The sequence below is a fragment of the Mesoplodon bidens genome (genome assembly GCF_964165515.1).
Source record: "Mesoplodon bidens genome assembly, chromosome: 15".
Lineage (NCBI taxonomy): Eukaryota > Metazoa > Chordata > Mammalia > Artiodactyla > Ziphiidae > Mesoplodon > Mesoplodon bidens.
The window spans coordinates 71,962,380-72,106,558 of NC_138171.1; the positions used below are offsets into that span (position 1 = coordinate 71,962,380).

Sequence of the window (144,179 nt, forward strand, 5' to 3'; positions counted from 1 at the left end):
GTCACGCAAGTTCTATCCGAGGCAGCACCTGCTTCACCTAAGGGTCACGGCTGCAGGATTTAGGTATACTGCCCTAGAAAGGGACAAGGCCTGGGGGAAAACTGTACCTTATCTGCCACCTATTCCCGTGACTGTCCCCATTCAGCATGGAGTAGAAAATTGGTTGTGACCCCTTAACTATGTGACCCCAAGAAACGGGTGGAGTGAGAACTCCATGTGTAAACATGCCAACATACATGCACATGCAAGCACACACACACCAGACAACACGGCCACGCACACCATGTGAAAACGTATGTATATTGTGAAACAATCTGAGTTAGGAAACTAGGATTGTATTCACCACCATTTATTTATCTAGTTCATAACTAAGTATCGAACACTATGGTAGTGCTAGAAATGCAAAGAAGTCCTTGCCCTTAAGGGGCTTACAATCTTATTAGGGAAATATAACAGGCACATAAAAAGTGGGACTACAAGAAAGCATATGCTAAAGAATGCCACGAAAATTCAGAAGGCAGCGTCATATAAGAACACGGGTTTAGGAGTCACAAAGCCCAGTTCTAGTCCCAACCCGGTTAAGTCAGTTAACTTGTCTGGGTTTATAACCAAGGCTGAAAATAAAAGTGGTAAGATTTAGAGGCTGTCTGTACTTGTTTGCATCATGAGCTGAGGAATGTTTTTTGGAAGAGGTGGCACCTGAGCTGAACGCAGAAGGAAGACAAGGAAAGCGGTGCTGAGGTAGGCCTAAGCATGGGCTTCAGAGGGGAGAAGGAAGACGAGTGTCACAAGGAGCAATGGGAGTGAGGTCACGGGTGGCTGTGGCTGCCCTCGGGCACCACTGACACAGCAATGAGCTGTATTTCTCACGTTTACATCCAGTCGGTTACAGTACGTAATTCCGGACAGTGGAATTATCAGAGAACAGTGGCAGCATTTTATCAAACATTTCACTCAGTTTCCAGAAAATATCAAATAATTTAACATTAGACCTCTACATTTAAAACTGACATCAATAAACTGTTCCAACTGCCAAATGTAAACCAATTCAGACTTTACATTCTTAGTAAACATAACTAAATCTCTTAATTCAAAAAGACATTTGATACAAATTATCCCCACAATTCCAAAGTTTAGTTTCTACTGTGTTTCATGCACTGTGGAAATAAAAATTTGTAAGACAAGGTCCCTGCCCCTGAAGAGCCTGCAGCCTGGTGAGACAAACCTCAACTACGTCTACCTAAAATGTACTATGATACATGGCATGATCAAGGAATGAACACTGGGCCATGGAGTAGAAAAGGTGGATGCATCCCTTCTTAAGTTTTGGCAAGGGTGCAGCGGAGAGAGGTCAATGAATGGCTTAAGGAGAAATGAGTTTGGCAGGGAGAAAGTATCAAGTAAAAAGAAGGCTTCCAGGCAGAGGTCACGTGGCTACAGACAGGAAGTAGTGTAGGAATATGGCGTGGCTAGGGCCTAGCACAGGTACAGTGTAGCTGGAGCAGAATATACAGGGCAGTAGCTAGTGATATGGAAGCCAGGACCTAGTCCTCTAAAAAACGAGAGCCACTGCTTGCTATGAGTTAATCATCCACTAACCCTGGTGTTTATCAGGTCAGGAAGAGACAGGAAAGAAGCCGAGCAGTGAGCTTCTGTCCTTGTCATAAGCAATCGCTGTAAGCTCTTCTCAGCGAATTACACAGTTCAGGAAACTGACCCCCACATCACTTCCTTTCCTGTTTTTTCATGATCTGCAGGTCTTCAAAATGGAGCTGGAACTGAAAAGGCACAGGGGAGGAGCAAACAAACACGACTTGAAATACACATATGGCTAATCAAGTTACTGTAAGGTAATGGTAATTGTACTGTACCAGGTCTGCAGATCAAGAAAAGTAATTCTTTTCCAGGCGTTTTCTAAAAGTGCCTAATTCACATCAAGTGTTGGAAAATCTCTTTCAATATGAGAAAAGTATATAAAACCCCTGCAGAAGACTCCATTTCCTAAACTATTTTCCATTAAATATCAGTGTTACAAACACAATACCATAGGCTTTTAAAGCCTATCTTCACGCAATTAAGATTTGACCAAAGCTGCATTGCTTGGCTTAAAAAAATAAAAAGATACAAATATATAATCCAAGTTTCAGGTTCTCAGCTACTACCAAATCATATCAATACATGAATAAACTGCCTAGTGAGGAACAATAAAAGGTATATGCAAATAAGCCATCCTTGCAGGGTAGACACTAAATTCCAATTTCTCGTAATAATAATATAGAACCAATGCTACAAAAGTAACACCTTCTTGAAATTTCATTTTATAATGAAGAAAATAAATCTGTGTATTTTATTCAACATTCATTCATAAGTTACAGTTATGCCAAAACAATCTGCTTCTAATGACAGAAACCTTGGTATAATCCTAACAACATGCATATACATTAAATAGAATGTTCTGCATTTCTAAATAAATTACATGCATGATATTCATTAACCAATAAAGAATACCGATATAAGAATTCAGGACATTTATTTTTCTGCAGAGATTTAACTACTGTACAACACACATACAAAACAAACACACAAAGCAACGGTGTGTAATAGGGAGTGAGAGACACTTAAGCATATTTAAAATGCCTACAAATAGGCTTTTTTTTCCTTTTTTTTTTTTTTTTAGGCAACAAATTATTTTTCAGTCCTTGACACCTTCTCACACTCACCTAGCACCACAGATGCAAGGACTTACAGTAAACGTGTACTATCTCATGCTTAAAACAAAAAGCATGCATTCAACAGAACTTATACATTATCATCTACTGTACTAAGTCTTCAATCCATACTTCTAATATTTTATACATTAAGTTACCCTGCAGCTTTTTGAAATTTTAATATTTATGCAAAACAACTTTTGAAAGATGTATTAAACAAGTTTTCAAGGATCACCTCTCGGCTATTTACACAGGCATTGGTTTGGTTAAGTGGGGAAATGGCAGCAGCCTCAAGGTTCACACTGAATGAAAATGGTGTGAATGTCAACTCATGTGAAAAATACACAGATGGCACAAAGGTTTGTGCAGTTGGAATCACCAGTGCAAATGCATGCATTTGAGGTACTTATTTTTCCCATGGTCAGGTATAATTATGCATAGTCATGTTCCTTGAGTGCTAAATATTTCAGACCTGATCAAATGAAAAGCTGTAATAAGTGTAAATATGAGATATTTGTATAGTTAATTTCAAAGTGTTATGTTTTTAATGAATATTTGTTTAACATAACTTACATATTTAGTTTAAAATATTTACCAACCAATAAATTTTTTCACTGTAAAGAGACTGACTGGTAATTATACCTGGCCAAGTGATTTAAATAGAATACTTGAAATTCTAGCAAGAACTGTAGTGAAATATTAAAATACTTCATTATTGCTTCACTGGACTGAAAACCTAAAAGGCATAGATAAACAATGCTCAGTGATAAAAAGTGAATACCCAGAACAGCGATGCATGCCCCGAATGGTCTCCGCCCAATAAACACTAAGCATTCTCCACATTATCTATGCCGTTGGCATCCACATGGATGTCAGGCTCCCCACAAAAAGACGAGGGGACAAAGCGGCTAACAGTGGGACACAAACAGCTCTTAAGCTCTGGCAATTCTTGCTTCAGACGTTCCAACTGCTCCACTTGGAATATATTTGGCTGTTCAGGCATCCAATCATATATCCTGTGATGAAAAAAACACAAAACATAAACTAGGGTAATTTTACGGTTTACTTAGGACCTGTCTGACTTAACCTTTTCAGGAGAATTTGCTTACCGAATGCCTAGAACACCTATACTACAGAGTCCTTTTATTTTTTTCTTTACCATTCAAAAATATTTCTTTTCCCAGTCTTGCCAATAATCCAGAATAGCATCACTGCCTTTTGTACCCCTGAAGCAAAAGAGCTGATTATAAATTGATAGAATATGAAATCTGTAGCTTATTAGTGATTCTTCAACTCCAGTTAGAGATTCTTCTCTCCAAGTTAATCAATCAGCAATGCCTCATTTGACAGATGGAAAGGTACTACACGGTAGAGCTGGAATTCATACCCAGTTCTGACTTCAAAGCACTGAAGATCAAGATGAAAAGTACTGCTCGGGACTTCCCTGGAAGTCCCAGTGGTTAACACTCCAAGCTTCCGGATTGGTTCAAGATGGTGGAGGAGAAGGACATGCGCTCACTCTCTCTTGCGACAGCACCAGAAGCATAACTAACTGCTGAACAATTCTCAACAGGAAGACACTGGCACTCACCAAAAAAGACATCCCAAAGACAAAGGAGAAGCTGCAATGAGATGGGAGGAAGGGCTCCATCAGAATGAAATCAAATCCCATAACCGCTGGGTGGGCAACTCACAAACTGAACAATTACACCACAGAAATCCACCCACCGGAGTGAAGGTTCTGAGCCCCACGTCAGGTTTCCCAACCTGGGGATCTGGCAATGGGAGAAGGAATCCCTTGAGAATCAGACTTTGAGGGCCAGCGGGATTTGACTGCAGGACTTCGACAGGACTGGGGGAAACAGAGACTCCACTCTTGGAGGGCACACACAAAGTAGTGTGTGCACAAGGAGCCAGGGGAAACTAGCAGTGACCCCACAGGAGACTGAATCAGACCCACCTGCTAGAGTTGGAGGGTCTCCTGCAGAGGCGGGGGGGGGGGTGGCTGTGGCTCACCACGGGGTCAGGATACTGGGAGCAGAAGTTCTGGGAAGTACTCACTGGTGTGAGCCCTCACAGAGCCCACAATTAGCCACAACAAAGAGCCTGTAGGCTCCAGTGCTGGGTTGACTCAGGCGGAACAACCAGGAGAGAGGGAACTCAGCCCTACCCATCAGCAAACAAGAGGATTAAAGTTTTACTGAGCTCTGCCCACCAGAGCAAAACCCAGCTCACCAGTCCCTCCCCTCAGGAAGCTTGCACAAGCCTCTTAGATAGCCTCACCCACAAGAGGGCAGACAGCAGAAGCAAGAAGAATTACAGTCCTGCAGCCTGTGGAAGAAAAACCACTAACAAAGAAAGACAAAATGAAAAGGCAGAGGACTATGTCTCAGTTGAAGGAACAGGATAAAACCCCCAAAAAACAATTTAATGAAGTGGAGACAGGCAACTGTCCAGAAAAATAATTCAGAATAATGATAGTGAAGATGATCCAGGACCTCAGAAAAAGAATGCAGGCAAAGATTGAGAAGATGCAAGAAATGTTTAACAAAGACCTAGAAGAATTAAAGAACAAACAAACAGAGATGAATACAGTAACTGAAATGAAAAATACACTAGAAGGAATCAATACCAGAATAACTAAGGCAGAAGAACGGATAAGTGACCTAGAAGACATAAGGATGGAATTCACTGCCGCGGAACAGAATAAAGAATAATAAGCGAAGACAGCCTAAGAAACCTCTGGGACAACATTAAACACACCAACATTCTTATTATAGGGGTCCCAAAAGGAGAAAAGAGAGAGAAAGGACCCGAGAAAATATTTGAAAAGATTATAGTCAAAAACATCCCTAACATGGGAAAGGAAACAGCCTCCCAAGTCCAGGAAGCCCAGAGAGTCCCAGGCAGGATAAACCCAAGGGGAAACATGCCAAGACACATAGTAATCAAATTGACAAAAATTAAAGACAAAGAAAAATTATTAAAAGCAACAAGGGGAAACTGACAAATAACATACAAGGGAACTCCCATAAGGTTAACAGCTGATTTCTCAGCAGAAACTCTGGAAGCCAGAAGGGAGTGCCAAGATATGTTTAAAGTGATAAAAGGGAAGAACCTACCAGCAAGATTACCCAGCAAGGATCTAATTCAGATTCGACAGAGAAATCAAAAGCTTTATAGACAAGCAAAAGCTAAGAGAATTCAGCACCACCAAACCAGCTCTACAACTAAGGCTAAAGGAACTTCTCTAAGTGGGAAACACAAGAGAAGCAAAGGACCTACAAAAACAAACCCATGACAATTAAGAAAATGGTAATAGGAATATACATATCGATAATTACCTTAAATATAAATGGATTAAATGCTCCAAGCAAAAGACACAGGCTTGCTGGATGGATACAAAAACAAGACCCATATATATGCTGCCTACAGGAGACCCACTTCAGACCTAGGGACATGTACAGACTGAAAGTGAGGGGATGGAAAAAGATATTCCATGCAAATGAAAATCAAAAGAAAGCTGGAGGAGCAATACTCATATCAGATAAAATAGACTTTAAAATAAAGAATGTTACAAGAGACAAGGAAGGACACTACATAATGATCTAGGGATCAATCCAAAAAGAAGATATAACAATTATAAATATATATGCACCCAACATAGGAGCACCTCAATACATAAGGCAACTGCTAACAGCTATAAAAGAGGAAATCGACAGTAACACAGTAATAGTGGGGGACTTTAACACCTCACTTACACCAATGGATAGATCATCCAGACAGAAAATTAATAAAGAAACACAAGAGACCAGATAGATTTAATTGATATTTATAGGTCATTCCATCTGAAAACAGCAGATTACACTTTTATTTCAAGTGCACATGGAACATTCTAAAGGATAGATCACATCTTCGGTCACAAATCACGTCTCGGTAAATTTAAGAAAATTGAAATCATATCAAGCATCTTTTCCGACCACAACACTATGAGATTAGAAATCAATTAGAGGGAAAAATATGTAAAAACCATAAACACACAGAGGCTAAATACTAGTAAATAAACAAGAGATCACTGAAGAAATCAAAGAGGAAATCAAAAAATACCTAGAGACAAATGAAAACGAAAACACGATGATGCAAAACCTATGGGATGCAGCAAAAGCAGTTCTAAGAGGGAAGTTTATAGCAATACATCCTACCTCAAGGTGGGACAGGAAGGGTGGGAGGGAGGGAGACACAATAGGGAAGGGATATGGGAACAGATGTATATGTATAACTGATTCACTCTGTTATAAAGCAGAAACTAACACAACATTGTGAAGCAATTATACTCCAATAAAGTTGTAAAAAAAAAAAAAGAAACAAGAGAAAAATCTCAAATAAACAATCTAACATTACACCTAAAGGAACTAGAGAAAGAAGAACAAACAAAACCCATAGTTAGTAGAAGGAAAGAAATCATTAAGATCAGAGCAGAAATAAATGAAATAGAAACAAAACAACAGCAAAGGGCTTCCCTGGTGGCGCAGTGCTTGAGAGTCCGCCTGCCGATGCAGGGGACATGGGTTCGTGCCCCAGTCCGGGCAGATCCCACATGCCATGGAGCGGCTGGGCCTGTGCATCCGGAGCCTGTGCTCCGCAACGGGAGAGGCCACAACAGTGAGAGGCCCACGTACCGCAAAAAAAAGCAAAGATTAATAAAACTAAAAGCTGGTTCTTTGAGAAGATAAAACAAACTTGATAAACCTTTAGCCAGACTCATCAAGAGGAAGAGGACTCAAATAAATAAAATTAGAAATGAAAAAGGAGGAGTTACAATGGACACCACAGAAATAAAAAGCACCATGAGACTACTACAAACAACTATATGCCAATAAAACTGACAACCTGGAAGAAATGGACAAATTCTTAGAAAGGTATAACTTTCCAACACTGAACCAGGAAGAAATAGAAAATATGAACAGACCAATCACAAGTAATGAAACTGAAAGTGTGATTAAAAATCTTCCAAGAAACACAAGTCCAGGACCAGATGGCTTCTATGAAACATTCAGAGAAGAGCTAACACCCATCCTTCTCAAACTCTTCCAAAAAACTGCAGAGGAAGGAACACTCCCAAACTCATTCTACGAGGCCACCATCACCCTGATAGCAAAATCAGACAAAAAAAAAAAAAGAAAATTACAGACCAATATCACTGATAAATATAGATGCAAAAATCCTCAACAAAATACTAGCAAACAGAATCTAACAAAACATTAAAAGGATCATGCACCATGATCAAGTTGGATTTATCCCAGGGATGCAAGGATTCTTCAATATATGCAAATCAATCAATGTGATACACCATATTAACAAATTGAAGAGTGAAAACCATATGATACTCTCAATAGATGCAGGAAAGGCTTTTGCAAAATTCAATACCCATTTATGATAAAAACTCTCTAGAAAGTGGGCACAGAGGGAACCTACCTCAACATAATAAAGGCCATATATGACAAACCCATAGCAAACATCATTCTCAATGGTGAAAAACTGAAAGCATCTCCTCTAAGATCAGGAACAAGACAAGGATGTCCACTCTTGCGACTTTTATTGAACACAGTTTTGGAATTCCTAGCCATGGCAATCAGAGAAGAAAACAAAATAAAAGGAATACAAATTGGAAAAGAAGTAAAACTGTCACTGTTTGCAGATGACATGACACTATACACAGAAAATCCTAAAGATGTCACCAGAAAACTACCAGGGCTAATCAACGAATTTGTTAAAGTAGCAGGATACAAAATTAATGTACAGAAATCTCTTGCATTCCTATACACTAATGATGAAAAATCAGAAAGAGAAATTAAGGAAACAATCCCATTCACCACTACAACAAAAAGAATAAAATACCTAGGAATAAATCTACTTAAGGAGGCAAAAGACCTATACTCAAAAAACTATATGACACTGATGAAAGAAATCAAAGACAACACAAACAGATGGTAAGATATACAATGTTCTTGGATTGGAAGAATCAATATTGTGAAAATGACTATACTACCCAAAGAAATCCAGATTCAGTACAATCCCTATCAAATTACCAGTGGCATTTTCTACAGAACTAGAACAAAAAATCTTAAAATCTGTATGGAGACACAAAAGATCCCGAATAGCCAAAGCAATCTTGAGGGAAAAAAATGGAGCTGGAGGAATCAGACTCCCTGACTTTAGACTATACTACAAAGCTACAGTAATCAAGACAATATGGTACTGGCACAAAAAGAGAAATATAGATCAATGGAATGGGATAGAAAGCCCAGAGGTAAACCCACACACCTATGGTCAACTAATCTATGACAAGGGAGGCAAGCATATACAATGGAGAAAAGACAGTCTCTTCAATAAGTGGTGCTGGGAAAAGTGGACAGCTGCATGTAAAAGAATGAAATTAGAACACTCCCTAACACCATACACAAAAATAAACTGAAAATGGAATAAAGACCTAAATGTAAGGCCAGACACTATCAAACTCTTAAAGGAAAACATAGGCAGAACACTCTATGACATAAATCACAGCAAGACACTTTTTGACCCACCTCCTAGAGAAATGGAAATAAAAACAAAATAAACAAATGGGACTTAATGAAACTTCAAAGCTTTTGCACAGCAAAGGAAACCAGAAACAAGACAAAGAAACAACCCTCAGAATGGGAGAAAATATTTGCAAATGAAGCAAGTGACAAAGGCTTAATCTCCAAGATTTACAAGCAGCTTATGCAGCTCAATATAAAAAAAAAAAAAAAACCCAATCCAAAAATGGGCAGAAGACCTAAACAGACATTTCTCCAAAGAAGATATACAGATTGCCAACAAACACATGAAAGGATGCGCAACGTGACTAATAATTAGAGAAATGCAAATTAAAACTACAATGCTGTATCACCTCACACCAGTCAGAATGGCCATCATCAAAAAATCTACAAATAAATGCTGGAGAGGGTGTGGAGAAAAGGGAACCCTCTTGCACTGTTGGTGGAAATGTAAATTGATACAGCCACTATGGAGAACAGTATGGTGGTTCCTTAAAAAAACTAAAGATAGAACTATCATATGATCCAGCAATCCTACTACTGGGCATATACCCTGAGAAAACCATAATTCAAAAAAAACCATGCACCCCAATGTTCATTGCAGCTCTATTTACAATAGCCAGGACAAGGAAGAAACCTAAGTGTCCATCGACAGATGAACGGGTAAAGAAAATGTGGCACATATGTACAATGGAATATTATTCAGTCATAAAAAGGAATGAAATTGGGTCATTTGTAGAGACGTGGATGGACCTTGAGACTGTCATACAGAATGAAGTTAAGTCAGAAAGAGAAAAACAAATATCGTATATTAATGCATATATGTGAAATCTAGAAAAATGGTACAGATGAACCTGTTTTCAGGGCAGAAATAGAGACACAGATGTAGAGAACAAACGTATGGACACCAAGGGGGTAAAGCAGGGTGGAGGGAGGTGAATTGGTAGATTGAGATTTACATATATTCACTAATATGTATAAAATAGATAACTAATAAGGAAATAAATCAATAAAATACCCACCCCACTCAAAAAAAGACTCCAAGCTTCCACTGCAGTGGGCACGGGTTTCATCCTTGGTTGGGCAACTAAGACCCTGCATGCCATGTGGCGCCGCCAAAAAAATAATAATAAAATAAAGTAAAATAAAATAAAAGACTGCTCACCTGTGTGAAAATTATCCTAAAGCTATGCAGTACTGGCAGATGTACCTAGAGTTGAGAGTCCAGAAAAAGCCCCAAGTGACAATGGCAGCACTAGCATTGCCTATCAGCAGAGAAAGGAAGGTCTTTCATGCTTTAAATGTGAAAGCCAGACAATTTATGTGAGGCACTAACTCTTTATGACCTCACAGTAGGGAAGAATTTCTTAAACAAGATAAAGTATTGATTCTATTAAGTATCTGACTATTCTAAAAGACTTTCTGTTAAAGACATACTTAAGAGAATGAAAAGTGACCTCTGGGTCAAGGTTATCAGACGGAACAAAAGCATCTAAGTTCACCCCCTATATTCTGTTAAAAATAAAATAAAGGTATTAAAAGAAAATTCACTGAACATGAGAAGAACCAAAGAGACAGTACAACAGAATTTTGGAAGCTAGAAAACAGATGGATTAAGTAATAACAAAGTGATTCAGTTAGCAGAATGGATAGGTCAAACCACAAGCCAGTAGTTGAAAAAATGAAAAGGGTGAGTTAAAAGCAGCCCCAAACTTCTGTAGAACTTGAGGGGGTAGGAAGGGGCTCAAAGGAGGAGGACGGGATGAAGGCTTGAGCAGCAGCAAGTGGTTCCCTTCCTCTTACTCCCTGCTGCAGAGGCTGCTCTTACCCCACTTGGTCGAAGTTTATTTCCAGAATTAAACAGGAAATCTGGAATGGAGGACAAGACCAGGTTAGAGAGTTTGGGGCATTTTATAAAATGGCCATCAGCATCAGGGATATTAGAGATGGTACAAATACAACACATGCTAAATACAGAGACATGCCCTCCTTCCCCTATCTCTCTTCCCACACTTGACTCCAAGAAACCAGACCTGTATCCTCTAAGCAGAACATATTATAGCCTCTTCTACGAGGAATCTGACCAGTCAAAAAGCAGTTTTTTAATCTACTGACAGATGTATGACCAAACAGGTCACCCAGATCACCCCATAGTAAAACCCCATAAGCCCTATTCACATGCTCAGAGCTTCCAACAAGCTTTTTAGATCTTAATTCCTTATCATAAGAAGCAGCCAAGAATCTCTAAATATCTGAGGAAAGCTTCTAACCGGTAAGATAGTAAGCAAAAGAAATTTTTTTTTAAAAAAGTTCCTTAATGCCTTCAGACAAATAGTGTCACTTTCATCAAATAAGAACAGGATTTTTAAACTATATATAGAAAAAAGAGAAACCAGAGGAAAAAAGACAGTTCTTGAAAATTCAAAACAGAATAGCAGATATGAAAAACTCAATAGGATGAGTGGAAGATAAGGTTGAGGAAATCTTTGAAAGTGGAAAAGACAAAGATAGAAAATATGAGAAAAGAATTTTAAGTCTCGTGCAAGAGTGTATAATATACAACAAAAGCATTCTATAAAGAAAAAAAAACAAACTCAGAAAAATGGAAGAAATAAAAATCAAAGAAATAATTCACTAACTATTCCACATCTTCAAGGACATGTATCAATAGACTAAAAGGGCTACCAAGTGAGTGTCCAGCATGATGCGTAAAACCAGACCCACAGGACCATCTCTATGAAAGTTTAGAACACTGGGAACAAGAGAAAACTCTCCAAACTTACAGAGAACAAAGAAATCACATGTGAGAGAGTAGGAATCAACATAGTTTCACATTCCTTAACAGCACAATGGAATTGTGAAGATGATGGAGAAATGATTTTAAAAGTCTAAAGGAAAATGATTTCTAACATGGAATTTTATGCCTGGCCACAATACTTCCAGACACAGAAGACCTCAAAAACATTTATTTTCCATCCTTTCTCAAGAAAATACTGAAGGTTGTGTTCCAGAAAAATGACAGTAAAGCAAGAAAAAAAGATTTGGACTACAGGAAACAGAAGGTCTGACACAAGAACTGTAGCTCAGCATGGCAGCTGTGCCCACAGAAGTCAAACAATATGTACCGGAGGAACCTGCGTGGGTGGGCAGGTATGCTCAGGGCTATCACTCCAGGAGGGCCCCTGCCTATCCTACCAGCTTTGAAACCTACGGACAGAGTGCCCTGAGCCACTTAACATGTGTTGGTTCAGTGTCCACTCTACCTGACAGGTTTATTATGGGTGGCCTACTCCTGAGAACTGGTAGGAGGCTCCAATGAGCACAGAACAGCCCACTCCATGTACCCATATTCCTGCTGTACTTCCAATGCCTGATCCACGGACGGATGCCTTGTCATGCTGAGCTAGAGATCTAGTGGGTCACGAAATCAGTTCAGAAAGTTAAGAAAAGCATTGAAATAGGTGTGAGCCAGTGGCACAATCATTTAAAAAGCACACACATATAAATAAAATATTCAAGGGGCATTACCTTTTTAATTTAGTTTCAGGTACACACTTGTAGATATACATATCTATGTGTGCACTGGACTGCAATGTGAAATGCATTTCTAACTGGTTTGGGGATCAAAAGGTTTGTCACTGCCCTAAAGAAACTTATACACGTACCATAGGAGAGCTGGTCAACGATGTTTACAGCAAACACTGTAATAGCAAAAACCTGGCAACCACCTCAGTGTTCTCCAATAGTAGAATAAATTGTGGTAGAATCATAAAGCCACGAAGATGAATAAATTACAGCTAAACATAACAAATGGATTGATTTTAAGAATATAACAAGTAGGAAAAGAGTACAAATAAAGCTTACAGCCATGAAAAACTAAATGTTACACTGTTTAGCAATAGATATAAGAATTTAAAAACTTTTAAAAGAGAGTGATTGCTTGCTTATCAGTTATATCTGAGGGAGGAGGTAGGGGCATAGAATTAGAGAGAACACAGGGGAGTTCAAATCTAATAATAATGTTCTTTAAATGTGGGTGTCTGTTACTGAATTTTTAAAAATAATTCGAGCAGACACAGTATAAAAAGAGGAAACATTGCTCAATTTACTCTACGAGGCAAGTATTATCCTCGTGCCAAAATTAGACAACCATTTGATAAAGGTAAATTAAAGGCCACCTTACTCATTACTACAAATGCAGAAATTCCAAATATCAGCAAATCAAGCATAGCAGCTTATGAGATAATATATCACAAAACCATGATTAAATGTAAAATCTGTGTTAATGCCTTTGTAAAAGAGAACAAATTGGTTTTTGATAAACTAAAACACATCACAATGCTCCCACATGTAAAATGAAACAAAGGCTCTGAATCACTATCATTCAAACCTTCTATAGGTCTAAATTTGATGATGAAAAAATAATAGCATAAGCACCTTAAGTACCAAGAAATAGTTCCAAAAAAAATTAGGGCACAGGAATTCAGCTAGAGACAATGAAACGGATAGGTGTAAGGGACTGCTAGTTTGTTTTTTTTTAATTTTTTTTTTGGTTGCACCTCGCGGCTTGTGGGATCTTAGCTTCCCGAACAGGGACTGAACCCAGGCCCTCAGCAGTGAAAGCACAGAGTCCTAACCACAGACCGCCAGGGAATTCCTAGGACTGTTGGTTTTTACTGTTAGTCTCATAGAACTATTTGAAGTATATACACACACACACAACACACATATATGTAGTTTGTATATATAAGTGTGGTTGATTATATATACATATGTAGTTCTTTGACTAAAATTGAAAAAAGAAGAAAAAACTTCCAAGGATAATAAAGACTGACTTGACTCTAACACGGTCCACCTCTCCTCTCATCAGGTCTGAACAGGAGGCCAGTGCTGGGCTGCCTCCTCAACATCCTCCACATCCTCAACACAGTCCTGCCCTGGTGCCTGCTTGCACCTCTGCCTAAAACGCAAATCCTGTCAAAGCTGATTTAACCACCACCCCCGCCCAAATCCATCTCAATCCTTCCTCTTTAAAATTATTCTTGTTGACCCTGAGCCAGGAAGAACTCACTTTCTTTAGGGCCTTTTGTATCACATAGTATCTTCCTGTTCTCCCTGCAAGGTCAGTGTTTGGCTACAACCAAGTAAGGCCCTTTAAGTGAAGGATCTAACTAAAATTTGTATACCCTACAACTGCCGTACCTGGTATAATCTCACAATATACTTTTCTTGCCTGAAAATATTTGCAATCATCCCTTCCTCCTCCTCAAAGAAAGAAATATGCCCCCAAAATTTGCTAAATAAAGCACTTCTGTCAAATTGTAATTTAAAAATTTTAATTTTCCTTTAATAAGTTGGAAACGTCTATTAAAAAGAGCTATGAATCATGCCACTTAAAGCAGTATTAACCAAACACTTTAAAAGGCAGGCATTATCCGGGTGGCAGTTTTAAAACCAGACTAATTCAGACAAAATAGTTGGGGTGGGGAAAAGCTTTATTAAGAAAGTGATATAACTTTATAGAACAAACAGTAATATAAACTAAATCCAACGACTATATTTTTTAAAGCAGGCCTGGTAACAATTTCATCACTTACTCTTTGTATGATGCTGCTCAAGTATTAGCAAGCCCACTAATCCCCTCAGCAGAACAAATGACGTTCCCTCTAACCCAAAATTTCTTTACACTGAGCAACCTCTTCATCTCTCTGAGATCTCAGACTTACATCCTAAACACCCAGGGAGTTTACTTAAAAAGAAAAGATTAGTTCAACAAATATTTGAGCATCTACATCTAACCTCTGGTGATACAGCAGTGAACAAAACAGGCAAAGTCTTGCCCTCATGGAGCTTCTGCTTGTGTGGGTGTGTTGAGGGTGGGGTAGGAAAGGAGGTTGGGGAGAAAATAAGTAAAATATAGTATGTATATGGATATATCAGGTGGTGGTAAATGTATGGAGAAAAGTCAGGAAGTGCACTGTGAGTACAGGTTTTGATTTGAATTAGGATATTCGGGGAAGGCCCTACTAAGAAGGTGACATTTTAGTCTTTCCTGAAATCTTTATCAGAAGAGAAACAGCAGGAGGCCAATTGGGGGCGGGGGTGGGGATCACCTCACATAGGGCCTTGTAAGGATGTGGGATTTTACACTAGGAGACACAGAATGGGGGGGAAGGTTAAGCAGTAACATGATCTGACTTCAGTTTTCAGTCCTGCCCGCCCCCATAATGGCCAGCAGGGTGCATGGGTGGACGCAGTCCCAGTGAGCAGTTGACTTTCATAATCAACCTGAGAAACGACGTGGCTTAGTGGAGAATGACAACAGTAAAGGATGCAGGATATATTTCGAAGATAGAATCGACAGGATTCTGATTTTGTCTGACTGGATTCGGGTAGGAGATAAAGAACAGAATCATGAACGACTCCAGGGATTCGGCCTCAGAAACTGGAAAGAAAGTTGTCATTTATACTGAAATCAGGAAGTCTATAGGAAGAATAGGCATTGTTAGATGGATATAAAAGTTTAGAGGTCAGGGGAAAGGCTTGAGTTGGGGATATACAAAGGTAGGAAAAGGCACAGAACTGGATGAGATCACCAAGAAAGTTGGTGTAGACAGAGAAGAGGTCTAGGGTAGCCACCTTCACCTGCAATATGACTCAATACATCTGGGTTAGGGCCCAGTCATCTGAATTTTTATACAAGCTTCCCAAGTGACTGTGGTGTAACTTCAAAATTTGAAAAATTCCACTGACAAATGTTAAGATAATTCTACTACTTTTTTTTCTAACAATCCATGAAAATTTTTCATGAAAAACAAATACCTATCATAAATCAGACCATTAACTCCAAATTCCTTTAATTTCTTTCTGTTTTCAGGATCATTGGTATCATCACCCCAGCAGAATATGACCAGTCCCTTAGCTTTTGCCTCTTGAATATAGGACGGGTTTCTGAGAAGGTCTTCAGTATGTGCATTTATCCCCTAAAAGAAGAAAGATAAGTTACTCATGAAAGAGAAACTTATTATATGTATAAAATAGATAACTAATAAGAACCTGTTGCAAAGCAGAATGGACAGGGAAAGAAAATGTTAGAATTTTTTTCTTACAATTTATGCGATCAAACAAGTTTACAATCTAACCATTTTATTTTTATTTATTTATTTTTTTGCAGTATGTGGGCCTCTCACTGTTGTGGCCTCTCCCGTTGCGGAGCACAGGCTCCAGATGCGCAGGCTCAACGGCCATGGCTCACGGGCCCAGCCGCTCCGCGGCATGTGGGATCCTCCCAGACCGAGGCACGAACCCGTGTCCCCTGCATCGGCAGGCGGACTCTCAACCACTGCGCCACCAGGGAAGCCCAACAATCTAACCATTTTAGATGATTCATAAAACCCACTCAGAAAACTAAACTACAAAACTTACTTAACCTAGGCCTGCAAGAAAATTTTTGTTGGTGGTGGTCATTTAACTGCTTTTCAGTCTGAGATTTAATATCCTCATTTTAAGTAGAGCTACCTGCTCATTATACATAGGTCAAAACTAACCAATTAGATGTTAAATTAATATATAACTTTATTGACTAATGCTCTAAAACATTTTTAAAAAACAAGTATTAAAATATTCAACTATAGCTTACCAGTAGATTTTCAAACTGTGCAAAGCTCATTGCAATGGGGGTTGTCCGAGATCTGAGGTCCATGAGTTCAGGGTAAATATCAGATTTCCCCTGAGTCAAAAATAATATGGGATATTTGTTCTGCTTTTGCCGAACCCTAAAAAAGACAGTTTAAAAAATACTTTTCATTGGGGAGATAACCATAACATATTGTTTTGAAATTTTAGAAAATACTAAAAATATAAAGAAACAAAATTTTAAAAGCATACTCATTCCTGAGATATAACCACCATTAACGTGTATTGCCTTTTAGTCAAAAAAAAGAAAATTTTAAATTATTCTATACAAGAGTTAAAATATTCTCAGAAATGGGCACAAAGAAATCCCTTGAGGGCTTACAATTTGGTAAGGAGGATATTATACATCTGTAAAATGAAACACAAGGCATGAGGTGCTATAACCCAGCGGGTGTGGAGGGCAACCCAGTAGAGAATATATACAATGGGACTGAGAAGACAAATCAAGGGTGAAGTCTGGGAACTTCCCCACCTCCAACTACAATCTTTGTGCCCTTAGTCCTAGCCACAGTCTAAGCGTATAGGAGAAAAAAACTGAATTACTCACATTGTGCAAATATCTGCATCAAATGAAGAAAATACTATTCTCCTCTTACCCGAATTTTCTAAGACAGTTTTTAAAATTATATCCAAAAACAGATTCATGTCAAAATATGTTGATAAGTTACCATCCCATATTCCATCCTATATGGAAGAACAGGAAAACAAAAGTCATTAAATACCTTAGAATCACAGTGCTAGGAAAAATTCTCGAGAACATTTAGTCCAACTCTTATTTTACAGATGAGGAAAGCAAAGGCCTGTGTGAATTATTATCATAATTAGGTATAGAGACACTTATATACAAAGCAATTATAACATCAAAAGACTTTTGCTTTAATAAGGTTAACAAAATAAAAACTAAAACTCTGGAAATTTGAAATCTACCATGACTAAAATATCTCATTCTTTGAGTCTTAAGCATATCAAGTGCCCTCAATAAGTAATAAAAATAATTTTCTAATTACAACTAAGATACCAAGAGCCTGTTGATATCCAAATATTAAAAATTTTAAGTATTAGTCATTACAATAATTCTAAAAGTTCTGAAAACTATAAATCACCTACTAGAAAAAGGATGGTTGTGCACTTACATATTATATGTTAGCCAGGCCCGGCTTATCATAAATAGCTACATAGAAGACATGCTTTAAGGGCAGTTATAGATTATTCTGACCAGAACAAATACCAGGATTGCCCAATCATGATGCCTGGATTAACTACTTCCAATGTCCCCCCACCCCAATCATTTACACATATCCCCATCTGATACATCCAAGTTGTTTTCCTCGAATAGAAGACTGTTAAGTTTCAGGAAGGCAAGGCCTTTATTCTGTTTTCTTCACTACTTAAGCACAGAACTCAGAAAATGCCTGGCCCACAGCAGCTTTTCAATAATTATTGAACAAAAGAATGACTAAATTTCAGAGTGATTTAAAACATGTCTGCAGAAATTTCTTTTCCTGATTAATTATTATTAGCTACTGCCACTTAACAGAAAACTGCTTAGGCACTTATTTAAGGTATATATTGAGACAGGGGGTTAAAAAAAAAACCCAAACTAATCAGAGTTATAAAGTTTTGACTGGCCAGAGTTCTCACTGTTCACTTTATAAGTGTGCCTAGAAACCATCCATATTAATGTGCACATGAGACACATGTAAATTAGAATTTCTACTATAATACATTCATCACTACTTTTAAGAACTTAAATATTAGTGTAAGTGTAAGATATGCTTTACTTCAAAGTTCCAACAAGCACTGTGCTTGCTGGAAGAAGCCACGATTTCAGTTTCATTTATTCCATTAAAACAAAAAGATAGGAATGAATGCATTTAAAGAAACGGGTGAGGGAGGAACGAAGAATGTGCCACATGGAAAATGACTTACCCTTTGTTGGCAGATCCATTTTATTTCTATGTTAAACCCTACATCTTCTGGCAAAGACTCTAAAACCTAGAGTTGTGTTTGTTGGTGGTAAATTTTGTTTCATTTTTGGTGAGATGAATGGTAGAATAAGAAGGAAAAAAGAAAAACGGATTAATTACAAAAAGCAAACTATAAGAAAACATATCACTAGTAAGGATAAAGTGTTTTGTGCCTTCAGCAAAAACCACTATCTTTTCTTATACTCAAACTGACAATCTGGTTGATGATTAAGTTGAATAAGAAAGTCAAAAGAAATTAAACAGCAAAGGCAGTAGTCTTTAGCAATATCTGTGATAATCGATCACTACTAACCGCAAAGATGATCCTGACCTAAAATCCTTTTCACCATCACTACTGAACAGCTTAAGTGTGCAGTAATAAGATAGGCAGCCTCATGAATTTAAAAAGACATTTGTCATGTTTTCTGAATTGCATTCAGGTATGTCAGTCTACTTTACTAAGATATGGTTGTATGAAAAACCATGATTTCTAGCTTGTTGTGAAGGTGGTGATGAACACCACAGTGATAACCTCCTGGAAAGATGTTAACTCCAAATTAAACAGGCTCATAAATAAATAAGTCTATATCTATATAAATTAACAAATAATATAGTGTCAATATATCTAAATTATCTAGACACTTTGGACTTCCCTGGTGGCGCAGTGGTTAAGAATCCGCCTGCCAATGCTGGGGACACGGGTTCGAGTCCTGGTCTGGGAAGATCTCACATGCCACGGAGCAACTAAGCCTGTGCGCCACAACTACTGAGCCTGCGCTCTAGAGCCCGTGAGCCACAACTGAGGCCCATGCGCCTAGAGCCTGTGGTCTGCAACAAGAGAAGTCACTGCAATGAGAAGCCTGCGCATCGCAATGAGGAGTAGCCCCCGCTCGTCGCAACTAGAGAAAGCCCACGCGCAGCAACGAAGACCCAATGCAGCCAAAAATAAATAAAATAAATTTATTAAAAAATAAAAACTAAATTATCTACACACTTTGCAATAACACCACTTGGGCAGCATAATTAGAAAATCTAATCTAAAATATGAAGCTTGGTTATTAACTTACAATCAGCCGGTTTGTTTAGTCAGTATTTCAAAGTGTAGAAATCACTTAGCACGTATAATATATATGGTATTTAATTTTATAATAGCAAATAAAAGAATGCTAACAGAGTAAGAACACAGCCTGGGACTCTGGTGACCTGGGATCTAGCCCCTGCTGCATGAAAAGTACAGTACCTAAAACAGGTTGTACTCAATCTCCTGAGGGGCTTTTTGACTTTGTTCTCCAATACGTTTAGCCTTATTTAGTTAACGTACCTGCCACAATTTTACTGGACTAATGCAAAATCAGAAAAATAAGGACAATAGTGTATATTACTGTTGAAATTGGTATACATCAAATTTGCAGAAGGATTCCCCTTTATACTAAGACTGTGTTTGGCCTTTCTTTGGATTTAAACTTTCTGATTAAATTATAGTGATGGCAAAGTGAATGAATAAATGTGTGTTTAACTTATTTGGCTAAACGAAAGTTGTCAAACCTTTGATAAACAATTTTTTAAAAGCCTGTTTTTCTGTTCTATGAAATCACAAGTCTAGAAATCATGGAATTTCTAAGAATCAAACGATTTCAGAATTTTGGACTAGAAGGAATGACTTAGCTGGGCTTCATAAATATCTGAAAATTTATACAAATCACACTCTAAATGCACTAAGACAATGCCTATTTTAGGGGCTCTCTTGTAGCATCCTTTTTGGAGGGTGAATAATCATGATAAACTGAAATTACCTATTTTTGCCTAAGAAGTCTATTGTACCTGACACATCACCAGAAAAAGACAGTGGAGAAAAGAAAAAATTAGGAAATGGAGCCAGCAAGAAAAGGAGACTCAGCATGACCAAAGAAGGTATCTGGTATCCACACAGGCTTGCCTGACGCTGTCAAAGGAATTTCTCTATGAATTGGGTCTAGTTTTTAAATGTTCATGCCAGTTTTTGTTACACATTTTCAGAGTGAATACTTGAAATCTGTAAGTAACCAGGGTACTTATTTTCTTTGGTTGGGGAATTTCTCTCTAAAAGCTAAGGACCAGCCTTACATATTGTAAAAATGCCTCTCCCATCGTCACACTCCCCAACCCCTTTTCTGTGCCCTTTCCTTCCTGTTTATATACAGAAATATGTGAATTTCCTATTCTTACCAAATTAACCCAATGAGGTAGGAATTTTATTCATTTGAGCAAATAAGTTTCTCAAAAAAAAAAAAAAAGCACCATAGGCACACTTCACAAGAATGTATCTTCTCTAAAAAGCATCAAACATAAGTTTACATTAATGTTGTCTTTTACACAGCCTTTTTAGTGCCCATTTAAAAGACCAAAATAAATTATTCAGATATAACAGAATAATGATAGCCTGCCCTAGTTTTCCTAAGGAACTTACCATCTTAAGAGAAGGAAATGGCTGATTTTCAGAAAAGGAATTTTCCTCCTCAACCACAGATTCTGAAAATTTAAATTACAAAAACTCAGTAGATAAATGCCATTTTATCACTAAGACCTTTTCCTAAATTCTGAAGGCAAAAAAAAAAGATGAAGTAGTTATGAGATCCTTTCATATATAGTATTTTTGAAGGCTCCTGTATTTATTAATTTTAACCATTAAAACCCCCATTTTCAAAATAAGCATCCTTTATGAAGACTGGTTTACAACATTTAGTAGGAACATCACAGTTTATGACCTCAACAGTGATTATTTTCTTATAAAAACTGTAATATAATTTTAAGAAAGGAGTCACAAGCAGTGATTTGTTATTTCTCAATGAAATTAAGGGCTGTGTAATCTTGTTAATACTTCTACTTGAGATATCAAGTTAGAAATTAAGAGAATCTATAGGTACCATTACCATTTAATCCAAAATTGATTATGTCTCAAGGCACACAAGAATTTTTTTCCAAAAGAGAAAAATTTTTATATCAAGATTAAAAAAAAAATCACCCAGGAACAAACAAAAAGCAAAACAAAAATGACAACAAAAATAACCAACCCTAGTGCATTACAAATTCAAAAACTAAATCATGTAAAATTTTCCAGTCAAATAAATTAAAGGTAAAATTGATTTTACTATTAATAGTTATGAACTATTTACAAGCTTGTAAAGTCATATTTATGCTCTGAGAATAATCTTTGGAGTTTCCGGCACCTCACTAATTTCTTCATAAAGACATTCCAACTATCCTGTTATCCTAACTGCAGATGAACATCTAATGAGTACCTACTATAACCAGAGTACAGTAAATGTTTCAGGGAATATAAAAACATTTCCCCCACCCTTGAGAGGTTTACATCCTGGTGGAAGAGACAGGACATACAGAAAAATAAAGGGTTAAAAAAAGGACACACCAAAGCTAAAATGAATGTCACAGACTATTAAATTCTGTGGAAGTAGAAAGTAAAGTGGAATTACAAAGGGATTTTGTGGGTAGGACAAGCTTTGAGGAAACTGAGGCACAGAGGGGTTAAATAAAGTAACCGAGGTCACAGTTGGTAAATGCTAGAGCTGGTTTCAAACTCCTGGCTCTGGAGCCAGATTCTATACTTGATACATTCTGTACTTTGTAATGCTTAAGAATGTCTGGAAAGAGGGACCTCCCTGATGGCACAGTGGTTAAGACTCCGTGCTCCCAATGCAGGGGGCCCAGGTTCGATCCCTGGTCAGGGAACTAGATCCCACATGCATGCTGCAACGAATAGTTCGCATGCCACACTAAGGAGCCTGCGTGCCACAACTAAGGAGCCCACCTGCTACAACTTAGGAGCCCACATGCCACAACTAAGGAGCCAGCGAGCTGCAACTAAGACCCAAATTAATTAATTTAAAAAAAAAGAATGGATAGGTACAAAATTATAAAGAATTTTTGATCATCAAGCTAAGAAAATTCATAGAAGTGAAAAATCATGCTTACTATACATGACATGTATGCATTTGACAATTAATACATATAAAGCCTTCATGTCTATAAAATTACATTTATATAACCCAGTATTATATTAAGGTCACCAAGAGTAAGTTAAAATGGATAAGGAAATTCATAATGCTAATTATGAAATGAAAACAGTGTTTTCACATTGTACATACCTTTCAGTTCTTTAGATTTTAGTGCAGTCACATGAGTGAGCTAGAAAACACACACACACACACACACACACACAAAATGTAATCAGAAAAAAAGGCCTTAGTTTATGAAGATATGGTTAATAGAACTATAACTTGAAAAGCTAGCAAGTTAGGAGAAATTATAAAATGTAGAATCATCAGTTTAGTAAGAATAAGCACTTACCACTGTACTTATTTTATATTTACATACATATGCATAAGATCATGACCAAATACCCAAGTAGGGGAGAATATAAAAATTATTAGGTTAGGAAACTGTTTATACTCAATCAACCAATAATTTAGGTATCTAATGAGAATAAGAAGAGGGATCATGTAAAATTACATAGTAAAATACAGGAGGATCTTAGATAGCATAGTTATAAAAATCAACAATAGCATAGAAGGCCAAGTATAAAATAAAAAAGAGCTAAAGCAGACCAGAGACAACCTAATATTATGGCTAGCCCCTATGGCCTATAAAGACTTATAGCCTATCTCCTTCAAAAAAGCAAAAAAAAGATGGGGTCCATAGAAACTGTTAAAGAAGATGAGCACGAACCCATTCTTCCTAACAGAACAGAAAACCAAAGCACAGACTCAGTACATGCTGTATATATCTAGTCATCCCCATGCACAAAGAGAACATTACTATATACAAACAAGTACAAATAGTCCTAAAACTAAAATATAATTTACATTTTACACTATTATTACTACCTTTAACAACTGGAGTTGGTCAAAGGTTAATTCTTTTACTGGAATTTCAAATAATTCAACTGGATCAGCATCAAATTTCTAAAAGAGAGAGAAAATTGGGCCCCACGTTATTACTGAATGGTTACTCTAAACTGGCCTAACATCTCAATTTACTGATGAGAATAACAGTTTGGTGGCCACAGTGAGCCCACGAAGGGGAGCCCTTGCTACCAAACACCACCTCCCAGCTCTTAAGTTCTGGCTTTTGTTTTTAATGTAGGTGGGAGTGCCTGGAAGAAAACAGCTGGGAAGAAGCTGTAGCAGTAAAGACACACTGAGAACCAAGCCACAAGTCAGTCATTTCCCCTATTTCCTGTCATGCTGTATACATTTTATTTGACATATATCCATGCTACATGACTAGGAAATCAACAGGCATGCAGGATCTAAGTAAGGATTAGTTTCTATCAGTAAGTTTCTAAACCTTTTAGACTGAAGTTTGATTAAAAATAGCCACAGAAATCAACTGTCATGAAAAAATCGTCTGGTTAGCTGTAAGTAGTAATATTTAATAGGAACCCTAATCTATTATAAATGCTTTCCCAAGGAGCAAATCTGTTTTATTAGATTTTAATATCATATCAAATGTCACACTGTTCAGGCACTTCTATCTTAAGAAAATGAGTTAATGTACCACCAATAAATCATCAATCCAACAAATATATTAAAATCCGTTACATTTATATTCATTCATGTATATATAGTATGAGGCTATATACGTATAAATTTCTTCTGGAAGGACACCCAAGAAACTATTAAGAGAAGGGAGTACCACCAAGGAAAAAAAGTAAAGGAAGATTTACTTTTCATTTCATAATCTTCTGAACTATTTATAATTTTACAAATGAACATAAATTGGTTTTCTAAGGAAAATACCAACTTAAAAATTAATACTAAAAAATATATAATTCATTGCTTTCATTCTGCAATTAACTGAACCAGGTTCAACTTAAGAGCAGGACAAAGTCTGGTGAAAACTGGGGATCAGCCATACTCTTCAATTAGCCCTCATGGATTTTTAGAAATTACAGCTAGAGGCATTAATCTCAATCTTGGTTAGTGAGTTCCTTCACCACTCCATTCCTTCTCATTTCGCTTTGAATTAACATTTCCCCACAGCAAAAACAACCTGCCCCAATTCTATTAAGTAATTCTACTTCTGTCAGCTAAATAGGTGCATCTTGGGAATTCCCGGGAGGTCCAGTGGTTAGGACTCAGTGCTCTCCACTGCCAAGGGCCCAGGTTGAATCCCTGGTCGGGGAACTAAGATCCCACAAGCCACACAGTGTGGCCCCCCAAAAATAAATAAATTTAAACAAACAAATAAATTAATTTAAACAAATAGGCGCATCACCTTCCTTCCTTCTCCTAATACCCTTTCACAGAAAGGGAAGGGTCCTTTTCTATAAATGATAATAATCCAAACTGATATGACTGTTTAGAATCCACTAGCAGGCAGAGCTAGGTGCCTTCTCATAGGTGCCTTGCATACTACACCATGCAGTGTCTGGTACATGTTAGCAAATCAAACTTTATTTATCTTGAAGTATACTTAATTTACAATATTGTGTTACTTCCAGGTGTACAGAAAAGTGATTCAGATATACCTTTTATATATGTGTGTGTATATATATAAGTAATTATATATCTATTCCTTTTCAGATTCTTTTCCCTTACAGGTTATAAGATATTGAATACTGTTCCCTATGCTGTACAATAATAGGACCTTGTTGTTTATCTATTTTATATATAGTAGTTTGTATCTGCTAATTCCAAACTCTTGATTTATACCTCAACCACCCCTTTTCCCCTTTGGTAACCATAACTTTGTTTTTTAAGTCTGTTTCTGTTTTGGAAATAAGTTCATTTGTGTCATATTTTAGATTATACATGTAAATGATATCAGATGGTATTTGTCTTTATTTTTCTAACTTACTTCAATTAGTATGATAATCTCAAGGTCCATTCAAGTCACTATAAATGGCATTATTTTATTCTTTTTTATGGCTGAGTAGTATTCCATTGTATGTGTGCACATCTTTACACATTCATCTGTATCCATTCATCTGTCAATGGACCTTTAGCCATGTCTTGGCTATTGTGCAGAGTGCTACAATGAACACTGGGGTGCATGTATTTTTTCGAATTATAGTTTTCTCCAGAAATCCCAGGAGTGGGATTGCAGAAGCATATAGTAACTCAATTTTTTAGTTTTTTGAGGAACCTCCATACTGGCTGCACCAATTTACTTCCCACCAACAGTTTAGGAAGGTTCCCTTTTCTCCATACCCTCTCCAGCATTTATTATTTTTAGACTTTTTGATGATGGCCATTCTGATTGGTGTGAGGTGATAACCTCATTGCAGTTTTGATTTGCATTTCTCCAACAATTAGAGATACTGAGCATCTTTTCATGTGCCTGTTGGCCATCTGTATGTCTTCTTTGGAGAAATGTCTATTTAGCTCTTCTGCCCACTTTTTGATCGGGATGTTTGTTTTTTTGATATTAAGCTGTATGAGCTCTTTGTGTATTTTGGAAATTAATCCCTTGTCAGTAGCATCATTTGCAAATATTTTCTCCCAGTCAGTAGGTTGTCTTTTTGTTTTGTTTATGGTATCCTTTGCTGTGCAAGAGCTTTAAAGTTTAATTAGGTCCCATTTGTTTATTTTTGTTTTTATTTCCATTACTCTAGGATATAGATCCAAAAAAATATTGCTGCAATTTATGTCAAACATTCTGCCTGTGCTTTCCTCTAAGAGTTTTATAGTATCTGGTCTTACATTTAGGTCTTTAATCTAATTTGAGATTATTCTTTTTTTTTTTTTTTTTGCTTTATAACAAATTTAATCAGTTATACATATACATATGTTTCCATATCCCCTCCCTTTTGCGTCTCCCTCCCACTCTCCCTATCCCACCCCTCCAGGCGGTCACAAAGCACCGAGCTGATCTCCCTGTGCTATGCGGCTGCTTCCCACTAGCTATCTACCTTACGTTTGGTAGTGTATATATGTCCATGCCACTCTTTCACTTTGTCACAGCTTACCCTTCCCCCTCCCCATATCCTCAAGTCCATTCTCTAGTAGGTCTGTGTCTTTATTCCTGTCTTACCCCTATGTTCTTCATGACATTTTTTTTCTTAAATTCCATATATATGTGTTAGCATACAGTATTTGTCTTTCTCTTTCTGACTTACTTCACTCTGTATGACAGACTCTAGGTCTATCCACCTCATTACAAATAGCTCAATTTCATTTCTTTTTATGGCTGAGTAATATTCCATTGTATATATGTGCCACATCTTCTTTATCCATTCATCCGATGATGGACACTTAGGTTGTTTCCATCTCCGGGCTATTGTAAATAGGGCTGCTATGAACATTTTGGTACATGTCTCTTTTTGAATTATGGTTTTCTCAGGGTATATGCCTAGTAGTGGGATTGCTGGGTCATATGGTAGTTCTATTTGTAGTTTTTTAAGGAACCTCCATACCGTTCTCCATAGCGGCTGTACCAATTCACATTCCCACCAGCAGTGCAAGAGTGTTCCCTTTTTTCCACACCCTCTCCAGCATTTATTATTTCTAGATTTTTTGATGATGGCCATTCTGACTGGTGTGAGATGATATCTCATTGTAGTTTTGATTTGCATTTCTCTAATGAGTAAAGATGTTGAGCATCCTTTCATGTGTTTGTTGGCAGTCTGTATATCTTCTGTGGAGAAATGTCTATTTAGGTCTTCTGCCCATTTTTGGATTGGGTTGTTTGTTTTTTTGTTATTGAGCTGCATGAGCTGCTTATAAATTTTGGAGATTAATCCTTTGTCAGTTGCTTCATTTGCAAATATTTTCTCCCACTCTGAGGGTTGTCTTTTGGTCTTGTTTATGGTTTCCTTGGCTGTGCAAAAGCTTTTAAGTTTCATTAGGTCCCATGTGTTTATTTTTGTCTTTATTTCCATTTCTCTAGGAGGTGGGTCAAAAAGGATCTTGCTGTGATTTATGTCATAGAGTGTTCTGCCTATGTTTTCCTCTAAGAGTTTGATAGTGTCTGGCCTTACATTTAGGTCTTTAATCCATTTTGAGCTTATTTTTGTGTATGGTGTTAGGGAGTGATCTAATCTCATACTTTTACATGTCCCTATCCAGTTTTCCCAGCACCACTTATTGAAGAGACTGTCCTTTCTCCACTGTACATTCCTGCCTCCTTTATCAAAGATAAGGTGACCATATGTCCGTGTGTTTAACTCTGGGCTTTCTATCCTGTTCCATTGATCTATCTTTCTGTTTTTGTGCCAGTACCATACTGTCTTGATTACTGTAGCTTTGTAGTATAGTCTGAAGTCAGGGAGCCTGATTCCTCCAGCTCCATTTTTCGTTCTCAAGATTGCTTTGGCTATTCGGGGTCTTTTGTGTTTCCATACAAATTGTGAAATTTTTTGTTCTAGTTCTGTGGAAAATGCCAGTGGTAGTTTGATAGGGATTGCATTGAATCTGTAGATTGCTTTGGGTAGTAGAGTCATTTTCACAATGTTGATTCTTCCAATCCAAGAACATGGTACATCTCTCCATCTATTTGTATCATCTTTAATTTCTTTCATCAGTGTCTTATACTTTTCTGCATACAGGTCTTTTGTCTCCTTAGTTAGGTTTATTCCTAGATATTTTATTCTTTTTGTTGCAGTGGTAAATGGGAGAGTTTCCTTGATTTCACTTTCAGATTTTTCATCATTAGTATATAGGAATGCCAGAGATTTCTGTGCATTAATTTTGTATCCTGCAACTTTACCAAATTCATTGATTAGCTCTAGTAGTTTTCTCGTAGCATCCTTAGGATTCTCTATGTATAGTATCATGTCATCTGCAAACAGTGACAGCTTTACTTCTTCTTTTCTGATTTGGATTCCTTTTATTTCCTTTTCTTCTCTGATTGCTGTGGCTAAAACTTCCAAAACTAGGTTGAATAAGAGTGGTGAGAGTGGGCAACCTTGTCTTGTTCCTGATCTTAGTGGAAATGGTTTCAGTTTTTCACCATTGAGGACGATGCTGGCTGTGGGTTTGTCATATATGGCCTTTATTATGTTGAGGAAAGTTCCCTCTATGCCTACTTTCTGCAGGGTTTTTATCATAAATGGGTGTTGAATTTTGTCGAAAGCTTTCTCTGCATCTATTGAGATGATCATATGGTTTTTCTCCTTCAATTTGTTAATATGGTGTATCACGTTGATTGATTTGCGTATATTGAAGAATCCTTGCATTCCTGGAATAAACCCCACTTGATCATGGTGTATGATCCTTTTAATGTGCTGTTGGATTCTGTTTGCTAGCATTTTGTTGAGGATTTTTGCATCTATGTTCATCAGTGATATTGGCCTGTAGTTTTCTGTCTTTGTGACATCCTTGTCTGGTTTTGGTATCAAGGTGATGGTGGCCTCGTAGAATGAGTTTGGGAGTGTTCCTCCCTCTGCTATATTTTGGAAGAGTTTGAGAAGGATAGGTGTTAGCTCTTCTCTAAATGCTTGATAGAATTCGCCTGTGAAGCCATCTGGTCCTGGGCTTTTGTTTGTTGGAAGATTTTTTATCACAGTTTCAATTTCAGTGCTTGTGATTGGTCTGTTCATATTTTCTATTTCTTCCTGGTTCAGTCTCGGCAGGTTGTGCATTTCTAAGAATTTGTCCATTTCTTCCAGGCTGTCCATTTTATTGGCATAGAGTTGCTTATAGTAATCTCTCATGATCTTTTGTATTTCTGCAGTGTCAGTTGTTACTTCTCCTTTTTCATTTCTAATTCTATTGATTTGAGTCTTCTCCCTTTTTTTCTTGATGAGTCTGGCTAATGGTTTATCAATTTTGTTTATCTTCTCAAAGAACCAGCTTTTAGTTTTATTGATCTTTGCTATCGTTTCCTTCATTTCTTTTTCATTTATTTCTGATCTGATTTTTATGATTTCTTTCCTTCTGCTAACTTTGGGATGTTTTTGTTCTTCTTTCTCTAATTGCTTTAGGTGCAAGGTTAGGTTGTTTATTTGAGATGTTTCCTGTTTCTTAAGGTGGGATTGTATTGCTATAAACTTCCCTCTTAGAACTGCTTTTGCTGCATCCCATAGGTTTTGGGTCGTCGTGTCTCCATTGTCATTTGTTTCTAGGTATTTTTTAATTTCCTCTTTGATTTCTTCAGTGATCACTTCGTTATTAAGTAGTGTATTGTTTAGCCTCCATGTGTTTGTATTTTTTACAGCTCTTTTCCTGTAATTGATATCTAGTCTCATAGCACTGTGGTCGGAAAAGATACTTGATACAATTTCAATTTTCTTAAATTTACCAAGGCTTGATTTGTGACCCAAGATATGATCTATCCTGGAGAATGTTCCATGAGCACTTGAGAAAAATGTGTATTCTGTTGTTTTTGGATGGAATGTCCTATAAATATCAATTAAGTCCATTTTGTTTAATATATCATTTAAAGCTTGTGTTTCCTTATTTATTTTCATTTTGGATGATCTGTCCATTGGTGAAAGTGGCGTGTTAAAGTCCCCTACTATGATTGTGTTACTGTCGATTTCTCCTTTTATGGCTGTTAGTATTTGCCTTATGTATTGAGGTGCTCCTATGTTGGGTGCATAAATATTTACAATTGTTATATCTTCTTCTTGGATCGATCCCTTGATCATTATATAGTGTCCTTCTTTGTCTCTTCTAGTCGTCTTTATTTTAAAGTCTATTTTGTCTGATATGAGAATTGCTACTCCAGCTTTCTTTTGGTTTCCATTTGCATGGAATATCTTTTTCCATCCCCTTACTTTCAGTCTGTATGTGTCTCTAGGTCTGAAGTGGGTCTCTTGTAGACAGCATATATATGGGTCTTGTTTTTGTATCCATTCAGCCAATCTGTATCTTTTGGTGGGAGCATTTAGCCCATTTACATTTAAGGTAATTATTGATATGTATGTTCCTATTCCCATTTTCTTAATTGTTTTGGGTTCGTTATTGTAGGTCTTTTACTTCTGTTGTGTTTCTTGCCTAGAGAAGTTCCTTTAGCATTTGTTGTAAAGCTGGTTTGGTGGTGCTGAACTCTCTCAGCTTTTGCTTGTCTGTAAACGTTTTAATTTCTCCATCAAATCTGAATGAGATCCTTGCTGGGTAGAGTAATCTTGGTTGCAGGTTTTTCTCCTTCATCACTTTAATTATGTCCTGCCACTCCCTTCTGGCTTGTAGAGTTTCTGCGGAGAGATCAGCTGTTATCCTGATGGGGATTCCCTTGTGTGTTATTTGTTGTTTTTGCCTTGCTGCTTTTAATATGATTTGTGTTTAATTTTTGACAGTTTGATTAATATGTGTCTTGGCGTATTTCTCCTTGGATTTATTCTGCATGGGACTCTGTGCCTCCTGGACTTGATTAACTATTTCCTTTCCCATATTAGGGAAGTTTTCAACTATAATCTCTTCAAATATTTTCTCAGTCCCTTTCTTTTTCTCTTCTTCTTCTGGAACCCCTATAATTCGAATGTTGGTGCGTTTAATGTTGTCCCAGAGGTCTCTGAGACTGTCCTCTGTTCTTTTCATTCTTTTTTCTTTATTTTGCTCTGCAGCAGTTATTTCCACTATTTTATCTTCCACCTCACTTATCCGTTCTTCTGCCTCAGTTATTCTGCTATTGATCCCATCTAGAGTATTTTTTATTTCATGTATTGTGTTTTTAATCGATGCTTGATTCATCTTTAGTTCTTCTAGGTCCTTGTTAACTGTTTCTTGCATTTTGTCTATTCTATTTCCAAGATTTTGGATCTGGGAAATAGAATCTTGGATCATCTTTACCATCATTATTCTGAATTCTTTTTCAGGTAGACTGCCTATTACCTCTTCATTTGTTAGATCTGGTGGGTTTTTATCTTGCTCCTTCTCCTGCTGTGTGTTTTTCTGTCTTCTCATTTTGCTTATGTTACTGTGTTTGGGGTCTCCTTTTTGCAGGCTGCAGGTTCGTAGCTCCCGTTGTTTTTGGTGTCTGTCCCCAGTGGCTAAGGTTGGTTTAGTGGGTTGTGTAGGCTTCCTGGTGGAGGGGACTAGTGCCTGTGTTCTGGTGGATGAGGCTGGATCTTGTCTTTCTGGTGGGCAGGTCCACGTCTGGTGGTGTGTTTTGGGGTGTCTGCGGACTTTTTATGATTTTAGGCCACCTCTCTGCTAATGGGTGGCGTTGTGTTCCTGTCTTGCTAGTTGTTTGGCATAGGGTGTCCAGCACTGTAGCTTGGTGGTCGTTGAGTGAAGCTGGGTGTTGGTGTTGAGATGGAGATCTCTGGAAGATTTTCGCCGTTTGATATTATGTGGAGCTGGGAGGTCTCTTGTGGGCCAGTGTCCTGAAGTTGGCTCTCCCACCTCAGAGGCACAGCACTGACTCCTGGCTCCTCAATTTGGGATGATGTGTTGTCTATTCATGTATTCCACAGATGCAGGGTACATCAAGTTGATTGTGGAGCTTTAATCCGCTGCTTCTGAGGCTGCTGGGAGAGGTTTCCCTTTCTCTTCTTTGTTCTCACAGCTCCTGGGTCTCAGCTTTGGATTTGGCCCCGCCTCTGCGTGTAGGTCGCCGGAGGGCGTCTGTTCTTCACTCAGACAGGACAGGGTTAAAGGAGCAGCCTCTTCGGGGACTCTGGCTCACTCATGACGGGCGGGAGGGAGGGGCACGGAGTGTGGGGTGAGCCTGCAGCGGCAGAGGTCGGCGTGACGTTGCACCAGCCCGAGGCGCGCCGTGTGTTCTCCCAGGGAAGCCGCCCCTGGATCCCGGGACCCCGGCAGTGGCGGGCTGCACAGGCTCCCGGAAGGGCGGTGTGGGCAGTGACCTGCGCTCGCACACAGGCTTCTTGGCGGCGGCAGCAGCAGCCCCAGCGTCCCACGCCCGTCACTGGGCTCCGCGCTTTCAGCCGCGACTCGCGCCCATCTGTGGAGCCCCTTTAAGCAGCGCTCTTAATCCCCTCTCCTCGCGCACCAGGAAACCAAGAGGGAAGAAAAAGTCTCTTGCCTCTTCGGCAGCTCCAGAGTTTTCCCGGACTCCCTGCTGGCTAGCTGTGGCACATTAGCCCCCTTCAGGCTGAGTTCTCGCCACCAGCCCCAGTCCTCTCCCTGCGCTCTGACCGAAGCCCGAGCCTCAGCTTCCAGCGCTGCGCGCCCCGGCGGGCGAGCAGACAAGCCTCTCGGGCTGGTGAGTGCCGCTCGGCACCAATCCTCTGTGTGGGGATCTCTCCGCTTTGCCCTACCCAGGTATGTGGGGAGTTTCTTGCCTTTTGGGAGGTCTGGGGTCTTCTGCCAGCATTCAGTAGGTGTTCTGTAGGAGTTGTTCCACGTGTAGCTGTATTTCTGGTGTATCCGTGGGGAGGAAGGTGATCTCCGCATCTTACTCTTCCGCCATCTTACCCGGAAGTCGAGTTTATTCTTATATATGGTGTTAGAGAATGTTCTAATCCATTTTCCCACATGTAGGTGAGTTTTCCCAGCCTTAACTTTAGATCAACACAATGGAAAATGATACCCAACACAGTTTTAAAGAAAATGCCAAAGAAAAGGGTTTTAAAGGACCCTCCTAGTTTAAGTCCCTGAGAAATCACTTGGTTAACCTGTATACTGAAGTCCAGATACTATATAATTATTACAGTTATTTCTGTACAACAGTAATTATAATTTTATAGAAATTATATGCTTTTTCAAATCTCCTTCTGGACTTTCTCCTCTATCATGCCCTCTTTTCCATTCTCACCGTCTCTACTCCAGTTCAGGCTTGTCTTAAGTTTTGGCCCACATTTCCACCCCCCTTGTCTCTAGTCTCTGTCCTCTTAAGTTGTCCTTACATCAGGTATCAAAACATTCATCTGAAAGTTTACTTCTCAACATTTCCCTACTTGGCTCAAAAGTCTTTCAAAAGAAGTCCCTAGCTCCTAAGTCTAAACCCCTGAGGCTCTCCACTATCTGGCTCTGAAGCACTTCTCCAATTTTATTTTTCACTATGGCTCTTCCCACTAGTCAAATCATATAAGCCTATTAACTTGAGAAAAAGCTTGAAGCAAAAATAGAAAGGAGCCTGACAACAAACACTCTGAGAGCCTCCTTTCCTACCTCAACAGAGGGACAGTGGCAGAATGATACAGAAATCACATGTAATATCCTTTTTGTTAAATAACATAAAAAAAGGAAAATTCAGCCATACAGAGAAAATACTCTAGAAAATTAATTCCTGACTCCTCCCTCTCTCTTGATGTTGTAGGAAGGAGCTTGAGAGAGGAAAGAATTGGCAGTAATTCCCTAAGAAAATGAACTAACCAACTCTACTAAATAAATAATTAAATATATAGTCATCCATCAGTATCTGCAGGGGATTGGTTCCAGGACTCCTCACAGATACCAAAATCTACAGATGCTCATGTCCCTTATGTAAAATGGCATAGTATGTGTATACAAAACTTCCTAGTTTTAAAACCTATTGTCTAACTGTAAGAGTTTGAAATAAAGGAATTTCTACATACCTTTTTCATAGTCAAACAACAGGTCAGATCATGATACACTACAGGCACAAAATCTTTTGAAAGATGTACATCAAATTCTACAAAGGCTGCACCCTGACAGAAATAAAAGAAACAAGTATTTGAAAAATGTTATCTGGCCCACGATACATCTAAAACTATAAGAACATGAGAAATTTATTGTTCACCATAAAATTACAGACTTGTACACACAAACCTTCTTCATGAATTATTTAATGCTGTCCTTCAAGCTTTTCCTAAAAGGTAACTTCTTCTTTTAAAACAATTATAATTTCTTTTTTGCAATAGCACAGCAATTTTTTCCTGGCAAAAAAATGGGTTCTGATCCTACTCGAACATACCCTGGGGCCCTTCTGTGGCAGTGGACAGCCTCCACCAGTGTCACCTCTGCTACTGCTATTAGCAGACATGGCACCTGAAGCATGGCTACCTCACACCTCACTGCCCTTACACACCTCAGATGGACAGGGGAACCTCAACGGGGAGGTGGGAACAGGAATAAGCTTCAGTTTCTCTGCTCCTTGGTGCACTTGAGCAGCGCACTTTACAACCTTTCTTAATAAAACCTCAATAATCAGATTAAAGAGGAAACGATAACTTCTGCTGAAAAGAAAGAGAAAGCAAAATGGGCAACAAGAATGATGCACATGCCAAATTTCCTAATAGAAGCCTAAACAGAAGAAAGGTGGACACAAGTTCGACTTAAGTCAGATCCATCATGACATATGAATTAATCCAAATAAGGCTGAGAACATAAACTGACATACAAATTTGTGCATTCACTAAAAGAAAGCCAGCTGGGATCAAAGAATACAAAGTTTGAGGATTCTGTATGTGTCTATGGCCCAGAGAAGTGCTGTATAAGAATGGATGGACACATTTCCATCCCTTACTCTAGGCTTTAGGTCAAGGAAGATGCTCAACTTTTCAGTACATATGGATCAGAGACTAGAACCAAAGGAGCCTACTTCCTCAATGACTTCTGAAGCAGGAAATAAGCTTAGCTACTTCTATTGTCAACAAGACAATGACACAAATCATTTTTACCAAAGAGAACAAACCCTATGTCCCCTAAATAGTTGCAATGATTAAAAGAAATTACAGCTTTCCAGTTTAAAAGTTTAATTTTACATGATCACCATCCTTTAGAAAGATAAATTTACTAAGAGGTAAAACTTGATCTAAAAATTCATGTGTAAGGGACTTCCCTGGCAATCCAGTGGTTAAGACTCCGCGCTTCCATTGCAGGGGTGTGGGTTCGATCCCTGGTCAGGGAACTAATCCCGCATGCCGTGCAGCGCAGCCAACAGTTAAAAAAAAAGAAAAAACTCATGTGTGAGCAAGCTTTAAGAAATAAGCCAATAATAACCAGAATCTCTTCAAAGATGTCTTTAACATTAAATCAAACTGGCCTTTCATAACTAACATAAGATCCATAAGAGTACAAAGGGTTTCAATAGAAGAAAAGGGCTTAATGAAATCCTCTCTCAAAAAGCAGAGACCCTAGGGCTTCCCTGGTGGCTCAGTGGTTGAGAGTCCGCCTGCCGATGCAGGGGACACGGGTTCGTGCCCCGGTCCGGGAAGATCCCACATGCCGCGGAGCGGCTAGGCCCGTGAGCCATGGCCACTGGGCCTGCGTGTCCGCTCCACAACGGGAGAGGCCACAACAGTGAGAAGCCCGCGTACCACAAAAAACAAACAAACAAACAAAAACAAAAAAGCAGAGATCCTAAAAATTCTTTATCAGGGATCTTCATGTGTTGACAGCTAATAAAGCTACGTTTAGATTACTTAGCTACAATGAACTAAAACTGGTTCCAAATAATGACCTACAGCACAACATACTCACAGATTTAATATCTTTTCAATACAAAGATAGAACTATCCACTATTAACATTTTTAAACATTAAAATAATTATGATAATCAAATATGTCATGAAATACAAAATGCATCATTATTTTATATACCACTAAGAGGGAGAAAAAACAATGCTAATCAAACCATGACAAGCTAAAACAGCTGTAAAACTAACCCAATTTTATAGATATTAAAATATGAAAAAAGTATGTTTTAGATGTTTGCTCATATAAGTGATAAAGTTAAACATATGACAAATCAAATTTATTTGGTGAACTATTTTAAAAAAGGCTAAGTTTAAGGCATGTGGAGGACACTGGAAAAAAACCAAAATAAAATGAGATGTTCCTCCATTTTCCCCTTAGTTTAACTTGAGAACATGAGGCTTAACTTGAGGTATAGTGGAATGTGGGGGGAAATAACGCAGGTTCTTGATTAAAAATGTCAAGTTTCAGGTGCTGAAAAAACTGAAAGCTAAAAAAAAAAAGGACTATCTCTGAATAATTATATAAAAGGAGTTAAGAAATTCAACATAATCAAGTTGGTATACAGGATGCAAACTGACAGACTCCAAAGAGTGTTACATAAAATCACTATCAGGGCTTCCCTGGTGGCGCAGTGGTTGAGGGTCCGCCTGCCGATGCAGGGGACACAGGTTCGTGCCCCGGTCCGGGAAGATCGCACATGCCGCGGAGCGGCTGGGCCCATAAGCCATGGCCGTTGAGCCTGTGCATCCAGAGCCTGTGCTCCGCAACAGGAGAGGCCACAACAGTGAGAGGCCCGCATACCGCAGAAAAAAAAAAAAATCACTATCAAATCCTTCTGTAAACATTATTTCCAAAGTGAGTATCTAAATGAGCATAGTAATTCAACTGATGAAATGCAGTGCTTAATGGGGAATGTTTTTCATGCCTCAAACACTTAAAATGTTATCTCAAAAAAAAAGGATGCTTAAAAAACAAACAAATGGGACAGAATTAAACTTAAAAGCTTTTGCACAGCAAAGCAAACCGTCAACGAAATGAAGAGAGAACCTACTGAATGGGAGAAAATATTTGCACGTGATTATGACTCATAAGGAGTTAATATCCAACATATATAAAAAGCTTATGCAACTCAACATCAAAAAAACAAACTACCGGGCTTCCCTGGTGGCGCAGTGGTTGGGAGTCCGCCTGCCGATGCAGGGGACGTGGGTTCGTGCCCCAGTCTGGGAGGATCCCGTATGCCATGGAGCGGCTGGCCCCATGGGCCATGGGCGCTGAGCCTGTGCGTCCGGAGTCTGTGCTCCGTGACGGGAGAGGCCACAGCGGTGAGAGGCCCGCATACCGCAAAAAAAAAAAAAAAAAAGAAAAAAAAAAACAACTACCCAAGTAAAAAACTGGCAGAAGAAATGAACTGACATTTTTCCAAAGAGGGAATGCAGACGGCCAACAGGCACATGAAAAGATGTTCAGTGACTTCCCTGGTGACGCAGTGGTTAAGACTCCACGCTCCCAATGCAGGGGGCCCAGGTGCGATCCCTGGTCAGAGAACTAGAACCCATATGCATGCCACAACTAAGAGTTCGCATGCCACAACTAAGGAGTCTGCCTATTGCAACTAAGACCTGGTGCAACCAAATAAATAAATAAGTATTTTTTTAAAAAAAGATGCTCAGCATCACTAATCATTAGGGAAATGCAAATCAAAACTACAATGAGTTATCACCTCACAACTGTCAGAATGGCTATCATGAAAAAGAACACAAGTACAAATGTTGGAAAGGATGTAAAGAAAAGGGAGCCCTCCTACACTGTTGATGGGAATGTAAACTGGTGTAGGCACTGTGGCAAACAGTATGGAGGTTTTTCGAAAAATTAAAAAGAGAACTACTATATGATCCAGCAATTCCACTCTGGAGTATACAAAGAAAACAAAAACACTAATTCGAAAAGGCATATGCACTCCAGTGTTCACAGCACATTAGTTACAAATGCCAAGATATGGGAGCAACCTAAGTGAATGGATAAAGAAGGTATGTGTGTGTGTGTGATGGACTTGGAGGGTATTATGCTAAGTGAAATAAGTCAGAGAAAGACAAATACTGACATCACTTAGGTGGAATCTAAAGAACATAACAACTAATGAATATAACAAAAAAGAAACAGACTCACAGATATAGAGAACAAATTAGTGGTTACCAGTGTGGAGAGGGAGGGTGGGACGAGGGGCAATAAAGAGGTAGGGGGTTAAGTGGTACAAACTATTAGGCTTAGAATAAGCTACAAGGATATATTGTACAACACAGGGAATACAGCAAATATTTTATAATAACTATAAATGGAGAATAATCTTTAAAAATTGTTAAATTACTATATTGTATAGCAGTAATTTATAGAATATACATCAACTATACTTCTAATTAATTAATTAATTTTTAAGAGGATGCTTAGGATTCTATTGTTTATTCTATTCCAATCTTCACCATGAATCTAAATAAAAATGCCTAGAAATGCTTTATCTTCACTTAGAAATATATTCAGAAAAAGCATGAAGTCTCCCTTTTAACCTATTAATGGAGACTGAAGGAGGCTCTCCAGACCTACATTTCTCTACTTTTCTCTCTTTGGACCATCAGTCCAAAGTTGTTTAAAGAAAGAGAGATTCACTTACATGACTAGCAGCATTTCTTAAAGAGGCAATAGTATTTTCTTGAACTTTAGCAAGCCTGAAAGAAAATAAATATATAGAAATATAGTTATCACTACTATAGAAAAGATAAACTTAGTAAAGACGTCAACTACATTTTCAACAATGGACATAGTACTTATTCTCTATTTTGAGGCTAACTCTGCCATCCCCAAAATAAGACTGTGACCATCACTTGGTTGGTGTGTGCATTCATTCCATAAATCAAGCTCTAACAATTTTAGATATTTACAAGCTGAATACAGACATATCCTATACCACCCCATACCTCCCCAAGTGAGGTGACCAGTTAAGGAAAACAATCCTTTGCAATGGGCATGAAGTAGTGGAGAAACTTGCTCCCTGCATTGAAGCCTCAGGTGACTTGATACTGGCAGACCAGGGAAGGGTGGGAAAAGGCAGACATACCAACAGGGTGAAAGTATGGAAACTGTACTGAGAACCGGTGAGGAAACTAAGACTCTAAGAGAACAACATGCTGAAAGTCAGGACCACAACACAGACACACTGATGTCATCAGGCTGACTGTATCAAGCTCTCCCCTCCTGGCTTTCTAGTTTTAATGTCTCTCTCATCAATTCAGCAGAATATTAAAAAGACCAGAATCTTACAAGAGAGTTAGTCTCTAATTAATTTGAACTGGAAAGCCCAATTACCAAATTACATTTAAATCCCAGGGTAATAATTATAAGGATCGTTTTGACCGTTTAGTTGGTCAAACTTATTTAACCTTATCAAGCATGAGCTACCAAATGCTAGTACTACTCAAATATTCAACCTACTGAGCAGTTGTTGTAGAATTTCCTGCACCTCGATGTCCAACATCCAATGGTGTTCTTGGTTTCCAATACTTGGAAAATGAAGATTTCATGTCACAATTATATCCTGGTAACGGCTTAATAATTATATAGTCAACTTTCATATGAAAAAAAGGGGGAAGGGAAATAAAGACAATTAAAAAGGCTATGACGAACTCAATTACACTTAAAAACCACTCAAAACAGCTTTATCAATCGATCAAATAGAAATCAAGTCAAAACACATTCAAATTAAAGCTTCCAGAAAATTAGATATGTCCTTATTGTTATTGTATTTGTTCATATTCTAAAACAACTTATTAAGTTAATTCTTTACCATTCTCAAAAGCTCAATTTGAAACTAATTAAAATCCTAACTTAACCTGCTTATTTGTAAAGGGTCACCCTGCTTCTCCAGGCTTACCTCTCACTTTGCCTATTGTTTTTCTGGAATTTCTGCTCATGATGGGAAGAGTAAGGATTCCAGCACTCTTCCCACTCTCTGCAATGGTGGATGATAAGAGGCATGCTGTACCCACATGTCCAGGAAGAGCGTCGCCCTGAACTATGTGTTCACTGAGATCTTCCTGAAAAATGAGGTTAAGAATAACCCAAATTCTTATACTTCAGTATTTTCCATTTAAAGATCAAAAGACACCCTTTAAAATCAACTCAGAATCTATAGAGGAAGATCAGTAAGAAACACAACCAAATTTATATTCAGGTAATTTAGATAGCTTTGTTGTAATGAGTAACACATTTTCTTTTAGTATATAAAGATATTTAGTATATAGTATATTTAAGATTTTATGTGTTACTTTATTGATCAAAACTGTTGATGTGCACTTCTGATCCTCTAACATGTATTAGGCAAATATAAAGCTCAGACTGAAAGTTTCTAAGTACTTTTACATTCCAAGACTAAGATATACCTGTAGTGACTTTTAATGTATATTTTATTCTTAAAAAATGCATCTACACAGATGACACAGAGGGATAGGACACTGAATACTCAACTTTGAGATTATACAGCATATTTCATCCGCCTAGTCTATGAATAAATTTGTATTTCCAAAACTGCTAACCAAATGAAAGGGAAGTTAGGCTGCTCGAAAGATTATTAAGAGGTAGGTACTAAAAGAACAAGGAAATGTTCAACCAAAACCTCATATTTTTAGAATAAAAGTCTCATAGATCTTATTAATTAGGCAAGATCTAAGTATAAGGTTATAACTTTATTATAAGTGTTACTTACTGGATTCTAATCCATCCTGAATTTTGCTGTTTTAAGAAACAGTGGCTAGGTGCTACTGTTGGGCAAGGAATATTCCCTACTCTCAGAAAGCTAAACTCTAATCTAGTGGAAATGAGAGTGGAAACACCAAAGAGCCAGGACCTCAGGGGAGGACACAGTGTTATTCGTGAGGAGCAGCTGAACAGACCATGAGCAGAGAGCTCTAGTGTGAAGTGGCACAAGCAGCTCTGGGAAGTTGGCAGCACAGATTCTGAAGAACCTGGCACAACTTTAAAAGCAACTATTTTTTCTTACATATTTATAATATCAAGTAAAGCTGCAAAAATGGGTCCACTGTTACAATGAATTCTTATAAAATGCTTCAATAAACCACAGACTTCAGTCATAAAGGACTCAATCATGCCCGTTACATCAGTTTGCCACCAAGAGTTACACAGCCTGCTCTTCCCTCTATCCTTGGAAGCCCCTCTGGATACAATTCATTTATATTTAGAATAGACACAGACATCAAGACATCTGGTCTTGATTTAAAACATCAATTCTAGGGCTTCCCTGGTGGCACAGTGGTTGAGAGTCCGCCTGCCGATGCAGGGGACACGGGTTCGTGCCCCGATCCGGGAAGATCCCACATGCCGTGGAGCGGCTGGGCCCGTGAGCCATGGCCGCTGAGCCTGCGCGTCCGGAGCCTGTGCTCCGCAACGGGAGAAGCCACAACAGTGAGAGGCCCGCGTACCACAAAAAAAAAAAAAAAAAAAAAAAAAAAAAAACCCCATCAATTCTGAATTCTGCAGCTTGTGGAATGAAAACCCCATTCACAGAAAGACAGACAAAATGAAAAGGCAGAGGATTATGTACAAAATGAAAAGGCAGAGGACTATGTACCAGATGAAGGAACAATATAAAACCCCAGAAAAACAACTAAATGAAGTGGAGACAGGAAACCTTCCAGAAAAAGAATTCAGAATAATGATAGTGAAGATGATCCAGGACCTCGAAAAAAGAATGGAGGCAAATATCGACAACATGCAAGAAATGTTTAATAAAGACCTAGAAGAATTAAAGAGCAAACACCTAGAAGATTAAAGAACAAACAAACAGAGATGAACAATACAATAACTAAAATGAAAAATACACTAGAAGGAATCAATAGCACAATAACTGAGGCAGAAGAACGGATAAGTGACCTGGAAGACAGAATGGTGGAATTCACTGCCACGGAACAAAATAAAGAAAAAAGAATGAAAAGAAATGAAGACAGCCCAGGAGTCCTCTGGGACAACATTAAATGCACCACCATTCACATTATCGGGGTCCCAGAAAGGGAGAGAGAAAGAAAGGAGCCGAGAAAATATCTGAAGAGATTATAGTGGAAAACTTCCCTAACATGGGAGAGGAAATAGCCATCCAAGTCCAAGAAGCACAGAGAGTCCCAGGCAGGATAAACCCAAGGAGAAGCACGCTGAGACACATAGTAATCAAATTGACAAAAATTAAAGACAAAGAAAAATTATTGAAAACATCAATTCTGAAGTTCTCAATTATAATTTTAATAGTACCTGAATCTGTCAACTCTTGCGTTTTTAAAATCTGCTAACATGTATAGAGGAGTAAACATCTAAAAAGTTGTATGAATCATGCATTTACACAAATTAAACTACGATAAAAATCAAAACATATGTAAAAATAAGCTCTTCTCTGCATTGTCTCTCACCCCCCTCAGTGAAATACACTCACCTCAAAAAAATCAAATATTAGTTCCAGGTTATCTGGTTCCATTGTCTGTATACTATACTCTGTCCAACGATCAGGCTGTAAGCCATACCCACACTCTGGCTGTGAATGCCTGCACTTGAACTCATTGTCGCTTATTAAGGATATCTCCAGACTATTGGACATTTTGTGAAGAACAGTGGGAGATAGCCTATCATCGTCATCTTCCTCCAGACCCTCTAGTGTCAGCTTTACCCTACATAAAAGGAAAAAATAATGAAATGCAAAAAGTGAAAAAGAAGGAAAATCCATATAAATGTTACCAAAACATTAAATTTTAAAATGCTCCTTGTATATGCTAAACCCTCAAATAAAAATATTACACAGACTACACATACTACAGGTTCAGGCATTAGTTATATTTTATAAAATAGTGATGTTTTTATCCCCACACATTTCTGCAAAGTATTAAAATGAGATAAATGCTCATTATGCCTAAGGCTGTTTTCATTAATTCTTTAGGTTTTTTAAAAGAATCTAAAAGGGCATTTACTATTATCCATTTATAATTGGCTATCTCAATTTCTTATGAGAAGTTTCACAAATATATATATAAAACAAGTACAAATTTGAACCATGTTCTGTTAGTGTGCATTAAAAGGCTGTTTGAGTTGGTAGTTGTAAATTTTTAAATTTCCTCTTTCTTCTCCTCTCCACAGTGAGTCCACGTACTTTGTGAACAGTACATCATTAAAGAAAACTATTGTATTAAATATATATATTTGCATGTATTTGTGGTTTTTATGTGTGTATATTTATATGTATGTACCTTTCTAATGAAACAAATGAAAAAAAAAATAAACCAAGAGTCTAAAACTCTTATAGACTCCACAGCAATGAAAACAAAAGACAAGTTACCCAAGCTATTGGGTCACAAAGACTAGTTTACTCCCAATGAGAAGCGATTAGTTGCACAGAGCACTTGTAATGCCAAACAGTCAACTCAATTCTAGAATATTTCTTGCACCAACTGGAATGTACATAGATTAAACAACTTTAATACCAGTGATGTAAAGCAATGTTACTGTATAGAATACAGCTGCGCTAGGAAAACTTTTCCTTCTAGATTTAAATGAGATCCACTTAATAATACAAGTAACAGAACTGTATCAGTGAGGCCTGCTCTCTCCGAATGATGTTGCTGCCTTCAACCACTGTGCAGACTTGCCTCATAGGCACACACTCTGAAACCTTCCAGAGGGGATATGAACACAGGTTATTCAATTAGTAATAATGTTTTGTAATCATACTGTAAAACCAAAAGTAGCACCACTTTAATAATCCAAACAAAAATGATCATCTCTTCTCTCCAAACTCTTAGGAACAGTTCTGAACAACTGATTTTGTTGGTGAGCCTGAAGGAACAAACATTCTCTACCAGGACATATGAAAAGCGACCACAAGTGGATAGTAATGAACAAACAAGGAAGGAATGGAAGATTAAAAATGGCTATTCTAGGGACTTCCCTGGTGGTCCAGTGGTTAAGATTCCACGCTCCCAACACAGTGGGCAGGGGTTTGATCCCTGGTCAGGGAACTAGAATCCCACATGCCGCAGCCAAAAAAAAAAAAAAAACAAAAACGGCTAATCTACAAATAGCAATGTGCATCTATCCCTCCCCCCAAAAATCAAGTTTAAAGGGATCTATGAAAGAATTTAGTTCTAAATGAACTAAATATTAAAGGTTTTACTCAAATAGCTATATAAATGTTACAGTTTATAGTAAGTAACATTGCTTTCCAAGTTCTGGTGGAATCAAGCGAAAGAGAAACTTGTGTTGTTGAAAACATGGTGGTAATGAGATAAAACATCATGTCTAGTGTTTTATTTAAAATTTAAATGCTGTTGCTAAGTTTTTAAAAGTCCTGATAAACCTGCAGATAAATTTATTTTCTAGCCAATGAAGGCTTAACCTATCAATAATATGAATTTGGGGGAAAAAAGATGGTCAAAACAAACATCGGTTTCTAGCTATGTGCAATTATTTCAGTAGGAATCAGTCACTTAATTTGTAGAGCCCAACTAAGTATGGTTATAAAAATCTTCCAGTGTAAGCCTAAGCAATACAATAATATATACAAACACTCAATTACTATATAAACAAGAACAGTACAGGACTCAGTATGCATGTACAATCCAATCAGAACCCCATTAATTATCTATTAATTTTTTTTTGGCCACACCGTGGCATGCAGAATCTTAGTTCCCCAACCAAGGATCGAACCTGTTCTCCCTGCAGTGGAAGCACAGAGTCCTAACCACTGGACTGCCAGGGAATTCCCTCTATTAATTTCTTAATTACAGTCAAAGAAAAAAAAAATCCTAATAAGCCCAACCAACCAAGGCTTTATCTTCTACTGCTACCTTTATTTCAAGGTCTTATGCTAATAAAACACTTTACAGCAGTTAACACAATTTATTTGCTTCTTTTAACATGTAAATAAAATATTCAGTTATTTATGACTAACTGGTTAGAGAATCTCTGCGATCAAACGGATCTTGCAGATCAGCCACGTGGTCCAATTACCTAGGTTTTTCAGAAGCAAAGCAGAGGCCTAGAAAAGTTAATGAACAGAGGCAAGGTACACCCAACACTCTTTACTCACAGAATAGCCAATGGAAAGGACTGTGAAGTGTTACCCACCCTTTCCCTTATGTATTTTATTATCGGTATAGGTAAGTACTATAATATTTTCAGCAGTTATTGTAAAACATTTATGGATTTACAAACTGCAACATCATTATCAATTTCATTCTGAAGATAATAAGTATTACTATTAATTACTTCAGTTACTGAAAATGGCCCTTTCAACCCAGCCCTGACATTTTGTCAGAAAAAGCTACATAACGTATCAAGACTTAGAACTCTCAGTCCCAAAGTTAAAATATTCAAATGATAGGGCTGCCTCCGTCGTTGAGAAATCAGTTCACTCAAAGATATACATGGTGACGTTACAGAAAAATTAAGTTACTTACTATTTTGTTATTTATACAAAGCTTGACATCTAAGTCTTCTTAAATTAAGATTAAAATTAAACTAATCTGGAACTGCTATGGTAATTGTGACCTCCTTAACGAAAAAGTTTCTCGTTTTCAAGCCACCGGGAAATTTAGGACACTGAAGTATATTTCCAACAATCATTTTTCTTTGTTCATGCCATTCTCCCCTCATTTAGCACAAAATCATTTTGTTACGTCAATTTTAAAACAAAATATTTATTGCTACACTAAGAAATTTTAAATGGTAGAAACTACAAAGATACATAAGCCTAGAAGTCACTTACCTAAGTAAAAACAAAATTTTCTGGTTTCCAATTTGGAGATTAAGACTAACATAAGTACATTTAACTGTAGCAATCTGCAGGCAGGGAAGCAGTTCACTCTCACAAGACACTGCATTTATTAGAAAATCTGACATTATCTGTGTGCTATTTTCTTAGTTTATACACATAAAGGATATAACCAGATGGATCAGAAATCTACAGCATTAGTGAAAATAAATAGCCTAAGTAACAAATACACATGGTCATACCTAAATCTAGATTTTTTTAATTTTTTCTTGGTTATTGAGACAGGAGGTTTCTCAGAATAATGCAAACGTAATCTGATTTCAGTCTGACACGTCAGCCATCCAGAATCCAGAGTCTCAACACCATCTGGCAAAGTAAATATGAAGAACAGTAATTAATATACACATTTTTAAAGCCAATCCAATAAGTACAATATATATTGACAATTCTAGTTCACATTCACAGTTTAATATACTCAGGTTAGCTATCACTGGTATTTCTCTCCAAAGCAAATATATAAGTAGTCTTACTTGTCATTGACAAAGAACTTTTATATCAAGTAGGCGGGAAAAGTTAAATGAACATTAACAACTAGCCAAACTTTAGCACTAAAGTAAATTAAAATACTCTTGTTGAATATACTATTGAAGTAATACAAATCTATCTCAGAAAGAATAGATATTCCAAGACGGCTTCTAACCTAGCATTTGTTCCACTGGCAGTGGATCACTACTACACTTCCAAAGCTTCACATGAAATATTCAGCTGAAACTAGTTATTCCACTAGTGCTGGCAGTGGAGATATGAGGTGGTAATAACAAAACAAATGTATTCTCCATTTACATATTCTGCCATAGATAAACTGCATGATTGTGATAACAGTGTTAGCACTGTTTAACTTGAAGTTTCTTACTAACAAAGGTAATAACATTTTCATAAATACCAGGGAGCTGACAACTGTTTTGGACCTAAGTTCTTCATCAAGAGGACTTCAAAAAATAAAAAAATCAAGAAACTTTTTTCCTTAGGTATGATTTCATAACTATCAAATTTCATACATGAAGAGAAACCACTACCATCTCTTAATTTTAAACTGTTTTCAGAAATGGACAGAGTTGGAAAAATGGTTTTCTATCCTGAAGGCCAACTAAAGCTGAATTTAGGAAGATGACGACAACAGCAACAGATGACGAAAGAAATGCCATGTGTTTATAACCATGCATAGTAACTAACATATAATAGAAGGATTTAATGTCATCATTACAGTTGAAGAAATGAGAAAACAACTTCTCCATTGAAAAAGCTCTCCAAAACATGTAGCATAAATTTTGTGTCGTCTCTAAAACGCTAAATGAAACTATTCGAGTATGTTAGACGACCTTATGACGTGATAGAAATAATCCCAAACAAAATCAAGAAAAATAAGTGAAATTCCTGCTCAAATACTGCAAAAGCATGTACATTTCTAAAGTGGCTAAACATATGTACTTAGTAAAACCACAACCAAAACATTCAGGCCCTATTCCTTCCTGTACTCAACAGGAATGCAAACTGGTTACGAGCAATTATCTCTGGTTCACAGTCAATGCGAGCACACGTTCTGTCCACCCCCTTTACACCTTTTGGCTCCTACAGTACAATATCTAAAATGAAAATGCAGTTTAGCATGATAATGCTGATACACTGTGAGAATTCCAGTCACTGAAGAAAAAACTTGAATCCTTAGGATAAAGTATTTACTGATGCAGAAAGTGTATGAATGCATATTCCACTGTAAATTAATTGTTAAAATACTCAGCCACAATTACTAGAACATTCTGCTACTTAGTCTTGATTTTACTATAAATGCACATACAAACACAGAATGCACAAACGTAGCTTATGAGTAACATTTCACACTTTAAATGTTGAGGACAATTAACATCATTTTCAAACCCAGTAGTGTTAAGTGATGATATAGTAACAGTTAAGTACAATACTTTTAAATTAATTATATTAATTCATATACCTAAAGTCACCAGCCAAATAAAAACTAAAAAATAAATAAAATTTTAAAGCATAAGAAGTATACTGGAGGGAATTCCCTGGTGGTCCAGCGGTTAGGACTCTGCGCTTCCACTACAGGGGGTGTGGGTTCAATCCCCCTGATTCGGGAACTAAGATCCCACAAGCCACGTGGCATGGCCCAAAATAATAATAATTAAACTAGAAACTATTATTTAACAGAATGCATTTGTTTTTTGGATCTAGTCTTCTAGTCTCTATTTTCAATATCATACTCTGTCATATTTCCCTGTGCTGTTTCTAATGAAATGTAAGGTAACATCTCAACCATGTGAATAAAAATTTTCAAAACTCAGTCTCACTTACTGTGGATTCCAAATTGTCCATCGTCAATAATAATTTCACTTTCTAAAATTGAAGGAAAATAGAAAATCTAGTTAAAATTCATGATGTATATACAGAATGAACAATTGAGAGATTACCTACCTTAAGGATTTTTTTAAAAATTAATTTAGAATTTAAAAGCAGCCCAAAGTGAATAAGCATATTTATTGTAGCCCTCAATAAAGAAATCCCTTTTAAGGAGGCTATCAAACAGTAATGGTTCTTATATTCATGGTGATTATTCACAATGTTGTAAGGAAGAGAAAGAAAACTCCTCAGAGAGGTGCTCTAGAGGCACTGGGACAAATGTTTATACCAACCAATGAATGAGACTGACAAGCTGCTGGACAACAGTATCTCCTGGTTGATTTTTCAAACCAAAGATCTTGGCACAATTAAAATGCTTATTCTTACGTAGTACGTATTCTGAACTTACCTAAAATATAATGCTCCTCAAACCCCAACTATTCTCTATAGCCAGCTAAAAGCTTTTTAAACAGCATAAACTTACCTGTATATATAGAGCTATGAGGAATTACCAAAAAGTAAGTGTTTGCACATTGCCTCCTAACAGAAATTTCAACTAAATGAGAAAAGCTGTTAAGCCCCACCCTCTGAGTAAAATACTAATTATCTTCCCTGCTATTTCCTTTCCCAGTTTACTTTAAACATAAATCTGAATTTGTTAAAATAAGTGTGACAGTTCCCAATAAAGATTCTCTGGTATATTTCACGCAGCTCTTAAGTTCAGAAGTTATATTTTCCAAAAGTATAAAATACATTTATTAAAAAGACCAGAAACAAAATCATCCTACTTTCTTAAAATAAGAAAATATATTTAACTGCAAGATGCTTCAAAATGCAATTTTTAAAATATTCAATTCCTAATAATTTCCAACCTCAGTATGGCACTCTTTTAATTCTAAAGTACACTACATAAAAATTCTAAATATACTATCAAAAATGTATTACAAAAATGTATATACAAAAAGAAAATCCAATAAAGAGGATGGAATGAGATAGCTGTTTAAACGAGATGTGTCCTTGCTATATATAGCGTAAAGCAGAATCTCTCACTACTTTCTAATCTAAGCTAGTAACTAACAAGCCATTTATTCTTTAAATTCTAATTTTCTCTGGAAACTAAAATAGAGTTTTCAGCACTAAGTCAATTTATAGGTGAAACCAAGTAGGTAATTTAATGTATGTGAAAAGAACTTCAAATTTTAATCTCAGTATGGAAAAGGAGATTCAAAAATACTTGTATGAAGAGAAATGCCATTTTTAGGCACAAGAAAACTAAAGAACGTTTAAACAAACAAACAAACAAAAATTATCTGAATAGCAACTTTAACATAGCCAGCAGGGTATTGGGGGAAAATGTCTGCTACAACCAAGAAATCTGAATTCATTCATACAAGTTTATTCAAGTATTTACTAGTTTAAAAAACACACACAAACAGAATAACTTATTCTATTACTATTCAAAGTTAAAAATGTAAGAATCATTGTTTTGGATTAATTCTTTCCTCAAATGTTCTAAGTTCTCTGAGCAAGTAATATCAAAGCCACGGATGGATGCTCAGTTAAAAAAATGCTATTTTATAAACTTCTGTAACTACTCCAATGTAAATATATATTCCACAATAAACCCATCTAACTCAAGAAATAAAAAATAACCAGGTAAGCATTTCTAATAAAGTTTATGAAGAAAGGCAATTAAGAACTGTTTAGTTTTGAAAGTAAGACCCATGATATGCTAAGTGAAACTTGTAGTACTGACAATGCATTGACCTTAAACTTTAAAATAAATATTTATTAAATCCCACTAAGCCATTGTGCAGCATATTAGTAACTTTATGCATATGCCTCAAACAGATGCAGTTAATGCCCATACCTAAAGGGGTTATTGATCGTGGTTGTAGATGAGTCTCCCACTTGTGAACTATGACTTGACATGGACCACCGATAGTCTGCAATTTAAAAGTTAAACGTCTGCAATAATTTCTTGTATCTTATTTTCTACCCATGATGCCATTAGATGTTTGTGGCCTAAGTCTTATACTAATTATGAAACCAAGAGATTCATCTTGTTAATATCAATATTATATGCGAAAAATCAGGAATGTACCAGGTCAAAAAACATGATGAATCCTGGAAGAAAATGAGGGTGAGGCAGTAAACAAAAATAAGATGAACTGGCAAATAAAACCATTTCAAACCCATTCTTAAACCTGCCTACAACACTCAGTTGTAATCTTTAACTGATACTCTGTCATAAGTTAAAGTTAACAGCAAATATACTTTATGTTTGGTATGTCGGAAGTCAATGAAGAATTACTGGAAGATTGAAGTAACTCCTCAAGTGTTCGGAAAAAGCCTAAACTGAGAACTGAGTAGAATACTTCAAGATCAATTATCACAAGTTACTCAAGGAACTAGAGGGCATAATAAAGTTCTTCATTACATATATTTAACTAGTAAGTAGGTAACAGGAAGAATATCAGATTCTCCTATCTTAGTAACCAGTGTTTCTAAGGAGCACAGGAAGCCCTTTCCTTTAGGAAAGGATACATGCATGGGTAAATCTGAAGAACAAGTTTGATTAAAGGAGAATGAACATCCAGTTTTTACTCTTAATGCCTTAAAGTTTATAAATTCAGTGTGAAAAATTTTAATACTGTCTTCTGTTATCAAATTCTCTTACTAAAAAAGAAAATAAAGCTTTATGTATTGTTGATAATGTCTACAGCAATTTAAAAGCAAGAATGAACTATCACAAGGATTCCCTTGTGTGTTCCTAAAGTACTAAAGTATATGAAGTGTTTCCTCATTTTCCTTGAAGTATTTAAAACAAAAAACCCTAAACTTGTCTAATTAAACTTATGTGCCAAAATACAATCCTTAAATACATATTTTAAAAGAAAAATTTCAAACTATATCCTTACAAGGTATTTTTTTTTCTGAAGAAGAAATTTAGTAAAATACAGAGAAGCAAAAAGAAACAAAAATCACCCATTACCACACTACTTAGGGATAATCACTATCAATATTTTCACGTATCTTTCAACCCTTGTCTAGGCATATATATACTCTTAAGTCTGGAACAGATAAGCTTCTCTCTTTATTACATCTGTAGATAGCATTAAATACTCTTCTATAACATTTTATAGGATTTCAATATTGATTTTATTTAATAATAAATGTGCCAAATGATAACAAATAAGTATGTTACAAATTAGGCAAGAGATAATTCTGTCACTTAAAATAACCAGAGGTTAAAATCTTTTTTTAAAACTTGTAAACTTTTGAAGTTTGAAAACTAAAATTGCATTAGGTATACATTAAATTCCTTAATCCTGGGATAATACAGGAACTCATTTTCTCTAGCTGAATACATCCTTGTTATAAGGGTTCACTTGTGAATTGATAATAAACTGTGTAGACGTTTTAAAAAATGTAAATGTGAAAGTGCTAATCTTAAAATATGGTGAATTATGCTAAAAAAACAAGAAACATCTGATCCTGCATCTGCTAGATGTTTTTTACTACAACTTTTTGCTGTCACTTTTTTGAATTTGTTTTCACACATCAAACTTTCTAACCCTCAAAAGATGCAAATGTATATAATAAAAATAGGAATGTTTCTTAGCAGTAATGGGCAACCAGAAATAACTAATCTATTCCCTTCTTCCACCCCTCCCATGTCCCCTGCACTCCCCTCAAAAAAAAAATCCTCTTTGCTACAAAAGTGGTGTAGATCCATATTCTTATAAAAGTTACTAATCAAATGTGACTTGAAAGGGTGCCATGAACATAATAGTAAATATCAGCAGGGATTAAAAGTGGGTAGAAGAAAGGAGAGGCTTTGTTTTTGTTTTAACTTTTTTTTTTTTTTTTTTTTTTTTGCTGTACGCGGGCCTCTCACTGCTGTGGCCTCTCCCGTGGAGGAGCACAGGCTCCGGACACGCAGGCTCAGCGGCCATGGCTCACGGGCCCAGCCGCTCCGCGGCATGTGGGATCTTCCCGGACTGGGGCACGAACCCGTGTCCCCTGCATCGGCAGGCGGACTCTCAACCACTGCGCCACCAGGGAAGCCCTAACTTTTTGTTTTAATTCAGGTATCAGGGGAATTTCACAAAAAGTGTTGATTACAGTATCTATACTTAATCATGTAAGAATAGCCCTGTGGATTAAACACTTGAGAGGGAACATATTTTAGTAGTAATTTTTAAAACACCACCCCTGTTTACAAACCCACTAATCATAGCATAAAGCAAACTAGGCTTGAACAGAATGGAGACTTGAGGAGCAGTCCAAAGGGCCAATTCAACAGATGGCTTATAATTGTGTCTACTGGCGTTCACACTACAAATTCATGGTTGGTACATAAAATGTTATAATATTGACAAATGAAGCAAGTCTTAAAACACACTGAATTTCCAAAATTGTTATGACTAGTTTATTAAACTTTGGTAGGTAATCTTAAATTTTAGCTTACCAATGTTCTTTAAAACAAAAAAAAAAAACCTTAACACCTGAGCACTGGGAAATTAAAGATCTTAGTAACGATTCCAAAACATGCAATCCTTTTTAATATGTTAAATGCAGTAAGTCATTCTTCAAGATCTTAGGAAAAAAACAAGAGTTCCATTCTGTAAAAGACTGCCACAATTTTAAGCACTTTGGAGTCAAGCGGAAAATGGCTCTTTGGAGACAAAAGTAACAATATCAGTCCAAGACAGTACTCCACTAACAGGACTGGTAGAGTTATTTCACATTTTAGCATGTATTAAATCAGATGATTGCTGGAATGTTTCTCAAACATGCATGTTAACAAAAATACAAAAAACCTGTTTCTACAAAAAAGTCATAATGACTGCTTTCTTAAACAGTTATTGATTGACATCACTCAGCTATATCAAGCACTGAGAAAAAGAAACAAGATTATATAAGAGGTAGCCTGGGGTTTTTAACAGACCACCAAGCAAAACTATCACTATCATGGAATATCACTGCTTTCAAATATCATAAAAACTGTTAAGCGTAAACTGTAAAAATTTCAGTTTCCTTTCTATGATTTTGAAAAAAATGGAAAAAAAAAAGCCCATGTGAAATGCTCTGAATTTTTAATCTATGTCAGAGGCCAGAACCAGTTAGTTAAAAATCACTATTTTTAACAAGACCAGGAAGAAAAACGGTCACTTAGGAGTGAGTAAAGCAAAGAAGGCTAGGCCAACACACATCTCTGAGATGGTTCAAATTCACAGTTAACAGCTGAGGGTATTTAGCATCCAGAAGAATTTTATTAAGAAACCATTGTACAAAATGACAACCTGGGCTATTATGAAAATAAACAATTGTCTGCCTACCAGATGATTGATTCTTTTGTTAAAGGATTTAATAAAAATCAAGGGACATTAAGAACAAGGTAAAAGAATTTGTAATGAATCTAATTATGAGTGAATGTTAACACCTGTAAAAATTAAAAGCAGATGTTACTGAAAAATAAGCTATTTCACTGAAATGAATGAAAAATTTCAAAGACAGTATAATTAAAAAGTGGCTAACATCTCAGTATGAGACAACCCCTAATTCCAGCCACAAATAAAAAGGGGTGAACATGGATTAAAAAAATGTTTAAGTTACACATTAATTCAAAAATTATCTTTGGTGAAGATGTGAAATTAATGGGTTATCTGCAGACTCACAGCAATGTTTCCATTCCAGGAATATCTACTACCTTTGTTTGCTATGCTTAAATAAGATAATATTTGTCACCTGTAAAAAATTATTTTAGAATTTAATATATTAACACCTTATTCTAATTCTACAAAGTATAAGAACATACAGCTGTGAGAAATTAAAGAGAAAAAGGACTTCAAGACTTTAACTTCTAAACTAAAAGGAGTATGCCAGAAAGAGCAAATTACGGAAGAGAAACTATGAATGGTAAAAATTTATTTATAGAAAGATTTTAGCAATGGAAGAGATGTAAGAAATCTATAGTTCAAACCCTTCATTTTATAGATGAGGAAGCTGAATTCTGAAGGTCAAGTGACAAGATCACAAGATTTTTAGCTTAGGTTCTACAACTGCTTGGATAAACTAAAACTTTTGACCCAGTAAAAGTAACCTTATTACCCATGTCAGTTTTTCAATGCTTTCATAATCATTTTGCTTTCCAATCATTCTTTATAGTCATAAAATATATACTCCAATAATTTACGTCATTTCACGATTTAAGATTCCTTGCACATTAGTTCTATCATTTGACAATGCACAATTGAGACAAAGTTTCTAATTACTTCTATTAAAAATTATGATTCATTTAAAAAGCGCCACCAACTTTAAAAAGAAGTGTCACTTTAAGCTGGCGTGTGGGAAAAAAAAAAACCTCTAGCCATATGCATGGGATTTTATGTGGCTATTTACTCTATTCCATGAAAAACATACTTACCATGGCAGCCCCTGCATCACACGGTACATGTGTACACGATACAGAGCACCTACTTAAAGAAACACACTCACCAACACATACTGTAAACTTTTGCAAGTATTACAAGGGGGAAAACTTGTTTCTTACTGTAAGCAGACTTCGTGCCAATGTTTTGGAAAAGGCATTTTGGACGGATTTGCTGCTTTTGGTTACATTTTCAATGAAAAGAGAAAATACTGTAGGTTGGCTTAATTTGACCTGTGTTGACAATAGTCTTACTTTAGGAAACTACACCCAAAGGATTCATTAGGATTTTGTCCAAATGCCCCCGTAAGTAAAATTTAGTTAATTTCACATACCAGGATCCTCAAATATGCTTTCAAAGTCATGAGTGCTGTGATCTACATAACTCTGCACAAATGTTCACTTTATACTAAAGAACTCTGCCACAATGCACAACCCCTATGCCAAATAAATGATCTTTTCCTTAGTCATTAAAGTGAGACTATTGTCAAGATAAGCCAACATAATGATCAACTATAATGTAATTTAATTTTAATTACTGAGTATATTCACAATATATTCTTGGAATAAGAAACGTAATAGGTGCAAAAGACAGCTGAAGTGGGTTTGTCAGTTTTTCTCTTTTTTATAATGGTGGCTAAGAGACTGAGGTAACAGTGGCTGCTTGCATTTTTTTTTTTTTTACACGTAACAAGTATTCAAGGACCCCAAAGGGAAATACATTTTTAAAAAGATCTAATCCATGTTTGCTTCCTAGACTCCTGCCTAAGCCCTTGTTCACATGCAGCCCAAAGTGTGCTCAAAGGTAAAAGTCTGAAGGAAAAGAATCCTTTCAGCAAATAAGTATCTTTAAAATAAAGAATCAACTTTTTTTCTAAATATGAAAACGTTCCCAAAATAATAAATAAATCTTAGTGAGCAAGCAGATTTAGATCTAACTGATATTCCAAAGGCCTTCAGAAAAGATCCTGGTCTATCAACACTATCACTGAAAAAAATCTAAAAGGAATGACTTCAGTTTTGATAGGAGTTAATGCAGCCACTAAGAGATGGCTGCATTGAAATAATTTTTTCAAAGTTACTCACTTAAAGCTGGCTATATACACCTCTAAATATATCTTTACCACAGACAAATTAAAAAAATAAAACAAAAAGAAAAACCCTTACTACTGGTTACTAACTAGTTTACAAAAGTTATACAAAATGCACACCTATCAAGAACACTTATCATTAAAAACAATTTCATGATAAGAATATTGCAGAACATACTTACTATTAGTCTTTTAAAAATTCCATTGCACACACTATTTGCCTCTGAAGAGGCTACTTCCTTTTTTTTTTGGTACTAAAATATTATTAATCTAGAGTTCTTTTTTCCTTATTTGATCTAAACAAACTCATTTTACTTTTAATGTTTCCAAACTTAAGTTAGTTGCTTTTGAAAGAAGTCTTGTAAAGAAACTGGAAACTAGATAAAGAAAACATACCTTTGGTTCTAAAAAGCACCCTTTGAAGTAGCGGTACTGAACTGATACTCCTCTACTAAGTACAATGGTTGCTTTCCATAACATGCTGTGAGAAAAAAGAATTAAAGCAGCAGCATCAGTATCAAACTAAAATGCATAAAGTCTTCATTAATTCATAAAATCCCTCAAGTAAGGTCTGTGACCAATACCATTTATTTATTCCTACACAAACTTTTACTCCAGGCCTAATCTGAACCAGGTACTGGGAACACAGTGATGAATAAGGCAGAAAGAAATCCATCTTCACAGAGATTGCTTGCTTATGTGGATAGACAAATATATAAGCCAACAGCATACACAGGAAGGGCTAGCTGACCTTTCTGAGGTGACAAGAAGTTTTGGAGGGAGACCTCAACAAGAAAGAACTGTCTGAGCTGAGACCTAAATGATGAGCCATACAAAGAAGCAGGAGAAGTAGTATTCCAAACAGAAAAGGCAAGCAGTGCAGACCTCTGAATCTCCTCTCGCTTTCCACTTAGCTAGGGATGTTACATGGCTGCTAAGAGGCTTTGAGGCCAAGGCCACAAACTTAAATGCCTGTTCCCAACTGTCCCTTATTCTGTCCTGCCCAGCCTCTGGCTATTTCCCTAGCCAAGCAATCAGTGTCTGTATCTTACTTGTACTTGTATCTTACTCAACATCTTCTGAACTATGTCATTCTACATATTCTAATGCTAATTCTAAAGCTTAGACTCAACAGTGAAAGAATTCACTACAATTCATGATTATAACTGATTTTTAGCTTCAAATCATAGGCCAATGGTATTCAAAGTGTGGTCCCAGGACCATCAGTATCAACTGGGAGCTTGTTAGAAATGCAAAATCTCAGTCCAGGGCTTCCCTGGTTGCACAGGGGTTAAGAATCCGCCTACCAATGCAGGGGACACGGGTTCGAGCCCTGGTCTGGGAAGATCCCACATGCAGCGAAATAACTAAGTCCATGTGCCACAACTACTGAGCCTGTGCTCTAGAGCCCACATGCCACAACTACTGAGCCTGCATGCCACAACTACTGAAGCTCACACGCCTAGAGCCCGTGCTCCACAGCAAGAGAAGCCACCGCAATAAGAACCGCAATGAAGAGTAGCTCCCACTCAAGGCAACTAAAGAAAGCCTGCATGCAGCAATGAAAACCTAATACAGCCAAAAATAAATTAAATAAAAAATCTCAGGCCACATCTAGACCTACTGAATTAGAAACTCTGGGGGAGGGCCCAAGCACTCTGTAATTTAACAAGCGTCCAGGTGACTCTGATGATGAACACAAGTTTGAGAGCCCATGTCATAGACCATTACCCAAACGTTAATTCAGCATGAATAGTTCAGTGACTAAACGGCAGCTCCAAATATTCTTCCATGATACCAGATGGCTAGCACTGCTCCCCACCTGGCTCTGCCAAGACGGACTTAGGGCATTATCCTCACTCTGACTCAATTCTGGTTTCGAACAAAATATCCACAACCAGCTGTCACCCCTGGTCCTAGCTTCAACAATCAGATTAACCTGGTAATAATAAAATACATATGCCCTGGCTCCACCCTAGGAAACTCTGGTTTCATAGGTCTGGGGTGGAGTTTGATAAACTGGACATATGTGATTGCTTGAGAAACACTGCTGCACAACAAGGACAGCCTAAATGCTCGGAACATGTGCCCTACTTCTCCCTGATAAGCCTCAGAATCCTTTTCAACACAGGGCTCCAGGCAGATTCTACCAACTCTGAGATGAAATTTATTTCCCATCTCTGCTACCCAGAAAAAAAAGGCAAATTTCCAGTATTATTTCACCCATAAAACCAGCCAGAGTATGTGAAACTAGCCCCAGATGTGCACAGCAGAATTAGTGGGAAGCTTCAAAAATGTGCTGGGGCCCCTCTCTCGTGCACTATTTATCAGTCTTACAGGAGCAGGGTCTAGGCATTTGTTTAAAAGCCCCCTTTTAAAGTGCTTTAAACCAGTTAAAGTGCTTTTTAAATCATTTTTTAAAGTGATTCCAATGTGCTCCCCTGGTTAAGAATCACCAAATGAAAAGATCAGATGGTGAGAGCAATAAAATGAGTCTTTTTACTTTACTTCCCTAAGCAAATATAGCAAAGTTATAAATGAACCAGAGGGACTTCCCTGGTGGAACAGTGGTTAAGAATCCGCCTGCCAAGGCAGGGGACACGGGTTCAATCCCTGGTCCGGGAAGATCCCACGTGCCGTGGAGCAACTAAGCCTGTGCGCCACAATTACTGAGCCTGCGCTCTAGAGCCCGCGAGCCACAACTGCTGAACCCACGGGCCTAGAGCCTGCGCTCCACAAGAGAAGCCACCGCACCGCAACAAAGAGTAGCTCCGGCTCAGCGCAACTAGAGAGAAAGCCCGAGTGCAGCAACAAAGACCCAACGCAGTCGTGAATGAATGAATGAATGAATGAATGAATAAATAAAATTACTTTTAAAAAAATGTACCAGAACTGTTCAGTGACGTCAAGAATGAACGTAACCTGATGAAACTCAAGAAAAACCAGGAAAGAGGGGCAATGAGAAGGTTTAGTGCACCTGTCTGGTTTTGAATTGCCCTCATATCCTCCCCACAAAAATACCATAAGATCTCCAAGGATGGCAAATAAAATCATAAGTGACCCACATTTTCTGCATTATTAGGAAATAACACCACAACCTTCAAATTGTTTGTAAGAAAAAAATTCCAACAGAGCTCTTGTCACCACAAACCTGTAGGTACAGAGAGACTTAAGAGACTCTGAAAAGGAGGAACAGCGGACTTAAATGCAGAGTACACTGAAATCCCAAAGAAACCCAGTTCTAAAGCACAAGCCTGAGGAACTTCCTGGTGGTCCAGTGGTTAGGACTCTGCGCTTCCACTGTAGGGGGAAGGGTTCAATCCCCGGTCTGGGAACTAAGATCCAGCACGCTGTCAAAAACAAACCAACCAACCAAAAACCCCCACGAGACTGTTGTTTACAGGCAAACAGATTTGTTTACCTTTTGTATCATCTTGTTTCAACTACTTATATCAACTGTGTCATCTACGTCCTTTCTCTTTGTGAAGCACTGTTTATCTGCCATATATGAATCAATTATACTTCATTGTACAGCGATGTCAAAATGGCTGCTTCCTTAAAATTAATACGTTAATTGTTCTCATTCTGTTCACATCACTTTGACCAGGTTGGCTAGAATGGACTTAAGACAGGTAACAGGGCAGCTCAAGAGTTCAGAGCAGAGGTAAACAAGTTTAGAAAGACATGAGGTTTCACTTCAGATGGTAGTGACTAATCCACAAATCAAGGAAAAAATAGCCACTAGAAGAGAATAAACATCTCGTTTTTCTGTGATCCCAATATCATTTGTCAACAGAACTTAACTTATAAAAACAGATGAGAATTGGCTGAGAAAATGTGTCACACTAATGATAAATAGAGGAACAGGTGTTCTATGTATGCTTTTTGTTTTCTTTTCCTGAGCGTACATTATGGTATTGTTTTACTTTCCTTGTTATTTCCCTCTGCTTTGCCATCAGTGCTCCTCAAACTGTCTGCTGTGAAGGACCAGTTTCTGTTTACTTGTGTTACCTACTTGTCCCATGACCAATACTTCTGGTCTATGATGTACCCAGTTCAATGAGATAAGTCCATGACATGCATGGGTATCCCAGCAATGTCAAACTGCCATAAACATTTCTAAATGCTTGCTCTCAATTTTTGTATTTCTCACATTGTGCACTGATAAAAAAATGTTTTTTGTCTAGCACTGAGTCCACAGGCCACATTTTTAGTAGCAGTGCTTAACAATCATCTACTCTGATGTTTCTCCCTGGGGGCACTGCATGTATTTGTATACTATTTAGAATCTCATCTTTCCTTTACCCCCATGCATACATCTTGACAATCCATAACACTTCGAAATATCCACACAGAGAAGGACCACCTTTGTTGACAACACTGATTCTATCCTAACCCCTTTACCATGCAGATAGGCTTAGAGATATGAGATCTGCCCAAGATCACAGCTAATTGCGGAACTGAAACTGGCACCCAGATCCTCTTTTCCCCACTCCAATGCACCAACACACCCATGCTAAGTTTAGTGCTGTATTTAATGTCAGTAGTAAACTCATTTCATTACATTAGCTAAAATTTCTAAGGACGTGTTCCACCCTCTGCTACTTTTAAAAGAATACATGTCTCAAGAAAATTATTTCATAAGCGAAAGCAAAAATTAGATCTTTTATCAAGAATAGTACTGAGAAGCCAAAAAATGCCTTAAAAAGTTTTTTAAAATAAGAAATAACAATATAAGCCTGTTTAGAAATATGGTATTAAGCATCAAAAGAACCAGCCAACAGCCAAGAGTTGAAAATGACTTTTTGCGAGGTGGAAATTGAGAAACAGAGGAACTTGTTTTTTCACAGCAAACTTTGTGAAATGATTTCACTCTTTATACATATGTGATAAGTTTGATAAAAATTAAAAGAAAAATATACCAAGGTATCTTAGAAACCCCCAAGTTTATAATCTGAATGTCACAATTATTCAATATTATGACATGCCCATGCTTACCTTTCACCTGTCTCGTTCTCTGGAAGAAGAGTCACGGCATTTTGAGGATTCCAGTTTCCCAAAGCATCAGAGCTTCCACATATTGCAAAAACCTCTCCTAAAGAAACATAACGAGTTATAGTGGGTTAAGTAGGAACATCTCATTTTAGTTTTAGGAAACTGCACTAATTTAACGGGATGCAAGTCCCTTTTCAGTGGAGATGGAAGAGCTTCAGTGGAGAAATGGGTTTGGACCCAGGTGCCACTCACACTAGCACCTACGTTATTAACCTGACCCACCTCTACAGAACCAAAGGCAGAGAAAAGGAAGGGTATATAGGGACAGACTTTTCTTCCTGTTTCAACTACTTACTGAGCCAATAGTGAGCACCAAGAAGACAAGGGGATCAAACAGCAGTCCTTGCCTTCAAGGCAGCTTCCAATTTAAAGGAACATATAAGTATCCTACAGAACCAGTACCTGATATTTTCCAGGAACTCAAACAGTAGCTACCAAGAAGCTAAAGATCAAGAAAATTATCAATGGGACATGAGCAATGTAACAACAAAAAACAAAGAAAAAAAAGTCCCCAGATCAAAGACTAGTGAAAAACTAGCCAAAAATCTCACATTCCTTACTAAAATAAAGACTGTCACACTTCATCTGAACACTTGTCATCAACACACAAACCAACATATAGCCATCACCTATATTTGCTAAATTCCATATATTTAGCAAAAGTCTACAACTTCTTGAATATAAGTATGCAGATATCTTTAACTTATATATCAACACATTCTGAATTACTATAATTAAAATCCTTAAAGAAAAAAACAAGGAACTGAGCCCAAATGAACAAACTTCAGGACAAACTCCTCCACACTCTGAGAGTAGCTTGGTTTCCAAGCTCTGGACACTACTATAGTAAGACTACAGTTCTAATTGGTTTTAGCCACCTGCATGGCATTTTATATGCTTGGACTGTCTAAAACTTAACTAAAATCCCAAATGTGGTAGTCATTCAGGAGTTTTCAGGGTTCTAAATACATGTCTGTAAAAGCATACGGTGGTTATGTATAAAGATTTCATGTTAAAATATTCACCAATCCTTTAAAGTAACCAGATTTTTTTTTGCAATTAACTTAGGTTATCACTACCTCTTCGTATTAAAAAAAAAAAAGATAAACACTATTGCTAAATACAAGGCACAAATATTTATTCTCAAGATCATATATGTTGCTCTGCATATGTACAGCATATGCAGTGGCTCCTAGCTCAAAGTACAGATTACCATCAAATCACTGATTCAGGCTGGTTACACTTCCTTTGTAAAGGAGAGTCTCATTAACCTTTCTCATGGAGTCAGTTATTTCTTATCCCCATACAAAATAGCAGCTACTCTCTGCTCTGGGAAGAACATGTATCCCACATGGAAAAAGTGAAACTTGGACAATCTGTGGTTACTTTCCTTCTATATAAGTGCTCCTGCATTTTACTAATTCCTCCTGCAATGTTACTCTGTCTTTCTGCTGATTGCCTTTGCATATGGCTTCTATGAGGAAAAAAGGGAAACTTTTTACCAGAACAGACCTATTTCTTTAATTGGATTTCACGTATAGAAGATTATAAAGACCTGAATGCTAACTAAAGGAATATGCAAACAGCACCCCCACACATTCTTTTTACTTGTTCCCTCTTACTTCACTTCTCTCTGCAGCCTCTCCACTGTCAGCAGAGAACACTTCCTCCTTGCTTTGGGGAGGAAATCAAGGTGACATGAGATCTGTGGGGGGGAGGTGAGAATCCACCCCAACATCCCCTCCCTGTCCCTCTACCTCCTTTCCTTCCCACCTACAGATACACCTACATTCACATCTGCCACTAGTCCTTGAGAAGGAGTTCCACCTTGTCAAGCTGACCCTTCTGTGGCTAATTCTGTGGTCACCACATTTGCCTGATGTGGCCAGCTCCTTCTAGCTTAAACTGCCTATGCACAAAAGTATGATATAGGTCTGCAGTCTCCTCTCCACAGAAGAGGTTACACACAGGACAAGAGGTGAGTACTAGACCCAAGGGAGCAACCCCATCAACTGACTAGCAATCTTCAATCTGCAGAATGTTGCCCAGAGGTGGAGCTGTACAAAATCATCTTGCCTAAGAATCTGAACTTGGACAAACACACACCGTCAGGTGCTGTGATGGATGCTTTATCAAAGATGCCTGACATACAGAATGAATCATTCATTCATTTTTCGAACACATACTTACCCCTGTTCTGAGCCAGGCACTGTGCTAGGTACAGGAATTCAGCATGAATAAGATAAAGTCACATTTTTTTTCATAGAGCTTACAATCTGTCCACAAGAAAAATTACTCAAATAACTCCATAAAACTCATTAAGAAGTACTACAAAAAAGAACCTTGAATTTCACAGGGACCTTAACCTAGTCGAATACGGGAAGTTGGGATAAGGAGAGTTGGGGTGGGGTGGGCACAGATCTAAACAAAGGAAACAATTTGAGAAAGCCCCAAAGGAGGAAAGGAATGCAAAAGATTTGAGGAACTGGTCAGCATAGCCAGAGTGTATTAAACAAGGAATTTTTAACCCAGGTGTGATACTGTTTGTTTTGGGTTTTTTTTTTTTGTTTTTGGGGGCCGTACTGTGCGGCATGTGGAATCTTCGTTCCCCAACCAGGGATCGAACCCGTGTCCCCTGTAGCAGAAGGGAGGAGTCTTAACCACTGGACCACCAGGTAAGTAGCAAGGTGTGATACTGTTTTGACATGTTACCTTACACTAAAATTATTTCACACTGCTTCAGTAGACAGCAAAAAATATAATAAAGCTTAAAAAAATAGATGTACAAGTAAAGAACAAATTTACCTTCGCCAAATATTTCACCAACTTCTCAACACTAGAAAAATTTCCTTCATTTTCACGACTTAAATATCATAGCTCAGAGAATTCCCTGGCGGTCCAGTGGTTAGGACTCCACACTCTCACTGCCGAGGGCCCAGGTTCAATCCCTAGTCGGGGGACTAAGATACCACAAGCTGCGCAGTACAGCCAAAAAAAAAAAAAAAAAAAAAATCACAGTTCAATTATCTGTCCTGTTCAAAATTCACAGCTTTCCTGGAAAACATGAGACTAAGACACTTACTATTTGGGAAGCTTTTTTTTCTTGAAGTTGTTATGCTCCAAGCACATTTCTGTTATCAGGCATGTCCTAAAGATACTTTCATCTAATAATTAGGCTCACTCTAGTAACAACTCTATATTTAAGATAATCCAGATAAGAAAAACGCTCATTTATTTTTTTTTTTAATGTTTAAAAGTAAAGTTTTACAATACCTGGTAAAAGAGCTCCTCTTATTTCAAAGGTAACCTGAGAAGGTGTCATTCTGATGGATTTATTTTAGGATGTCGTGCTAGAAAGAAAAAGATGTCATTTATAGTACATGAATATCAGCTCTAGATAGCTACCACCAAGAAACAAGTTAAAAAACACAAAAATAAAAATGAATCTCAACTGTGAGCAAAAGATTTCAGAGATCTTATATAGAGAGACTGAATTATTTAGGAAGTACCTAGCAAGTTTTAGGACCTAGTGTTACAAACCTATTCTGTAAGAATGTATGGACCAGAAAAATCTGCAAGACAAGCGTGTCCAAACTTTTTTTAAGAATTCAAGATTATCTTGTCATATACCTTCTCCTCTAATAAGCAGCTGTTCTGAACTCAACCTATCTTTCCTGACCAGGCTCATGTTTATAGTGGAGGGAAACACACACACCAACAACTAGAGACAGAAAAAAACTTGGCTCAAGAGAGCATTTCTACTTCAATTAAGAAGGTTCCAATTTTAATAACAAGAAAACAACCAAAGAACTTAAGTACCACCCACTGAAACAAACTAGTTAAGTTCTGAAACAAGTTTGAGAACCTGCTTCTAAGTGACCTAACCAATGGCTTAAAAAAAACAATAACAAAAACCCCTTCCCCCTCACAAATCACTCTTTTCAAGTTTCTCTTTATTAACCACAGGCCCATCATTACTGTAGTTCTGCAGACTTGAATTTAGAGAGTCTCAACTCTGTAATCTATTGGGTTGGCCAAAAAGTTCGTTCGGTTTTAAGTAGCCATTTTTCTTTTTTTTTAATATATTTATTTTTGGCTGCATTGGGTCTTCATTGCTGTGGGCGAGCTTTCTCTAGCTGCTGGGAGCGGGGGCTACTCTTCGCTGCGGTGTGCAGGCTTCTCACTGAGGTGGCTTCTCTTGTTGAGGAGCACGGGCTCTAGGCGTGCGGGCTTCAGTAGTTGTGGCTCACGGGCTCTACAGAGCAGCCTCAGTAGTTGTAGCACACAGGCTTAGCTGCTCTGCGGCATGTGGGATCTTCCCGGACCAGGGCTCGAACCCATGTCTCCTGCATTGGCAGGATTCTTAACCACTGCGCCAGCAGGAAGTCTGCCATTTTTCATTTTCACCAAGAACTTTATTGAACAACATATTCATTAACCGAACGAACTTTTGGCCAAGCCAACATTACCAAAACCTGTAGATTTTAATTGATCTTACATACATGCCTTTCTTTCTAAGTTTAAACTTCATTAAAAACCCTAAGTCTCCTACTTATATTTTGGCTTCTCGATCGCTTCCCAACAATACATTTTATGTCAATTAGAATATCCCTCACATCCCTGGCTTGGAATCACTTCCATTACTTATAGAAATCTAAATCCTGAAGTCTTTGATGTCCTTTATTCCTTATCCACATTTTCTCTCCAGCTTACTTTTCATTTCTTCACTGTTTTTCCCAGCCTAACCAACCTATTCACCTTACTATCCCTTAATTTAAGTACTTAAGATAGGAAATTTAAAATTGTTTTTAATTGATTGATTGATTGATTGATTGATTGATTGCCACAGCAGGCGGGAACTTAGTTCTCCCACCCAGGATGGAATCCCATGCCCCCTGTAGTGGAAGCACGGAGTCCTAACCACTGGACCAGCAAGGAAGTCCCAAGATAGGAAATTTTTTAACAATTTTAATGTATATCAATTCTCATGCAGTTTATAGAATTTAAATATAGAAAGAACACATACTCCACACAAGGCCACATCATATTGTACATAACTTCTCCAACACCTCCAAAAAAACTTTTGTACCCCCAATCCATCAATGTTCCTAAAATAATTCCAATGATGTCTTTACATCATTTCCTTTAATTTACCAACTGAAATTGCTTATCTTCATTTGCACATTATTTTATTCAAAAAAAAAAAATCCTCAAGCACCTTTCCTAGCTATTCTTTCTTCCATTTTCACTATGTTCCCCTCCCTGTGAACACATGCACAACTCTGCAATGGTCATTAAATGAACACTAATACCCACAGTTAACCACGCTTCCAAGTCAAGGCAGACAGATCGATAGCAGCAGTTGCCGCTGGAGGCAACTTTGTCCTCTAAAGGACATCTGGCAATGTCAGGAGACATTTTTGGTTGCCACAACTGTGGGTGATGCTCCTGGCATCTAGTGGGTAGAAGCCAGGAGTGATGCTCTACACCATACAATACACAGAACAGCTCTCCACAAATAATTGTCCAGCTCCAAATATCAAGAGGGCTGAGGATGAGGAATCTCTAATATCTAACCACAGGGGAGCTGCAATGAGGATCATAGTTTATAGCCAATGTTAGCTATAAACTATGCATCATCCCACCTACATCAATTACAAAATGTAAATACAGTATATATACTAAGCAAGAACACCAGTCAATGTGGTTTCATGTCACTTGGCTAAAGAATTCCGTATCTGGCAACTCTACCACTTCAGTTAGAAAACCCAAGATTCCACACTGGAGGAAAAAACACCTGTCCTTGATACCTTAATCTACTTTCTGTGTCTAAGAGTAAACATGATCTATTTAAAGCATATACATCCAGTTGTAGCATGGCCAAAGAATGTTCCAAATCTAAAATTAGCTCTAGATTGTTACCTCACCTTTTACCTATTTAACCCAAATATCTTAATAGTTGTCTTTTAATATGACATCTGATATGAATCTGAGTATAACCCTAAGATAATAAGACTATTTCCTTTCCTAATAAATCAAATGATTCATTGAAGTACTGCAATCTTACATTTATCTATATCTTACATTTAATTTATCTGTATCAATCGTATCAAGAAGAAACCTTAAGGCTAGCAAAAAAGCTTGGCTTTTTAAGTTACTGAATTAATTTTGAGACATAGCAAAAAGCCCCATCATCCAGCAAATTGCTGAATAACCAACCACCATCTCAACATATAACCTGTACTTTCACCCAGTGTTTACTGCCAGTTACTAAGAACAATCTTATCTACATAATTAAAAGTTGGTGTTCAGTTATTTGTTGATCAATTTTAAGTAAATATTTTAACCAATTTTAGGGAAATCAGATGTAATTATTCCTATGTATTAAAATCAACACCTAGTACAAAATTATCTCTAAATTTCTACTGTGTTAAATGTGAAACATGTAAATTTAATGAAAAGTAAATCAACTGATTAAAATTGAGCTTCTCATTCTTAAGGTTGCTTGTGAAAGTGGCTATAGTAACTTGACTGGAACCAGCTGCAGTATCCAGTATTTACTACACCAAAGCTACATACACAAGCACAAAATTACCCACCCCCAACCTCCCCAGGTGTCAACAAAGCATCATCTCCAACTTGGATTGCCTTAAGTCATATAATCTGGTTAATTTCCATTCCCCCCCCCTTGCCCAAATTTAATACCGTACCAAATAAGAGCCTGCAGAGCTGCTCCTACAGCAGTTTACTTGATCGTGGACAGAGGCCAAAATTCTGGTGCAGAATTGAAGCGTACAATTTTGGCACCCTGCTACCTACCAACCAAAGTAAAATACTGTTCTGTTGTGGAACGAAAAATTTATACAACCAACACTTCCTCTTCTTCCAAACAAGCAAAGAAAATCTCACCTTGGACGGGGGAGGTCTTCTAGATATACATACAACAAGAATAAGATGAAAAATGCGAGTCATTTTCACATACATGAGCTGACTGAACATGTAATTTAACCAATTCACCTATAACCTCACGTACAGACTTTCTGAGGCAGGGTTTTGGTTTGGTCTGGTTCTTAAACATAGCCTCCACTTTGTACTTTTTGAAGATAAGCATTAAACAGCATTCTCATCTGGGACTTTGAGTAGCATTTTACACTTTAACTTTTTTAAGGACTCAGGTAATTTGCAAAATGACATTGTAATTTACATTTTAAAAATATTTCAGAGTTTACACCACCTGAAATAAGTTTTACTCTATTCTTTTTGTCAAACAAACTATCCCAACACATTCCTTTACTGGTTTGCCAGCTTGGGGAACAAAAGGGAGATTTAAGCAAACAAAGGTACAGGAACATTTACTTTAGAGCTAAACTGAAGTCACAGATATTTTCAGCTAAAATGTGGTTTTTTTCTAGCCAAAAAAATTTCACTGTTTTCCTTCAAATACTTTTGCAAAGAAAAAAGCTGTTTCCAATTCTCCTTGCTCTTTCCTAGGCTCCAACTGACTACAGGAAAACAATATATGAAATGCCTGTATTTTCCTGAGTTAATTCCTGCTCATCCTGTTGGAGGATCATTATGACCCCACTATTCAGACCCCAGTATATTCTGAGCCAGTATTTTAACCAAATGTACACAGACATGAATGGATTTTTATTAAGAAAGCAGTTCTGGAGATTTCATTAAGCCGGTTAATTCTTTAATCACCTTTCTAAACAATGCCATAAAACTATTCCAAATTTTTTCCATTTCATCTTGATATTATTTTCATATGCATTTCATTTATTTTTCCTGGTTAAGTTATACACAAAGATTTGATTCATCAGCTTCCTTTTTGTACATATCAAATTTTAGTCACTCTGCCACTGAGATTTCCTTTGTGGTCATTATTGGAGTCCAACTTTCCTAATCTTATTTTGTCTAGAATATTGGTTCTCCCTAGTGAAGTTGAGAACCACTGAACCACCGTGTAGTTTTACCTGTTTGTTTTATCTTGTGTTATTTGTATCCAGAATGTTAGGAGGTGGAAAAAGGACTGATAATTTGTACTTATTTCTTAGCTAAGTCACAACTGTCAGAAACGTAGCAAGACACACAAGGCGGGGGGTGGGGGGAGTAGTGGATAGGAACTGGGCAGAAATAGGAAGGGCTAAAGAAGAGTATGAAGAAAACATCAAGTCCAAACATCCTGCTTCGTTTTATCAGTTCCTCTACGTGTTACAGACTAGGCAGCTGCCTCAATGGTGAAAGATTTCTCTACAATTCGTGGCTGAATTCACGCCTAATTTCCTTTATAACCGGGCAGTGGGATAAGAGGGGGCCGATGAAGCACCTAACTGATGAAGGCTTTCTCCCAGAAGTCATCAAGGCAATTTGAAGAGCTTTGGAAAAAGTAGAGCTTTATAAGAAGGGGAAACTGTCTTAAAATTGTATCAAGGGCACTGATGACTGTTCCTGGAACCTTTTCCTAAGAGACTAAGGCACTTCGGTTTCTTGGAATAACTGAATTATACAAGCACACCCTAGACTACTTGGTTAGGCAATTTCAGAAAATAAGCAGTTGTCAAAACACTATGAATTACTTAAGGATAAAGCCAGAGAGTGGTGGTGAGCGAGACTTGTTTCTTTGAATACTCATGGTGGTCCTACGGTTTATGCATTCTCGTATATCGAAAACGCTGCAAAATTTTCGGAGGGGAACGAAGCACCCGCAGCCCAGAGGAATCGCGGCAGCAAAGGATAAATACAATAAACATGTGTCACCCACCGACTTACCGGGGCGAACGTCCAGGCCGCTGTTTCCCCGACGGGCAGAGCCCGCCCGGGCTGGGGGACCCTGCCCATGCCTCGCCCCGCGCTCCGCCCGCGTCCCCCAGCCGGGTCGCCCTGACAACTCGGCAGCCACGTGAGCGGCCGCCACTGCCCCCGCACCGCGCGCCCGGCCCCCCGGCCTCCCGCCTCACCTGCCGGGTCCGCGGGTACGCGCCGCCACCGACGCCGCGCCCGAGAAGCAGTGCCGCGGGCCGAGGTGCCGGGCGCCCGCCGTCCGCGCCTCGCCAGCGCTCCCCCAGGCGGCCAACCGCGGCGCCGAGCGGCAGGAAGCAGCTCCGCTCAAACCGGTTTCAGCTGCTCCAGACCAAACCGCCAGGCCACTCCGCGGGGCGGGGCCGGAGAAGTGGTGGGGCGGGGCCTGACGTCACGCCCGGCGCCGTCGGGCCAATGGGCGGCCGCGTGCAGGGGGCGGGCCCGCGCGTTCCTGGAAAGGGCCTGCGTCCGTGGCCGAGGGCGGTCGGGCCTCCCCGCGGTACCCGGTGCTGGGTTTTTCTGCTGGGTGGGAGCCGCCGCAGAGACCTGGCCTGGGTTCATAGATGCCTACCTTGGTCCCCTAAGCCGTCTTAGGACAACCTAGGATGGAAGGTGGAGCTGCGATCCTGAACTGCGTTTTTTTCCCATTGGAAAACAAGGGAAATTAACAGGCCTGACGTTCTGTGGAAACTTTCTTTCGTTACAAAATAACAAGCACACTTGGATCAAATCTTTAGCGTTAAGAAGGAGAATTAGGTGACCTAAGATGGTTGAGAGTTTATACCTCTGCTAAGCAAAGCATGGTGTTCGGACCGGCAGTATCACCTGAAGGCTATCAGATTTGCTCTCTGGGGACCCTCTCAGACCTGTCTATTGGAATTGCGTTTAACAAGATCCCCAGGTTATTTGTACGTAAAGTTTGAAGGAAGCTTTCTGGAAGCTAGAAAGAACCACTCTGCAAAAGTTGTAGTCATTTATTTTCTGGAAAAAAAAATTGGCCATACCAAGAAAAAAAAAAGGCAAGATATGTTCTCTCCTTTGACGGTTCCAAAAAAATTAATAAGCATTTGCTACTCACCCAAATTAAACTGTTACTTTCCAGCATCAAGGTTAACCGCTGGTTCACCCGTAATAGAAAATTGTTATCAGATTTCCTTTAAATCGAGTGAGATACTGAAAATTTAAAAAGAGATGTTGAAGGACTCTAAGAGATAGCTCGAGCAGCAAATTGTGGTCCTATTGAAAAGGCGTTTGAGTTAGATAAGCTCTAGCTTTTAGACAGCTTCTAGTTTTATAAATCGGATCGTTCATGACGGAATTTGATATTTGAGCTTGGATTAGATCCCAGAGCATGTCTGTTATCCATTCAGTTAATAAATAATTACTAAGTGCCTGCTTTGTGCGAGGCACAGAATGCAATGGTTTCTTGATGGCACTCGTTTTAATCCCAAATTTCTTAAGGAATTAGAAATTCCTCCCAATTATGTACTATAAAGTCTGTTGTACATTTCATAAGAGCTTGGAGTTGATTTCATTCTTCTGCTGTTAGTCACACTTCAGTGATGAATTTCTTTCACATGAGTTTGCTTATTTTAAATGTTTATAGTAGATCTTTATTTTCCTATAATCACCATTTAATCAAGCTATTATTTGCCTAATGTTTATAGTCCAAGTTGATGATCTAATCCATGCTCCTTCCCCAAATCCTATTGAAATAGCAGAAGAATTACACATATTTGAAAGTTGCTATCAGTGGGCCAGAAACTGAGGAATTTCTAGAAGATATAAAACAAGCCAGCAGCATTGGATAATTGAAAAAATGAGAACAGAGAAACCTGGACCCATGCAGAGGAAGAAGGGACTCCTGGAGCTGCCACTTTACACAGCCTTACTTTAAAACTCTTTAATAATGCAATATAGTTTAGATTATATCATGTATACCCTGTTCTGATTGAGATATTGGAGTAAAATATAAACAATAAATTCCTTCCTCCTACCTCTGTGGAATATTATAACTATTCCGAGAAATGTTTAATGAGATTAAATTGGATCTTACCTCATTTAAAAATATTTTACATTATCTTATTTGATTAAATAATGAAACATGTTATCTCGTTTGTCTAAAATCAGCTGCATGATCTCACTTTATACCTTCAGTTTTTTAAAGGTGAGCGGCATTGGTGGAAAAACCTCTAGACTTAGGTCCCAGACTTGAACGTAAATCCTACCCCTCACTATCTGTGATTAAATATGTCTTTGGAAAAATTTTTACCACTATTGAATTTTGAGGCTTTATTCTGGAGAAAACTCTATTAAACCCATTTACTTTCTTACTTAAATTTTCTAGAAGGCAGAGTTAAGTTGTTGCTAGTTTGCTCCATTTTTATTTTATTGAAATTATTTGTATTGGGTTCAGGTATATATATATATATATATATATATATATATATTTTTTTTTTTTTTTTTTTTTTTTTTTTTTTTTGCAGTACGCGGGCCTCTCACTGTGGTGGCCTCTCCCGTTGCAGAGCACAGGCTCCGGACGCGCAGGCTCAGCGGCCATGGCTCACGGGCCCAGCCACTCGGTGGCATGTGGGATCCTCCTGGACCAGGGCACGAACCCGCATCCCCTGCATCGGCAGGCAGACTCTCAACCACTGCGCCACCAGGGAAGCACTGGGTTCAGTTTTTTTCATGTAAATTTTACTGCAAAAAAAAATGCTTTATGTTGGTATCATTTTCTTTTTTTTTTTTAACCAGCTATAGCTTCTACCATTGTGAGTTTACTTTTGTGGCCCTTATTTTACCAAGTCTAGTTTTTTGCAAGCCTATATTTTTGTCACAAAGTATTGGTTCCTCCAACAATATTTACATTAAAGCACATTTTGGCGATTTTAAACAGCTTTGTTTTGTGCTGAGTCTTCTCCCAGAAATACTCATTATGAGTTGGATAAAAGACTGATCATTTGTACTTATCTCTTGATCAACCCATGAAAATATTATGAGTATTCTCCTGAGATACTTCACAATTGCTGTACTGTCAGAATCTTTTTACAGACTCAAAGGGCTATCAATTTTGTGTTTCACCTCACCAGTGGCCCTGTTCCTCGAAGGTAAGGTCCATGCCTTTCATTCCCTCTATATGAGTCCATGAGCAATTCCCAAGTTATAGGAGGTGCCACTTATTCATCATATAAGTGACACAATTGTTATAGTTCATTTTTGCTGTTAATTTTTCTTTCATATGAGATCAACTCTACATGGAGGAAACCAAGGAAATTGCTGATTTCCAAAGAAATTTAAGTGCTGCAAATGTGAACCTTTAAACCAATTTCAAATTGGCTGCAGCTTTTGTGGTGTATACTTTCCAAGCTCTCAACTGTACCATTAGATCAAAATGTCTGTAGTGGGAAAGATTCAAATGGGGAGCTCAAAATGCCTTCCTTGACCTGTTTTTTCATCAATGAAGTAGAAATTTAAGTACCATAGGTTATTTCAAATGAAGTTTGAGAAGGAACCCAGCACACAGCACACAATACTTGCTGCTACCTAATGCCTGTGTCCCTCCTAGACTTTCCCTGTGCCTCTACTCTATGAAAGAACTACCAATTTCATCAAACCTAAAAAGTTGATTTGTAAGACAATACTAAGAATCAAAAAGTGCTGCCCTTTAAACTATGCCAAAGTACTTATATTTTATAATGTTTCATTTTACTTACTGAAAGTGTTCTTTTATACCTTTTTTTTTTTTTGCCTGTGGCTGCTTTCACATTGCAACAAGATAGTTGGGTACTGTCCTGTCAACAAAGATCTTGGCCCACAGCCACTACCTGGCTCTTTTATACCTATTTAGACATAAATTTTATTACATATTATTCTTGTGCATATATACGAGAAGGAAAATATAAGTGAAATAAATGGTTTAGGTATTTTTCAAACTTCTTCACATTTATAGTTCAACCATAAATAATTGTAATGTCCTTGTTTTCTAAACAATATATTAGTGACAAAACATTTTTCTAAGTGCTCAGATATTATCTCTAGGACATAAACCACTGATAGCCATTGGACAAGTTTTGATGCCATTGTTATTTTTTATCCTAAGAGAAGTTATCAACAAAGGTCTACAGATAATAGCCTGGACACCTACTCCATCTACAAATGGTCTTCAGGGAAAACAACCGCATTCAAGTGTGTCTAAGGCATGACAACTATGTCAGGGCTGCTGCCTGGCCATCAGTGATTTGAGAGGTTATATTTTAAAAAGGGGACGGTAGAATGGATGAAATAAGGTAATGTCCACCCTAACTCACAGAATTGTGGCAATTTAGCTAATTGTTTAGATAGATAGTTATTTACCCATTAACTTTCCTTATCCATATTTTAAATGTATGTAATCAAAAAGGGAGAGCTTCAAAAAATGTTTTTTAATTTAATGGAAGAATAATCTAGAAAGATTTGTCAATTACTATACAGAGTCTCCTCCACAAAAAGGGACAGTAGAATAACCATTTTTTCATGAATGATTGGGAAAGTCTTTCATTCGATTTTGACTAAATTAACTTTTCATCCATAAATAAGTCATCTGTGGACCAGCAGCCCCATTCAAGGATTAGTTCAAATTTTCATGTTTAGCTACTGTAGCATGCTACAGAAACATCCTGAGTAGTGAAGTACGGTTTGTAAGTGACTAGCATATTGGTAAAACTGGATATAATGAAGCAATCTCTAAAGAAAAATTACCATGTGTAACATAATTTAACATAATTGTAATTCTGGAAGTCCTCTGTCCTATGGACTCTTTAGGAGTTAATACCTTGTAAAACTCAGTAGCAAAAGTTACATCAGATTGAAACCACAAAACTCCTAGAAGAAAATAGGCAGTACCTCTGACATGTGTCTTAGCAATATTTTTTTGATCTATCTCCTCAGGCAAGGGAAACAAAAGCAAGAATAAACAAACAGGACTACATCACACTAAAGAGTTTTTGCACAGTGAAGGAAACTATCAACAAAAAAGGCCACCTACTGACTGGGGGGAGATATTTGTAAATGATATATCTGATAAGGGGTTAATATCTGAAATACATAAAGAACTCATACGACTCAACATCAAAACAAAACAAACAGACAACCCGATTAAATAGCAGGAAGAGGACATGACTAGACATTTTTCCAAAGGAGACATACAGATGGCCAACAGACACAAGAAAAGATGTTCAACATCACTAATCATCAGGGAAATGCAAAACCACAATGAGATAGTGCATCACACCTGTCAGAATGGCTATTATCAAAAAGACAAGAGGTAAATCTTGGCTAGGATATGGAAAGAGGGAAACCATTGTGCACTATTGGTGGGAATGTAAATTGGTGGAAAACAGTATGGAGGTTTCTCAAAAATTAAAAATAGAACTACCATATGATCCAGCAATTCCACTTCTAGGTATTTACCTGAAGAAAACAAAAAATACTAATTCAAAAAGATACATGCACTCCTATGTTCATAGCAGCATTATTTACAATAGCCAAGATATGGAAGCAACCTAAGCATTCTTCGAGAGAGGGACAGATAGGGGCTTCCCTGGTGGCACAGTGGTTAAGAATCTGCCTGCCAATGCAGGAGACACACATTCAAGCCCTGGCCTGGGAAGATCCCACATGCCATGGAGCAACTAAGCCCATGTGCCACAACTAGTGAGCCTGCGCTCTAGAGCCTGTGAGCCACAACTATGGAGCCTGCGTGCCACAACTACTGAAGCCCGCACACCTAGAGCCCATGCTTCCCAACAAGAGAAGCCACTGCAATGAGAAGCTTGTGCACCGCAATGAAGAGTAGCCCCCACTCGCCACAACTAGAGACAGCCTATGCACAGCAAAGAAGACCCAACACAGCCAAAAATAAAAGTAAATAAATAAAATTTTTAAAAAAGAGGAACAGATAAAGATGATGTGGTAACAGAATATTACTCAGCCATTTAAAAACAGAAAAAAGAAATCTTGCCTTTTGCGGCAACATGGATGGACCTGGAGGGTAATATGCTAAGTGAAATAAGTCAGACAGAGAAAGACAAATACCATATGACCTCACTTATACGTGGAATCTAAAAAACTAAGGAAACAAAAACAAAAACAGACTCACAGATTCAGAAGGGGGGAGGGTGGGGATGAAATAGGTGAAGGGAATTAAGAAGTACAAACTTCAAGTTATAAAATAAATATGCCATGGGGATATTAATGTATAGTATAAGGAATATGGTCAATAATACTGTAATAACTTTGTATGGGGATGATGGTTACTAGATTTATCATGGTGATCATTTCATAATGTATGCAAATGTCAAATCACTATGTATTACATCTGAACTAACACCGTATTTCCATTTTTTTAAAAATTATTTATTTATTTATTTTCTGGCTGCATTGGGTCTTTGTTGCGGTGTGCGGGCTTCTCATTGCAGTGGCCTCTCCCGTTGCGGAGCATGGGCTCTAGGCGTGTGGGCCTCAGTAGTTGTGGCATGCGGGCCTAATTCCTCTGCGGCATGTGGGATCTTTGCACACCAGGGCTTGAACCCGCATCCCCTGCATTGGCAGGCAGACTCCTAACCACTGCACCACCAGGGAAGTCCCTCAATTTTTTTAATACACACAAAAAAAGTTATATCAGAAAGCACTGAACATTTTGTCCTCAGCCTGTTCCACTTATTACTATTTTTTGTCTTTCCAAATGACTCTCAGTCTTGTGCATTTGGCACTAAAATGAATTCCCCAAAGGAGTTCCCTTTACTGCTCAAATTGTTCCACATTTGACTGGCTATCATCATTTCACCATTTTAGTGAAAATATTGATGACTCTCCACAGAATGAGCTGCTGTTTTCAGGGCATATTCTTACTCTGAACAAAATAACACTAACAGCACTGCTACTGCACACCAGGCTCACAAGCCCAGATGCTCACTTCAGGCTGGCAACAGGCCAAAGAATGCTGGAACTGGAGTCAGGAAGGCAGAGGTTCTTGGCATTGGTGGTTCATTTATTATGTGAGTGATTTAGAGGTGATGATTCTACTCTCTGTTGTGCTGTCTCGCACCATACCTTTGTTATTTTACCTATAAAATGAAATCAAGCCTGAGAACTAACACTTCATTGCTTTTATCTGTTACATTTCTGTTTTGCCCTCCTGTAATCAGGCCTTCAAGAGCAAGAATTATTGATCCCAGCATAGTGCCTGGCACATAGCAGGTATAAACGTGCTTGTAGGAATAACTGAAAAGTTCAGGAAAAAATATTAAGTAGTTTGTCAATGCAGATGTCAATATTTAATAATAAACAATGTCACGTGTACCCATTGGAGAAGTAGGAACTCACTGCTACATGTTCCATAGCATGGCCTCCCCATGCAACCATATCACTGTGTCCAGTTACCAGTAATGACATTTAGTCATATGATATATTTGACCCACAACTGTAGATATATAGTGATTTTTTAAAATTTAATTTTGAATGCACACCCTAACCCAACACGGAGCCAACTCCCTTTTACTCACCCACTGTACTAATCAGACATGTCATATGTCCTGCCTGGCCCAGATAGGCCTGGAGTCTGGGTTCCAGGGCAACAAAACAAACAAACAACAAAACAAAACAAACTACTGATTATCCTAGTCCTGCTGGGTTAAAGAGAGCCTTATTTTCCTTTTATGAAAATAGGCGGATGCCATAGCTATGCTCCTTACTGCATTTTCCTGCTAAAAGAACAAATGTAAATCCCAACCCACGGGGCATGGAGAGAGGGTGGAGATCATCCTCTTGGAATTCATCAACATGGCCATGCAATCAATTAATGTGATTATACATAAAAATGCTAAGACATCAAAAATAAATCAAAACATAATAAGAAAAATAAAAGTAATCAAAATATTTTCCTAAGGAAAAGAAGAAAACCCCAAGGACCTATGAAAATGATGGTAGAATTCTGAGGCCATCTTTTTTTCACCAGATTTTGTTAACTACCAGGCATTTTTTTAAAAATCTGAATAAATGACCTTTAACACAAATATTATATCTATTATTCATGGTTAGAGGACTCAGTTATAATGTGTGGAGTCAACCAAAGTCCGTCAGAAATGGAAATCATCTCCCAAATTATTTTATTACCCAGCCAACTACAGAAATGAGCATTAGTAAATAAAACTAGTTAGTTGGTTTTAGAGGTGTTTATTTTACTGGATTTGGGGAGAGAAGTTCCCAGTTGGGTAATTATTACAGAAAGGTTCTTTAAGAAAATGGCATCATGGTCTCATAAAACTTATTAAAATAAGTGATTATTTTTTTTAGATCCCAGATCCCTGTCCAGAGAATCCACTGTCAAGTCACCAATTCATGTTTCAAATCATAGAATTGAGCAGGACCCTGTGGGGTACTCCCAGGTACAAATCCTTTCCATGTCCCTTTTTAAATTTTATTTATTTATTTATTTATTTATTTATTTATTTATTTATGGCTGCATTGGGTCTTCACTGCTGTATGCGGGCTTTCTCTAGCTACGGCGAGTGGGGACTACTCTTCGTTGTGGTGCGTGGGCTTGTTATTGCGGTGGCTTCTCGTACTGCAGAGAATGGGCTCTAGGCACACGGGCTTCAGTAGTTGTGGCACGTGGGCTCAGTAGTTGTGGTGCACGGGCTTAGTTGCTCAGTGGCACGTGGGATCTTCCTGGACCAGGGCTTGAACCTGTGTCCAGGGAAGTCCTGTGTCCATTTAAGGGAGGGAGTGCAGGAACAAAGGAAGGGCAATCAAGAAACAATAGTGCAGGGATGGGGCAGGGTCCTGGTTCCTCCTTAAGGAATATACATAACAATATATCTTTGAGTTCTTCTGTAGGAACTAAGGGCCCCACCCAGGTGGAGGATGGTAACTTCAGGCTGAGCGCAAGATTCCTGGAACACCACCCTGTTACCTCACCACTAACCAATCAGAAGAAACTCTGCACACAGTGGAAGATAAAAAGACTCTTGACACCTTCCCTAAATGATTAACTTCCCATTTCTCCCTTTAAGAAACTTGCATGGTCAACCAGAATCTTCAGAGTTGGTTCTTGGACATGAGTCTGCCTTCTCCCCAGGTTGCTAGCCCCCTGAATAAAGCAAACTTTCCTTTCCAACCAACACTTGTCTCTTGACAAGTTGTCTCTTGCATACTGGCTTTCAAGCAGTGAACAGCCGAATATGAGTTCAGTAACATTAATGCCAAAGCAGGCACCCACTGTATAAGGCAAACAGCCAAAATTCCTTTTGTAGGAGATTAAAACTCATCTTGGAAATGTTAAGGAATTCAGAGACCTAAGAATTCTGTAATAGCCAGAAATTTCTGTTTGTCTTCAAAACAGAGGAACCTTCCTCTTTGTTTGCTTCATGTAATTCTCCACTTTTATGACTTAAATGCAAGATGAGGAGGAAGAGGGGGAGGAGAAGACAAAGAAAGGGAAAGGGTAGGAGATGTATTCTCATACTCTGCCTCTCTGGATTAGATTTCACCACCACCCCCAATTAAGCACTCCCCTTTTCAGTATCCCAATGGCTCTCCACAATTAGCTGGATCCTACCTAACACTAATTCTTTATCTCTGATACAAGCCACCCCCTTCCCTCCCACTTATACCAAAGGATTTAGGGCCACCTCAGCCTAGAAATTTGCCATTCTAAGTGTGGTCCTTGAACCAGCAGCACTGATGTTTCCTGGGAGCATGTTAGAACTGCTGAGTCTCGAGGCCCCACCCCAGACCTGCTGAACCAGAATCTGCATTTTAACAAGATTACTAGGGGTTCACTGAACACAAAGTTTGAGAAGATCTGCTCCAGAGAAGCCTTCTCCTCTGCCCATCCCCACCCACTTGAACCACTGTAAAATTAGCTCCAAGAAGCCATCAAGTTATCTGCACCTTATCTTGGAAGCCTTTCCTTACAAGCCTTTTCTTTCCTCCTGCTTTCATCTTAGTTATTTTTTTTGTGGGTGTGACAAAAATTTATGTGGGTAAATTTGCATAGGCAAATGTCAACCACACCTTGCTTGGTATAGCTTTTGGTTTTCAGTCTCCCCCAACCTCCCCAACTAATTTGTAAACTCCTTGAATTTACTGAATCTTACCTTATTCTATTTGGAAGCCCAGTGTCTAGAACGATGCCTATCAAATGGACTTGAAATTTCTGTTGCCTGAGTAAATAAATAATTGACTTCTAAAGTCCACTCTTTCTTGTAATTAGACTCAGCCACCTGAAGGGCCATCTAATCCTTAGTAGAGTTTGAAGGGATTTCAGAATCACACATCTTTAATCTCACATGACTTTTTAAATTTGGCCCTAAATTATTCTTAGAGATGCAACCCCTCCTCATCCTGTTTCTAGTAGAAAGGATGCTGCCCTGAGCCAAAATGAAGGGGTCTGCCATCTTACTATGCCACCACAGGCTTACACTCTGTGTAATCCTTTGGTCTAAGGGCAAGCATGAGTCTCTTCCTGCCCAGACCCCAGAATGGCCCTCTTTGACTCTAAAGCCAAAACTCTCCTAGCAGCCAACAGAGCAATCCATTCCACCACATCTAGTTCTGTGACCTTCAACCTCCTGGGTTTCCAAGAATCCTTAACAAGGAGAAACCATGGAACTTATCAATAATAGAAGTAAGAATTTATAACACCCAGTTTTGGAAGGATGTGAGAAAATGAATAATCTGGCACATTAATGCTAAGGGTGTTCATTGATAACACTCTTGGAGAGTATTTGAATCATAGCTGTGAAAAATTTGTGTGCATAGCTACCAACCCAGAATTTATATTTCTAGAAATATATATTTACAGGCACATAAAGATATACCAACAGGATTCATGTAACATAGCTTGAAATTGTCACACACACACACACACACACAAATCCACAAAAACAAACAAACAAACAAAAATTTAAAAAGTAGAAACAAAGTAAACATCCCTCAATGGGATGTTTGGCAATGGTTACACAAACAATGCTCATTTATTTACATGAGAAATAAACAGCCACGAAAAGAATTTGATTATTCCTTATGTACCCACTTAAAAAGATGTCCGCAGTTTATTGTGGTTTTTTGTTTATTTATTTATTTGGCTGCGTTTGGGTCTTTGTTGCTGTGTGAGGGCTTTCTCTAGTTGCGGCGAGCAGGGGCTACTCTTCGTTGCGGTGTGCGGGCTTCTCACTGCGGTGGCTTCTCTCATTGTGGAGCACAGGCTCTAGGTGTGCGGGCTTCAGTAGTTGTGGCTTGCAGGCTCTAGAGCACAGGCTCAGTAGTTGTGGCACACGGGCTTAGTTGCTCCGCGGCATGTGGGATCTTCCTGGACCAGGGATCGAAACAGTGTCCCCTGCGTTGGCAGGCGGATTCTTAACCACTGCACCACCAGGGAAGTTCCTCATAGTTTACTGTTAAGTAAAAAAAGCAAGTGGTAGGTTATATAGTATGAGCCCACTTTTTAATAAAAGTATTTGTTGATGTATGTATATATGTGTTTATAGAAATATATTTTTGGTATACTACTTTTAAAAGGCTGAGTGAATGTACAAAAAGGTAGTGGAAATATGTGAGGTTGTTGCTTTTTTGTGTGTTTCTCAGTTTTTCAAATATTCTATGTGAATATGTGTCAATTTTTAAATCATGCCTGAGAACAACAGAAAAGAAATAAACAAGCAAAGTAAACTCCAGCTCATCTTTTACTGAATTACAGAAACAAATTGTGGTAACACAGATAAAACAAGAAATTTGTTTGTTTCATTTTGTTTTTTGGCCACACCACATGGCTTGCGGGATCTTAGTTCCCCAAACAGGGATTGAACCCATGCCCTCAGCAGTGAGAGCACAGAGTCCTAACCACTGGACAGCCAGGGAAGTCCCAAGAAATTTGTTTTGAACACAAAAAAAATTGTGAAATTTTCAGTACAAAAAAAGGTATCACTTTCTGGACTTCCTTGGCAGTCCAGTGGTTAAGACTCCACACTTCCACTGCAGTGGGCACGGGTTAGATCCCTGGTTGGGAAGTTCCTCATGCTGCTGCGGTGCAGCCAAAAAAAAAAAAATCATTTCTTGTTTCCCCTAAAATCCACTGAAAATCCTCAGTCAAATCAGGAAGAGAACTGTGATTTGAAAATATCCCACAGCCCCCCTGCACCCACTCCCCCCCCCAACCCCCAGAGGAGAGGCTCCACTATCCTTTCCAACACAGTGCTCCAGGGAGCTCTTACAAATGACTTGGCTTGGAAGAAACACATTAGCTCTCCCTAACTGTGAATCTGTCTGACTCAGTTCTCTCCCCATCTTTCTTGCAGCATTCACCAGGGATATAATTTACAGCCACCATGTGCACCCATGGATGTCCCATCCATAGTTATTACATGCCCTGGACCTTGGCTTCATGTTATTTCTTAGGACTCCCACTCCAGAGAGAACATCATATCATACTCAGAGTGACAATGACATTATTGTTCTTGCTCTAATTTATTTTTAGAAGTAATTTGCATACATTCATATGCAACTTAAGATTCCATCATGATCCAAACAGAATTGCACTTAATAATTGCTCAACTGTTCATTATTGAAAAAGTATTTTGTATGCCTGGATTGCCCTTCATAAATCATATTAAGCCAGAACCAAAATTCTGCACCAAGATTGTTAACAGTGAGAAGAATTTTAAATTTTCTTCTTTTTGCATATTGGTACTTTTTAATGTTCCACACTGAATATTTATTGCATTTGAAATAGAGAATGACTGCACAGCAGGCAATGTGCTAAGAATTTTACATGCATCATCTTAGAAAATCCTCCCAACCGTGTTTGAGGTACTATTATTAACCCACATTGCAGAAAAGGAAACAAAAGCCACTGAGGTTAACTAACTTGCCTAGTTCAGCTCCACTACATGACTTTATACAAACCACTCATTCTCTTAGGCTTTCAATTTTATAGCCTATAAAACTAAGATAGTATCTACCTCATCAAGTATAAGAATTTAAAAAGAATGACAACTGTGAAGGAGTTCTTATGTGAGACACCTGGTATAAAGAAAACAAATTCTGGGAGTTTCCTGGTGGTCCAGTGGGTAAGACTCCACGCTCCCAATGCAGGGGTACTGGGTTTGATCCCTGGAAAGGGAACTAGATCCTGCATGCATGCTGCAACTAAGAGTCCACATGCCACAACTAAAAGATCCCGTGTGCTGCAACTAAGACCTGGCGCAGCCAAAATAAATAAATAAATACTTTTAAAAAAAAGGAAAGAAAACAAATTATTTTAAGTTCTCTAAAGATGTCAGGTACAACTATTAAACAAGCCCCTAAGGAATCCTGTGCAGGAGCTAGTTGTGTGTAGGTGGTACACAACTCCCAACGTCAAGTTCACTGTCTTCAGGTTGGTGACTTGAAATCAGCCATGGTGGGAGTCTGAAACCAGCAAAGGCTGCAAATCAGGGCCTTTCTTCCAGGAGAACTGGTTTTGGGGTATTTACCAGCACACCACAGCTCCCAGATTGAAAGAAAATGGAGTTACTGGTCTGGCTCAAATTCAGGGTTTATTTATTTATGTAGGGGGAATGATTCATAACTTGGACTTGCAACTCATGAGGCCTATTTTCCCAGCTGCAGTGTGAAGGAATTCCAAGAAAGGCAAAAAATCCCCAGACAGTGATTTTTCCCATTTCAGCTGTTTCTATCTGATTAGGAAAACACAATATGCCAGACACATCTTTGGGTGTTGATGTGGGTTTTTTTGGGTTTTTTAAATCTCTATCCTGTTTATTACTACCATAAAGGGCCCAGATTAATAATTTTATGAATAACCCATTATGTTTGGCATACTTGTGTCTTGTGGTAGTTAGTAGTTAGCTCATTAACCAGTGTTTCTTCCTCTGTAGAACCATATCTTGCAAGAATGGTTGGCATGGAGAAACTGAGATATTTTGTCAAAATAAGGCAGTATTGGTCAACATTATTTCAGTGGTTGGTGTTCGACCCCAGAAAGCTTCCCTTTCCTCCAGGATAAAATAATGAGATGACTTTATCATGGCTGAAGAAATGGGAAACTTTCTGTTGGAGTTCACTGTGCCCTCCTGAAACTCAAGCTTCAACCCAAGGGGTTACTGAAGGTAAGTCCTGCTTCCCCCTCTATGTCATCCAGCAATGGCCAACTTCACTGGCCTTTCTCCCATGGGTCCTGCCAGCTTTCCTGTATTAGACATGTAGGTCAAAGTGTCCCACTCATAGTTACCTAGGCTGGGAGGCAAAGCTAGGCTGGCCTCTGACTGGACTAGGGTAAGGCACCCAATCAGAGGGAAGCTTCTCTCAGCAACTTCAGTTAGGATGCCACATGTTTCCTAGGTCTACTGTAACAAAGTACCACAAACTTAGTGACTTAAAACAACAGAAATTTATTCTGTCACAGTTCTGGAGGTCAGAAGTGCAAAATCAAGGTGCCAGCAGAGCCATGCTCCCTCTAAAGGTACTAGGAGAGAATCTGTTCCATGACTTTCTCTTAGCTTCTGGTGTTGCCAGCAATCCTTGCCATTCTTTTCTTTTCTTTCTTTTTTTTTTTTTTTTTTTGGCTGTGTCAGGTCTTAGTTGTGGCACACGAGATCTTCATTACCGCGTGCTGGATCTTCGTTGAGGCGTGCAGGATCTTTAGATACGGCATGCGGGATCTTTTTTTTTTTTTCAGTTGCGGCATATGGGATCTTTAGTTGCAGCACGTGGGATTTACTTCCCTGACCAGGGATCTAACCCAGGCCCTCTGCAGTGGGAGTGTGGAGTCTTAGCCACTGGACCACCAGGGAAGTCCCAATCCTTGGCATTCTTTAACTTGTAGATGCATTACTCCAATCTCTGCTGCCATCATCCTAACCCTGTGTGTCTGTCTTTACATTGTCTTCCCTCTCTGTATTTCTTCTCCTCTTCTAAGGACATCAGTCATATTGGATTTCCCACCCTAATGACCTCATCTTAGGTTGGATGTATCTGCAAAGCCCCTATTTCCAAATAAGGTCATGTTCAGAGATACAGGGATTGGACTTGAACATATCTTTCTGTGGGACACAGTTTATCCAATAACAGATACTAAGAAGGAAGTCCTCAGTGAGTGCTCTATAGGCCAGGAGTTTGTAAATAACCAGGCCAAGTTGAGATGAGTCAACAGGGGAAGGCAATGGGAAGAGGAAGACACAGGCAGAACAGATATAAAGAGGGAAACAAAGGAAACAATCTCTGAAAGATGGACAGTATGGCCTCCACTGCATCCCTTCCATTAACTCATTCATTCCCTCCTTTGGTTTTGTTTTGGTTTTTTTATTTACTTATTTATTTTTGGCTGTGTTGGGTCTTTGTTGCTGCACGCTGGCTTTCTCTAGTTGCGGGGAGTGGGGGCTACTCTTCATTGCAGTGCACATGCTTCCCATTGCAGTGGCTTCTCTTGTTGTGGAGCACGGGCTCTAGGCATGCGGGCTTCAGTAGCCGTGGAACGCGGGGTCAGTAGTTGTGGCTCATGGGCTTAGTTGCTCCGTGTCGTGTGGGATCTTCCCGGACCAGGGCTTGAACACGTGTCTCCTGCATTGGCAGGCAGATTCTTAACCACGGCGCCACCAGGGAAGTCCCCCCTCCTTTGTTTTTGTTCACTTGAGAGACTTTGTTTTTCTATACTGTAAACCATCAGAACCTTGATGAGAAGAGAGATTGCCCCAGAGTCCATGTGGAATGGGTAATGATTCCTGAAGACATGTTTACCAGCCACAAGAAAAGTGAGAAATGCAAAGGAAATGTCATTAGTTCTTCATGAAGCCAAGTTTATCTCATAAAAACATATCCTATGATGAATGACATTTATATCTATTTTTTAAAGGTTAAAACATCCTTTAAAATAACGGACTTTGTTTCATTTTATAAAGTTCTCTTTGGGGCAAAATGAAAAAGTGGCAATCCTATGTCTAGATCCAGAATTTTTTAAAATTTACTTTGTTAGATCAAAATTTCTAAAAGTCTGATAAGCACTGACCTAAAGCACACTGAAGCCCGTGAGGTTCAAACACACAACATCCACAAGCTTTGCTGAGTATGAGATTCAATTCCTTTCTCTGATGAATTCCACATCAGCTTCTTTCCCCAAAAATGTCTCATTTCATATAAATTTTCACCAGGCTGAGAGTTACTTCAGGTTCCCTTGCAGTGACTATAGGGCTCATGACAGTTCTTTGCTGCTTAGAAACTGCACTCATCTATAAGGGTGGATATTCAGTGGCCAGCTCTGTGCTAAGAGGCCAGCCTCCCTGACTATAGCTCATTGTTCCAACAGCAGTGTCAGCTTGGAATCACCTGATTTTTCTTTCCTATTGATTTAGTTTGCATTTCTCTGAGACAAAGAATTGTGTGCGAATGGCTTATTTGCAAGGTGATCTCAGAAAGTATTGTGAGGGAGGGGGAAGGGGACAGGGGAGGGAGAAAAGCCAATAAAGAATATATAAGTCAGTGCTTTAACAGTTGGCTCTCCAAAAAAAATTCCAATTTGTAGCGTTCGCCAGTTTCCATGGTACAAATACTCTCTCCATGGCCATTTTTCATCTACCTGTGCAACATGACTGAATGTTGAGTTGGGATGAGATGCATAACTGAGGACATTATACAGTATTTCCACCATGCAAATATAATAGTATATGCACCCCAAAATATGCCGCTTTATTTTGAATTAAAGGTACTTGAGAAACGGTGGTGCAAGGAGGAGACTCTGACCCTTCTTTGTCCCCCTGAAAGCAAGAGATGAATCTCCCCTGTGAAAGACGCCTTCCCTCTATCAGGAGGGTAGATGGCATCCTTATCAGCAGAGATAGGGAATTTAGGGCTGAAAGCCTATATTAAAAAAAATTGTTACTTCTTCACCGATTTACTACCCAAGCCCAAACCCCTTTGTCTTGTCAATTCTTCACAAATTTGTTGTTTCTTTGTCTAAAAGGTAGTCCTGCTCTGGTCACTTCTTTGAGTCTCATATCTTTGTGGGGCTCCCATATGTAGTGTTGACAAAAAAATTAATCAGGCCATGTAGGAAACAAATGAAAAATTTTATTTAAGCCAAATTGAAGAGAATCTCCCTGTTCTTAGGAAATATACATGGAAGTATAAAAAGGTAAGAGGCATGATGGATTCAGCCTGCTAACAAATGGTTCAGATAATAATCATTTGCATATATGTGTATGTGTGTGGAAAGAGAGAGAGCATGCAAATGTGGCAAAATGTTAAAAATAGTGAATCTGAATAAAGGATGTATAGGAGTCCTTTGCATCATTTTTACAATTTCCCTTAAGTTTGAAATTATTTCAAAATAAATAAAATGGTAACAAAAGAAAGCAAGGGGGAAGAGTCACAATGTCTAGCCTCCTCTTCAAAAGCTTGAGTAAGTGATGAGACCTCAGTGACCGACCTCAGGCTGATTTTAGACGCATGCAGCAGTAAGCGGCAGCTTGCAGAAAGCAGCAGTGAGAAGTAGCTGGAAGCAAGATCTTAGTTCCTGGACAGGGAGTCCTAACTGCTAGACCACGGAGGCCACCGGCCAGGGCCTAAACCCCCAGTCCTTTCCTGGTTTGTCGGGAAAGAATTCAGGCGAGGAGGCAGAAAGTAATGAGAAAAGTAAAAATTTACTGGAAAAACAGTGTACGTGTGGAAAGACGCATGGGTTAACCCTGAGAGAGAGTTGTGCCTTTAGGAAGTTTAAATCCTTTATAAAGAGGCACTTTTCCGGGTCTTTGTCTTCCTTCTGGTCAATCATTTTGTTTCCCCCCATGCACCCACCCCCTGCTAATTTGTCTCAGGACCCTCCCCTTAGGTGCACACGCACCTCTCAGCCAAGATGGATCTTGACATGAAGGCGTCTGGGGGGAAACAAGACTCACTATGGCCTGGCATTTCTACCTCAGGGCTGGGAAAGAAGGGAGGCAAACCCCACACTTTCTGGCTTCCACCTGTCATTCTCCATCCTCACTCTGTTGCACTGAAGAGAGAGCATCTCAAACTCAGGGGTAAGAACTATAACCCCACATTCTTCACCACTGTTCCAAGACCCAGTCTCAGCTCCTTTACAGATTCATGTTCCATGTAAGCTGAGTTATTTGGTTTTGTGTATATGCATATTTATGCGTGAGTTAAAAGTCTCTATTTTCCTAGCATATATTCTATAGATGAGAGAAAGAGGAGAAAGAAGATGGGGGTGGCAGGGGGAAGAGAGAGAAAGAGAGGGAGGAGGAGAAGAGGGAGGAGGAAGAGAAGAAGGAAGAGGAGGAAAAGAAGATGGAGGAGAGAGAGGTAGAAGAAGAAGAGATGGAGAGAACAAAAGAGAAGTGAGTGGAAGGGAGAGAGAGAGGGTTGTCATGGGTCACCTGGATAATTTGCAGAAATCAAATATAATTATGGAATGCCCTAGAATCTAGGACCTAGAGCAGTGAGTGTCTCTCAAACTTTAACTTACCCTTGAATCACTGGGGATCTTGTTAAAGTGCAGATTCTAATTCAGCAGGTCTGGGGTCTGAGATTCTGAATTTCTAACAAGCTCCCACGGGATGCTGATGTTACCAGTCTCTTTGAGTAGCAAGTACTCTTTGATCAGCAAGGCTCACCACAGTCTAGACACAGTGGATCAATGCTCAAAGAATACATCATTCTGCAGGCTTTTGGCATCTGTGATCCATCTCTCATCTGATGCTCTTGGGTTAGTTCATATATTTTCAGGAGTTCTATCAATAGATGGTAGAACATTAACCAAACTTGAAGGCGAAACCAAGACAAGTTATCAAAAATTACATGCACTTAAAAAAGTAGGGTCATTTCTTAAGCAAAACAATTAGTCACTGCACATGACCTGGTGCTGCAATACTGAGTTTAAATTTCCTCCCTGCAGGCAGAGACTAACTGATAATTCACACCCCACTGTTATGCAGTTACCTTAGCATAATGACTCATGAAAGCAAACAAAATGTGGGAAAATATTTACACAGAAGGTAAATAACAAATATTAGGACTGTATTTAATATCTTTGCTTCCAATTTCATTTACTTTTTCCCACATTACATTTGTGGAGAACTTAGATAAATCACCTAACTTCTTATGTTATTCCTATAGCTAGTAAGCAGAGAAAATAATATTTACAACCCATCAAAGATGTTGGAAGCAAGTGGGTTGTGTGCTCTCCCTCCCCCACCAAAAAAAAAAAAATTGTAAAAGCTGGATGCAGAAGTCACAAATTCAGAGATAAATTCTATAAATTTCCCAAGTCAAGTAGAAATTAGGGTGAACTAAATTATACCATGTCATTTTTACCTACACAAATCTTTTTTTTTTTTTTTTTTTGTGGTATGCGGGCCTCTCACTGTTGTGGCCTCTCCCGTTGCGGAGCACAGGCTCCAGACATGCAGGCTCAGCAGCCATAGCTCATGGGCCCAGCCGCTCCGTGGCATGTGGGATCTTCCCGGACCGGGGCACGAACCTGCGTCCCCTGCATCAGCAGGCAGACTCTCAACCACTGCACCACCAGGGAAGCCCCTACACAAATCTTTGATATGACCTTGCAGATCCCATACATCTTGCTTATTTGGGGAAAATGTCCTCCTATTTACAATCTCAGTTGCTAAAAAGGATAGCGATTTGCATTAAATATGTATAATCAAAACACTAATTTGGAAAGTTATATGCTACGCAATGTTCATAGCAGCATTATTTACAACAGCCAAGATATGGATGCAATCTAAGTGCCCATTAACAGATGAATGGATAAAGAAGATGTGGTATACATATATACACACAAAATGGAATACTACTCAGCCATAAAAAAGATTGAAAATTTACTATTTGCAACAACACAGATGGACCAGGAGGGCATTATGCTTAGTGAAATAAGTTGTACAGAGAAAGACAAATACTGTATGTGATCACTTATATGCAGAATCTAAAATATAAAACAAATGAGTGAATATAACAAAATAACAACAGACTCACAGATATAGAGAACAAACTAGTAGTTACTGGAAAAGAGAGGGATGATGGGGGGCAAGATAAGGGTAGAGGATAAAAAGTACAAACTACTATGATAAAACAAATAAGCTACAAGGATATATTGTACAGCATAGGGAATATAGCCAATATTTAAAGATAACTTTAAAGAGAGTATAATCTATAAAAAGTTTCTATGTTATACACTTGAAACTAAGATAATATTGTAAATCAACTATACTTTAATAAAAAAAGAAAATATAAGATTTTATATACAGTAAAAAAATGTATAACCATAGCTTAGAATCTAAACAATTGCAATGTGATGTATTAAAAATATTATTGATCAAACAAATGGAAAGCTAATTAGGTGAAGTTTTATTTGAATATTTAGTTCATAACTATTAAGATTCATTTTAATTAATGAGGATATTCAGCTTCCAGAGGTATTTATCTGCTTTGTGCTTTTTGCCATTGATGTGGTTCAGGGCAGGCCACTCCAAAATATGCCACTTTGGCATACGGATTATTTCGATCTGAAGGCAATCAAGGCCCAGCAGACTCAAGAACAGCTTTATACCTTTCCTTAATTGCGTAAAAGACTTTAGATAGAGAGTCTGTACCAGGAAGAGTGTTATTACCAAACATAACTTTTTCATTTTTTCATCATAAAGACTTAACTGTAGAGAGCGGCCAAGATGGCAGAGTGGGAAGACCTTGAGCTTCCTTCCTTCCATGAGCACACCAAAATTATAACTATTTATAGAGCAGCTACTGATAAGAAAGACCAGAAGACTAACAGAAAAGATCTTCTAACACTAAAGATTTAAAGAAGGAACCACAATGAGACAGGTAGGAGAGCAGAGGCATCGTATAGTCAAGACCCATAACCCTGGGTGGGTGACCCACAAATGGAGGGATAATTATAATTGCAGAGGTTCTCCCCAAGGAGTGAGAGGTCTAAGTCCCACATTGGGCCTAGGAGTCCTGAACAGGGAAGACAAGTCCCCAGAATATTTGGCTTTGAAGACCAGCAGGGCTTACTTTTAGAAGAGCCAGAGGGCTATGGAAATAGAGACTCCATCTTAAAGGCACACACAAAACTCACACACTCTGAAACCCAGGTCATAAACAATAATTTGAAAGGACCTGGGTCAGACCCACCTGCTGATATTGGAGCACATGCCTTCTGGAGTTCACACTGGAACTCACACTGGGGACATGAACACAGGTGGCAGTCATTGTTGGGAACTCTTTCTACCAAAAGGACACTGGTGCTGAGAAACACCATTTTGGAATCCTCCCTCTAGCTTATTAGTATCTGGACACAACCCCATGCACCAACTTGTCAGCACCAGTACTGGGATGCCTTAGGTCAAGCAGATAGCTGGACAGGGACACAGCACTACCCACCCATTAACCCATTAATGTAGGTTGGTTGCTTTAAGACCCCCTGAAACCACAAGCATCCCAGGACCTGGCCCTGTGTACCAGAGGGTCCAGGACCCAGCTCCACACACCAGTCCTCTGGCACTATCCTTGGGACTCCCCCAGGATCCTTCAGCCAGCCATTGGGACCCTGTCCCATGAACCACTTGGCCAATACCAACTCTTGGACACCCAGGGCCCTAGAGTTAGAGATCCCAGGACCCAGCTCCACCCAGCAGTGGACCAGAACTAGCCCTGGAACCAGTATCACCCACCAGTGGGCATGCACCAGCCCCAGGCCCCATGCACCAGTGAATAAATACATCAATTTCAGAATACCTAGGGCCCAGCATCCAGAGATCCTGGGACCCAGCTCTGCCCACCAGTGGGTTGGAGCTAGCCCTGAGACTAGACTTATACACCAGTGAGCTGGCACTAGCCCCAGGAGTCCCTGGGAATTGGCCCTGACCACCAGCAGGCTGGCACAAGCTCCAGAACCCCTGAGCCCTCTAAGCAGAGAACCCAGAACCTAGCTCTGCTCACAGTGGGCTGGCACTAGCCCAAGGACCCGTCCACACTCACCATGACAACAGCAGCCCCACGGCCTGCCCTATCAGGACCAAGCCTACCCACTAGCAGGCCAATACCAGCTCTGGGAAAACTTTGACCTCTCAGTCAGTGCCCCCAGGAACCAGCCCTGCCCACCAGCAGGCTGACACTAGATCCAGAAACCCAGTCCGACAACCACCCACCCCAGAACTTGGCTCTGCCCACCAGTGGGCCAGCACTAGCCCCAGGACACGCCCCCACCCCTGGGCTCTGCAACCAACTGTCTCATAACCCAGCCCTGCCCACCAGTGTTTGGCAGCCCCTGCAGAAGGCGGGACCTGCCAACCAAACAGACCAAGGGCCAGTCACAATTACCAGGCCACCCACAAAAGTAAACCCACCCCAACAAAAGGATCTATGCTGTCCACATAAGAGGCACCCCTAGAGCATACAGCTCTAGTGACTAGAGGGGAGTGTGCTACAGAGATGCATAAGGTGTCTCCAAGGATGGGAAATGTAACCAACCTCCCAAATACATAGAAATAAAAACAGCAAATTAGGCAAAATGAGACAACAGAGGAATATGTTCTAAATGAAGGAACAAGATAAAACCCAAGAAGAAGAACAAAGGGAAGTGGTGATAAGCAATCTACTCAATAAAGAGTTCAATGTAATGATTCTAAAGATGCTGAAAGAATTCAGAAGAAGATTGGATGAACAGAGTGAGAAGTCAGAAATTTTTAACAAAGAGTTACAAAATATAAAGAAGGTCCAGACAGAGATGAAAAATACAGTAACTGAAATAAAAAAATACATTGGAAGGAATCAGCAGTAGATTGGATGATACAGAGGAACAGATCAGTGAGCTGGAAGACAGAGTAGTGGAAACCACTCAAGCTGAACAGAAAACAGAAAAGAGAATAAAATGAAATAAGGACTGTTTAAAAGACCCCTGGGACAAGATCAAGCATACTAACATTCACATTATAGGGGTCCCAGAAGGAGATGAGAGAGAAAAAATGGCAGAGAACATATCTGAAGACATAATAGCTGAAAACTTTCCTAACCTGAGAAAGGACACACACATCCAGGTCCAGGGATCACAGACAGCTCCATACAGGATTAACCCAAATAGGAACACAACAAGGCACATGGTAATTAAAATGGCAAATTTAAAAATGAAGAGGGAATATTAAAAGCCAGCAAGGGAGGGACTTCCCTGGTGGTGCAGTGGATAAGACTCCATGCTCCCAATGCAGAGGGCCCAGGTTCCCTGGTCAGGGAACTTGCAACAACCAAGAGTTCACATGCCAAAACTAAGGAGCCTGTGAGCCACATCTAAGGAGTCCACCTGCTGCAACTAAGGAGCCAGTGAGCCACAACTAAGGAGCCTGCCTGCTGCAACTAAGACCCAGCTCAACCAAATAAATAAATAAATATATATTTTTAAATCTAAAAAACCCCCAGAAGCACTTGACTTTTCAGTAGAAACTCTGCTGGTCAGAAGGGACTAGCATGGTGTATTTAAAGTGATAAAAGGGAAAAACCTAGAAGCAAGACTACTATACTTGGCAAAGATTTCATTCAGATTTGATGGAGAGATCAAAATTTTTACAGACAAGCAAAAGCTAAAAGAGTTCAGCACCACCAAACCAGCTTTAAAAGAAAAGTTAAAAGGCCTCTCTAAGCAAAAAGGAAAGGGCTACAGCTAGAAATATGAACATTATGAAAGGAAAAAAATCTCACTGGTAAAGGTAAATATACAGTAAATGTAGTAAATCATACACATATAAAGTTAGTAGGAAGGTTAAAAGACAAAAGGAATAAATCATCTGTATTCTCAATAAGTAGTTAAGGGATACACAAAACAAAAAAAATATAAAATATTAGGTCAAAAACAGTAAATGTGGAAGGGGAAAGTAAAAATGCAGTCTTGTTAAAATGCATTTGAACTCAGAGATTAGCAACTTAAAATAATCATGTATACATAGAGATTGTTATATATAAACCTCATGGTAACCACAAACCAAAAATCTATAGTAGATACACACACAAAAAGAGAAAGGAATCCAAACATAACACTAAAGATAGTCATCAAGGACTTCCCTGGTGGTCCAGTGGTTAAGACTCCACAATTCCACTGCAGGGGGCAAAGGTTTGATCCCTGGCCGAGGAAGTTCCACATGCTGTGCAGTGCAGGAAAAAAAAAAAAAAAGATAGTCATCAAATCACAAGGGAAGAGAACAAAAGAAGAAGGAAAAAAAAAAAAGAATCCCCAAATAGTTCACAGAACAACAATAAGTACATACTCATCAATAATTACTTTAAATGTAAATGATGAATTAATGTTCCAATCAGAAGACACATATAGAGTATCTGAATGGATAAAAAACAAGACCTGCCTACAAGACTCACTTCAGATCTAAAGACACACAAGAACTGAACGTGAGAGGATGGAAGACAGTATTCTATACAAATGGAAATGAAAAGAACACTGGGGTAGCAATACTTGTACCAGACAAAATAGACTTTTAAAACAAAGACTGTGACAAGAGACAAAGAAGGACATTACATAATGATCAAAGGATCAATCCAAGAAGATATAACAATTGTAAATATATATGCACCCAACATAGGGGCATCTAAATACATAAAGCAAATATTAACAGACAAAAAGGGAGAAATTGACAGTAACACAATAATAGTAGCTGACTTTAACACCCCACTTACATCAATGGACAGATCATTCAGACAGAAAACCAATAAGGAAACAGTAAAACACTGGCCTAGATGGAGATTTTATATATATGTATATATAATTCTTTTCAAGTGCCCATAGAACGTTCTCCAGGATAGGTTACATCTTAGGCCACAAAACAAGTCTAGGTAAATTTAAGAAAACTGAAATCATATCAAGCATCATTTCTGACCACAATGCTATGAGACTAGAAATCAACTACAGGAAAAAAAACTGCAAAGAACACAAACATGTGGAGGCTAAACAATATGCTACTAAACTACAAAATGGATCACTGACTAAATCAAAGAAGAAATTTTAAAATACCTGAGACAAATGAAAATAAAAATACAACTATTCAAAATCAATGGGATGCAACATAAGAGGTTCTAAGGGGGAAGTTTATTGTGATACAAGCCTAGGTCAGGAAACAAGAAACATCTCAAATAAACAACCTATCCTTATACCTAAAGGAACTAGAAAAAGAAGAACAAACAAAACCCAAAATTAGTAAAAGGAAAGAAATCATAAAGATCAGAGCAGAAATAAATGAAACAGAGACTTAAAAAGCAATAGAAAAGAGCAATGAAACAAAGATCTGCTTCTTTGAAAATATAAACAAAATTGATAAACTTTTATCCAGACTCATCAAGAAAAAAAAGATAGGGGGTCCAAATCAATAAAATCAACAATGAAATACTACATTGAATACTACAAACAATTGTATGCCAATAAAATAGACAACCTAGAAGAAATAGACAAATTCCTAGAAATGTACAATCTCCCAAGACTGAACCATGAAGAAATAAAAAATATGACCAGTAAAGAAACTGAATTAGAAAAAAAAAAAGAAAAGCCCAACAAACAAAATTCCAGGACCAGATGACTCTACAAGTGAATTCTACCAAACATTTAGAAAAGAGTTAACACCTATCCTTCTCAAACTTCCAAAAAACTGCAGAGGAAGGAATGCTTCTGAACTCATTCTATAATGCCAGCATTGCCCTGATATCAAAATCAGACAAAGATATCACAAAAAAAGATAGGCCAATATCACTGATGAATATAGATGCAACAATTTTCAACAAAATATTCACAAATTGAATCCAACAATACATTAAAAGGAGAATAAACCATTATCAAGTGGGATTTATCCTAGGGATGCAAGGATAGTTTAATAACTGCCAATCAATGTGATACACCACATTAACAAATTGAAGCATAAAAAATCATATGATAATCTCAATAGATGCACAAAAACTTTTGACAAAATTCAACATCCATTTATGATAAAAACCCTCAAGAAAGTGGGTATAGAGGAAACAAGCCTCAGCACAATAAAGGCCATATATGATAAGCCCAGAGCCAACATCACACTCAATGGTGAAAAGCTAAAAGCATTTCCTCTAAGATCAGGAAAAACACAAGGATGCCCATTCTCAGCACTTTTATTCAACATAGTATTGGAAGTTCTAGCCACTGCAGACAAGAAAAATAAACAAAAGAAATCAAAATTGGAAAGGAAGAAGTAAAACTGTGACTATTTGCAGATGACATTATACTACACATAAAAAAACCTAAAAATGCCACCAAATGACTACTAGAACTCACCATTAAATTTGGTAAAGTTGCAAGACACAAAATTAATACACAGAACTCTGTTGCATTTTTTCTTTTATTAGATCCTGACTGTTTCATTTCTGTACACTAACAATGAGCTATCAGAAAGAGAAATAAAGAAAATAATTCCAGTTACTATCACATAAAAAAGAATAAAATACCTAGGAATAAATCTAACTAAGGAGGTAAAAGACCTCTACTCAGAAAACTCTAAGACACTGATGAAAGAAATTGAAGATGACACAAACAGTTGGAAAGATATACTGTGCTCATGGAATGAAAGAATTAATATTGTCAAAATGAACACACTACCCAAGGCAATCTACAGATTCAGTGCAATTCCTATCAAAATACCAAGGGCATTTTTCACAGAACTATAACAAATAATTTAAAATTTGTATGGAAACACAAAAGATCCAGAATAGCCAAACAATCTTGAGAAAGAAGAAGAAAGCTGGAGATATCATGCTCCCCAACTTGGAACTATACTACAAAGCTACAGCAACTAAAACAGTATGGTACCAGCACAAAAACAGATACATAGATGAATGGAACAGAATAGATAGCCCAGAAATGAACTCACACTTATTTGGGCAATTAATCTATGACAAAGGAGGCAAGAATATACAATGGGGAAAAGACATCTTGTTCAATAAATGTTGTTGGGGAAACTGGACAGCTACATGAAAAAGAATCAAACTGGACTAATCTCTCACACCATGCACAAAAATAAATTTGAAATGGATTAAATACTTAAATATAAGACCTGAAACAATAAACTTCTAGAAGAAGACATAGGAAGAACACTCTTTGACACTGGTCTTAGTAAGAGTTTTTGGATATGTCTCCTCAGGCAAGAGAAACAAAGCAAAAATAAACAAATGGGACTACATAAAACTGGAAAGCCTTTGCACAGCTAAGGAAACTAAACAAAATGAAGAGGCTGCCTACTGAATGGGAGAAGATATTTGCAAACTTTATGTTTGATTAGTGGTTAATATTCAAAATACATAAGAACTCATACAAATTTAAAAACAAAAAAATTAATAGAAAAAACAACCAACCTGATTAAAAAATGAGCAGAGGATCTGAATAGATATTTTTTCCAAAGAAAACATACAGGCATATGGAAAGATGCTCAGCATCACTTCCTTTCCTTGCATTCAAGGAAATGAAAATCAAAGTCACTATGGGATATCATCTCACACCTGTCAGAATGGCTATTACAAAAAGACAAGAGAGGGCTTCCCTGGTGGCGCACTTGTTGGGAGTCCGCCTGCCGATGCAGGGGATGCCGGTTCGTGCCCCGGTCCGGGAGGGTCCCACATGCCGCGGAGCGGCTGGGCCCGTGAGCCATGGCCGCTGAGCCTGCGTGTCCGGAGCCTGTGCTCCGCAACGGGAAGGCCACAACAGTGAGAGGCCCGCGTACAGCAAAAAAAAAAAAAAAAAAAAAAAAAAAGACAAGAGATAACAAGTGTTTGCAAGGATATGGAGAAAAGGGTACCCTCATGCACTGTTGGTGGGAATATAAATTAGTGCAGCCACTATGGGAAACAGTATGGAGATTCTTCAAAAAATTAAAACTAGAACTACCAAAATGATCCATCAATTCCACTCCTGGGTATTTATCTGAAGAAAATGAAAATGAGAAAAGATAGCTCATTGTAGCATTATTCATAATAGGCAAGATATGGAAGCAACCTAAATGCCCATCAACAGATGAATGGATAAAGAAGATGTGATACACACACACACACACACACACACACACAGGAATATTACTCAGAGATGAAAAAGAATGAAGTCTTGCCATTTGTGACAATATGGATGGACCTAGAAGGTATTATGCTAAGTGAAATAAGTCAGACAGAGAAAGACAAATAATGTATGAGTGTCACTTACATGTGGAATCTAAAAAATAAAACAAAATAGAAACAGAGTTATAGATACAGAATTCAAACAGGTGGTTGCCAGACGAAAGGGGTGAGAGGAGAAGAAAGAAATAGGTGAGGGAGATTAAGCGTACAAAATTCAAGCTGCAAAATAAGTAAGTCACAAGTATGAAATGTACAGTATGGGGAATATCGTCAATAATTGTGTAAGATCTTTGTATAGTAACAGACATAACTAGACTTACAGTGGTCATCAGTTTGAAATGTATAGAAATATCAAATCACTATGTTGTGTAACATAATGTTTTAGGTCAATTATACTTCAAAAACAAACAAACTCATAGAAAAAGAGATCAGCTTTGTGGTTACCAGAGGTGGGGTTGGGGGGAGAGGGAATTGGATGAAGGCAGTCAAAGGTACAAACTTCCAGTTAGAAGATAAATAAGTACTAGGGATATAATGTACATCATGAAAATATAATTAACATTGCTGTACGTTATATATGAAAGTTAAAAGAGTGAATTCTAAGAGTTCTCATCACAGGAAAATTCTATTTCATTGATTTTTTATCTATATGAGATAATGGGTGTTCACTAAACTTATTGTGATAATCACTTCATGATGTATGTGTGACAAATCATTATGCTGTCCACCTTAAACTTATACAGTGCTGTATGTCAAATATATCTCAATAAAACTGGAAGAAAAAATTTAAAAATAGACTTAAATGCATGGATGGTGGTTTACCAAACCTTTGCTCTTCCCATATTTCTGTGAATTGTTTTCTTCCCTTTTGAAGTCCCAGACCCCTACGTCCTTCTCCTTAGCTCAGGATGGCATGTAAACCTGAATAGCCTGACTGTCGGAAGGTCTCTTAACTTCGGGTTCCCCCTATGTACAAAGTTAAATTAAATCTGTTTTTCTCCTCTTAATCTCTCTTTTATTACAGGGGATGTCTCAACCAAGAATGTAGAAGGGTAGAGGGAAAATTATTTTTCCTTCCCCACACCATAAAAATCTACCTGTTTTAATTTCACAATGCCACTTTTTTCAATAACAAAAGGATTAAAAGCTACTAAAAACTACATATGGAAGAGACATATTGGTACCTCTTTAAAGTGTTCTTTAAATGACAAAAAACAAAGTTTTCTGAGTTGAATGAGAGATTCACAAAATATCCTACACATTTATTTTATCTGAGATTATAGAATTATGGTTGATTTGGTTTTCAAGATAAGTTATCTATGAAAACTTTTTTCAAGGTATGTAGAAAATAACTTTTGTCTTTTACCTTTTTAATGAAATGAAAGCCAGTTTTCCCTACCCCTAAGCTCTTGGTGGATGTGGTAGGGTATTTACATTTGATTGTTTCTGCTCCAAATCTTTTCTGAGTTTCTGGGTATTTAGTGAGATTAAAAATCCAGCTCTGTAGGCATCTGTAGTACTTATTTTATGCCCAGTCAACACAGGCACGGGATGAAATCTTGGGCTTGGTCTGCATTTACTTTTCTCACTTTTGTTTTGTGAAATTGTAGCTACTTGCCAGATAGGACAGGTTTAGGCCTGTTTTAATCATTTGGGAGTGGTTGTTGTGGAGTTTGTAACTTATTTGCCAACACTGAGACTGCTTCTACAGAAACACTAGACAATAAATCTCACACTTTGTTCTCCAAGTAGAACACCCTCAAAATAGTGGGTGGTACAAGTCAAGAAAATGAATTTTGGTCCTATGGACTCTCTCAATAGCATGTCCATGCATGTTCTGATAATAACCCCCCTTATTCTTGACTATCCAGTAGAAATATGCACTTGATAAGCCTAGGGACACTTAGCTCCAAAACTCCTTCTCTAACCTCTCAGGTGCCATCCTGTTGCCAGCCAGAGGCCCTGCCAAAGGCTCGTATATAAAAATCATCCTGCCTTTCCCTACCTCCCTGAAGAATAAGCATTTTCATTATTAAATGGTATACTTTACATCCGAGTCTGAAGTATTTTCCATTAAAAGCCTGCACCAAAGTCAAGAGCTACCTCAAGACTGAGGAGGTTAACCTGACTAAGAAAAGTCATCATAGTGACCAACGACAGTGATGAAAAGCATATCTTTAGTTGTTTTGAAAGCTTCCAGCATTCTGCTTCATGATCAAGAGAAATATTAACAAGAGGATGTTGATGTTTCTTCTTAAAGACCAAATACCTAGCAGCACTACAAACTTTTGTTGAAGACCTGTTTAAAGCATAAGGCATGAAGCTACTATGATGTTCAAAAGAATAAGATGGGCTTTGTCCTATTGGATGTCACCATTTCATAGCTGGGATAACTCAAGTGCTCAAGTAACTATAATAGAAGACACAGAAGTGTGGATAAAACAAGGTGACCAAGAGTTCAGAAGAGAAATGCTAATGGTCTGTGACTAGCTTTTTTTTTTTCCTGTAAATCTTGTAAGATTTTATTTTATTTATTAAATTTTTTTTTTACTTTCAGCACAGTTTTATTTATTTTTAAAATATAGCAGTGTGTACTTTTTTTTTTTAATAACTTAATTCTTTGGGCAACACTGGCTCTAGACAACAAGTCTTTGGGCACCAGAGCTCCATGTTCTGGACTCCTTTCCTCCTTTTAAAATCAAACCGAGTCTTGTTGTATGCCCATTTATCAGTCCTTCGGTGTTTAATGTCTCTTCATGCCATTGGCAAAATAATAATCTTGCAAAGCTTTGCAGCTTCTGCCTGTGTCTCATAGAATGTTTGCTCTGAGGGATGCTAGCTGCTATGTAAGAAATCTGAGTACCCTGAAACACTATGCTGTGAGGAAGCCCAAGCTAGCCATGTGGAGAGATTGGGTAGAAAAAGAAGCCCTCTGACTGCCACCATCTGAGACACTCCAAGTAAGAACTGCCCTGCTGAGCACGTCAGGCCCCAAATTCTAGAAGATAATAGTAAATTGTTGTTTTAGTCACTAAATCATCATCATCTTTACCATCATTATCATCATCATCTTGCATAAGTGTTACTAACCATTCCCTCTTCCTGAAACTAAGAAGCTGAGCTAGAGAAAGTAACACAGCCAGACAAATGGCATCGTTAGAAACTAATGATCACCAGCATAAACAGGCATTCCTAGTGTTCTCTGATCAATTTCCTCTTTCAGTGTTCTAATTATTTTTGCTGCGGAACAAACCATTCCAAAATTTGGTGGCTTAAAACAACCATTTTATTATCTCTCTAGTTCTGTAGGCTGACTGGGCTCAGCTTGGAGGTTCTTGCTCAGAGTTTCTCATGCAGTTGCAGTCAGTTGGCAGCTGGGGCTGGAGTTGGCTGAAAGGATGACTGGACCAGATATCCGAGATGACTTCTCTACTCGCTTGTCTGGCACCTTAGCTGGGACGACTGAACAGCTCAGGCACCTCTGTCTTTTCAACTACTTCTCCAGATAGATAGCTTGAGCTTCCTCCCAGCATGGTGGTCTAAGGGTAGTCAGACACCTTACATGGTAGCTGGCTTCCCTAGAAAAGACTATGTTTAATCTACCATGATAATCTACTTCAATGAAATATTTTTTTAAAGGGAAGGAAGGAAAGAAGCTCTGGCAAGAAGTACAGGTTTTATTAGAGGTTTGATCTAAAAGCAGGTTATCAGGACCTACTTAACTATATATTAGTATCTTCTGCCCTCTCCTATATCCCCAAACATACATATGCCCAGAAAATTACCTTCTCTCCTTTTTCCTTGCCTTGAGTCTTTCATTGCACTTTTTCTGTTGTCTGAAAGTTATCAATTATAGATTTGGGTTTTAAACTATCCTCTTTAGAATATGTAAACTTTTCTGGAAGGTTGTGGAACTCTTGTCAGTAATTCAGTTTCAGTGATGTGTTAGTTATCTATTCCTACCTAAACTCAAAACTTAGTGTTGCAAAACAATTTTATACCACAGTTTTGTGGGTGGGTAACTTAGAAGCAGCTTAGCTGAATGGTTCTGACTCCAGGTCTCATAGGGGGCTGCAGCAAGATGCTGTCTGGGGCAGTGGTCTTCTGAAGGCTTGGCTGGGGCTGAAAGATCCATCTCCAAGATGGCACATCTGAAGAGCTCTGCGTATAGGCAGGAACTTGTAGATCCTCCCATGGGGACCTCTCCATGAATTGCTTTACTGTTCTCATTACGTGGTGGCTGCCTTCTCCCCGAGTAAGCAGTCCAAGAGAAGGGAAGGTGGAGGCCACAATGTTTTTTGTGACCTAGCCTTGTAAGTCATCCTCTGGTGTTCCCATAATATTCTATTGGTCACAGAGGTCAGCCTTATTAGTGAGAGAGGAGACTACACACAAGTATGAGTACTAGGAGGTGGGGTATCATTTGGGGTCATCTTAGAAACTGAACTCAGTGAAGCAAAGGAAAAGATAAGGTTCAAAGGAGAAAAGAAGAGACAAAGGAGATATGTACTATTGGAACCAAGAGCATTGTAAGGAAAAGTCAAGTAATAATTGGGCCCTGGAGCTGGGAATGGGGTAGCAAGTCTTGAGAGCTTATAGTCCCTGACACATCTTGCTGACCAGAAGCTAGAAGAATGACCAATTTCTTCTCTTCCAAAGTTATTCCTACACCAACAACAGGAAGACATACTGCTCCATGCCCTTAAAAGGTCATTTTCAATTTCTTGGCTGAACTATAAGGGGAATATTTCTTCTGAATAATTAATTGTTTTTCTGAGACAGAAAGATATTTTAGGTTTCTAACAAGAAATCATGGTTGCCTAAATGACATCTTTATTCAGCAAGGACACGGTCTTTCAGGAAGTTTACTTTTGCCAGTGTAATTAGTAGTTACTTGACAGGACAATAATGTCCAGGTTTCATACTGTGATGAAAGGAGGTGATTTTCCAGTTAGTGCTAATTGAAAATTGAAGCAAAGAGAACTTTGCAATCAAAACAGGAAGGGAAAAGCAGATTGTAATGTGGCAAGAACCTAAGAGCTTTGTTCTTTCATAATATGTAGGGAAGCAAAGAGTTTTTAAACTACTTTCAACAGAGCCAAATTTCTTGGAAAAATGCCCTCTACATGCTGTTTCTACTTCTTCACCTCCCCCATTCCCTCTGGCCTGGCTTTTGCCCCCACCATTTCATCGAACCTGCTTTCGCTGTGGTTAACAATGACCTCCTTGTTGCCCAATTTGAAGGACATTTTTCTGTTTTTGTACTTACTGATCTCTAAGCAACATAACCCAGTTGACCATCCTACTGTTTCTGGAAATACTCTCCTCCTGGTTTCTAGGATATCATTTTCTCCGTGTTTCCCATCTCACTGCCATCTATGTAAGTTCTTTTTCCAATATCCAACCTCTAAATTTTGGAGTCCCTGATCATTTCTCTTGTTTTTCTGAGCTCTTTGTGCATAATCTTATCCAGGACCGTGGCTCCAATACCATCTAGATGCCAACATTAATATCTCCAGCCATGATCTCTTCCTGGAACTCAAGATTCCTATATCCAACTGCCTTCTTGGTATTTCCACTAGAGAATTTCAGAGACATCACCAGGTATCTCCTGGTGCTTTTGGTTCCTCACCTCCCAACTTGTTTCCCCAACCTAAGCCTTACCTGTCTTGTAAATGGCATCATCTCTCATTTAGACACCCTGGTGAGAAACTTCAGTGTATCTTTTTTTTTTTGGCGGTACGCGGGCCTCTCACTGCTCTGGCCTCTCCCGTTGTGGAGCACAGGCTCCGGACACGCAGGCTCAGCGGCCATGGCTCACGGGCCCAGCCGCTCCGCGGCATGTGGGATCTTCCCGAACCGGGGCACGAACCCGCGTCCCCTGCATCGGCAGGCGGACTCTCAACCACTGCGCCACCAGGGAAGCCCCCTTCAGTGTATCTTGATTCATCCTTCTCCTCGCTCTCTATATTTGGTTCACTGGAAGTGCTGTTGATTTTATCAACCTGTCCTTCATTACCACCCAATCTCCTCGCCCTAGCCAACCCATTCTCTACACAGACAATAGGTGCATCTTGAAATAAAAATTTGTTCATGTCATGGTCTATTTAACCTCCCTCAATGGATTCCTACTACACCCAGAATTAAATGTAAACTTGCAGTGCCCTCCAATCTGCTACAGGACCTGGCTCCCACCCACCTTCCCAAGCTTATTTCAAACCACTCTCTCTTTGGCTCATTACACCAGCCTGTCCAGCCTCAGGACCTTTGCATATGCTGTCTTTTCTTCCTAGAAGCTCTTCCCATACTTTTCTTATTCTGGCTTTCTCTTCCTTTAGGTGTTAACTGAATATTGTCCACTCAGAGAGGCTTCCCCTGACTATCCTACCTGAAGTATGCCTCTTTGTTCCCTTTATTCTCTTTTTAGCAGCTTTTTCCTTTCCACCATCACAGTTACTCCCATAGTTATAATGCCAGACCAATTTTTCCAAAAGGAGGACATTGGAAGACTTTTATGCAACTTGCTAGATTTGAAACAAATCAGAGGTCACATAAACAATGAACTACTTCTCTCCTAACTGGGGATCCTGCTGGATGTGACCAAGCCCACACAATAGCACGCATATCTGAAAATGGATAAAGTGACTCCACATCTGAAACCAAAAGTAAGGGCATTTTTGGGACCTCTTCAGTGGAAAGTGTTTAGCAAAACAGTTCCTGTTTTGCTGTGGTCGTGGCCCTCTGTGACACAGTTGCAGTCAACCTAACATGCAGGGACTGGAAGGATTTTCTCACGCCATCTCATTTCCTGTGTTTCTCATTAGAGTTTATTATTGTTCTCTCTTTTTCCTCCTCTAAGACCAAAATCCCATGAGATGGACATTGTCTTGATGGAGTAAGAAAAGAAGGTTTGAACTCAAATTCTTCTGTATGAGCACATGAACAAAACTCCAGATTAGATCTTGGCACTTTAAAATTCTTACATTCATAGAAAATATCAACATTAAGAAGCTATAGCCTTTAGAGTAAAACTTCTCACTTTATGTCTATGGCAAAACTTTGTGTCATCATAGACACTGAGCTGAAAATAGACCTTCTAATAATTGTGCAATTGAAGTTGTCATTTACTTGGCTAAAGCTTACCCAGGAATTTGAATTCTGTTCTAATACCTTAAACAGCTTCTCTTTTATTTTGTTAATAAATCACAAATCACCAGCAAGTTTTCAGTGGAATTTAATCCACTGAAGCTCCTACTTTCCAACATTCATAAAAGCCATAAATCACTTTTACTGAGTTACAGATCCTGAAATTCTAGCTCACAAAGGGGCCTGTATTCTGTTAAGTGAATTCAAATCATCCCCCAAGGAACCAAAACTGTTTCAAGTCCTTCAAAATAAATCATAAAACAGTGAGTGGATAGATAAAATTCTCTGGGAAGAAATCTATTTTGCAGGGAATAGAGCTGTATTGGAAAATCTTCTTCAGACAACTAAAATGTTTTTTGAATATAAAGAGTGAGTCACAAGATACCACAAGGGTCAAGGATCCCAGGTTCATCTGTTCCTGAGGAAACTATGAGGAGGAAATGTTCTCAGTTGTTCACGTTTGTTTCTATGAGGAATAAAGCTTATTTTAGAGCTAAAATACCTTTTATATTTTCTCCTGACTGTTTAATAGAGTCTCTATTCAAGACTCAATTAAAAAATGTATATGATATCAAGAGAAGCAGTTTTGTTTGGTTTTTTAACTATAAGGATATAAGAGATTGTCCTAAACCATCCAAGCATGCTGTATCTGTTAAGACCATATTCTTGGCTGCTTCTAAAGGGAGTTGTTTATATTGAGCCCTGCATTGAGTTGCCCAGCTTAACTTCTATGTAGAAAATTACATCAGTTCCATCTCTAATTCACAGTGTCTGCTGAACTTCTGATGCTACTAACTATAAGACATAGCTCTCCTTTTATTGCTCAAAAAATTCAGAGAGGGTACAGTTCTGCTCTCGATGAGTCAGCCAAATTGGCCAGCCCTGAGCTTGGTGCCTTTTCCTTTAACTGGGCCCTGTGGGCATGACCTCCTTCAAACACCTCCACTTTCAGAAAGTAAGGCACGACACACAACCAAAATATTTCAGAGCTGGAAGAGACCTAAGGTGTTACATCTTCAATGCTCTTTTTTTCTTTTTTTCGGCTGCACTGGGTCTTCATTGCTGCGCATGGGCTTTTCTCTAGTTGCGCCGAGCAGGGGCTACTCTTCGTTGCGGTGCACAGGCTTCTCGTGGCAGTGGCTTCTCTTATTGCAGAGCACGGGGTCTAGGGTCACAGGCTTCATTAGTTGCCGCATGCGGGCTCAGTAGTTGCGGCACGTGGGCTCTAAAGTGCATGGGCTTCAGTAGTTGTGGTGCACAGGCTCAGTAGTTGTGGCTCACAGGCTCTAGAATGCAGGCTCAGTAGCTGTGGCACACGGGCTTAGTTGCTCCGTGGCTTATGGGATCTTCCTGGACCAGGGATTGACCCCATGTCCCCTGTATTGGCAGGTGAATTCTTAACCACTGCACCACCAGGGAAGTCCTCTCATTTAAAAAAAAAAATCATTGACCAGTCTTTTACTTTGGAGTTGATAAAACACTGTAGAAATTTCTTACATTCTCAATAAATGACTTAATTAGAAAATGATCATCAGTCAGACATCCATTTTAGAGGGGAAATCTGAAAGAAAGGAATTAATTTTCCTACTCTGAAGCAGAACTGGCAATCACACCACAACCCAGGAAGAAACCCAAGGATGATAATTTTGTATCCTGGAGTTTTAACCAGCACAGCTAGCAATTGCTTTTCAGTGGGACAAATATTTAGTAAAACTCAACTCTTACTGTGGTGACATATATTCCCTCTTACCTTGACAAGGCAACACTGTCAAAACTCTTCATTTCTTCCCCCCTCTTAGCTGATGAGTTCTAATGAAAAATGTATGTTGGCTTGAACGTCCTCCCCTTTCTGTGCTCTTTCTCCACATCAGTAACCCTTTCCAAAGTCTGTTCTTGAATAAATTCACTTTACCATAAATACCTGATTGTGGTTTCTGACAACACTCATAGGAGTATGTGTATTTTAGCAGAGAGAAACACTTTAGGCCAAAGTAATGAATCTCTAATGGTGGAATTTGCAAAACCCATTTTAAAGAGAAATCTGAGGTTCCAAGAGGCCAAGGAGATATGCCTGAGAGTACCCTGCTGGCTGGTGGTGGGTTGAAGTTGTAGCTCTTGGCTTCCTATCCCACATCACTTCTCTTTCTTGCTACCTAAACATCCAGCCACACAGCAACATCTACCAAAAAATATACTTGGATTTCATGGAACTGGTACATAAAGAACGCTTCTAGATAGTGATGTTGGGCCCATGTGTAGTAAATTTTTCTCTTTAAGAAATACACAGTTCCCACAACTTCTATGATCAACTGCTAAAATCATTTTGCATTTCCACCACAGGAAATATTGAACAAATATTTTCAGTTCTGTAGAGCAATGTTTAGAATGGACTCTTAATTACTCTCTGTTAAAAAAAAAAGTTTAACCGAACCCACTTATAACTCAAGGTCAGTGTTTTGGACCCTTAAGGGCAACCGCTTTTGTTTTAGGACCCTCAAGAAGATCCTGGCATCCAGATCACTGGAGCCCAGCAGCCTGCTAGGTCTGAGAGGCCTGCTCTTCTTTTCTCTGCCTTTGACCACCACATGCTTTTTCCGTCTCTCCCCCACAGCTTGTGCCCCCATATCACTACAACTCTCAAGGTTTGTAGGTATATCAGATTTTATTACACTGTTGAGGAAACTTTAGACCACATAAGAAGGAAGCCATTTATAATGAGGCTAAGAATTTTCCTCTAGCTCAAGGGAAAACTATCCGAAAAGTTTAATTCTTCACTGGGATTTCTTGTTGGCACACCCCAGATCCTAAATCCGCCCCACCAACTCATATTCTACTCTTTGTAAAAGATTCTCTTTTGCTGCCATGCATAGCTCTTGTGCTTGTTCAAAACCCCAGGCCCTGCCCCTAGGACTTATTTTTGGGTCATTGTCAGTGTTCTTCCCTGAGTGGTACATGGTCCAGAGGATGATTTATTTGGCCTGGGTCAACATCTCTGGGGCATGAGTGTCAGCTCCGTTCTTGGAGGTTTTGGTATTCTAGGTCTCTTTGAAGAGTCCAGAATGGCCATGGATCCCTAAGTCCTAACCCGAACTCCAATCTCCCTACCAGTGTCGTTGCAGATAAAATCTCTTAATTTCCTAGCTGCCCATTAGGGAACTGAAAGCTCATACACACACAAACACAAATACACAGTCTCCCAATGACAGACATTAGTTGTCCCTACAGTCTAAACCCAAAAGGAGGAAGGAAACCATTTTCCTAACACACCCTGTAATTCTCTCTCCGATGAACATAAAATTTCACGTTTTTGTATTAAGTAGTATGCATTCCTTTCCATAATCTTCCTTCCCCTTCCCCTTTCAAATTGCTTTCTCAGGACTATTTGGAATATGAAAGAACGGTTGCATTTCTCAACAACTGTTCTCAGCTACACAGCTAAAGCTTCGAATGAATATGTTTGTGTGTGTGTGTGTGTCTGTGTGTGTGGTTATTATTTTAGATTATTTGTGCTACATATATTCTACTTACTGCTTTTTAAAAAAAATCTCGTGACCCAAAGCTGCATTCAAAGTATCCATTATTCAGAGAAAATAGTCGTCGTCATCAAATTCCACCATCCTTTGTACTATTGTGAATGCACTGGAGAGGTTTTGCAAGAAGTACAAGAGACAACAGTAGTGTGTACATCACAGGGTTGTCGGGAAGGTTCAGTGAATTCGTTATTGCACAAGCGTGCACATATATCCTAAGAGTAAAGTGCTAATCATGGTACCTGGCACATAGCAAGTGCCCTATACTTTTTATTGATTCTTATTATTATGTGTATACATATCTATGGTTTCCACATGAGATTTCAGTTTTTAAAAATGCCACTGCTTACAAATGGAAAATCTCAGCTCTGGATCAAACTTCAAACTACAGGTTGAAGGACAGTCCCAGATATTGTCCAATAAAGACCTTTTTACCTCCGAGGAACCCATGCTTAAGGGAAATGCAATGCCTTCCATCATGTAAATCAGCCAAGGGTTTTGAAAACCATGTGAATCGCTAATATCCATGGTGTACTTCTAATGTGCTGGCTACACTGATAATGTATTCCCCAAAACATCTTTATGAGGAAGGTTCTAGTATCATCAGTGCTAGATGGGTGAACCTTCAGAGGGGTCTGGAGTTGGAGCAAGGTGGGTAAGAGTGAGGGGCCCAGGCTTTCATACCACCCCTTCTCTCCCTTGCCCTCCCGTGAACCAGATGTTTGTGAGATACCCAGGAAGGAAGCATGGCCCTGAGGGGTTGGCTCTTTTTAGGAGAAGACAATTTCTGGAGAGGGCCCCAGCTGTTAGCTGACAACACTTCCAGCAGCTGGGAGTCCTTTGGTCTGAAGAGGAATCTGGGCAGTGCCTCCCAGTAATCCTGAAGCAGTTGTGACAAAGGAAGCAAGTCACCCAGCTTCTAAGCAGCAAAGCCCAGGTCTGCACGCAGCCTTTTAGAAAGCACTGCCCCAGCTCCCAGCTATTTGCTACTGTTCGGTGTGTGCTGATTTCCACACACTGACTGCTGTAGAGTGTTTCTGGAAAGAATCACAGATACACAGTATCTGTCAGCTGCCTATCCATGTGTGTCATGTGAGTAACTAAGGGAGCTGAATATGAGGAGGAAAGCAATGTTGCTACACCTCATTAGGTGGTTGGGGAGACGAGATGTCTGGCCAGACTCTCACCAGAAAACTGTCGGTTTAAACAAATGAGAGATGTGGAGATCGTCGAAAGGTAACTATAATGTCACTACAGTGATGAATGTTTTTCTGAACCAGCCCAGTCCGGAAAGAGAAATACCGCAAATCAGTGATGGCCTTACTGATCTTACAAAGTGAGATGATCCCTTTTACATTGTGATGCAAAATTCAGTGTGCACACATGTAAAATTTACAATTATAGCCTCCTTCTGGCAAATACACTAAATTATTTTATTACTGACAAAATAACCAAAATCCTACAAATATTAGGTTCATGAATTTTAGCCATTTTATCTCGGGTGTTTTGGGTGTACATTGATAGTGAAATAAACACACCTGTTGGAAGAAAATACCTTGGTACCTTTGGAACACCTAAAGTGAGGGTGAAATACTGACCCAGCTTTAGAACATCAGTCCATGGAAGCTGCATCCAATAAACTACTTAATCATGTCTGGTTCCCATGGCAACAGCCACTGAAGCAGCTTCACTGAATAAGACTGAATGTGATCAACTGCCAACATGGAAATATAAATCCTCCCCTATTCTCTCTGTTTTTCAGCATTTCTCTCTCCAGCACGTTCTGTGTACCAAGCTGGACTTGGTACACTGCCTGTACCTCCCTCCTCCTACACTCACCAAATTTCATTGGCAAAGCCCCCTCTCCACTGTGTTTCAATGTAGAACACAGAAATGGGGGGAGGGGAGCATTCTGTACATTCTAGAACACAAGGACAATAAATAGTAAATAGTTCAGATAGTTCCTTACCCATCCATGTCCCTCAATAAGAGCTCTGTGTTTCTTTTGTTCAGTAATGCCTTTTTATGTTGGAATCAAATCAAAGCATATTTGTGTTCAGGAGCAAGACAGATTTCCTAAGTAATAGAGAAGCTATTTTTAGAGGATTTCGGGAAAGGAAAGAATTTGGAATCCACCTAAACTTAGATTCAGCTTTTGGCACAGTAAGTCTCACGGGGTGCATTGCACAAACATTTCATCTGGCTTATAATAAACTTTCTGATATGTAAATGTCTTCAAAGCCCATGCTGGTAGAACCTAGAGCTGCCAACTGGAGCATCACACATTCTTTCCTTTCTTTTCCTTTAGAGCATATTGTCAATTTTCTAGTTCTTGAAGAACCCTACAGTGAGGTCAGGTTGTGCTGAAAATGACATATTGGAGATATATCTGGGCTGTCTCTTAATTTGGGTGAGTTAGCTTTGTGAGGACAATGTCAGTAGTAATTTGTGGTTAGGGGTTAGCTCTGCAGATATGAATGTGAACTGAAATTTTGAATCCCACGTAGGTGGCCTGGGGGTGTGTGTTCAGGGGCAGATAATAACTTGTGGTTCAACCAATGTGGTAAGGGATGGGCAATGGATAAATATTATATATGTAATAATTCAGTGGAATAACTTTATTATTTGCAAAGTGTGAACTTTCAATCTTGATTCATACAAATAAACTATTAAAATTATTTATGAGATTATTAGGGGAATATGAACACTGGCAGAATATTTGATGATATTCCATTACCAAATGCAGATGATGACAGGTGTTTGAGGGTTCATGTTGCTGTTCTCTCTGAGGTTTTCTGAGGAAGCATCCTCTAAACTGAGACCTCAAGGATGAGGGGAGCTGGCAGGTACAAACTGAGGCAAGAGGATGAGATGTGAGATGTTGGGTGGATGTCTTCCAGGTAGAGAGAACTGCATGGGCACAGTCCTAAAGGTGAAGGAGAGTTACTTGGGACTGAAAGCAGCTCAGTGGGATTGCATCAGAGGGTGGCAAGAGAAGAGGCTGGGAGGTAGAACCAGGGCACTGGAAAGCAGTGATAAAAGAGACTGGACATTTTCTTTAGAGCAATGGAAGCCACTGAGCAAGGCAATCCTGACTGAATTCAGGGTTTAGAAAATCTGCAAGCAGGCTTGAAGGTCTCAAGGGAGTCTCAGGTTTAGAAAGGCTTCTTTGAGTACTCCAGCCCTCCTCTTTCTCAGCTTTGGATTCTACCTTCCTTACTCACTGTTACTGCTTCATGCATTACAGGTTCTCTGGTGGCTAAATTGAAAGTTCCATGCAGAGAGGAGGGAGGGGCTGCTTACTGTTTGCTTTGGACTAAACTGTGTCCTCTGCAAGTTCCTATGTTGAAGCCCCAACTCCTAATGTGACTGTGTTTGGAGATGGGGCTTTTAGGAGGTAACTAAGGTTAAATGAGGATGGAAGTCCTTGCCTAATAGAATTGGTGGCCTTCTAAGAAGTAGAAGAGGGAGAGGGCAGACAGCAGAAGCAAGAAGAACTACAATCCTGCAGCCTGTGGAACAAAAGTCACATTCACAGAAAGATAGACAAGATGAAAAGGCAGAGGGCTATGTACCAGATGAAGGAACAAGATAAAACCCCCCAGAAAAACAACTAAATGAAATGGAGATAGGCAATCTTCCAGAAAAGGGATTCAGAATAATGATAGTGAACATGATCTACGACCTCAGAAAAAGAATCGAGGCAAAGATCAAGAAGATGTAAGATATGTTTAACAAAGACCTAGAAGAATTAAAGAACAAACAAACAGCAATGAACAATACAATAACTGAAATGAAAAAATACACTAGAAGGAATCAATAGCAGAATACTTGAGGCAGAAGAAGGGTTAAGTGACCTAGAAGACAGAATGGTGGAATTCACTGCTGTGGAACAGAATAAAGAAAAAAGAATGAAAAGAAATGAAGATAGGGGCTTCCCTGGTGGTGCAGTGGTTGGGGGTCCGCCTGCCGATGCAGGGGAGAAGAGTTCGTGCCCCAGTCCGGGAGGATCCCACATGCCGCAGAGCGGCTGGGCCTGTGGGCCATGGCTGCTGGGCCTGCATGTCCAGAACCTGTGCTCCATGGCAGGGGAGGCCACAGTGGTGAGGGGCCTGCATACCGCAAAAAACAAAAAAAAACAAACAAAAAAAAGAAATGAAGACAGCCTAAGAGACCTCTGGGACAACATTAAACCCAACAACATTCACATTATGGGGGTCACAGAAGGAAAAGAGAGAGAGAAAGTACCCGAGAAAATATTTGAAGAGATTACAGTCGAAAACTTCCCTAACATGAGAAAGAAAATAGCCACCCAAGTCCAGGAAGTGCAGAGAGTCCCATACAGGATAAAACCAAGGAGAAACATGTCGAGACACGTAGTAATCAAACTGGCAAAAATTAAAGACAAAGAAACATTATTGAAAGCAGCAAGGGAAAAATGTCAAATAATATACAAGGGAACTCTCATAAGATTAACAGCTGATTTCTCAGCTGAAACTCTACAAGCCAGAAGGGAGTGGCATGATATATTTAAAGTGATGAAAGGGAAAAACCTACAACTAAGATTATTCTACCCAGCAAGGATCTCATTCAGATTCGATGGAGAAATCAAAAGCTTTACAGACAAGCAAAAGCTAAGAGAATTCAGAACCACCAAACCAGCTCTACAACAAATGCTAAATGAACTTCTCGAAGTGGGAAACACAAGAGAAGAAAAGGACCTACAAAACCAAACCCCCAAAATTAAGAAAGTGGTAATATGAACATACATATTGATAATTACCTTAAATATGAATGGATTAAATGCTCCAACCAAAAGACACAGGCTTGCTGAATGTATACAAAAACAAGACCCATATATACGCTGTCTACAAGAGATGCACTTCAGACCTAGGGACACATACAGACTGAAAGTGAGGGGATAGAAAAAGATATTCCATGCAAATGGAAATCAAAAGAAAGCTGGAGTAGCAATACTCATATCAGATAAAATAGACTTTAAAATAAAGAATGTTACAAGAGACAATAAAGGACACTATGTAATGTTAACGGATCAACCCAAGAAGAAGATATAACAATTATAAATATATATGCACCCAATATAGGAACACTTCAATACATAAGGCAACTGCTAACAGCTCTAAAAGAGGAAATCAACAGTAACACAATAATAATGGGGGACTTTAACACCTCACTTACATCAATGGACAGATCATCCAAACAGAAAATTAAGTAGGAAACACAAGCTTTAAATGACACAATAGACCAGATAGATTTAATGGATATTTATAGGACATTCCATCTAAAAACAGCAGATTACACTTTCTTCTCAAGTGCGCGTGGAACATTCTCCAGGATAGATCACATCTTGGGCCACAAATCAAGCCTCAGTAAACTTAAAAAAATTGAAATCATATCAAGCATCTTTTCTGACAATAACGTTATGAGATTAGAAATCAATTACAGGGAAAAAATACAAAAACCACAAACACAAGGAGGCTAAACAATATGTTACTAAATAACCAAGAGAATACTAAAGAAATCAAAGAGGAAATCAAAAAATACCTAGAGACAAATGATAATGAAAACACGATAGTCCAAAATCTATGGGATGCAGCAAAAGCAGTTCTAAGTGGGAAGTTTATAGCTATACAAGCCTACCTCAAGAAACAAGAAAAATCTCAAATAAACAATCTAACCTTACACCTAAAGGAACTAGAGAAAGAATAACAAACAAAACCCAAAGTTAGAAGAAGGAATGAAAGCATAAAGATCAGAGCAGAAATAAAAGAAATAGAAACAAAGAAAACAATAGCGAAGATCGATAAAACTAAAAGCTGGTTCCTTGAGAAGATAAACAAAATTGATAAACCCTTAGCCAGACTCATCAAGAAAAAGACGGAGAGGACTCAAATCAATAAAATTAGAAATGAAAAAGGAGAAGTTGGGCCTCCCTGGTGGCGCAGTGGTTGAGAGTCCGCCTGCCGATGCAGGGGATACGGGTTCGTGCCCCGGTCTGGGAGGATCCCATATGCCGCGGAGCGGCTGGGCCCGTGAGCCATGGCCGCTGGGCCTGCGCATCCGGAGCCTGTGCTCTGCAACGGGAGAGGCCACAACAGTGAGAGGCCCGCATACTGCAAAAAGAAAAAAAAAAAAAAAAAAAAAAAAAAAAAGGAGAAGTTACAACAGACACCACAGAAATACAAAACATCCTAAGAGATGACTACAAACAACTCTATGCCAATAAAATGGACAACCTGGAAGAAATGAACAAATTCTTAGGAAGGTATAAACTTCTCAGACTGAACAAGGAAGAAACATAAAATATGAACAGACCAATCACAAGTAATGAAATTGAAACTGTGATTAAAAATCTTCCAGGAAACAAAAGTCCAGGACCACATGGCTTCACAGGAGAATTCTACCAAACATTTAGAGAAGAGCTAACATCCATCCTTCTCAAACTCTTCCAAAAAATTGCAGAGGAAGGAACACTCCCAAACTCATTCTATGAGCCCACCATCACCCTGATACCAAAACCAGACAAAGATATTACAAAAAAAGAAAATCACAGACCAACATCACTGATGAATATAGATGCAAAAATCCTCAAGAAAATACTAGCAAACAGAATCCAACAGCACATTACAAGGATCATACACCATGATCAAGTGGGATTTATCCCAGAGATGCAAGGTTTCGTCAATATAGGCAAATCGATCAATGTGATATACCATATTAACAAATTGAAGAATAAAAACCATACGATCGGTCTTCCCTGGTGGCACAGTGGTTGAGAGTCCGCCTGCCAATGCCGGACACACGGGATCGAGCCCTGGTCTGGGAAGATCCCACATGCCATGGAGCAGCTGGCCCCGTGAGCCACAATTACTGAGCCTGCGCGTCTGGAGCCTGTGCTCCGCAACAAGAGAGGCCGTGATAGTGAGAGGCTCGCGCACCGCGATGAAGAGTGGCCCCCACTTGCCACAACTAGAGAAAGCCCTCGCACAGAAACAAAGACCCAACACAGCCATAAATTTAAAAAAAAAAAAAAAAAGAGCTGGTGACACGTACGTGCGCCGAGACAGCACAAATTGGAGAAAAAAAAAAAAAACATACGATCATCTCAATAGATGCAGAAAAAGCTTTTGACAAATTCAACAATTTTATGTTAAAATCTCTCCAGAAAGTGGGCATAGAGGGAACATTCCTCAACATAATAAAAGCCATATATGACAAACCCACAGCAAATATCATTCTCAATGGTGAAAAACTGAAAGCATTTCCTCTAAGATCAGGAACAAGACAAGGATGTCCACTCTCACCACTATTATTCAACATAGCTTTGGAAGTCCTTGCCACAGCAATCAGAGAAGAAAAAGAAACAAAAGGAATACAAATTGGAAAAAAAGAAGTAAATCTGTCACTGTTTGAAGATGACATGATACTATACATAGAGAATCCTAAAGATGCCACCAGAAAACTACTAGAGCTAATCAATGAATTTGGTAAAGTTGCAGGATAAAAAATTAATGCACAGAAATCTTTTGCATTCCTATACACTAACAATGAAAGATCAAAAAGAGAAATTAAGGATAAAATCCATTCACCATTGCAACAAAAAGAAAAAATACCTAGGAATAAACCTACCTAAGGATATAAAATACCTATGCTCAGAAAACTATAAGACACTGATGAAAGAAATCAAAGATGATGCAAACAGATGGAGAGATATTCCATGTTCTTGGATTGGAAGAATCAGTATTGTGAAAATGACTATACTACCCAAAGCAATCTATAGAATAAATGCAATCCCTATCAAATTACCAGTGGCATTTTTTACAGAACTAGAACAAAAAATCTTAACATTTGTATGGAGACAAAAAAGACCCCAAATAGCCAAAGCAGTCTTGAGGGAAGAAAATGGAGCTGGAGGAATCAGACTCCCTGACTTCAGACTATACTACAAAGCTACAGTAATCAAGACAATATGGTACTAGCACAAAAAGAGAAATATAGATCAATGGAACGGGATAGAAAGCCCAGAGATAAACCCACACACCTATGGTCAACTAATCTATGACAAGGGAGGCAAGCATATACAATGGAGAAAAGACAGTCTCTTCAATAAGTGGTGCTGGGAAAAGTGGACAGCTGCATGTAAAAGAATGAAATTAGAACACTCCCTAACACCATACACGAAAATAAACTCAAAATGGATTAGAGACCTAAATGTAAGACCGGGCATTATAAAACTCTTAGAGGAAAACATAGGATGAACACTCTTTGACATAAATCACAGCAAGATCTTTTTTGATCCACCTCCTAGAGTAATGGAAATAAAAACAAAAATAAATAAATGGGACCTAATAAAACTTCAAAGCTTTTGTACAGCACAGGAAACCATAAACAAGATGAAAAGGCAACCTCAGAATGGGAGAAAATGTTTGCAAATGAATCGTCAAACAAAGGATTAATCTCCAAAATATATAAACAGCTCATGTAGCTCGATATTAAAAAAACAAACAACCCAATCAAAAAATGGGCAGAAGACCTAAATAGATATTTCTCCATAGAAGACATATAGATGGCCAAGAAACACATTAAAAGCTTCTCAACATCACTAATTATTAGCGAAATGCAAATCAAAACTACAGTGAGGTACCACCTCACACCAGTTAGAATGGGCATCATCAGAAAATCTACAAACAACAAATGCTGCAGAGGGTGTGGAGAAAAGGGAACCCTCTTACACTGTTGGTGGGAATGTAAATTGATACAGCCACTATGGAGAACAGTATAGAGTTTCCTTAAATAACTAAAAATAGAATTACCATATGACCCAGAAATCCCACTACTGGGCATATACCCAGAGAAAACCATAATTCAAAAAGACAGATGCACCCCAATATTCATTGCAGCACTAGTTACAATAGCCAGGTCATGGAAGCAACCTAAATATCCATCGACAAATAGATACAGAAGATGTGGTACATATATACAATGGAATATTACTCAGCCATAAAAAGGAACGATATTTGGTCATTTGTAGAGATGTGGATGCATCTAGAGACTGTCATACAGAGTGAAGTATGTCAGAAAGAGAAAAACAAATATCGTATATTAATGCATATAGGTGGAACCTAGAAAATGGTACAGATTAACTGGCTTGCAGAGCAGAAATTGAGACACAGAAGTAGAGAACGAACATATGAACACCAAGGAGGGGAAAGCGACAGGGGTTTGAGGTTGTGGTGTGATGAACTGGGAGATTGGGATTGAGATGTATACACTGCGGTGTATAAAATGGATGACTAATAAGAAAATAAATAAACAAAAATAAAAGAAAAGGAGATCCAGGCAGTGCCTCACAGTGTCCCCACACACCCACATGCATACGTAGTGCTGCCAGTGTTTTTCATTTTAGTCATTCTGGTGGGTGTGTAGTGGTATGCCATTGTGGATTTTACTTTGCATTTCTCTAAGGTCAATAACATTCATATGTTTATTGGCCATTGGTTATCCTCTTTTGTGATGTACCTGTTCATGTCTTTTGTCCATTGTTTAAATGGGTTGTTTGTCTTTTTCTTGTATATAAATATTAGTGCTTTATATTTTCTGGATGTATATTTGTAAATATACTATCCCAGTACAAAAAAAAAAAAAAGTAGAAGAGAGAGAGGTCACTCTTTCTCCACATGTAAGCACTGAGGAAAGGCCATGTGTGGACACAGCAAGAAGGCAGCCACATGTAAGCCAGAAGAAACCCCTCACTAAAACTGGACCTTTCTGGTACCCTGATCTCAAGCTTCCAGCCTCTACAACTATGACAAAATAAATTTCTCTGGTTTAAGCCACACAGTCTATGATGTTTTGTTATGGCAGCCCAAGCAGATGAAGACATTCTTCCAGGCCCCGCTCCATCCAGTAATTCTGGGCTGGGACAAACCTTAGACATTTCAAAATCTCTTAAGTCACTGATCTTGATCAATCATTAAAGACTGTCAATATTATACTCCCATCATAATCACAGTTTCATATTTATATACACAAGTGCTTTTCTCAACCATTATGAAGCCAAGATAATGTGTGAGGAGATGGTTCTACTGCAGCAATAAATATGTATAATAATCTGATGTTAACATAATCACCCATCTCTGCAGTTTACTCTGAAAAGACATGTCTTAGGTCTGTTGGGTTTTTCCTACTTGAAAACTCTTGATCATTACATCAACATGCAATTGCTAACTCCCAAGGTTGGGTGAACTGCATGTTGTATTTTGGGCAAGTGTTTATAAGAAGATAGCCTTTGTTTATGTTGATAGTACAATGTTATCTTCTGCTGGCTGCCTTTCATAGACAAGGCAACTGTTCAAAACAAATTGCTTGGCAAGTGCAAATTGTTTTGAACAAATTTTGCAAATTTGGATATGATGCTTAAGTTGACTTTCAGTTTCCTACATAACAGACTATTAAAGTATGTTTCTTTGCAAGGTCTCTAAGCCCAAGTAACTGAGTCTTTCAAGAAAGCAAGGTGAGAAGTACCAGCTTCTCTGGCAAGATCCCAGGGGAACAGGAACCCTGTTGCTGCCAAAGGATTGTCTCACCACTTCTGTCAGTGCCAAAACCACCTTTAGTGTCCTTTTCTCTGGCTATTACATCTTCTCTAACATCCCTCTATTAATATGATTTTATGCTCACACACATGAATCTCTATGAATTTGTTCCACGAGAATCAAACACAAGAAGTGTCAACTTACTTTATAGTCTTTTTTAAAATTTATTTATTTATTTATTTTTGCCAGCACTGGGTCTCTGTTGCTGTGTGCGGGCTTTCTCTAGTTGCGTCGAGTGGGGGCTACTCTTTGTTGTGGTGTTCAGCCTTCTCATTGCAGTGGCTTCTCATGTTGCAGAGCACAGGCTCTAGGCGCATGAGCTTCAGTAGTTGTAGCACACAGGCTCAGTAGTTGTGGCATGTGGGCTCTAGAGCACAGGCTCAGTAGTTGTGGTGCACAGGCTTAGCTGCTCTGCAACATGTGGGATCTTCCCGGACCAGGGCTCAAACCCGTGTCCCCTGCATTGGCAGGCGGATTCTTAACCACTGTGCCACCAGGGAAGTCTCTTACTTTATATTCTTAAATGAAACTAAATCTGGCTTAACCTCTGTTGGCTTTAGTAGTAGAGAAATCCAATCCCAGACTTTTGGTGAAAAGTTTCCTCCCACTCCATTCAGATCAAAGCATCACCCAGGGTTTACTCAATCCAGGTATTTTGCCATTTGATTTGGAAGAAGTAGAGTCGCCCTTTCCCCCTCCATCATATCCTCTCCTCATTTGGGTGAGGGCTCTTTGCCAAAGCCCCTGAGTAGCAGCCAGGATCCCAAACTCTTTGCATACTTACAGTCAGCCCATTTTAGAGTCCCTGTCTCTGCAGATCTGTAAACAGTTCCTAACATCCTCCATTCCAAGTCCACCCCTCATCCTTGTGCAACATACCTCTACTTTTTAACACAGAGTTCTCTTCCCTGACCCCAAGCCTCAATCAACTACTGATTGATTTTCTGTCCAGGATATACTATGCCATCCATTCACCAGTTGGTCAACAGTTAGATTGCTTCCAATTTTTAGCTCTGATGAATAATGTTTATAACATTTCCATATAGCTTTTGTATAACACGTCTTTATTCTCTTGACGAGATGTTTAGGAGTGAAATTAGAGATTATGGATAATTGTATAGGTATATGTTTCACTATAGTAAATTTTTGTTTAACTATAAAAAAGCTGCCCAACTATTCTCTAAAGTGGCTGTACCATTTTGCAATCCTACCAGCAATGTATGAAAGTTTCCGTTGGTTCACACCCTTGCCAACAATTGATATTGTCAGCCTTTGTATTCTTAGCCATTCTAGGGAGTGTGTATTATGTAAAATTTTAATACATTTCTATTCTAAATATACATAGAAATAACTCCATATAATAATACTGATGCCTCTGAGAGGGATATCAATTAGTTATCACAGGTTATCACTCAATGTTCTGTGATAACCTATCAATTCGTTTAAGATGATATCAGCTAACATCTTAGCTAGTACTCATTCATACAATCATTTCAGGGGTCTTTGAAACTCAGTGACTTCCTAGAGGCCAAAACAATGGTTCTTAAATTTTTATTCAAAAAATTTAACGTCATTTCATTGGAATGGGAAGGCAGGAAATGGGAAATGAATTATTGCCATTACTAGAGAAGACGGACTCTTTTCAAAGATAGGAAACCAGTTAAAGGGATTCTTTGTTGGGAGTGTTAGGAAAACCATTAGAGATCATTAAGGTGAGAACTAGTGGGGAGCAAAATCTGGAGGAAAATGTTGTTTATTCTTATTGCTACTTTGGAATTACTGTAGTTAGGTCTGCTAGGTCTTGTCAAATGTGTTCATATAGAAGCAACAAATATTTTATTTTATCACAAACTTGTTTTAGTATTTTGATTTCTCTCTTCCACTATAAGTGAGTTCCATTGTAAGTATAGGCATTTTTTTTTCTTATTTTATGTCTTTTAAAAATGTTATTCTGAGGAGGAGTCTATAGGCTTCATCAGATGGCAAAAATGTCCATGGCATATAAAAAATTCCAGTGCATGGGCCCATCCCTAGAGATTCTAATTGACCTCGTGTGACACCAGAAAATCTGTATATTTGTTTAAACCTACTGTCATACCAAGGTGAAACCCTTTGGGTTTAACACATGTTATACATAGGGTAGGGACCAGTTCTACAAAGTCATACAGAATGGGTTAATGTGATATTGTGATTTATAATAAATATATATTTGTGGTACAACCACTATAGAGAACAGTATGGAGGGTCCTTAAAAAACTAAAGAGAGAACTACCATATGATCCAGCAATCCCACTCCTGGGCATATGTCTGGAGAAAATCATAGGTTATCCCATGTACCGCAACTAAGACCTGGCAAAATAAATAAAAATAAATAAATATTTTTTCAAAAGAATGAATATATGTATAACTGAATCACTTTGCTGTACACCTGAAACTAACACAACATTGTAAATCAACTATACTCCAATAAAAAATTTTTAATGTATATATTTATATATATATGTGTAAATATATATATTTAGTCTTCATCTCCACTTCTGGCACAGAGCTCCTAAAACTCCTGGATTTTCTGAAATAATAAGAGTGACAAATGTATCTTTTGTTATGTTGATAAGGTAACTTTTAGACTACACCTAAGGCTGAGGGCTGGTTGCCAGTGAAACCAACCATGTGACTGGCAGGTTGGAATTTTGAGTCCCTCCTCCCTCACCTCCAGAGAGGGGGGAGGGGCTAGAGGTTGACTCAATCGCCAGTCATCTGTGTAATGAAGCCTCCATAAAGACCCAAAAGAACAAGGTTTGGAGAGCTTCCATGTTGGTGAACACGTGGTGATTGGGGAATGTGGCTCTCTCGGAGAGGGCATGGAACTTTAGGCCCTTTTCCCATACGTTGCCCTATACATCTCTTCTGCCTGGCTGTTCCTGAGTTCTATCCTTTTATAAGAAACCAGTGATCTAGTAAGTAAAATGTTTCTCTGACTTCTGTCAGCTACTCTAGCAAATCAAACCTGAAGAGGGGGTCCTGGGGACCTCTGATTTATATCCAGTCAGCCAGAAGTACAGGTGATAACCTGGGCTTGCGATTGGTGTCTGAAGTTGGGGAGGGAAGGTAGCCTTGTAGGACTTTACTCTTAACCTGTCAGAATTGAGTTGAATTGTAGGATACCCAGCTGGCGTCTGGAGCATTGCTTGTTCGTGGTATGCCCCCCACCACGACCACCTCCCTTACCATGAATCAGAATTGGTGGTGAAACCCAATTAGTTAAGGAAGCATCTTGATTAGGGAAAGGAAAAACTAGTAAACAGAGAAGTAGGCAGTCCCACCTTCTTTCATACCTCAAAGAAGGTATGCCAAGACCAGGGCTTTGGTGGACATGCTGTGAGTTCTATTCTAGTGGAAAAACTTCCCACCCTCTCATGGCACAGACTAGTGCCAAAAGGTCTGGATTTGAGATGTCAGCTGTTGAATGAAGTTGTCTGGGAATGCCAAATGCTTTGCAGCTAGGGCAGGTGGGGACCTTGTAGTATGAGAGCTATTGCGTTCTCCTCATGGCCAAATATCCTGGTCCAAATAACACTAAAACTTGGGTGCTTTCCTTTTGCTAAAGTGGGCCCATGATGTGTCCAGCTGCTGTCCTGGCTCTGGCAGATTGCTCCTTGATTTATTTAATGAGAAACTGAAGACCATGCATCTGTCTTCCTCACCGTGGTCTTGTGGATTTTGCCTTTTCACAATAAAGACTTTTTCTCAACTGATGCTGTGTGATGTAGTAAAATGTGTCCAACACTTTGCAGGACAAGTGGCAACCCTAAAAGGACCCATCTGGCACCACAGCTGATTTTCAACAAGCAGCCAGGAATGAGATAACCAGGAAAGCATGGAACACAGGCAGACATTTAATGATCACTTGGGTCCAACTTTACATTTTACTGATAATATACTTTGAGAATCCATTGGATTCCCAAGACTTATCACTCATTTCCCGTTTGGGGTGACAGTTTAGCAGCAAGAAGACTGGGTCAAGGCTCTGAGACCAGAGAACTTTGTCTCTGAGAGTTTTCAAGGTTTTAGGGACCGCTTTGGAATTTTGAGAACATATTCCAAAGGCATTTTCTTTTGGCTGTTTGTGATCTGATATTCTTGTGTACAGGATGTATCAGTTCATTATTGCCCCATTAGCAAACTACCCATTTTACTTGCTGATGATTCTGTGGGTCAGCCTTTGAGATGGGCTTAGGTGTGTGGTTCTTCTGATGCTCTCATCTGGGGTCACTGTGGTAAGTAGAATAATGTCCCTCCTCCAAAGATGTCTATGCCCTAATCCCTGGTGTTAGGCCTGTGTATTTTACATGGTCAAAGGGACTTTGTAAATGGAATTAAGTTTATGGACCTTTGGATAAGAAGACTATCTTGGATTGTCTGGGTGGGTCCAATGTAGTCACATGGGGCTTTAAAAGTGTAAGAAGACGGCAGAAGAGTTAGTCAGAGAGATGCTATGGAAGAAGAGTCAGGAGAGATTTGAAGTATGAAAGGGACCTGGCCCCTCATTGCTGGCTTTGAATATTGAGGAAGGGGTTCATGAGCCAAGGAATATAGGAACAGCTCTCACTAATGGGCAGCAAACAGGGGACCTCAGTCCCACAGCTTTAAAGGACTGAATTCTGCCAACAATCTGAATGAGCAAAAAAAAAAAAAGAGTTTCTCCCCCTAAAAGCTCCAAAAAGGAATGCAGCCCTACTGACAGCTTGATTTTAGACCTGTGTGAGACCTGTGTTGGACTTCCAGAACTGTGAGGTGATAACTGTGTGTTGTTTTAAGCTGGCAAGGTTGTGTTAACTTGTTCTACAGCAATAGAAAACCGATGCAGTCTCTCACATTGCTACAACAGGCATGATGGGCTGGGTGACCCAACAGTCCCATTTGCATGTCTGGTGGTTGGTGCCAACTGCTGACTGGACCACTCTCTCCATGGTCTCTCATGCTCAAGGAGATGAGGCTGGCCTACTTCACCTGGCGAGAAGGTGAGAGCAGCAGCTGCAAGTGTTCTTGAGGCTTTGCTCAGAACTCCCCACAATGTCACTCCTGCCACGTTTTATTGATCACAGCAAGTCATGAAGGTCTGTCCAGATTCAACGGGGTAGAGAAATTGTTTCCACTCTTTGATAGGAGGAAATGAAAAGGCACATTGGGAAGGGGCAGGCAGTGCATGAATAGGAGGAATTTGTGGCCACTTTTCACAACCTGCCAGACAGGAAACTCTTGTGTGACAACATCTTATAAGAGAGATTTCTTATGTTGCCACCCTGTTGGCATTAGGGGGCACAGCTGAAAACAATAAACACAAGCACCTCACGTTCTAAGGAGAGCTCTCAACCTCTGGGGCTGGATGCTTCCCTCTGGTGAGTTGTGTTGGTAGGAACGGGCTTAGTGGGGAGTGGAGAGGAGCAGGGATGCTTTCCCCCGTCCCTAAATCAAATGATTGGGGAGGCTCCAAAGAAATCACTTAAACAAAATGATGGATTTGCAGGAAGTAGAGACCAACATCTTAATCCTGGCCACCTAGATTAGGAATCTGTAGAGGAGACTGATGATGGGAGCTCATCCATTTGTTAAGTAAATGTTTCTTGAGCACTGTAATGATTAATTTTATGTCAACTTGGGGGGGTCATGGGGTGCCCAGATATATAGTTAAACATTATTCTGTGTGTGTCTGTGAGGCTGTTTCTGGATGAAATTAACCTTGAATTTGTAGACTGAGTGAAGCAGACCGCCTAACTTAACTTGGATGGGTCTCATCTAATCCGCTGAAGGTCTGAATAGAACAAAGAGCCTGAGTAGGAAGCATTTGCTCTCTCTCTGCCTGACTGTCTTTGAGCTGGGACATTGGTCTTCTCCTGAACTCAGATTTTGACTGGAACTTACACCATCAGCTCTCATTTTTCTCCAGGTCTTGGGTCTCAGACTGGAACCATTGGCTCTCCTTGGTCTCTAACTTGCTGACTGCAGATCTTGAGACTTCTTACCTCCATAATCATGTTGAAACAGGAGGGAGGGGGGCAGGGCACTACCTTTAAAAGAATGACATAGCCTGAGGACATAAACTGATTAGAACTTAATAGGTCCAAGATGGCAGGCGAGTCAACTTCCACTAGACCTTAAATCTCAGGATACTCTCATTATAACACATCAGTAAGCTAAATGACACACCCACAAGCATCATGACAGTTCTGAAACAACCATAAAGGTCAAAAAGTAGGTGGTGGCTCAATTTCTGGAAATCCCCACCCCTTCCCCAAAATAGCTGGAATGCTCCTCCCACTCTTTAGCCTATGAAATTACCCATCCCTATAAAAACTGACAACCCCATACCCTGGTGCCACTCTCGCCTTCTGAGATGGCCCACACTCTGTCTGTGGAGTATGTTTCTCTCTAAATAAATCCACTTCTTACCTATCACTTTGTCTCTCAGTGAATTCTTTCTGAGATGAGACATCAAGACCCTGAGCTTCATTAAGTCCTGAGATCAGGTGTGTGATCTCAGTTAAAAGGCTGTGGGTTCAAGTCTCAATCTGGGTTTTGGCTGGGTTCAAGTCCCAGCACATGGGTTCAAGTCCCAATCTGAGATGCACAGTTTCAATGTGAGTCAATTTCTTATAATAAGTCTCTTTTATATATGTTATGGACTGAATGTTTGCATCACCCCCCACCCCAATTCATATGCTGAATTGCTAAACCCCAGTGTGATGGTATGGGGGAGTGTAGCTTTTGGGAGGTGATTATGTCATGAGGGTGGAGTCCTCATGAAAGGAATTAGTGTCTTTACAAAAGAAATCCCAGAGAGCTCATTCACCTCTTCTGCCATGTGAGGAGACGGTGAGAGGACAGCTGTCTGTGAACTAGGAAGGGTCCCTTACCAGATCTCTTACCTACTCTGCCTGTACCTTGGGTTTCCCAGCCTCCAGAACTGTGAGAAATAAAATTTCTGTTGTTTATAATCCTCCCAGTCTAGGATAGTTTGTTATAGCAGTCTAAGTGGACTAAAATATATATGTCCCAGTATATATATCATAATCTCTTTCTATGTATATATACACACACATATACAGTTGACACTTTAACAATGCAGGGATTAGGGGCATAAAACATTTTCTCAGTCAAAAATTCAGATATAACTTTACAGTCAACCCTCTGTATCTGAGGTTCTGCATCTGTGGATTCAACCAACCATGGATCATGGATTGTGTAGTACTGGGATACATATTTAGTGAAAGAAATCTGAACATAAGTGGACCTGTGCAATTCAAACTCGTGTTGTTCAGGGGTCAACTGTATATATAATTGATGTTATTTCTCTGGAGAACCTGACTAATACAGGTTCTTACTGTGCATCACATACTGTTTTAAGTTCTGGGGATTCAGCAGTAAACACAACAGACAATAATTCCTGTCCTCATGGAGGTTACATTCTACTGGGGAAAAGAACAACAACAACAAAACCACAACAAGACAAATAAGTAAAATGTATGGAATGTTAGATAGAGACAAAAGTTAAGGGGAAACAACAAAAGCAGGGCAAGGGAGGGGCTGACAATTTTAGGTAAAGAAGTCCAGGTAGGACCTCAATGCCAAGATGACATTTGAGAAGACATTTGGACATTTGTAATTCTTGGGAAAGTTGACATATTTCCTCTGAAATTTGGGGATGCTCATGAACTTAGAGATTGGCAATGCTTCTTAAATTTTCTAATTTGGAAACAGGGAGGCCCTGATTAAGCAGCCTCTACTAGGTGAACAGTGACCACACTATAGCATGCCCCAAGAGGAGAGGATGGGGAACATTTTCCTCACCTTGTTTCTCTTAGCCTGAGGACATGAAAGAGAACATCAAGGGGTCCCCAGCCTCCTTATGAAGGAGCACAGGGTAGACTAGAAGCCAATGCCAAGGAGCTGCCCTAGTTGTCCAGCAAGGAGATGCTTCGTCCTGCAGAGGGCCTGCAGCCTGGAGGCTGGCAGAAGCTGAGGGGACACATGACTGTCCCTGCCTAAAGGGGGTCTTCAGTGGAAAAAATGTTCTAGATGAGGTTATGTAGCACTCCAAAAGGACCACATACACCATCTCAGCAGAGCCCAGCAGAGTGGCCACCAGCTGAAGGAGTCCTCCCAGGAGGTCAGTCACAGGAGGAGGTCATAAGTCAGAGCCTCATCTCCTCATGGGAAAGGTACAGGGGTGGGGCGGGGAAGAATCTTGGAACATAGATTTCCAGCTCTCTGAGAGGGTGAGTCTAACTTCTGTGTTATCTCATTGTTTGGTAGTATGTAACAAGTTAAGCTAGTTTAAGAGAAAGATGGGAATTTATGACACTTATATTGGCATAACTCACAGACAAGGAACCAGATGTAGGAGGGCTTCAGGAAGGAAGGGAGCCTGGAATAGGAAGCTGTCTCTCATCTCTTCTTCTCTTGTCCATTCTTTTCTCTCTCTTTCCCTTTCTCCATCCCTTTATCTCCCTTCATTCCTCCATCCCTCTCTCTCCCTGCAAACTGACTTTTTCTGCTTCTCCTACCCATTAGTACACTATAACCCCACAAGTCTCCCTAGTTCACTTGAGAGAGCCTCCAGCTTCCTGCAGACAAAAATCAGCCTGTTCTCTCTCCCAATACAGGATTCCAGGGAGAAAAAAAGTATGATCGAGACAGGCAGGTGCCCAGCTTGGGTCAAGCCAGCTACAGCCAGATGTTGGGAATGGATTGTATGAGCATTGCTGCAGGCTTCCCATAGAAGCAGACCAGAAGACAAGGATGTGCATGCAAGTAGTTTATTTGGGAGGTGATCCCTAGGAAGCACCTGTAGGGGTGCTTAACATATGGATATGTTAGTAAAGGGTGGACAACTCTGCCTTAATTCCACAAGGATCTCTCGGAGAGTATGAAGAGCACACCTCAGAGTGTGTGGTGAGGGAACTGGGGTATTTATCCACCACCTCTCATCAGTTACTGGTTGAGGGCTGCTCCCAGAGGTATTAATTCCCTGCCCTCCCGGGAGTTAGCTCAGGTGGAAAATCCAAGCACTGGCATCCAGAAGCACTTGGTGTAAATGGCGAGAGCCATATGGTCAAGGCACCAATAGCATCTGCTACAGATAACATTCAGGAATGGGAAGGGAGTCTCAAAAGAGCATGGTCGAAAACGTGATCAGAGAACATAAAAGTTTCAGTACCTCTCTGCCTTGGATTTCCTGATGAATTGACACATGACTTAAACTGTGAGGGACTTACTAGCCAGAGAGAGGGCACATGTGTAGTGGACATGGACAGAAGAGAGACAGAGAATCTGTCCTGTACTATGAGTGATCTGACGTGAGGAGGGAATTGAAGTTTTCTTTTAAACATATTGCTTTTGCTGGAAGGCATAAAAATGTGAAAACAGATGGTAGTGGAGCAATGAAGGATTATTTTCTTTCCTTTACATTGTCATAATGATGTCTGTGTAGTAATTGGACTTGAGAGTAAGACAGTGCTCCTAAAATGCTTTTTTTTTTTTAACTAAAACATGCCTCCCATCTTTAACTTTAGAAGCTCAAAGTCACATATTTTTCAAATGGCCTCAGGAGCTCAGTTAGTGCAAAATCTCCGTTGAAAACAATGGAAACTTTGTGCTCAGCCTCTTTAGTGTCTGGAGCAAGACCCATGAGAATTTAGGGCTTAAAGTTTAGATGAAATGGCTTAAGTGCTCAGATGGGGCCTGTGATGGAGAGAGGAAGGGTTGCACCCAAGGGGTCTTGGTTACCCGTTTACAACACAAGTGTAACTAGAGATGTCTGGGGGTAGAGGGTCCTGGTGGGGGCAGAGACATCTCCCTAACAAATGGCTCTGCTTGTGCTCCTCTGAATACCCTCCCCTCACCTTGAAATAAAACTGGTAAATTCTACCAACAGCTTGGAAATATTCCCTCTGCATTTCTCCAGCCCAGACTGTAAGAACACAGAACTTTCCTTTGTATATAATAATTACCCTACCATCTTGAAAGTGTCTTAAAACAGGTCACAGACATTAAAAAATAGTTACATCAGAAACTTCTTTTAAAAATGACCCTTAAAAAAATAGCGTAGGGACTTCCTTGGTGGCGCAGCGGTTAAGAATCTGCCTGCCAATGCAGGGGACACAGGTTTGATCCCTGGTCTGGGAAGATCCCACATACCGCGGAACAACTAAGCCTGTGCACCACAACTACTGAGCCTGCGCTCTAGAGCTCACGAGCCACAACTACTGAGCCCACATACCACAACTACTGAAGACAGCATGCCTAGAGCCTGTGCTCCACAACAAGAGAAGCCACTGCAATGAGAAACCCAAGAACTGCACCAAAGAGTAGCCCCTGCTCACTGCAACTAAAGAAAGCCCGTGCACAACAACGAAGACCCAACACAGCCAACAATAAAAAAATAAATAAATAAATAAATATTAAAAATAGTGTAACTATATCTGTTCTCCTGTTTGAAATATTAATGGGAAATACCCAAAACATTAACAATTTTTATTTGTATCTGAGGTATAGAATTATACTTGATTTTTACTTTTAATTTTTATCTGTAGTGCCTATATTTTCTACAATAAACGTGTATTATATGCTTATATATTTTTTTCTAAAGGTGTGCAGTAAGAAAGATTCAACTTCAAAAACCAAAAAGAAGACTGATGAACTTGTCTTTATAAATATTAAATACTTCTTGAATCAGAGACACCAAAAAATAAATTTAAAAGACAAGGGATAGGGCTTCCCTGGTGGCGCAGTGGTTGAGAGTCCGCCTGCCGATGCAGGGGACATGTGTTCGTGCCCCGGTCCGGGAAGATCCCACATGCCGCAGAGCGGCTGGGCCCGTGAGCCATGGCCGCTGAGCCTGTGCGTCTGGAGCCTGTGCTCCGCAACGGGAGAGGCCACAACAGTGAGAGGCCCGCGTACTGAAAAAAAAAAAAAAAAAAAAGACAAGGGATAGACTGAGGGAAAATATTTGCAATATGTATAGCAGTAAAAAGAATTTTAATCATTATATACATATATATCATACAAATCAAAAAGAAGAAGAAAGGCAGTCTGATAAAAAATTAGGCAAAACATAAAAGCAATTTATGGAAGTTGAAATTAAAATTTCCAGTAAACAAATCAAAAGGTCTCAACTTCACTAAATACCAAGAAAATAGATGTTACAACCAGTCAGAAATATCATTTTTGCCTATCAGCTTAGGAAACACTTTAAAAATTGGTAATCTGGAGCTTGTGAGAATGTGAATTCTCCTAGAAAATTTAAAAGGCTAATAGTACCCAGTAGGATACGTACTATTGAAAATTCTCCTCCCGAAGAGAACTTAGTGTTATATGTCAACACTTTAAGTGTGCATACCTTACATTCCAACTTTAGGTACCTAGCCCAGAGAAATAGTTATCCTCGTGCACAAAGAGTTATGTACAAGAAGAGGCATGAGTCACAAAACGCTGGAAACAATACAAATGTCCAGCATGTGAGAATGGTTATGTAAACGATGATTCGTCCATGCTATTGAAAACCATGCAGCATCTAAAAACATTTAGGAAGATTCATATGTAGTGACATGACAAGATCTTAAAGATGAGGGCAGTATGGCACACAGGTAACCAATGAAGGTTCTGACACCAGCCTGCCTGGATTCAGATCTTGGTGCTGGTACTTCCTGCCTGTCTACACTCAGATTAGCATTCCAGTCTTCCACTTTGCCATTTGTGAATGGCAAAGATAATAGTATTTGCTTCCCAGCATTTTCCTTTTTCTCTCTTTTTTATTTTTTGAGAATTAAATGCAGGTCAATGCATGTAAAGAATTTTAAATGATACCTGTCTCATAGAAATTTATCAATACTTAGCTCTCATATATTATTAGTTGAGAAAAGCAAGTGGTAGAAAACAAAGAATGATATCAAAGCTTTAATAATAAAGATAATATTTCTATATGCATATGCCTATACTTGCATAAATAACTGTCTAGGAGAAAACACACATTAAATAGCAATGTTTATTTCTGGGAAAAGGAGGGGCTCGGGTGGGGCTGAGACAGCCAAGGACTTTATTCTGTCAACTCTACACTTTGTATTCCTTACTTTTTTACAGCAATAAATGTAACTTGTGAAAATACCATAGACAGCAATTAAAATATTTTAAAAGCTTAAAACCACAACCTTGCACATAAACACACACACACACACACACACACAGAGCTGTATCTAAGACAAGGCAATACAGGCTTTGACTCTAAGCTCTAAGATTTAGAGTTACAGATGTTTTACTCAAGGAAGTACAGGGATTGTGCAATTTTCAGTACTGTTTTGTGTCTACTTTGACTATACAAGTAACTTCCTTAGTGATATGAAAACAAATGCACTGAGGCCTTGGTTAACAATAATTTACCATCCTCTAACTGGGTGGAGGCCTTAGTTTCTGCAGAAGAACTCAAATATATTGTTATATGTATTCCTTGAGGAAGAACCAGGACCCTGCTGTATCTATGCAGTATTTTTTTCTTGACTGCTCCTCCTTGTTTCCATATTCCCTCCCTTCCCTGATAAGCAGCTGTTTGAATCTGCCCTTTGGAACTCAGGAAAGGTCAAAGAGGCTGAATGAAGCCTATTTCTTACAAATAATAAACTGGGGACATGGAAGGGATCTGTACCCTGGAGGACCCCACAGGGTCCTGCTCCATTTCAGTATCTTAGTTTAAATTGCACCTCTGCACTTTCCCACAACTTCCAGACAAAGAGGGTGGGACAGCCTCATCCAATTGTGCAGAATTTATCTTATGTCTTTGGAAGAAGTGCTGGTGAAGAGAGGATCTAAGGTGAGGGAGAAGAACTTTCCATCAGGTGCAATGTGCCTTGGGCCTCATGTGACACTCTTGTATCATCCAGAATGAGGAAGCATTTCACTTTCTAAAGCTTGTTATTAAAAGAAAACATTTATAGAAATATTTCAATCAAAACACTCTACGACACCCATATGTATTAACCTCCCAGATTTAACTGAACTAAATACTTTTACATAATAGTTTCTGATGTGCTTTCTTAAAATTTATATTTTTTAAAGTGCAAATACAGCTGAGCTAGGAGGAAAGGGGGTAGGGCACAACCCTTAAAGAATGACAAAGCTGTTGAAAAAACAGAATACTACAAAAACTGGTTAGAACAGATTAGGCCCAAAATGGCAGAAGATTCAACTTCCAGTGGACCTTGAGCCTCATTATACACTCATTGTAATACATTAGCAACTAAATGACACACCCACCAGTGTCATGACAGTTCTGAGGCCAACCATAAAAGGCCAAAAAGTGGTCAGTGGCCCAATTCCTGGAAATGGCCAAACCCTCTCCAAAATAGTTGGAATAATCCTCCCACTCATTAGCATGTGCAATTACCCAACGCATAAAGACCAACCACCTCATATTTTGGGCCCACTCTCATCTTTTGAGATGGACCACATTCTGTCTATGGAATGTGTATCTCTGCCTTAACTTTACTATGGCTCACTCTTGACTTCTCTCCTGCAAGAAGCCATAGAACCTCACTTGGCAACCTGTTCCAGGAACACACCTGAGACCTGGGATGGGATCAATCTCTCATGTCCAATTTTCCTGCAACCCCTTTACAAAGGATATTAATAAATCTACTTCTTACCTACCACTTTTCCTCTCACTGAATTCTTGCTGCGCCAAGACATAAAGAACCTGAGTTACATTAAGTACTGAGATGAGTTGTGCAGTTTCACAGCTAAAGCCCTCCTCTCCCCTTCTCCCCGTCTTCAATTCCACTTCCTTTCACAGCAGTCACCAGTCTCCTAAGCTGAGTGTATAAACTTTGCAGGCATAGTTTTAAATCTCCCCACATTGTTCAGGACCTTAGCAGACATTTGCAAATGGGCTGATTGAAGTAGATTCTATTTGTAAATGTGTAGGCTGTGAGAAGGGAACTCAGCAAAGGATGGAGAAACACCTTGGGGGTAGCAACTGAAGGGAGTCATTGTCAGACCTAGGCTTGAAGGAACAAGGGAGGTACCTGTAAGACCCAGAAAGGCCTATAGCTGTAGGATGGGACCACAGTGGTCTTCAGGGAATAAATGCAGGTTTGCAGACCTGTAGCCTGCCCAGCAAGGAGGGAGTGGGTAGGGAGGGGGGCAGAGTTAATACCCATCCTCCCTCCCTCCTCCCCTCAGACTACTACTGGTGCCTCCCATTGGATGAACTCAACTAAAGCCAGAACAAAGGGAGCTTGTGGGTGAAGTCCCTCAAGCCTCCCAGGGCCTCAGTGTGGTAGAGAAGGCTGGGTGGTGGATCTGACAACTGGGGAGTATATGTCCACAACAAAACCCAGACAAAACACAAACGTTGTTTGTATGTTTCACAAATTTACTTAAATGGTATATTTTTACAGCTTTTATAGCTTTCTTTTTTGTTCACCATTATGTTTTTTATATTTATCCATGCTGAAAAAAATGGAGCTCTAATCCACACATTCATTATAACTGCTCTACAGTACTCCATCACTTCACTATCACAAGTAATTTTATAATGAACAGGCTTATGTACACATGGCCTGACCCATACGTACAAAAGCCCAGCTTGTGTTATTGAGTCCAAGCTCACTCTGCTTGCCACATGACAGGCCAATAAATCGGGAGTTGTGGTGCTGAGGCAAGGAATAGCGACTTTATTCGGAAAGTCAGGCGTCCAAGAAGATGGCAGACTAACGTCCCAGAGTACCATCTTATTGGGGTCTGGATGCTAGTTTCTTTTATAGAACAGAGAGTGGGAGGAGGTGAGGAAGTAAAATAAAAAGGCCATAAGTCTTGCTAAACACCTCCTGGTTTGGCCAGCCTCAGGGAGGGGATATATTAATTTCTTCTTTCTTGCAGCCATCCACAGGCAGGCAGTGTCAGAATGTTTCCCCTGTGAGCTGACCAAAGGCAATTTAGTTTAACATTTAGGCAGAGGGGCAGGGTTCCCTGAGTGAGGCCATTGTGTATGCCAATAGCTACAGACAACATCATTTTAGTGATTATAGTAACAAAAAGCTATGGAGAGAAAAGGTTAAAATAAAAGAAACAGATCCAACATGGAGTCAGATTTTGTTCTTCCCTGTTACAATTCCTCAGTGTCAATGTCCATTCCACAATTTTGTGGGAAAAAGGGTGATGACCACTCTAACTGTTTCCTGATGTGTAGGGGCAATAAAGGGTGATTGTGGACTGGAATTGATCAGCTTTGGGCAGGTAATAATTCTTAGAATTTTTAGTAAATAGTACAACTCTCGATTATTTGAACCTGATGCTGTGTCATTCAGTAGAACAGGATTAAACAAGTAGATTGACCCACTCTTGTCTAGCTTTAAGGAAATGGCAATGTCACCTTAAGGAATTTAGTGCTTTTCTATGTATGGAAATATGCAAGAGTCTGGGCTCACTGAAATGATCCTTTTGATGTGGACCTCACTTATCTGGGTCCAGTATCCTGTGTTTTCACATCCTGAGTTTCCTCAAGGCTCACTGTAGGGAGTGGCTGCAGTCTGATGGCTGCTAGATGGCAGTCATTCTTTCCTTCCTGAGTTCAGTCAGGGCTCACCAGCTCACCATAGGTCTTGGCTGCAATCACTGATGACTGTGGCAGGAAATTTTCCATTTCTCACACCCTCCTCTTGGTCTGGAATTTGACCAATATTTGGGAGACACTTCATGAACAAATTTGTCCCACAGTGCTGGGAGGCTCATCCCAGATCAGGTGAAAATTCTTGTTGATATGCCACTCCAGGTGCTAATTTCTCGATTAGTTCCGGTTGATAATTAAATATTCTCTGGATCCTCTGTCTTTCTAGTATATTATGATCCAAGAAATGTTTTTCCTTATTGCTTCTTCCCATACTTAGAATCACACTATTACAATTATTCATGAGTCATAAATGTGATCTATTTCCTCAAGATGTTTGGCTATCATTAATTTTGTTGGAAGCCTGGTTACACACTGGGTACCGTAACAGACAACAATCTTATAAAATAGACAGGATATAAGTAATGCAGCTAGTAACATTGTCAAAGTCATAGTGCAGCAGAGAGACACAAAGCATAAACAATTTGGTAACAAAGAACAAATTAAAACAATGCTTAGTATAACTAGTTGTAATCCAGTTACAATAAACCATCAAGTCCACAGGAGAGCCACCTAGAGAAGCCAAATTCTGGTAGGATCAGGTAGAGAGAAAAAGATAAATGTTTCATCTTTGTTTACAAGGGTATAATTTATCAACCTGTTTACAAGGGTCACAGCATAAGAGAAAATGTTTTTTCTAGAAAACAAAGATTAAGGCTAGTATATTTCCCAAAGTAATAAAGTTATAAATCATATTCATCAGTTTATTCAGTCCCATGTAATTAACTCCTGTTGATCTGGATGAAGTAATCAGGTTTTCCATTAGTTTTGTCATTTATTGCCCAGTCCAGTGATATTATCTAAAGGTTATCAGAAACTTATATTTGTTAGAAAAGTTCCTTTTTATGAGCCTTCTTGAAGATGTGGCAGTTTTGCAAAGCATCACCTTAGATGCCTATGAATGATAAAGTTCTTAAAAAGGCAAAGTTAAAGACATGATTACAATTCTTCTTGACAAAGAAGCTTATCCAAGTTGTTGTGACATGCATCATTTTAACATAACAACTATATAAAAAACAACTATATATAAAACTATAACATTATACCAGGACATATGCAAATTTCAGAAACTTTATACAATTTTTAGAATGCCTATATTAATAACATTTATTCATACCATATAATCTGAGGAGGTTTATCACTCATTTGACAATGCTTTCCATGTAATTTAGCACACCAACCAATTCTAGTCTGTTTTATATATATATACATATATATATATATATATTTTTTCCCTCTCAGGTGCCTCAGTATCACAGTTCCTTAACCACAAAAAAGGAAGATTCCCAACCAATGTCCCATCAGTCTAAAAGGGGAGAACCCCAAGCAATGTCCCATTGGAAATGCAGCTGAATGAATGACCAAGGCTAGTTCAAAAGGGAAAATCCCAACCAATGCTCCACTTCAGGCAAAACCTATGCAATAGTGAAGGCTCTCAGGGACCCTCTGAAGCATCCCAAAGCTAGCTGAAGTCAAAAGAACTTTAATTAGAATTTGATACGAAATTCATCAAAAATATTAAAAAAGTGTTTTTAAACATTTGGTCAAATAGAATATTTAAGAACAAATATAGGCTCTTGGAGGTTCCAAGATGGAGGAGGAGTAGGAGGATGTGGAGTTCATCTCTCTCACAGATACATCAAGAATACATCTACAGATGCAACAATTCTCAAAGAACACTAGCTAAACACTAGCAGAAAACCTTGGACACCAGAAAGGACTATAAAGATCCCCACATAACTGGGTAGGATGAAAGAAAGGGAGAAGGAGGAGGAGAGGAAGCAGGACAGGACCTGCACCCTGAGTGGGGGGAACTGAAGCAGAGGAGAGACTCCCGCATCTGGGGAAGCTCCCTCACTGACAGGGAAATCAGTTGGGACAGAAAGGAAACATTTGGGGCTGTTGGAGGAGGGTGAAGGGACCAATATGTGGCAGAGAGGACAGAGTGAAAACTACGCAGATGATCTGTACCACGGCCCTATGTGCCCTGGATGGGGAGGTGTGTCCACCGGTGCACACAGGGACTGGGACCTGGAGCATGGGGATTAGAGAGCAAACCTGGAGCAAGGACTGCTGTTGGCTGTGGGGAGATGGCTTGAGGGAATGGGAGGGAGGAAATCCACAACAGGGAATGCTTATGGAGGAAAACTGGACTGCCATGGAAGACGGGCTCTACTGCTGAGACACATGCAGGGGGTGGAGCCACCACTGTAGCCTCTCTTTCCTCACATGACAGCATCTGCCACTGGGCAATAGAAAAAGCCCACCCAGGGCTGGCCTTCATGCATCTGCTGCCAGGTGCTAGAAAAGGCTCCCACTAGGAACACATCTCATGTGCCTGTGGTTGCTGGCTTCCCTGCACACCTGGTGTCACCAGGGCTCCTGTGATCCAAGCAGCCATGCCACCTTTTTGCTCTGTCCTCACCAGGACAGACCCAAGTGCTCCAGGGCAGCCTTGGGAGCAGATTTCTGTGGGTGGCCCAAATGGAGAGGTGGGGGTAAAAGCACAGTTGAGTCCCAGGGGCAGGGCACCTAAGGAAGAAGATCAAAAATCTTTCCATCACTTGCACAAGCTGCAGATTAAATCCCTGCAATTATCTGGGTAGACCCTGCATCTAAGGAATATCTGCTCAGACAATGAGTGTTCCCACAAAAGAAAACCGTCTAGCTCTGGCAGCTGTGGACTTTGGGAACAAGCACATGCGGGAGTGGGGCCAGATCAGTCTGAGCTGTCACCACAGAACCCACAGCAGGTCCAGACCAACCTAGAGGCATTGGAGGGCCTCCTAGTGAGGCAGAAGTGAGCTGTGCCTCACAGCAGGGGCAAGGACACTGACAGCTGAGATCCCAGGAAACACTATTATTATTATTTTATTATGTTTTCATTTGTTCTCTTCTTGGTTCTGATTTTTTTCTTTTTCTTTGTTGTTGTTGTTGCTATTTTTTATTATTTTTTTAATTTTTATTTTTATTTAGTCTCCTGGGATTTTTTTTAACACATTTTATCTTTTCATATTTCTATTTTTATTTGCTTTTCTGTTGTTCTGTGTTTTCTAAATATATATGTGTGTGTGTGTGTGTGTGTGGTACGTGGGCCTCTCACTGTTGTGGCCTCTCCCATTGTGGAGCACAGGCTCCAGATGCACAGGCTCAGCAGCCATGGCTCATGGGCCTAGCTGCTCCGCGGCATGTGGGATCTTCCCAGACCAGGGCATGAACCCATGTCCCCTGCATTGGCAGGCAGACTCACCACCACTGCGCCACCAGGGAAGCCCCTTAAATATATTTTTTATATTTTATTTTTACTTTGCCCTTCTGTTGTTCTATGTTTTTTTCTTTTCTTTTTTTTCTTTTAATCATTTTTGCCTGTTTGTTTTGTTTTCTTGGCTTTATTCTTCAATTGGCACTCTGCTTTGGTTTTGTTTTTGTTTTGTTAGTTTATTAAATAATTGTTTGATTTTGTTTTGGTCTTCTCTTGTTTTTTGTTTTCTTTGGTTCTGTTTTTGTTTCTTGTGTGTGTGTGTGTGTGTGTCTGTGTGTATGTGTTCTGTCTGTTTGATTTTGTTTTTAACATTTGTCTGGGGTTTTGTTGTCTGTTTTTTTTTTCTTTAATCCCCTTTATTACCATGACAAGTGGCCTGTGGGGTCTTGGCTCCCCAACTGGAAGTTGGGCCTGAGCCACTGGGGTGGGAGCACTGAGTCCAGGACACTGGACTGCCAGAGAATTCCCAGCCCCAAGGAATGTTAACCGGCAAGAGCTCTCACAGAGGCCTCCATCAGAATCCAAGACCCAGCTCCACCCAAATGTCTGCAGTCTCCGTCACTAGATGTCTCACACCCAACAATAAACTTAGAGGAACACAAACCCACCTATCAGTAGACAGGCTGCCTACAGTCGTACTAAGCTCACATACACCCCAAAACACACCACCTGACATGACCCTGCCCCTCAGAAGGAAAAGACTCAGGTCCACCCACCAGAACGCAGGCAGCAGTCCCTCCCACAAGGAAGCCTACACAAGCCACTGGACCAAACTCACACACTGTGGGCAGAGACCAGAAGCAAGAGGAACTAAAAACCTGCAGCCTGGGGAAAGGAGATCTCAACCACAGTAAGTTAGACAAAATGAGAAGACAGAGAAATATCTTGCAGATGAAGGAGCAAGGTAAAAACCCACAAGACCAAATAAAGAGGAAATAGGCAATCTACCTGAGCAAGAATTCAGAGTAATGATAGTAAAGATGATCCAAAATCTCGGAAATAGAATAGAGGCATGGATCAAGAGGATGAAAGAAATGTTTAACAAGGACCTAGAAGAACTAAAGAACAAACAATCAGTGATGAACAAACAATCAGTGATGAACAACACAATAACTGAAATGAAAAATACACTAGAAGGAATCAATAGGAGAATAACTGAGGCAGGAAAATGGATAAGTGAGCTGGAAGATAGAATGGTGGAAATAACTGCCACAGAGCAGAATAAAGAAAAAAGAATGAAAAGAAGTGAGAGTTTCAGAGACCTCTGGGACAGCATTAAGTGCACCAACATTCAAATTATAGGGGTCCCAGAAAAAAGAAGAGAAAGACAAAGTGTCTGAGAAAATATTTGAGGAGATTATAGTTGAAAACTTTCCTAACATGGGAGAGGAAGTAGTCAATCAAGTCCAAGAAGCACAGAGAGTTTCATACAGGATAAACCCAAGGAGAAACATGCCAAGACACATATTAATCAAACTATCAAAAAATAAATACAAAGAAAAAATATTAAAAGCAGCAAGGGAAAAGCAACAAACAACATACAAGGGAATCCCCAGAAGGTTAACAGGTGATCTTTCAGCACAAGCTCTGAAGGCCAGAAGGGAGTGGCAGGATATATTTAAAGTGATAAAGGGGAAAAACCTACAGCCAAAATTACTCTACCCAGCAAGGATCTCATTCAGATTTTATGGAGAAATCAAAAGCTTTACAGACAAGCAAAAGCTAAGAGAATTCAGCACCACCAAACCAGCTTTACAACAAATGCTAAAGGGACTTCTCTAGACAGGAAACACAGGAGAAGTAAAAGACTAACAAAAATAAACCCAAAACAATTAGGAATATGATAATAGGAACATACATATCAATAATTACCTTAAATGTAAATGGATTAAATGCTCCAAGCAAAAGACACAGACTGGCTGAATGGATACAAAAACAAGACCCATATATATACTGTCTACAAGAGACCCACTTCAGACCTAAGGACACATACAGACTGAAAGTGATGAGATAGAAAAAGATATTCCATGTAAATGGAAATCAAAAGAAAGCCAGAGTAGCAACACTCATATCAGAAAAAAATAGACTTTAAAGTAAAGACTATTTGGACCTCCTTGGTGGTGCAGTGGTTAATAATCTGCCTGCCAATGCAGGGAACATGTGTTTGATCCTTTTTCCGGGAAGATCCCACATGCCCCAGAGCAACTAAGCCCACATGCTACAACTACGGAAGCCCGCATGCCTAGAGCCCACGCTCCACAACACGACAAGCCACCACAATGAGAAGCCTGTGCGCTGCAATGAAGAATAACCCCCACTCAATGCAACTAGAGAAAGCCCACGAACAGCAGTGAAGACCAAACACAGCCAAAAATAAACAAATAAAATATATAAAATAAAATAAAGACTATTACAAGAGACAAGGAAGGGCACTACATAATGATTAAGGGATCAATCCAAGAGGAAGATATAACAGTTGTAAATATTTATGTACCCAAAATAGGACCACCTCAATACATAAGGCAGTGCTAAAGCCAAAAAAGGAAAAGCAACAGTAACACAATAATAGTGGGGGACTTTAACACAGCACTTACACCAATGGACAGACCATCCAGACAGAAAATTAATAAGAAAACACAAGCCTTAAATGACACATTAGACCAGATAGAGTTAATTGATATCTTTAGGACATTCCATCCAAAAGCAACAGAGAGACTTTCCTACTGGTGCAGTGGTTAAAAATCTGCCTGCCAATGCAGAGGACATGAGTTTGAGCCCTGGTCTGGAAAGATCCCACATGCCGAGGAGCAACTAAACCTGTGCACCAAAACTGCTGAGCCGGCACTCTAGAGCCCGTGAGCCACAACTACTGAGCCTGCATGGCACAACTACTGAAGCCTGCATGCCTAGAGCCTGTGCTCTGCAACAAAAGAATCCACTGCAATGAGAAGCCCATGCACCACAATGAAGAGTAGACCTTGCTCACTGCAAACAGAGAAAGCCCACAACAGCAATGAAAACACAACGCAGTCAAAAATTTAAAAAATGAAATAAATAAATGTTTTTAAAAAAGGAAAAAAGCATCAGAATACACTTTCTCCTCAATTTCACACAGCACATTCTCCAGGATACATCACATCTTGGGTCACAATTCAAGCCTTGGTAAATTTAAGAAAATAGAAATCGTATCAAGCATCTTTTCCTACCACAACTCTATGAGATTAGAAATCAATTACAGGAAAAAAACTGTAAAAAACACAAACACACACACACACAAAAAAAAACACAAACACATGGAGGCTAAACAATACATTACTAAACAACCAAGAGATCACTGAAGAAATCAAAAAATACCTACAAACAAATCACAACAAAAAATAATGACCCAAAACCTATGGGATGCAGCAAAAGCAGTTCTAAGAGGGAAGTTTATAGCAATAAAAGCCTACTTCAAGAAACAAGAAAAATCTCAGATAAAACAACCTAACCTTACACCTAAAGAAACTAGAGAAAGAAGAACAAAACCCAAAGATAGTAGAAGGAAAGAAATCATAAAGACCAGAGAAGAAATGAATGAAAAAGAAATGAAGAAAACAATAACAAAGATCAATAAAACTAAAAGTTGGTTCCTCAAGAAGATAAACAAAATTGATAAACCATTAGTCAGACTCATCAAGAAAAAAAGGGAGAAGACTCAAATCAATAGAATTAGAAATGAAAAAGGAGAAGTAACAACTGACACCACAGAAATACCAAGGACCATAGGAGACTACTACAAGCAACTATATGCCAATAAAATGGATAACCTGGAATAAATGGACAAATTCTTAGAAATGCTCAACGTTCCAAGACTGAACCAGGAAGAAATAGAAAATATGAACAGACCAATCATGAGCATTGAAATTGAAATTGTGATTAAAAATCTTCCAACAAACAAAAGCCCAGGGCCAGATGGCTTCACAGGCAAATTCTACGAAACATTTAGAGAAGAGCTAACAACTATCCTTCTCAAACTCTTAGAAAAACTTGCAGGGGGAAGAACACTCCCAAACTCATTCTACAAGGTCACCATCACCCTGATACCAAAACCAGACAAAGATATCACAAAAAAAAGAAAGAAAGAAAATTACAGGCCAATATTATTGAACAGAGATGCAAAAATCTTTAACAAAATACTAGCAAACTGAACCCAACAACACATTAAAATGTTTGTACACCATGATCAAGTCGGATTTATCCCAGGGATACAAGGATTCTTCAATATATACAAATCAATCAATGTGATACACCATATTAACAAACTGAAGAATAAAAACCATATGATCATCTCAATAGATGCAAGAAAAGTTTTGACAAAATTCAACACCCATTTATGATAAAAATCTCTCCAGAAAGTGGGCATAGAGGGAAGCCACCTCAACATAGTAAAGGCCATATATGACAAACCCACAGAAAACGTCATTCTCAATGGTGAAAGAGTTTCCTCTAATCAGGAACAAGACAAGGATGTCCACTCTGGCCACTTTTATTCAACATAGTTTTGGAAGTCCTAGCCATGGCAATCAGAGAAGAAAAAGAAATAAAAGGAATCCAACTCAGAAAAGAAGAAGTAAAACTGTCACTGTTTGCAGATGACATGATACTATACATAGAAAATCCTAAAGATGCCACCAAAAAGCTACTAGAGCTAATCAAGGAATTTGGTAAAGTAGCAGGATACAAAATTAATGCACAGAAATCTCTTGCATTCCTATACATTAACAACAAAAGATCAGAAAGAGAAATTAAGGAAACAACCCCATTTATCACTGCAAAAAAGAATAAAATACCTAGGAATAAACCTACCTAAGGAGACAAAAGACCTGTATTCAGAAAACTATAAGATACTGACAAAAGAAATTAAAGACGACAGAAAGAGATGGAGAGGTATACCATGTTCTTGGATTGGAAGAATCAATATTGTGAAAATGACTACCCAAAGCAATCTACAGATTCAGTGCAATCCCTATCAAGTTACCCAGGGCATTTTTCACAGAATTAGACCAAAAATTTCACAATTTCTATGGAAACACAAAAGACCCCAAAGAGCCAAAGCAATCTTGAGAAAGACAAATGGAGCTGGAGGAATCAGGCTCCCTAACTTCAGACTATACTAGAAAGCTGCAGTAATTAAGACAGTATGGTACTGGCATAAAACCAGAAATATAGATCAGAGATAAAGCTCGGAGATAAACCCATGCACCTATGGTCACCTGATCTATGACAAAGGAGGCACAAATAAACAATAGAGAAAAGACAGTCTCATCAATAAATAGTGCTGGGAAAACTGGACAGCTACATGTAAAAGAATGAAATTAGAACACTCCCTAACACCATACACAAAAATAAACTCAAAATGGATTAAAGACCTAACCATAAGGCCAGACACTATAAAACTCTTAGAGGAAAATGTAGGCAGGACACTCTTTGACATAAATCACAGCAAGATCTTTTTTGACCCAGCTCCTAGAGAAGTGGAAATAAAAACAAAAATAAACAAATGGGACCTAATGAAACTTAAAACCTTTTGCAAAGCACAGGAAACTACAAACAAGACAAAAAGACAACCCTCAGAATGGGAAAAAATATTTGCTAATTAATCAACAGACAAAGGATTAATCTCCAAAATATACAAACAGCTCATGCAGCTCAATATCAAAAAAACAAACAACCCAATCAAAAAATGGGCAGAAGATCTAAATAGGCATTTCTCCAAAGACATACAGATGGCCAACAAACACAAGAAAAGATGCTCAACATCACTAATTATTAAAGAAATGGAAATCAAGACTACAGTGAGTATAACCTCACACTGGTCAGAATGGTCATCATCAAAAAATCTACAAACA

At 39.0% G+C, this 144,179-nt stretch overlaps 1 protein-coding gene across 4 annotated transcripts; it reads right to left on the reverse strand.

Moving 5' to 3' along the window:
* Positions 1-2,513: 2,513 nt before the first annotated feature.
* Positions 2,514-70,145, reverse strand: GPCPD1 (glycerophosphocholine phosphodiesterase 1). 4 transcript variants are annotated; one of them, XM_081256395.1, is made up of 20 exons: positions 70,011-70,145; positions 64,324-64,400; positions 60,994-61,090; positions 56,392-56,476; positions 50,339-50,414; positions 48,424-48,465; positions 46,296-46,419; positions 42,727-42,958; positions 40,162-40,324; positions 39,723-39,855; positions 38,905-38,959; positions 34,373-34,465; positions 23,829-23,906; positions 23,091-23,130; positions 21,395-21,456; positions 18,911-18,976; positions 17,529-17,665; positions 16,926-17,061; positions 16,109-16,269; positions 2,514-3,724 (listed from the first exon to the last, which is right to left on the reverse strand). In XM_081256395.1, the coding sequence occupies exons 2-20, from the start codon at positions 64,370-64,372 to the stop codon at positions 3,535-3,537; spliced, it is 2,019 nt and encodes a 672-aa protein (XP_081112521.1). In that variant the 5' UTR covers positions 64,373-64,400; positions 70,011-70,145; the 3' UTR covers positions 2,514-3,534. The 4 variants fall into 4 exon arrangements, with proteins under 4 accessions (XP_081112521.1, XP_081112522.1, XP_081112523.1 ...); XM_081256396.1 differs by lacking the exon at positions 70,011-70,145 and adding an exon at positions 69,823-69,968; XM_081256397.1 differs by lacking the exons at positions 50,339-50,414; positions 56,392-56,476; positions 64,324-64,400; positions 70,011-70,145 and having other exon boundaries at positions 60,994-61,073.
* Between the last annotated feature and the right edge of the window lie 74,034 nt (positions 70,146-144,179).

Coding starts and splice junctions, on each gene's coding strand:
- GPCPD1 (XM_081256395.1), bottom strand. CDS start 64,372: ATGACACCTTCTCAGGTTACCTTTGAAATAAGAGGAGCTCTTTTACCA. Junction 61,091..64,323: donor AAGAGGAGCTCTTTTACCAG/GTATTGTAAAAC, acceptor ATGTTTCTTTAG/GAGAGGTTTTTGCAATATGT. Junction 21,457..23,090: donor AAAATCTAAAGAACTGAAAG/GTATGTACAATG, acceptor TTAAATTTTCAG/AATCTGTGGTTGAGGAGGAA.